Raw genomic sequence first — 144,179 nt, 5'->3', positions numbered from 1 at the left:
TATGGATGAAGGCTGATTCAACGGGATGGATCACTGATGGGAGAAGATAAAAAATGGGTGAGTTGGCAAGTAAGTTGCAGCACAATATACTGTAGATATTTAGATTTATAGATAATAGTAGTAAAAAAATATTTAAAATAGATTAATATATATTATTAACACCACATACATTATTGAAATTTTCAGAGAAACATCCTAAGTTGAAAATGTTAAATGTTAAAATAAAAATAAAAAATAAAGCTTTTATAGGTAATGGCAGTTTTTCTGTTATGGACTTAACAATTCCACTCAAGGACAAGTTGACAGTGATGCGCAGGTCAATGTATTAATAACCCGCACCCGACCGTCGTTTTCAACTAAGCCGCCCGCAACTAGGACCGCAAAAAAATAAAAATAAAATATTGTACCCGACCCGCTTCCTGACCTGCATTTTTAAAAAGCAGTAAATGCTCATCGTAGCGTCATTGGGCCATAGGAACGTAGACAAAACTAACTAGGTCAAAAAAAAGTCTGTCTAGTCTAGTCTGGCTATGTCTATTTGTATGTTTCTGCAAGGTCAGCAGACATTGAGGCTCGGGTTTGTTCCGATCAGAGCTCGTGAGCGGAGAGCGCATTTCTGAATATCCCGATCCGCTCGCTCATTCCGTGGGGTCTCGCTCAACCCAGAATGGCCTGCTGGTTCGAAAATATGCAAGGAGTCATTTTATTGTTTAGTAATAAACTGGTGTTTTCTGTGTTGCTGCAAAGATGAAGTTGACAATGCAGACTCACCATGAACACCCAGACCGTTCTCATCCCAAGGCGTCATGTACTGACCCTTTTGACATTTCATCAACATCCTACGCACATGGCACCCTCTAGCGTCAATATTAGAAGCAGATAAAAATGGGCCATAAGGCGCCTCCTAGCGGTCTAACCCTAACCCTAACCCTAGCCTTAACCCATAATCTGTGTCTCATATTGACGCTAGAGGGTGCCATATGCGTAGGATGTTGACGAAATGTCAAGAGGGTCAGTATATGACGCCTTGGGATGAGAATGCGTTAGAACACCAGAGAGAAATGCACATTTCATATGGATTACATAATCAGAGAGTAGCCCATTTATTTTGGTTTGATTATTTTCGTTTAAAAGAAGACATTTCAAGCTTTCTGTAATATATAGCCTATATTTCTCAAATCTGTGAGGCACACGCTGAGTTTAGTTCACATGCAATGCAAGTGATCGTGCCGGAACCTTACATTGTAGGCTATATATTTGCTTCTTATTTATTAAATACGGGCAACTGATTGATAAAACATTGATCAAAATTAAGATACAATTTCTACAAAACGAAAATCTTTTAAAAAGAGTTTTCTATAAAACAAAACTTAATGAAGTCGTCAAAATCATGTTTTACCAAAAACAGCGACTTTGCTTCCCATGCAGTCTTCTTTGCCGCCTCCATCTCTACCTGCAGACTGAGCTTGTGCGTCATCTTCGCGCCAGTTATTCAGCCAATAAGGTGTAGGCCTATGCATTTCAAAAATGTGTCTAGTACTATATAATTTACAAAGGCTATATTGGCATTTTTATTTCAAAGGACCCGACCGACCGCGACCCGAATATCATTAAAAATATTTTTGGATGACTCGTAACCGTGGGCAACCATGGGCGACCGCAGACACCTGCTCATTTTGGATCAACCCGCGCATCACTGCAAGTTGATCCATGATGCTCCTCGAGGGTCATTCAGTGAATTTATGGACTATATGTTGTTGTTGTTAAGCAGGTCCCCTTTTAACATGGGAGTGGCAGACGAGGAGGATGCTACCCCTAAACATTTTTTAGGAGGGTGCAGTAGGCAGCAAACTCCAGTTGCCAAGGAACTGGATAGACTAAAGATTCCAGCATGACCTACAGTGAGGACTGCGAGCCCAGTGTTTGTAGGTTTGTAGGTTGCCACCACTCCAGAGTCTCGTCATGACTTGACCACCACTTCAGAGCCTTGTCCCATCATGGCTGCCAATCCAGAATTTTGTCCTGTCATGGCTGTCAGCCAGCAGCCTCTCCCTACAAGATGGCCAACAGTCCAGAACCTCTCCACAAGATGGCTGCCACTCAAGATTCTCCACCCATTATGGCCACCATACCAGAGCTTCCAGCCATCATGGATGTCACACCACAGTCTTCAGCCATCACAGATGCCACTCCAGTGTTCCCGGTCTTCAACAATGTTGCATCTGAAGACACCCAGCTTGTCCAAATGTATTTGAGGCTGGCTTCCAGTTTGGCAGACCAACCACTAATGTCGCTACAGGTGGCCGCCGTCCCCAGCTCTGTGGCCTCTGAGCTTTAAAACCCAGTGGCCTTTGTGTTTCCAAACCTGGTGATCTCACAGTTTCTTCCACCTTCCACTGCCCTTCCAGTAATGGCAGTTGCCATTTAGTGTATCTGAGCCATACACACTTCTTACATAGCGGCGCCTGCTCCAGAGCCAGCTCCAGTCATTGAGTCTGCTCAAGAACCTATTCCAGTCCATGAGTCCACACTAGAGCCCTCTCCAACCCATGAGTCCACTCCAAAAGCTATTCCAGTCCACGAGTCCACTCCAGAGCTCAGTCCTGTGTTGGTGCCTGTAAGTTCCCTGTGACAGTTCAAGAAGGGAACCTCAGCCAATGAGGGCAGATGGGCAGTGGCTCTAGCCAAAGGACCACTCCCTTGTGCATGGCCCTGGTCCCCTGCACCATCATCTCTGCAATAGTTGTCCTTATCTCCATCAGCTCCACCTTGGTGGACATCTGCTCCACCGTGTGTATTTTCAGTCCTGTTTGATCTGCTGTGGTGGTCTTCAGCTCTGCCTACTCCACCCTGGTGATCTACAGCTCAGTTTGCTCCGTCCTGGTGGTCTTCATCTCTGTCTACTCCACCCTGGTGGTGTTTTGCTCTGCCAGCTCTGTCCTGGTTTCCTGCTCTGCCCTCATCTCAATTTCTACTACCTTTCCATTTCCATGTTTTACTAAAATAAAAAGGTTTTAAAGAAAGATAGTATTTTTTTGTACTTGGGTTAATGCCAATTGAAATAAAAAAAAATTGGGGGGGGGGGGGGTTATGGGGGCTTTGCTATGGACACAGCAGCCACAATAGCACTGTACAACTGATATAGGCTTATGTTTTATTTTATACACAACCTGCACTCTAAAAATTAAAAAACATGTTAACTAGGCTATATCATGAAATCTGGATTCACAATCATGTGTTAGTAAATGCGTTTTCCACCAAATTGTTATTTGATCTATAATGGGTGATGGACAAAGTAGAGTAGTAGTGTAATCTATTAACTACACATAAAACCCAACTTTTTATTTAAGTAGGCTACCAGATATGGGTGTCATGCCGTAAAATATGTGAATGTGAAATGTGAATTTAATGACAATAGGCTACTGTAAGTTACTAACATTTTCACTTTACGGAGAGCAAATAACATTTACATTATCAAAGAACATTTTCGCTTCAGTCAAGCCAGAGTTCAAGCTCTCTCAAAAACTCCTGTTTAAATCACTGAAGCTGTTTACACTGTGAAATTAATATCTTACATTAGTACGCACATCCGCACTTTGTTTATAATTCACTCAGCGAGCAAGTGAACAAAACAACTTGTTTCAGCGATGACTCATCTGAACGTCTGTGATTGGCCATTGCATTCATATGCTCAACAGAATCGTGTGTGATTGGTTATAATGCATCGCTGTACAAACACATCTGTCTGGTTCAGTGCCAGTTAAAGCACGAACGCAGAGAATTTAGCAGCTGATGCTGTGCCGCACTGAACGATCTAATCACACCGGTGTGATTAGATCAAATATAAAAAATATTTTTATTTTGTCTTTTGGAAGCTGCATTGACTCAGAAATCTGAATCGTCTCACTTTAAATGGGCTTGACGCCATATACAAAAAAGAAAAAACAATTACAGAAATTTAATTTAAAAAAAAAAGTATTTTCTTTAAGCAAAATTGCATTTCTTTTTTTACCTTTTAAGTAAAATCTGTGCGTCATCCCTGTTGAAAAGACTAGCTTAGACAAGAAATGAATTTCCCTTCTGGTCTAGACTGGTTTATATAGTTTATGGTCTATATCACATCTAACCAGCTGATCAACTAACATGACCAAGGAAGTCTCGTTGCTTAAGCAAGTTAAGAAGCCTGGTTGAGACAGCAGCACACGAGCATCTAAGACTCAGCATATGCTGGTTTGAGCAGGTATAGTATTACCAGAGGCTGCAAACGAGAGAATGATCTGACAGTGAGCCAGATCTCCACCATCCCTTTACACCAAATCACCCTCATTCCCTTTTAATGTCCTTGTCACCAGAGACAGTCCAGAGTGCCGTTACTCACAGACACTTGAGCGAGACGCCCCTGCTGGAGACTCTAATTAAAGCTAACCTCCTCAAAGAGATATGACTGGTAACCCAAGGCTGAAATATGTATCAAAAGCATATTTAATAAATTATGCATCTCTTATTTACTAATGGGCTATCGACTACTGGGGTCTGAGCCTGATAGGATGTCAGCAAGCTGAGAGAAGGATGAAGGGCTGGAAGACAGGAGGAAGAGAAAGACAGCACTTAAAAGGGTCTCACTTCTCCCCCGGGGACGAGTGAAGACAGACATTGTTTCACTCCATTTCGCTCTCAGTTGATCTTTTGGTTTCAATTTGTTTGAAATGGTAAATGAGATTTTGTTTAAAATCAGATCATTTTCATTCTGATCTAAACATCTTTTCAAATGTTACATCAGGTTTTTAAATTGTCAGCTTCTGTTCAGCCATCATGGCTACAACATTTGTTTTGTTGCTACAACACTGTATTGTTGTTAAATCTGAGCACAGTTTGAGAAATTAAATTTGAAGGTAACTGCTCCCTAGGAGAGACAAGTGTGATATAGAAGGCATCTGATTTGTGGTTTTCTTTGCTATTGTTTGCCACAAATGAGTTGCAATTACTAAAACTGATTATTTGCAAAAAACCAAAACAAAGAAAAAACATGTGCTGTTCTGCAATAACTTTGGTGTCTCTTTTGCTCACAAAGGATCCATTTATTTAACTGTTTTTTCATGAATGTTGCAAAGCTTAATTTTTTTGCATCATTACTCCAGTCTACAGTGACCTTTCAGAAATAATTCTAATATGCTGATTTGCTGCTCAGTAAATATTTATGATTGATATCAATGCTGAAAATGTTTTCAGGGATCTTTGATGAATGGAAAGTTCAAAATAACATTTATTTGAAATAGAACGTTTCTGTAATATTAGAAATGTATGTACTGTCTCTTTTGATCAATTTCATGCACCCTTTCTTAAAATAAAAAAAATAAAAAATCATCATACTGACCTCAAACTCATATTTGAGTAAAAACCAGTACAATGCTTCTTACTGGGAGCTAAAGTAGATATACTGTAGCTGAAGGTTGAGGTAATCTTTGATGCTAAAACAATGACGATTCCCATCTGGGATTGCTTTTTAGCTGATCCAGGAACAGTGGATAGACTAATAAGAAACTGATGCCGGTGTGTCAGCACTGTGTATCGTGTGACTCAGCAACACCCTCTGCAGGTGCTTATGGGTAACTTCATACGGCTGAAAATACACTGAAAGATAAACCTGCTTGTGTTTCCAAAAGATATCATGCTATATCATATTATAATGGATATGAGGACTGAAACTTGGAAAAGGCATCAACACTAGATCTTTACAGTAGATGCAAATAAAGAAAAAAATAGCAAATAGCACAAGTAAATTTGGACTGACGTACAGCGGCTGTCAGAGTGGTACAGACTATGGGCCGACAGAGAGACTGCGTTTCTATCTTGTTTCTTCTTATCTGTTGTGGGCCGTCCGGCCTGTGCTGGGAAATCAATGGTACCCTGAGCCAGATCCTGGACCGGATCGGCACCAAGGACCCACAGGAAAGGCATAGCATTACACCCATGAACTCTTGCAACGGGACAGTGGCTCTCTGAGGCCATTCATATGTATGAAAGAAAAATTAGTGCTTTGACCTATAGTGTACTGTGCATACACATCTTAAACAATTATACAGACTGGAACATTCAACATCAACAAGAACTAACAAGAACATCCTGTTCCAGAAGACAAAATCCTAATGTCATCTATAAAATTGATACATTTATTTTTAGACTGATTCTTTTGGTAAATGACAAATTCAATCACAAGAGGATAAATCATAACTTTTTTTGCATTCACTGAACACAAAATACTCTACAGACAATTAAATAAACATTAAATACAATTTAATGTAAACCAAAATTTACAATGTAAAGAAAGAAAATAAAAGTGAACCTCTCTGCCATAATACCAGGTTGCTCAGAAGTCACTTTGAAAGGTTTTTAGAACGTTGCTATGCAGTTGCTAGGTCAATGTTTAGCTCAGTGGCCCTAAGTCAAAACAGCACACTTAAATGGACAGTTATCCTTTACTCATTTTGATCTAAAACTTGACTTTCTTTTTTTTGTGGAACATGGACAAATATATTTAGAGGAATGACAAAATTGGACCCCATTGAATTTCATTTTTCAAAATATCTTAGAAATGTTGACAAAGCTTATTTTTGGGTGAACAATACCTTTCTGGGTAGATTCTTTTGACTTGGGCCAGAAAGCAACCGCAGAGCAAGGTAAATGCCATCCAAATTTATATAGAACTTTATAAAAAAATAAAAAATAGAAATGTTTCAAAGCAGCATCACTAATATTAATGTTGTAAAATGTATCATTTATGAAACATAAATTATTAAATTTCAGCTGTAAAACCTCTCTACAGAAGGCAATATTGTCATTATTCAGCTCAATTTAATTCACTATTGTTTTAAATTCAGGTCAATAACTGTCAATGCTGCAAAGTGAATCAATTATAAAACAAGTTCAATTCAGCTATAAGCAGCCCTAGAGAAAACATATAGTCTCATTATTTTGGTTTCAAGGTGTGACTGCAAGCTCATTACTTGAAAATAAGTAGTCTAGTCGCTTATTTTTATTCTAACTGTGTAATTTGTTGAGCAGTAACAGCATAAATCTAATCACTATCCACTTATTACAGTTCCATCAGTACTGCATTTTTCGACAATAATATCTGTGAGCTAGAAGAGCATTGAAAATGGTGAAGCACATTTCTAGGAGAAGCTTGTTGACGGAGACTAAATGTACAGTTTGATGTCTGCAAGATGCCGCAATCTAATCCAGTGTCTTCAAAAATGTTCTTCTCACTCGGTGCGTGAGATTTTAATAATATGTAATGACACCCTAGAAAAATCAATCTGCAATCTGCCATTTGCGCTGGAACGCTTGCATATTCACTTCAGCTGACATCATTAAAAAGCCATCCATCCACATCAGATGCACCAACTTTGTTTAATTAGTTTCTACAAAGATATCGAGCAAACCTCTGACCAGAATAATGCTGATTCTGTGCAATTATCGTAAAAATCTGTGAACTATGTAGAAAAGTTTTTCCCCGCATAGACTGAAGACTCCTGGGAAAGAGGAAAGGTTATTGAGAGAGATTGTGTGTGCTATAATCTTTTGGAAAAATGGCACAAAAACGTTACTCTAATGGTTCCATCACCTGTGATTCCAACTTCCTAATGCTGTTAGTGGATAATGCACGAATTGGAAAGGTGTTTACTGATGTGTACATTCTCTGCAATGGCTGAGGATATGAATTGTGGAAGATGTCAATGATGGCCATATCCTTTGCTGGACTGCATCTCATGTGTCTCATTGAGCCCCCCCTGCCACAGCCACAATGCATCCTGGGAACCATTAAGGAAACCCGAGAACACCGCAAGAACACAAGAAGCACACAAACACAATCAAGAGGAGAGGACGGCTGACCAACACCCACGGGCGAAGCTCTAAAGAGGCAATGGCGCAGATTTATCGACCACTTAAATTTCAGACAAAAAGCATCACTTTAAGTCCATACAGTTGTCAAGAGCTGGGAAACTTTCAAATTCTGGCATCAATTCAAGTATGAACAAGGGAACCAAGAGCATTGATTTTAAGATATACCAATGACCTTGCCATAACTATGAGTAGTTGAGCTACAGGAACATGCTTAACATTTTATAAAGTGGACCAAATTAGTGGTCAGGCACTGCAATAAATACAGTTAAAGAAATAGCTAATGTAAAGTGAGTGTTTTTCAATATATTGTACATAAAGTGATTGTTAACAGTAAGTAGTTATTTAGGAGATGCTTTTATTCAAATGCATTTACAATGCAAACTCTGAAGAGGCAATGGTGCAGATTTATCAAACCACTTTTGGTCCATTAGTTTCTCAAGAGCTGGGAAACTTTCAAGTATAAATTCTGCCATCAATTTCTGCATAAACAGGGGACCAAGATCATTAATTTTAAGGTAAACCAATGACCTTGCCATTATACAAGAACCAGTTGAGCTGCAGTAACGTGTCCAACCGGGACAAAGTGAGTGTTTTTCAACATATTGTACATACAGTGATGATTTACAGTAAGTAGTTATTTACGTACTTTAATTTGAATTAACTTACAATAAAAACTCTTAAAGGGTTAGTTCACCCACATAGCAAATTTATGTAATTAATAACTTACCCTGAGGTTGTTTCAAACCCGTAAAACCTCTGTTTATCTTTGGAACACAGTTTAAGATATTTTAGATTTAGTCCGAGAGCTCTCAGTCCCTCTATTGAAGCTGTGTGTACGGTACACTTTCCATGTCCAGAAAGGTAAGAAAAACATCATCAAAGTAGTCCATGTGACATCAGAGGGTCGGTTAGAATTTTTTGAAGCATCGAAAATACATTTTGGTCCAAAAATAGCAAAAACGACGACTTTATTCAGCATTGTCTTCTCTTCCGTGTCTGTTGTGAGAGAGAGTTCAAAACAAAGCAGCTGGATATCCGGTTCGCGAACTAATCATTCAGTTCACCAAATCGAACTGAATCGTTTTAAACGGTTCGCATCTCTAATACGCATTAATCCACAAATGACTTAAGTTGTTAACTTTTTTTTAATGTGGCTAACACTCCCTCTGAGTTCAAACAAACCATCCCGGAGTAATGCATGCACTCAAACAGTACACTGACTGAACTGCTGTGAAGAGAGAACTGAAGATGAACACCGAGCCGAGCCAGATAGCGAACAATAGACTGACTTGTTTATGAGTGAAGAACCGGTTACATCGGTTTTCTGATCACCAGTAGTTCTTTCGGACAGTTCGATTCAATAAACCGGTTGAAGAAAACGGTTCACCAGTTCTTTTGCGCTCGACGTATAATGGCGTCATTTGCGATGATTGCCCTTGATTCAAGCTTTCGGTTTACCTGCGCTCATAACACTAGCACAGAATCAGTTCAGAATCAATCACCAAAAGAATCAGTTCAGTTCAGACGCCCTGTGTGTCGGTCTGCTTGACGCTGAATCACACATGCGCAGTATCATCAGCTCCTCAGTTCACGAATTGGACGCGTCTGACAGAAACTGTTCTTGACTCGTGAATGAGTCATTGTTTTGTTCGTTATCTGGCTCGGCTCAGGTGTTCATCTTCAATTCTCTCTTCACAGCAGTTCAGTCAGTGTACTGTTTGAGTGCAAGAATTACTCCGGGATATTGGTTTGTTTGAACTCAGAGGAAGTGTCAGCCACATTAAACAAGTTAACAGCTTAAGTCATTTGTGGATTAATGCGTATTAGAGATGCGAACCGTTTAAAACGATTCAGTTCGATTTGGTGAACTGAATGATTCGTTCGCGAACCGGATATCCAGCTGCTTTGTTTTGAACTCTCTCTCACAACAGACACGGAAGAGAAGACAATGCTGAATAAAGTCGTAGTTTTTACTATTTTTGGACCAAAATGTATTTTCGATGCTTCAAAAAATTCTAACTGACCCTCTGATGTCACATGGACTACTTTGATGATGTTTTTCTTACCTTTCTGGACATGGACAGTATACCGTACACACAGCTTCAATGGAGGGACTGAGAGCTCTCGGACTAAATCTAAAATATCTTAAACTGTGTTCCAAAGATAAACGGAGGTCTTACGGGTTTGAAACAACATGAGGGTAAGTTATTAATTACATAAATTTGCTATCTGGGTGAACTAACCCTTTAAGAGGCAATGGTGCAGACTTCTTGACCACTCAAATTTCAGACAAAAAGCATAACTTTTGGTCCATAAAGTTTACAAAAGTTGGGAAACTTTTAAATATAAAATCTGGCATCAATTCATATGTAATGGGACCAAGATAATTAATTATAAATTAATAAATGTTAAGGTAAACTCATGCTATTACTAGAACCAGTAACAGAAAAGTGTCCAACCTTAAACATTTGGAATCATAATTGCAGTTTATTTTAGACTTTTCTCATGCCAGTTTCACTTGCCTGCCTTGGCTGGAAGCCTTGGCATAGTGGACCAAATTAGTGGTCAGGCCATGCCGGTTGGGCGGTCAGCGGTTTGGGGATCCTGTGGTCAGCGAGCAATGGGAGCCGGAGCGACTACAGATCGCTGACCACAGCTTGTCATTGATACCACACTCAATCGGATTATTGTGGCCCCAAAACAGCCGCGCCTGCAGAATCTGCCGGGCATGCCAGAGAAAGGAGGGGTGGTGTCAGTCTCCGACGGATGGAGGGAAGAGGGGTGGAGATGGATGTGAAAATGAGCGAGCGGAGTGACAGCCCAGGGACCAATTGATCTTCACATCATTTCCCATCCCTCTCTCCTCCTCTCCAGTCTCCTCTCGCTCCCTCCACCCAATCTCACTTGTAGACCCATAGAAGATAAATTCTGTTGAGCTCCACTGTATTGGATTTATGAGTTAATGGATATGTCAAGACAAAACAGATTGGGAAATAAGGAAGAGAACAGGAGGTGGTGGAGACTTCTGTTTGCACCCCCTCTTTCTTTAATGCAACCGGAGTTTAAGTCGGTCTAAATTAAAAACATTAGCATGTTAGAAATAGAAATGACCATGTACAGTACATGCTCCTTTACAAAGGCTTTGGCCTTCACAGCAGAAGCTTTGAAGCTTCTACAGGGTGTAGGCATTATACCAGTTAACAGTCCTTTTCATGCCAAACAAGCCACTGTTACCCTTACATTTAAAGGCAATTTTACAGCGCAAAGAATCTTGGAAACTTGGGTACTTCAGTGTCAACTTTCCATGATATCATTAAACAATAACATGATGTTCAAAGGCTATTACAACATAAAGGATCTTAGAAGGAAAGTTTTGGACTCTACAAAATCTTTTGTCCAGTGTATAGATAGTTTGCACTCTTTTACTTAGTGATGCACTGATTTTTGGCAGCCAAAAATATTCGGTCGAAACCATTAGTTATTTACACAACATGGATATGTGACAAGCAAACTCACTTCACCATTATAAAAAATTAAGCTAAAGTATATATACATCACATTTGGTCAGCTAAAATATAGAAAGGTGACTCATTGCTGTTCTATGTTCTTTTTTGGTTTAGTTTTCTCTGTTCCCGTTTACCTGCCTGAGTTCCTAATTAGTCTCCTGGGTTATTCATCAGTTAAATATTTTGTTCAGGTGTTACTGTTTAGCTCCCTCAGTTAGTCTGTGTATATACTACCTATTTTGTTCTGCTTTTTGTCTGGGGGTATATCAGAAAGCAAGGTTAACTTACTGTCACATATACCCTGAAGTCTTAGTTGATTAACCCATACCTTGCTTATATGAGGAGTGCTGGTTCCAAAAACGTGTCTGGGAGTAAGTTCAGTCAACTCAGAGTGTGTTCATGGTTAACACACAAGACATCCTCAAAAGAGTGATGAACCGATGAGTCACCAGTGAAACAGAGGCTAAGAAAAAGTGTGCCTTACTAAGTAATGTACTACTTATTTCTTCTTCTTTTATTCGATGGCCATTTACTGTACATACATAGTGCATATCGCCACCTAATTGGTGGTTTTGTAATTTTTTTCAATCATTTTGTTAAATCTTTAATCTTAAATCACTGAGAATAAGATTTATATTGTTTGTATCATATATATATTTTTATTATAAAATATTAGTTATTAGTGCACTAACAAGGAGGCTAAAGACCGCAGCCTCTAGCATCTGTTGCTAGTGCACCTCTTGAGATCAGAGACTGATATACAACTTGATCAGGCAAGATGTAGTGGGTTGTGTGGGTGATCTCAGGTACATGAGTTCAGATCTGGCTTGCATGAACTTGTTTTTCCACCACTTTTCAGTGTCTTACCAACCTATTGTGAAATCAATGGCAGAAGGCCATAAATATCAAGCAATAAGCCTTTATCAATGATACACTCTGATTGTGATCAAGACTAAGGCTGAATTCAAGATAAGCAACAATGAAAAGGTTTTATCTTTTTAAACAAAGGGTTAAATGTTCCCTACTATAGCCAGTTGTATGTCTTATAGTGTAATGATTAGGGTTACTCTTAGTTCGTGGCCAGTCTCACTCAACCATCTATTTGGTTATAGAGTCTCATTCATATAAATCCAACATAATGTTGGACAGACTCTTGAAAGCTCAAAGTGGCCTGCAAAAAAAAAAAAAACCAGATAGTTCACCCAGTAGTGTAGTTCCAAACCTGAATGCATTTATTCTGCAAAAAAACAAACAAACAAAAAACACACACACACACACACACGCAAATTAAATAATATTAATTATTATTATTCTATTGAACTTTCTGTCCATCAAAGAATCCTGAAAAATAAAATGTAATACAGTTTCGCCGCAAATATGAAGCATCACAACATTTTCAACATTAATAATAATCAGAAATGTTTCTTGATCAGCAAATCAGCATATTAGAATGATTTCTGAAGGATCATGTGACACTGAAGATAAGGGAGTAGTGATGCTGAAAGTACACTACCTGGTCTCATGGTATAAACTTACCTACAGTAGGTGCATATTTTAGCGAGACGCGAAATACATAACAATAAGTACGCATCAATGCAGTTTCCAAAAGAAATGTACACTAGAGGCAGTAAAACTGTGCCACCTTTTATTCCTTTTCACACAAATTTACAGAGTTTCAATTAATAAAGAGTAATTTTTCCAGAATTACTTGAAGAATATCATGTTGTGACTTCAAAACAATATTAATATGCGGGGGCATTTGTTAACACTATCAGGTAGGTTTAGGGTTGGGTTTGGTGTAGGGTATAAATTTTAGCGATGGTCCCCGGATATTTGAATTCAGAACCGCCGCAATACATACCAGAAGCAACATAATAAAAACACCGCAATACGTAACTAGATTAACGTAATAAAAAAGTGCCAGGGTTCAAGTATTAAACCTGTGTTTTAGCGCCACTCAGTGGACATTTCCCTTTGAAACTGTTGCGAAACGTGCAGTGAGGTATGTAAAAACGGTCTTGCAGAAATGTACCCAGAGGTACGTATTTTTATGAGACTGGGTTGAAAATACAGCATTGCATCAAATGAATAAATCACATTTTACAACATACTCTTTGGTATGTCAATAACAAATGTTTAAAATTCAAATAATATTTCCCAGTTGTACTGTTTTTACTGTATTTTTGGTCAAATAAATGCAGCCTTGGCAAGCATAAGACACTTCTTTTAAAAACATTAAAAAAAAAAAAACTCTTACTGACCACAAAAATTTTAATTGTAGTGTACATGTGTGTCACTTTTGCAAAAAAAAGCAAAAGGTATGCCTCATGACTTGTAAATATTTATCGAATTTTCAACATATCCTGAACATTTCACTGCTGTCCATTAGTTCAGTTAAAGGTGATTCAATGTGCAATACATGTCAAGTGTGCCTGTATTTGATAAAAAAATAAAATGAAATAAAATAAAAAACCTTTTTGACACTTTCATGATGAGGAAACAAGATTGGTGATGGGATTTTGTACTTTTTAATCCATAAGGGCTAATTTCGGATAAGATTAAGGACTGTCTTCGTGATATTATGGCTTTGTAAACATGATCATGATCTTGAGCACCAGTCTCACCTTGAATCTGTGCTTGAGGTTTACGGTCTCTTAATGCACATCACTTAAATTCACCATTGACCTCTACGGCCTCTGTCCAACATTTATGCATCTCAAAAATTCCCCTCTCATCTCCCGGTCAATGGAGTTTTTTAGGAAGGAAGATTAAAAATGCAAATCTAATCTGGTCGGTTTGTAATGTGATCAGTATGACGGCCGATCAATGCATACCGTCATGCAAACAGGAGTCAGTGATGTATGTGATAGAGGAGGGGTGAGGGGGGCTGACCGCTCTCACTTTATCACTACACTCTGTGTGTGTATGTGTGTGTGTGTGTGTGTTTTCACAGGCACGTCGACCAAAGATAATTTCCTCTATGCCATTTTATCTAACACACTAAAATATATTTCTCATAATTGAGGATAAACATGCAAACCAGAAAAGATTTTATTTATTTATTTGATAGCAATTTAATGACTTCATTAATTACTTTTTTAAAGAGGGTAATGACAATATGTAGACTTTGTTCAAAAGTTTGGGTTTTTAACATTTAAATGTTTTTGAAGTGCCTTCTGCTCACCAAGACTGCATTTATTTGAAAAAAAAAAAAAATACAGTAAAATCAGTAATATTGTGAAATATTAATACAATTAAATTTAAAATGAGTTTTTCTTCATTGTCATATGATCCTTCAGAAATAATTCTAAGATGCTGATTTGCTGCTCAAGAATCATTCATATGTTGAAAACAATGTAAGAACCACTTCATATTGTTGTAGAAACCATTATTCATTTATTTTTTTCAGGATTCTTTGATGTACTGTATTTAAAGTTCAAAAGAACAGCATTTATTTGAAATAGACATCTTTTGTATAATAAATGTCTTTACTGATAATAGTGATCAATTTATTGCTTCCTTGATGAATAAAATTAATACTTTCTTAAAAAAATATATAAAACTAACAAAATAAATAAATAAATAATAAACTCACTATCCTCGTTCACTAAGTATTTATCTTATATAACTTATAAATCTATTAAACTAAAAGTTTAAAAGTGATTTTACCAAACCTGACAACCTGATAAAATCACTGTAAAGCAAAGCAGAAATAGAAACAGAAAATAAAAAAGGTCAACATATAAACAATCAAGGGGTGATAATATGGGATTTGGCACATTAATATAAAATTAACAGTTGTTTGTGTTTATCAGCTTTTGTAAAACGTCTCATCCAATTCTATCTGTGTTAGAATTAAAATGTTACTTTCGTATTTCATAGAAAATTTGGTAATACTTTAGAATAGCTAACACCTATTAGTTGTTTATTAGCATGCATATTACTAGATTATTAGCCATGTATAAGTGCTTATTAAGAGCATATTAATGCCTTATTCTACTTGACCTTATTCTTCATCCCTAATCTTACCCAATACCTAAACCTAACAACTACCTTATTAACTATTAATAAGCAGCAAATAAAGAATTTATTGAGAGAAATGTCGTAGTGAATAGTTAACAAGTGTTACCTATTCTAAAGTGTTACCGAAAATTTCATAGAAAATGTAGGGATTAACGCTGTGCTAATGTACATTTCACATAACTCTAAACTAGTCACCTGTTTAATATTAGACCGTCAGCAGTTTTCAGCGCTGTTGGCATCTGCTAAAGATCATAAATGTGATTTAGTTCTAGTTTAACAGCCTGGATTTGTGTACTCACATGCCCTGTCGCACAGACATTTAAACACAAACCAACGCCTAAAGGGGGGAGGATATAGGGGTCTGTGATGACCGCCCATTTGACCGCAGTGGTGGGTGGGAGATTTATTTAAGATCAAACAGCGAGCTCTGAAAGCCACACAGGCCACAAAAACGGCAGCCCGGTACATCTTCATTAACAAGAAACATTTCTATCGATTTCATTTTTTCCAGCGTTTCAAGTTACACATAAGAAATATGTATGGTGGGGTTAAATGAGTTATCCTGACCAGATTTGTATCGAGCACACTCTGTATGATATTATCTATGAGATCGGTTAGTCAGTGGGTGTCAAAACTATTTGGCTGTAATGGGATAATGCACAGCTGCAGTCCTGATGGGCCACACAAGCAGGAGAGACGGCAATTCAATTGTATCCTGAGACAATGGGCCAACTGAAAGGAGGTGTAGGAATAAAAGGCAAGCGTCTGATAAAACGCAATAGAAAAATCAAAAATAAGGAAAAATTATTATATTTTTACGTTTTTGGTATTCTGAGATTTTATTTTTTTCGTTCACACTTTATTTTGGGGACCAATTCTTGCTATTAACGATATTAACTACGATTTTTGCCTTGAATAACTCCTAATTTGCTGCTTATTAGTACAACCCGAATTCCGGAAAAGTTGGGACGTTTTTTAAATTTTAATAAAATGAAAACTAAAAGACTTTCAAATCACATGAGCCAATATTTTATTCACAATAGAACATAGATAACATAGCAAATGTTTAAACTGAGAAAGTTTACAATTTTATGCACAAAATGAGCTCATTTCAATTTTGATTTCTGCTACAGGTCTCAAAATAGTTGGGACGGGGCATGTTTACAATGGGGTAGCATCTCCTTTTCTTTTCAAAACAGTTTGAAGACGTCTGGGCATTGAGGCTATGAGTTGCTGGAGTTTTGCTGTTGGAATTTGGTCCCATTCTTGCCTTATATAGATTTCCAGCTGCTGAAGAGTTCGTGGTCGTCTTTAACCTATTTTTCGTTTAATGATGCGCCAAATGTTCTCTATAGGTGAAAGATCTGGACTGCAGGCAGGCCAGGTTAGCACCCGGACTCTTCTACGACGAAGCCATGCTGTTGTTATAGCTGCAGTATGTGGTTTTGCATTGTCCTGCTGAAATAAACAAGGCCTTCCCTGAAATAGACGTTGTTTGGAGGGAAGCATATGTTGCTCTAAAACCTTTATATACCTTTCAGCATTCACAGAGCCTTCCAAAACATGCAAGCTGCCCATACCGTATGCACTTATGCACCCCCATACCATCAGAGATGCTGGCTTTTGAACTGAACACTGATAACATGCTGGAAGGTCTCCCTCCTCTTTAGCCCGGAGGACACGGCGTCCGTGATTTCCAACAAGAATGTCAAATTTGGAATCGTCTGACCATAAAACACTATTCCACTTTGAAATAGTCCATTTTAAATGAGCCTTGGCCCACAGGACACGACGGCGCTTCTGGACCATGTTCACATATGGCTTCCTTTTTGCATGATAGAGCTTTAGTTGGCATCTGCTGATGGCACGGCGGATTGTGTTTACCGACAGTGGTTTCTGAAAGTATTCCTGGGCCCATTTAGTAATGTCATTGACACAATCATGCCGATGAGTGATGCAGTGTCGTCTGAGAGCCCGAAGACCACAGGCATCCAATAAAGGTCTCCGGCCTTGTCCCTTACGCACAGAGATTTCTCCAGTTTCTCTGAATCTTTTGATGATGTTATGCACTGTAGATGGTGAGATTTGCAAAGCCTTTGCAATTTGACGTTGAGGAACATTGTTTTTAAAGTTTTCCACAATTTTTTTACGCAGTCTTTCACAGATTGGAGAGCCTCTGCCCATCTTTACTTCTGAGAGACTCTGCTTTTCTAAGACAAAGCTTTTATAGCTAATCATGTTACAGACCTAATATCAATTAACTTAATTAATCACTAGATGTTCTCCCAGCTGAATCTTTTCAAAACTGCTTGCTTTTTTAGCCATTTGTTGCCCCCGTGCCAACTTTTTTGAGACCTGTAGCAGGCATTAAATTTTAAATGAGCTAATTAAGTGGATAAAAGTGTAAAATTTCTCAGTTTAAACATTTGCTACGTTATCTATGTTCTATTGTGAATAAAATATTGGCTCATGTGATTTGAAATTCCTTTAGTTTTCATTTTATTAAAATTTAAAAAACGTCCCAACTTTTCCGGAATTCGGGTTGTAGTTAGTAAGGTAGTTGTTAAGTTTGGGTATGGGGTAGGTTTAAGGGATTTGAAATTTGGTCATTCAGATTAAGACATTAATATGTGCTTTACAGGTACTAATAAACAGACAATATGATAGTAATATGGATGTTATAAGCTAGTTAATAGTGAAAACTGGTCCCTAAACTAAAGGTTTACCCTTTTTTCTTTTGATTTTAGAGTGAAATATAACAGAAATATTGCATAATCTCATGTTGCTTTCATAGGTCTGAATCATAGCCTGACAAAAATCCCATTAATAAAACATATTTCCAGCTAGCAAATAGTAAAGGTAATTCATGTACAAATGCATCAAATAAATATGGTGTGGCACTGAAAAGAAGAGAACAAAACACGTGGTTAGTGATCCATTAAATTAGAGTCATAAGCATGTCAGCAACGACAAAGAGAACCCAAACTGAGCCAATACACTAGACAATGACTGATTTTTAACTAATCAAGCAATCAGAGTTAAACTCTTCTGAGAACAGGTCGTTGTTAAGCAGATGTTTTTGTTTATCTGAAGTGACTTACAGTACACTAATTACAGGCATGGCACTCCTGGAGCGACGTGGTGTTTGGTGTTTTCCTCATGGGTTCAGTATTTTTGTTCACGGCTCATTCGAACTAGCAACCTTCCACTTAAGGACCATGAGTTTTAGCCATGATGCAGACTTCAGATGTTGTAATATCAAAAAGCACAACAAAAATACAATCCTTACCTTGTCACTCTACTAGATTCAGGTTTCGTCCTTGGTCGCCTGACTGGCTTTCCTCACTCGTCCTTCTGCAGGCCTTCAGAGGACATATTGATCAGCCCTTATATCCAATAGCTACGCTGCGATTACTGCAGTACAGAGTGTGCCGTAATTCATGTCATTATTTCTAGAGTGCCGCTGCTTTTCATTTATCAGCGGAATGTTTTTGGGAAGATGTTGCCATCTTTCAGAGTTCCGCAAATGGAAAATTAATCTGGCTCTTGTAATTTAAACGACAGGGACAGACGCTGAAGGTCTCTTTGAATTACCATAGCTCTTCTTCTCCGTTGGTCTCCTCATCTAGGTCATGCTACACCACCTGAAACTAAAAACAACACAAGACTCTTTTACCGGACCAGGTCTGTCGCCATACATGACATTAATTTTTACAAAGTTTAAGAGAAAGATACTCTAAAACCTCTGCAAAAGCTTGGAGCATTTTTTTTTGCTTTCCTCAAGCAAATTAGTCCTTGAACGATTTATGATTTTTTATATATTTCATGCCACATGAATGATGATATATATATTCACTAAAAATATACACTACTTTTTCAAGCTACAAAGTATGGAGTATGGAAAAGTTTTTAAAAGGTTTTTTTTTTTATTTATGTTTTAATGAAGTCTCTTCTGCTCACCAAGGCTACATTTATGAAAAAAAATATATATTAATTTATTTTTAACTCCTGTACAGAATTAATTTTGTGTAATTTGTTCAGCTCTATTATAGCTTGTACAAAGGAGCATTTAAACCTAATTCGATTATATCTATGGATCTTATACCACCGGTTGGATGGCAATACAACACATGATTTGGTTAAGAGACAATATTACTGTCCAACCTTACAAGATTTTTATGATAGTATAATTCATAGACTTTTTGAAGTAGCTGACCCATTATTTTGGAACACATTTTTAGTAAGTTCATCAGCTATGTTTTTAAACTGACAGATAGCCTCATATACCATACAGAATTACAGTACTGCAAAACACTCATAATTACAGACTGGAAAAATAATAAAACAATCTGCTTTCTTGCTCCAAAAGACCTCAATCGGTAGATTTTTTTTTTTACTCCTAATATGCTTCTAGCCGTCTGACGTTCTCGACGTGAATAACAACAGGTGTTGCATGAAGGTCAGGGACAGGCCTGAGTACAATCTCCTCTGTTTTTTATGTTAACACTGAGGGCATTATAATCATACCACTCAACTAATATTTACCCCCTATTGATGCTGCTCCGTACACTCTGAGTTATTTAATAATGATATTAACACGGTGTCATCAGACTACTTTAGAATACATTGGTTAGGCCTATACGAACGACAGTCATCTGTTTACAGAGTAAATAGCATAGAAGAACTTACACAACCCTGAGGTACACCAACATTAGTTTTTACTTCTGTTGACAAAACGTTGTTCACTTTAACTCTTTGAGTTCTGTTAGTAAGAAAATACAGGTGCATCTCAATAAATAAGTAATAAATAAGGAAAAGTTCACTCGTTTATTAAATAAATTCAATACACACAAACTGAAGTAGTTTAAGTATTTGGTTCTTTTAATTGTGATGATTTGGGCTCACATTTAACAAAAACCCACCAATTCACATTTCATCTCAACAAATTAGAATACTGTCACCGGGTGACTATTCTGAGCTGAACTTTTATTTTTTTTCGGGCGGAACTGGAGTGTGGGAAATATTTCCGCCCGGACTAATTTAAGTGAAACACGAGTTCTGTTCCGTTTGGCCAAGGCGGGGAAATTATCCCAGATACACGGCAGGTGTGGGAAGAGGACGTGTCGGATACTGATTGGAGGATCGGGAAGGAAGCAGAGATATAAAAGGGGCTGGTTTATGAACAGGAAGAGAAGTTTTTTTTTTAGTTCTGCTGTTGTTCCACACGATACGGAAGTGGCTGGTGTGGCGTGGATGTTGTGATTTACGGGCTGCAACGGAGAATCCAAGGAAAGTGGATATTGGAAGTGCGGAGGAAGATAAGTGCCCAATCTTTTTGTATGTTGTGTTTACATCTTATTGTGGATTGGGTTGAAGGAGCAATCCTATGTTTGGAAGGCCCCTGGGTGAAGGAGATCATTGAATTCGTATTGGGAGAGGACAACACTGTGTACTGGCGGGTGAAAACTTTATGAACATTCCTTGTATATTGTGGAGAGTGGATGACGGATGAGGGAGACTAACTGCCTTTGAGAAAGAGTTCCGACTGCATATTTCCCCGTAGCAGTGGGTAACCCCCCCCTTCTCTTGTGTTGATCTAATAATCCTCAGTGCTCGTGTGTTTACTCAGGGTTGATAGTAGTGCCTTGTGTTGGAGATCGCTGGGAAAGACGGAGAGACTCCGGTGTACGATATATACGCCTGCCGTGGTCTGCCCCCTGCCTTCGTCCATCTGACACGCCCCGCCAGGACTCTGAGCTCGAAACGGGAATACACCACGGATCTTCTTTCACTGAGTGTGTGGAGTGTGGTGAGTGCTGCTATATTGAAGTGTACACACGAGAAGAATTGTATTGCCTTTGTGGTGTGTGGTGTTTGTCCGTGGCTGTGTCCCCGGTCGTAGGAGGAGATCTGACGGAGAGGAGCAGTGTATTGGTGGCGACCACAGTCTTTACCTTAAGTAAGCTGGAGCTTGGACGTGTTGGAGGCACCTCTGGAGGAGGTTGGATGATGTCGCCCATGTAGCGATCTCTGTAAGCTTTTAAATCAAAGCCCTACCCTTGCATCCACGTGACGTTGTGTCATTTGCCTTGTCAGCAACCACCGGCCTTGTGCGTGTCGTCTGTGCTGTCTCTTCGACGAGGGAAGTGAAGGACAACAGCCGATCCTCCCCCGTGTGCCCTCCTGCCAAGCTGGGCGTGAAGCCCAGTATTGTTTGCAGTCTCACCTGTAAGGCCCACCAGCCGCCAGTCATCGACCAAACCCGTATCTGCTTGGAATACCGACCTCTGAATATCTTCAGTGGTGAGTAGCTAGTTAACAGCCCAGCCCTGTGAATACTTACCTGTGTATGGAACTCTGTACTTACCTGAGAGTTAGAAACCCCTGTATGCTAACAGCCCAGCCCTGTGAATACTTACCTGTGTATTGAACTCTGTACTTACCTGAGAGCTAGAAACCCCTGTATGCTAACAGCTCAGCCCTGTGAATACCCACTTGTATTGAACTCTGTACTTACCTGAGAGCTAGAAACCCCTGTATGCTAACAGCTCAGCCCTGTGAATACCCCCTTGTATTGAACTTTGTACTTACCTGGGAGCTAGGACCCCTGCACGCTAATCGCCCAGCCCTGTGAATACTCACCTGTGTATGGAACTTTGTACTTACCTGAGAGCTAAAACCCCTGCACGCCAACAGCTCAGCCCTGTGAATACTTACCTGTGTATTGAACTCTGTACTTACCTGAGAGTTAGAAACCCCTGTATGCTAACAGCCCAGCCCTGTGAATACTCACCTGTGTATTGAACTCTGTACTTACCTGAGAGCTAGAAACCCCTGTATGCTAACAGCTCAGCCCTGTAAATACCCACCTGTATTGAACTTCGCACTTACCTGAGAGCTAGAACCCTTGCACGCCAACAGCTCAGCCCTGTGAATACCCACCTGTATTGAACTCTGTACTTACCTGAGAGCTAGAAACCCCTGCATGCTAACAGCCCAGCCCTGTGAATACTCACCTGTGTATTGAACTCTGTACTTACCTGAGAGCTAGAAACCCCTGTATGCTAACAGCCCAGCCCTGTGAAAACTCACCTGTGTATTGAACTCTGTACTTACCTGAGAGCTAGAACCCCTGTACGCTAACAGCCCAGCCCTGTGAATACTCACCTGTGTATTGAACTTTGTACTTACCTGGGAGCTAGAACCCCTGCACGCCAACAGCTCAGACCTGTGAATACCCACTTGTATTGAACTCTGTACTTACCTGGGAGCTAGAACCCCTGCACGCTAACAGCCCAGCCCTGTGAATACTCACCTGTGTATTGAACTTTGTACTTACCTGAGAGCTAGAACCCCTGCACGCCAACAGCTCAGCCCTGTGAATACCCACCTGTATTGAACACTGTACTTACCTGAGAGCTAGAACTCCTGCATGCTAACAGCCCAGCCCTGTGAATACTCACCTGTGTATTGAACTTTAAACTTACCTGGAGTGGAGTCGGCTGGAAATGAAGGGCTGAAGTGGAGTGTTGTCGAGGAAGGGCTGAAGAGTAGTGTTATCGAGGACTGGAATCCGTATCAGTGGACAAAAATAGTTCGAGTCATCAGTAGTTTTAAAGTTTCCCCTCCTCTTTTCCCCAAACTTTTAAATAAATAAAATTGTTAAATTTTAATCTTTGTTGTCTGTCCGTTCATTGGGGTGTTGTGGGACCTCCTCGAGGTGGAAGTTAGAGGGAGGAGCGAGACCCGTTAAATTGGTGGTCCGCTCTGACCTGCGACAGATTTTGGCGTAGTCGGCAGGGTTCCACTTCGAGTTGAGCGACCGCGGAAAGCCCAGGTCGAATATCTGGCTGGGATTCAAGGATTGAGCGCCCCCCAGAAACTGCAGTTTGTGATAAATTCCCTAGAGGGGGAGGCCTGACGGGAGGTTCAGGCTGCCCCAGAGGAGGTTCGAGCTACTGCACAAGCTGTATTGGACTTCCTCACAGGACAATATGGGGATGCGACCCTAGTAGCGGTCCTTCGGGCCCAGTTTTTCAATTGCAAACAAGGGCAGCAACAATCCTTAAGGGCCTTCGCACAAAGGATGCGGGAGCAGTTCATCGGGTTGCGAGAGAAGCGGGACCATGGCCTGGGAGAGGGAGAGACTCTCTTACGAGATCAGTTCCTGTTGGGGCTGCGAGAGGGCCCAGTCCGTCAGAGTCTACGCGTCCAATTTCGCAGAGACCCAGCTATGACGTTTGAAGACCTGAGAGCAGAGGCTCTGGCCCTAGAAGCGGATCAGGCGGGAGTTGTAGATTCCCCAGTGTGTGCGGCAGTGAGTGGAGAAGCGGCAGCCGCCTCTGGATCAGGGGATTGGAAACAGGCCTTACGTTCTGAGCTCTTGAAGGATGTCCGAGAGCAGATGGCAGAGTTATCTAAAACCCTCCTAGAAGAGGTGCGACGAGGCCCCCAACGCTTACCACCAATGTCACGGGAGCGGTCGCAGTCCGAGGGAGGACGAGGTCTGGAGAGACGTCCAGTACGGGAGGCCCGAGCCCGTTTTCAGTGGGACGAACAGGGACGCCCCATTTGTAACCGGTGTAGTGAGCCAGGGCAATATAGTCGCCAATGCGGCTCTCGACGGGGTTCCGAAGGGGATTTTTAGGTCGGCCGGCCACTGTGGGTCAAGTGGCTGGGACCTTTGTGAGTGACCCAAATTGGATGAGCGCCCCCAGGAATCAGCTGATCGGCAATAGCCCAGTGGTAGAGGTACGGATTGGATAGAGGCCGATTGTCGTCGGGTACACATGGCCAAGGCACAGAGGAGTCAAGAAGGTATCGGGCGGGTTGCCTGCCGATACGCTGTTTCTATACCAGCAAGGAGTGAGGCTATTGTCTGGGCAAGAGTACCATCGCACGAGTGCGGGTCGTCAGGCTGGGTGCTGGTTGGACCCCATATGGACTGCCAGAGTGTAGCAGTGGCCCATGGATTGGCAGTGGTTCGCCGAGGCCGAGTCCCGGTGAAGATACGGAACGAGAACCCTTACCCCGTCAATTTACATCGTCACCAGCGGTTGGTCCTGGTGACCATGGTGGATGCCCATCAGGTGCGAGAGGGCCGGGAAGTCAGCTTCCGGCCGGTGTGCCCTACGGTCGTAGAAGTGACCTTGGCCCAGACAGACTCATCCCTGGAACAGATCGGAAATGAGGTGCCTGCTCACCTGGCTAGAGAGTCCCTACAGGGAGAAGGGCTAGATGAAAGCCAGAGTAAACAATTGCCAGATCTCCTTACCAAGTGGCAACATGTGTTCTCCAGACATGATGAGGACTATGGCTGTACCGGCGTAGTGAAACATCAGATCCCCACTGGCGACGCCCCGCCTAGTCGTGAGAGATACCGTCCAGTACCACCCACTCTGTATTCGGAGGTTCGTACTCTGCTGCAGGGAATGCTGGACATGGGGATTGTCCGGGAGAGCAGTAGTCCATGGGCGGCCCCGATTGTCCTCGTCCAGAAGAAGACGGGAGCTTGGAGATTTTGTGTAGACTATCGGAAATTAAATCAAGTCACAAAGAAAGATGCTTTTCCTCTGCCGCGGATCGAGGACTCTCTTGCCAGCCTGACACGGTCTGTATGGTACTCCACTTTGGATCTTGCGAGTGGGTATTGGCAAGTCCAGGTCGAAGGGGTCGACTGAGAGAAGACTGCTTTCACCACTCCCTTTGGGCTTTTCGAGTGGGACCGTATGCCCTTTGGCCTATGCAATGCAATGGCCACGTTCCAACGGCTGATGCAGCGGTGTCTGGGTGGCCAGTTGGTGGACTCTACGCTGGTATATCTAGATGATGTCATTGTCTATTCCCCAGATTTTGATTCCCATCTGCGACACCTGGAGGATGTGTTCCGGGCCATGGAGCAGTATGGGTTGAAGCTGCAGCCAGAGAAGTGCCACCTGTTGAGGAAGGAGGTGAAGTTTCTGGGCCACTGTGTGAGTGCCTCGGGGGTCTCGGTGGATCCCGAGAAGGTGGCGGCTGTGCAGGGCTGGGAGGCGCCGAAAACCGTGAGGCAAGTTCGGTCCTTTTTGGGTTTCGTCGGATATTATCGGCGATTCATCAAGGATTTTTCAAAAATTGCCAAACCCTTAAATCAGCTGTTGGCAGGGACTGGGCGCCCTCGCGGCCGTGGGTCTCCCTCCATTGCTTGGAGCCCGGTGTGTGAATCGGCATTTCAAAAGCTGAAGCAAGAGCCTCTCCAGGCTCCGATCTTGGGCTATGCGGATTATTCACAACCTTTCACCTTGTACACAGACGCCAGCAACCTCGGGCTTGGGGCAGTGTTAGCTCCGCAGCAGCAAGGGGTAGAGCGAGTGATCGCCTATGCTAGCCGAAGCCTTCACCCGGCAGAAAGGAACGATTCGAATTACAGTTCATTTAAGCTGGAGTTGCTGGCTTTGAAGTGGGCCCTGAGTGAAAAATTCAAAGACTACTTGTGGGGTGTTAAAGTACAGGTGGTAACAGACAACAACCCCCTGGTCCACTTACAGACGGCAAAGCTGGGGGCAGTGGAGCAAAGATGGGTGGCCCAGCTGGCAAACTTTGACTACCAGATCCATTATCGGCCAGGCCGGGAGCATACGAATGCCGACGTCTTGTCCAGACTCCCTGAGGCACAGCAGACGGTGGGTGAACAAGAGTTACCGATAGGCCAGGAGGAAGGGCTGGCAGTGGGGGTTGTGGAGGTATCGGGGGCTCCGCAGGAGGCTGTGCCAGTGAGCTGGGGCTGGGACCCGCAAAGATGGAGGGAGCGTCAGGAGGAGGACCAGGATTTGAGGACGCTAGGTCATTGGTTAAGACGGAGGAGGGGGCCAATGAAGGTGGAACGGCTTGAGGGATGGGGTGATGTGCAGGACGATTAAAGACCCGAAGTCGGGAGAACAGGTCTGCCAGGTGGTGGTGCCAGGAGGCCAGGTTCAGGCTTTGTTAGAGGCCTACCATACACAATTGGGGCATCAGGGGAATGAGAGGACGTTGTCGCTCTTGCGGCGACATTTCTACTGGCCCGGGATGGAGGCCGCTGTGAGTTTGTTCATTCAAGCATGCCCTCGATGTACCCTGTTTAAGGCTCGGAAGGAGGCGAAAGCCCTGATGGTTCCGATACAGGCCAGGGCCCCATTGCATATCCTGGCCATGGATTATCTGACCCTGGGCAGGCCAATGGACCACTACCAAAACATCTTGGTGGTCACTGACCTGTTTACCAAGTATGCTTGGGCCATCCCGACTTTGGATCAGACAGCCCACGTGACCGCCACCGCTTTATGGAGGGCAGTGATTCAGCCTTTCGGATGCCCAGAATTCTTGCACAGCGACCAGGGGCCGAACTTTGAGTCCAGAGTGATCAGGGAGTTGTGTCGGGTGTATGGATGTACTAAGACCCATACTACCCCCTACCATCCCCAAGGGAATGGGTGCTGCGAACGCTTCAACCAGACTCTGTTGAGTCTACTGGGTACGCTGGACCAGGAACGTCAGAACGATTGGGTGAATAACCTTCCTGCACTGGTCCAGGCCTATAACAACAGCGTCCATAGCACTACGGGGTATGCCCCGACCTACCTGATGTTCGGGAGACACATGCGGTTGCCGACGGACTTGGTATTGGGGGTGGCCACGTTGGAGGAGACCTCGAGTTTAACCGAGTGGGTAGGACGCCACTACCAGCGCCTTCACTCCGCCTATGAGCAAGTTTCGGGGAGGATAAATGCTGCCGCAATTAAGAACAAGCAGATGTATGATCGAACGGCCCGAGAAGCCCCGTTGTTACCAGGAGAGAGAGTGCTGGTACGGGACAACCGGCGACAGGGGAAAGGGAAGTTGAGTGACCGTTGGGAGCCACCAGCCGCCAGTCATCGACCAAACCCGTATCTGCTTGGAATACCGACCTCTGAATATCTTCAGTGGTGAGTAGCCAGTTAACAGCCCAGCCCTCTGAATACTTACCTGTGTATAGAACTCTGTACTTACCTGAGAGTTAGAAACCCCTGTATGCTAACAGCCCAGCCCTGTGAATACTTACCTGTGTATTGAACTCTGTACTTACCTGAGAGCTAGAAACCCCTGTATGCTAACAGCTCAGCCCTGTGAATACCCACTTGTATTGAACTCTGTACTTACCTGAGAGCTAGAAACCCCTGTATGCTAACAGCTCAGCCCTGTGAATACCCACTTGTATTGAACTTTGTACTTACCTGGGAGCTAGGACCCCTGCACGCTAATAGCCCAGCCCTGTGAATACTCACCTGTGTATGGAACTTTGTACTTACCTGAGAGCTAGAACCCCTGCACGCCAACAGCTCAGCCCTGTGAATACTTACCTGTGTATTGAACTCTGTACTTACCTGAGAGTTAGAAACCCCTGTATGCTAACAGCCCAGCCCTGTGAATACTCACCTGTGTATTGAACTCTGTACTTACCTGAGAGCTAGAAACCCCTGTATGCTAACAGCTCAGCCCTGTAAATACCCACCTGTATTGAACTTTGCACTTACCTGAGAGCTAGAACCCCTGCACGCCAACAGCTCAGCCCTGTGAATACCCACCTGTATTGAACTCTGTACTTACCTGAGAGCTAGAACCCCTGCATGCTAACAGCCCAGCCCTGTGAATACTCACCTGTGTATTTAACTCTGTACTTACCTGGGAGCTAGGACCCCTGCACGCTAATAGCCCAGCCCTGTGAATACTCACCTGTGTATGGAACTTTGTACTTACCTGAGAGCTAGAACCCCTGCACGCCAACAGCTCAGCCCTGTGAATACTTACCTGTGTATTGAACTCTGTACTTACCTGAGAGTTAGAAACCCCTGCACGCTAATAGCCCAGCCCTGTGAATACTCACCTGTGTATGGAACTTTGTACTTACCTGAGAGCTAGAACCCCTGCACGCCAACAGCTCAGCCCTGTGAATACTTACCTGTGTATTGAACTCTGTACTTACCTGAGAGTTAGAAACCCCTGTATGCTAACAACCCAGCCCTGTGAATACTCACCTGTGTATTGAACTCTGTACTTACCTGAGAGCTAGAAACCCCTGTATGCTAACAGCTCAGCCCTGTAAATACCCACCTGTATTGAACTTTGCACTTACCTGAGAGCTAGAACCCCTGCACGCCAAGAGCTCAGCCCTGTGAATACCCACCTGTATGGAACTCTGTACTTACCTGAGAGCTAGAACCCCTGTACGCTAACAGCCCAGCCCTGTGAATACTCACCTGTTTATTGAACTTTGTACTTACCTGGGAGCTAGAACCCCTGCACGCCAACAGCTCAGCCCTGTGAATACCCACTTGTATTGAACTCTGTACTTACCTGGGAGCTAGAACCCCTGCACGCTAACAGCCCAGCCCTGTGAATACTCACCTGTGTATTGAACTTTGTACTTACCTGAGAGCTAGAACCCCTGCACGCCAACAGCTCAGCCCTGTGAATACTTACCTGTGTATTGAACTCTGTACTTACCTGAGAGTTAGAAACCCCTGCACGCTAATAGCCCAGCCCTGTGAATACTCACCTGTGTATGGAACTTTGTACTTACCTGAGAGCTAGAACCCCTGCACGCCAACAGCTCAGCCCTGTGAATACTTACCTGTGTATTGAACTCTGTACTTACCTGAGAGTTAGAAACCCCTGTATGCTAACAACCCAGCCCTGTGAATACTCACCTGTGTATTGAACTCTGTACTTACCTGAGAGCTAGAAACCCCTGTATGCTAACAGCTCAGCCCTGTAAATACCCACCTGTATTGAACTTTGCACTTACCTGAGAGCTAGAACCCCTGCACGCCAAGAGCTCAGCCCTGTGAATACCCACCTGTATGGAACTCTGTACTTACCTGAGAGCTAGGACCCCTGCATGCTAACAGCCCAGCCCTGTGAATACTCACCTGTGTATTTAACTCTGTACTTACCTGGGAGCTAGGACCCCTGCACGCTAATAGCCCAGCCCTGTGAATACTCACCTGTGTATGGAACTTTGTACTTACCTGAGAGCTAGAACCCCTGCACGCCAACAGCTCAGCCCTGTGAATACTTACCTGTATATTGAACTCTGTACTTACCTGAGAGTTAGAAACCCCTGTATGCTAACAGCCCAGCCCTGTGAATACTCACCTTTGTATTGAACTCTGTACTTACCTGAGAGCTAGAAACCCCTGCATGCTAACAGCCCAGCCCTGTGAATACTCACCTGTGTATTTAACTCTGTACTTACCTGAGAGCTAGAAACCCCTGTATGCTAACAGCCCAGCCCTGTGAAAACTCACCTGTGTATTGAACTTTGTACTTAACTGAGAGCTAGAACCCCTGTACGCTAACAGCCCAGCCCTGTGAATACTCACCTGTGTATTGAACTTTGTACTTACCTGGGAGCTAGAACCCCTGCACGCCAACAGCTCAGCCCTGTGAATACCCACTTGTATTGAACTCTGTACTTACCTGGGAGCTAGAACCCCTGCACGCTAACAGCCCAGCCCTGTGAATACTCACCTGTGTATTGAACTTTGTACTTACCTGAGAGCTAGAACCCCTGCACGCCAACAGCTCAGCCCTGTGAATACCCACCTGTATTGAACTCTGTACTTACCTGGGAGCTAGAACCCCTGCAAGCTAACAGCCCAGCCCCTTGAATATCCACCTGTGTATTGAACACTGTACTTACCTGAGAGCTAGAACTCCTGCACGCTAACAGCCCAGCCCTGTGAATACTCACCTGTGTATTGAACTCTGTACTTACCTGAGAGCTAGAAACCCCTGTATGCTAACAGCTCAGCCCTGTGAAAACTCACCTGTGTATTGAACTTTGTACTTGCCTGAGAGCTAGAACCCCTGTACGCTAACAGCCCAGCCCTGTGAATACTCACCTGTGTATTGAACTTTGTACTTACCTGGGAGCTAGAACCCCTGCATGCCAACAGCTCAGCCCTGTGAATACCCACTTGTATTGAACTCTGTACTTACCTGAGAGCTAGAACCCCTGCATGCCAACAGCCCAGCCCTGTGAATAGCCACCTGTATTGAACTCTGTACTTACCTGAGAGTTAGAAACCCCTGTATGCTAACAGCCCAGCCCTTTGAATACTTACCTGTGTATTGAACTCTGTACTTACCTGAGAGCTAGAAACCCCTGTATGCTAACAGCTCAGCCCTGTGAATACCCACTTGTATTGAACTCTGTACTTACCTGAGAGCTAGAAACCCATGTATGCTAACAGCTCAGCCCTGTGAATACCCACTTGTATTGAACTTTGTACTTACCTGGGAGCTAGGACCCCTGCACGCTAATAGCCCAGCCCTGTGAATACTCACCTGTGTATGGAACTTTGTACTTACCTGAGAGCTAGAACCCCTGCACGCCAACAGCTCAGCCCTGTGAATACTTACCTGTGTATTGAACTCTGTACTTACCTGAGAGTTAGAAACCCCTGTATGCTAACAGCCCAGCCCTGTGAATACTCACCTGTGTATTGAACTCTGTACTCACCTGAGAGCTAGAAACCCCTGTATGCTAACAGCTCAGCCCTGTAAATACCCACCTGTATTGAACTTTGCACTTACCTGAGAGCTAGAACCCCTGCACGCTAACAGCTCAGCCCTGTGAATACCCACCTGTATTGAACTCTGTACTTACCTGGGAGCTAGAACCCCTGCACGCTAACAGCCCAGCCCTGTGAATACTCACCTGTGTATTGAACTTTGTACTTACCTGAGAGCTAGAACCCCTGCACGCCAACAGCTCAGCCCTGTGAATACCCACCTGTATTGAACTCTGTACTTACCTGAGAGCTAGAACCCCTGCACGCCAACAGCTCAGCCCTGTGAATACTTACCTGTGTATTGAACTCTGTACTTACCTGAGAGCTAGAAACCCCTGTATGCTAACAGCCCAGCCCTGTGAAAACTCACCTGTGTATTGAACTTTGTACTTAACTGAGAGCTAGAACCCCTGTACGCTAACAGCCCAGCCCTGTGAATACTCACCTGTTTATTGAACTTTGTACTTACCTGGGAGCTAGAACCCCTGCACGCCAACAGCTCAGCCCTGTGAATACCCACTTGTTTTGAACTCTGTACTTACCTGGGAGCTAGAACCCCTGCACGCTAACAGCCCAGCCCTGTGAATACTCACCTGTGTATTGAACTTTGTACTTACCTGAGAGCTAGAACCCCTGCACGCCAACAGCTCAGCCCTGTGAATACCCACCTGTATTGAACTCTGTACTTACCTGAGAGCTAGAACCCCTGCACGCCAACAGCTCAGCCCTGTGAATACTTACCTGTGTATTGAACTCTGGACTTACCTGAGAGTTAGAAACCCCTGTATGCTAACAGCCCAGCCCTGTGAATACTCACCTGTGTATTGAACTCTGTACTTACCTGAGAGCTAGAAACCCCTGTATGCTAACAGCTCAGCCCTGTGAATACCCACTTGTATTAAACTTTGTACTTACCTGGGAGCTAGGACCCCTGCACGCTAATAGCCCAGCCCTGTGAATACTCACCTGTGTATGGAACTTTGTACTTACCTGAGAGCTAGAACCCCTGCACGCAAACAGCTCAGCCCTGTGAATACTTACCTGTGTATTGAACTTTGTACTTACCTGGGAGCTAGAACCCCTGCACGCCAACAGCTCAGCCCTGTGAATATCCACTTGTATTGAACTCTGTACTTACCTGAGAGCTAGAACCCCTGCATGCCAACAGCCCAGCCCTGTGAATACTTACCTGTGTATTGAACTCTGTACTTACCTGAGAGTTAGAAACCCCTGTATGCTAACAGCCCAGCCCTGTGAATACTCACCTGTGTATTGAACTCTGTACTTACCTGAGAGTTAGAAACCCCTGTATGCTAACAGCCCAGCCCTGTGAATACTCACCTGTGTATTGAACTCTGTACTTACCTGAGAGCTAGGAACCCCTGTATGCTAGCAGCTCAGCCCTGTGAATACCCACTTGTATTAAACTTTGTACTTACCTGGGAGCTAGGACCCCTGCACGCTAATAGCCCAGCCCTGTGAATACTCACCTGTGTATGGCACTTTGAACTCACCTGTGTATTGAACTCTGTACTTACCTGAGAGCTAGGAACCCCTGTATGCTAACAGCTCAGCCCTGTGAATACCCACTTGTATTAAACTTTGTACTTACCTGGGAGCTAGGACCCCTGCACGCTAATAGCCCAGCCCTGTGAATACTCACCTGTGTATGGCACTTTGAACTTACCTGAGAGCTTGAACCCCTGCACGCCAACAGCTCAGCCCTGTGAATACTTACCTGTGTATTGAACTCTGTACTTACCTGAGAGTTAGAAACCCCTGTATGCTAACGGCCCAGCCCTGTGAATACTCACCTGTGTATTGAACTCTGTACTTACCTGAGAGCTAGAACCACTGCACGCCAACAGCTCAGCCCTGTGAATACTTACCTGTGTATTGAACTCTGTACTTACCTGAGAGTTAGAAACCCCTGTATGCTAACAGCCCAGCCCTGTGAATACTCACCTGTGTATTGAACTCTGTACTTACCTGAGAGCTAGGAACCCCTGTATGCTAACAGCTCAGCCCTGTGAATACCCACTTGTATTAAACTTTGTACTTACCTGGGAGCTAGGACCCCTGCACGCTAATAGCCCAGCCCTGTGAATACTCACCTGTGTATGGCACTTTGAACTTACCTGAGAGCTTGAACCCCTGCACGCCAACAGCTCAGCCCTGTGAATACTTACCTGTGTATTGAACTCTGTACTTACCTGAGAGTTAGAAACCCCTGTATGCTAACGGCCCAGCCCTGTGAATACTCACCTGTGTATTGAACTCTGTACTTACCTGAGAGCTAGAAACCCCTGTATGCTAACAGCTCAGCCCTGTAAATAGCCACCTGTATTGAACTTTGCACTTACCTGAGAGCTAGAACCCCTGCACGCCAACAGCTCAGCCCTGTGAATACCCACCTGTATTGAACTCTGTACTTACCTGAGAGCTAGAAACCCCTGTATGCTAACAGCTCAGCCCTGTGAATACCCACTTGTATTAAACTTTGTACTTACCTGGGAGCTAGGACCCCTGCACGCTAATAGCCCAGCCCTGTGAAAACTCACCTGTGTATGGAACTTTGTACTTACCTGAGAGCTAGAACCCCTGCACGCCAACAGCTCAGCCCTGTGAATTCTTACCTGTGTATTGAACTCTGTACTTACCTGAGAGTTAGAAACCCCTGTATGCTAACAGCCCAGCCCTGTGAATACTCACTTGTGTATTGAACTCTGTACTTACCTGAGAGCTAGAAACCCCTGCACGCTAACAGCCCAGCCCTGTGAAAACTCACCTGTGTATTGAACTTTGTACTTACCTGGGAGCTAGAACCCCTGCACGCCAACAGCTCAGCCCTGTGAATACCCACTTGTATTGAACTCTGTACTTACCTGGGAGCTAGAACCCCTGCACGCTAACAGCCCAGCCCTGTGAATACTCACCTGTGTATTGAACTTTGTGCTTACCTGAGAGCTAGAACCCCTGCACGCCAACAGCTCAGCCCTGTGAATACCCACCTGTATTGAACTCTGTACTTACCTGAGAGCTAGAAACCCCTGTATGCTAACAGCTCAGCCCTGTGAATACCCACTTGTATTAAACTTTGTACTTACCTGGGAGCTAGGACCCCTGCACGCTAATAGCCCAGCCCCGTGAATATCCACCTGTGTATTGAACACTGTACTTACCTGAGAGCTAGAACTCCTGCACGCTAACAGCCCAGCCCTGTGAAAACTCACCTGTGTATTGAACTTTAAATTTACCTGGAGTGAAGTCGGCTGGAAATGAAGGGCTGAAGTGGAGTGTTGTCGAGGAAGGGCTGAAGAGTAGTGTTATCGAGGACTGGAATCCGTATCAGTGGACAAAAATAGTTTGAGTCATCAGTAGTTTTAAAGTTTCCCCTCCTCTTTTCCCCAAACTTTTAAATAAATAAAATTGTTAAATTTTAATCTTGGTTGTCTGTCCGTTCATTGGGGTGTTGTGGGACCTCCTCGTGGTGGAAGTTAGAGGGAGGAGCGAGACCCGTTAAATTGGTGGTCCGCTCTGACCTGCGACAATACTTCATAAGACCAATAAAAAAAAAATTATTGAATTTTTGGCCTTCTGTAAAGTATGTTCATTTACTGTACATGTACTCAATACTTGGTAGGGGCTCCTTTTGCTTTAATTACTGCCTCAATTCGGTGTGGCATGGAGGTGATCAGTATGTGGCACTGCTGAGTTGGTATGGAAGCCCAGGTTTCTTTGACAGTGGGCTTCAGCTCATCTGCATTGTTTGATTTCTTGTTTCTCATTTTCCTCTCGATAATACCTCATAGATTCTTTATGAGGTTCAGGTCTGGTGAGTTTGCTGGCCAGTCAAGCACACCAACACCAGGGTCATTTAACCAACTTTTGGTGCTTTTGCCAGTGTGGGCAGGTGTCAAATCCTGCTGGAAAATCAAATCAGCATCTTCAAAAAGCTGGTCAGCAGAAGGAAGCATGAAACTTGGTAAATGGGTGCAGTGACTTTGGTTTTAAAAAAACACAATGGACAAACGCCAGCAGATGACATTGCACCCCAAATCATCACAGACTGTGGAAACTTAACAATGGACTTCAAGCAACTTGGGCTATGAGCTTCTCCAGCCTTCCTCTAGACTCTAGGACCTTGGTTTCCTAATGAATTACAAAACTTGCTCTCATCTGAAAAGAGGACTTTGGACCACTAGGCAACAGTCCAGTTCTTCTTCTCCTTAGCCCAGGTAAGACGCCTCTGACGTTGTCTGTGGTTCAGCAAATTCCTTGACATGTCTGTGTGTGGTGGCTCTTGATGCCTTGACCCCAGCCTCAGTCCATTCCTTGTGAAGTTCACTCAAATTCTTGAACCAGTTTCGCTTGACAATCCTCATAAGGCTGCGGTTCTCTCGGTTGGCTGTGCATCTTTTTCTTCCACACTTTTTCCTTCCACTCAACTGTCTGTTAACATGCTTGGATACAGCACTCAGAGATCAGCCAGCTTCTTTGGCAATGAATGTTTGTGGCTTACCCTCCTTGTGAAGGGTCTCTGTCTTCTGGACAACTGTCAGATCAACAGTCTTCCCCATGATTGTGTAGCCTAGTGAACTAAACTGAGAGACCATTTTGAAAGCTCAGGAAACTTTTGCAGGTGTTTTGAGTTGATTAGCTGATTGACATGTCATCATATTTTAATTTGTTGAGAATTGGTGAATTGGTAGGTTTTTGTTAAATGTGAGCCAAAATCATTACAATTAAAAGAACCAAAGACTTAAACTACTTCAGTCTGTGTGCATTGAATTAATTTAATACACGAGTTTCACAGTTTGATTTGAATTACTGAAATAAAGGAACTTTTCCACAACATTCTAATTTATTGAGATGTACCTGTAAATGTAAAATTTAATTAAATATGCATTCATGTCTAACTGCATTCATTTAGACACAAGAGTATTAACTTCGATTGTGTCAAACACAGATGAAAAGTAAAAAAAAATAAAGCTCTAAGGTGTTACTTTTTTTCTAGATGATGGGCACTAAAGAAGCCACTGAGTCTTCAGTACTGCAGCCTTGTTTATATGCAAACTGTCACTAATCAATTTTCCTTTAACTTTATAAACCAGGTGTTTAAGTAATATTCTTTCTAAACATTACTGAGGTGAGAGCTATATGTCTATAATCTTTGCATTCCTTTGGAAAATATATTTTTGGTATTGGTTTTATGATCAAGGTTTTCCATAACAGGAACAATATGTGAATCAATAGAAGCCTGAAAGATTGGTTGCCACACAGGAGCTAGTTCATAAGTGAAGTTCTTTATAAGGCCTGGAGCACACCTACCAGGACCTGCAGCTTTTCTGATATTAGTAGACTGAAATGCTCTCCTAACATCTTCAACATCAATAACTATCTTTTGAGAAGAAGATGGTACTATATTAACTAGTACATTGTTGCTTGTGGATTCAAATTTACTGTAGTAAAAAAAAAAAAAAAGGTTTAGTTCATTGGCAAAGCCAACTTCATTATCTGTCAGAATAGCTTTTTTATATGATGATAAACCTGTACTGTAAGTAAATACTTTTCATACTATCCCAGACTTTCTTGTTGTCTTTAGTCCTAAAGGCTTCTTCTAGACTAGACGAATTTGAATATAAATTAAGAGTTAATTCCTGTGATTTTCAACACCATTACTCCAGACTTTATTGTCACATGATCCTTCAGAAATCATTCTAATATGCAGATTTTTCCCGTTTGATCGATTTAATTCAACCTATGCTGAATAAAAGTATTACACTAAAATACTAAAACACTAAAATAGATACTTTTACACTTACTTAGAAATGTACTTTTTCAACTACATTGTAAAGCCGGACATACGCTGTATAACTTTTTTCTCTGACCTTTATGATTGTTGCTTATCAGACAGGTTGAGTCAGGTGAGATCTTGCTAAAAGCTCAGGCAGATTGTGCAACATCATCAGTGCTTTATGTCAGATTGCAATTAATATTTATTTATTTCAAATAACGAAATTTTTTTATGTTTTTTTTATTATTTAACAATAATAACCCTGGTACAGCATAGACAAGTAGAGTAAATGAACATTTCCTATTCACACATAAATAGACAAATACTGTCCTCCTATTGGTTGTTTATTATCCACACAATGCAGTCACACTTACAAGCATTTAACCAGTTTTCTATGAACATGTCCACTAAGCATCTTTTATTGTTTACCAAAATTTCACTGAAATAGCAAAATCATCCACCAAGCTAGAAACAATACAAAACTGCTTCAGAAATGTTGAGATTTTTGAGAAACTTCACAAACAAGTGCAGACCCCAAAAGCAGCGGATGATGTTTTATGCCAATCCTGTGAAAGATGAGATGATTGATTCTAACTCTGATGGATGGATACAGCAGTCATTATATGCATCCATCTCTTCTGGCAGCGTGTCAAAGCCCACACAACGCTCTTGGTCCGTCCGAAACAATAAACCTTCACATCCAGCTTCATTGGGCCCGAGCTAAAATCAAAGCGGCCCTGACATGTCTTCTAAATCCAATCATAGGTCAATAGCTGGAATGATTGATTGGCTTCAAATCCAATTGCATCTTCCCTGGCCTGCGCTTTGGGTCCTATTAGAGATTGGCATTGGCAGGGCCCGTCTTGGGAGTCCCGGCATCGTGGGAAGTCTCTGTCTGCCAGCTCTCTTTAATTGCCTTATTATAGCAGCCAAGACTTCTGGATTGGCCATTGCTTATTAGCCTGATTGAAGTTGGTTACGGAGTGAGATCGAGCTACATGAAGTTGAGGGAAATTATGCTGCTGTGCAATATAAAGCACTGCAGAAACAACAAAATACTAATAGAATAAATGGTATGGTCTTTGTTTAATTATAGGAAACTGTCATGGTTGTGAGGTTTTAAATGATCCTGTTTGTTGTGTCACTTTGCTGAGGACAGTTTGTTCTGGTCCATTTTTATCTTTATAAATATAACTGATTATCAATCTGACTTTTGAACTTTTCCCAGATTACAGAGAAATCCAAGGCAGAGGTTGTGCACGAACGTTTGGTTTAATAACATCGTGGCATTTGAATCTGATGAACACGTCTGCTGATAATTGCCAGTGCTTGATGGATGTTGTAAAGTTTCGGCATGCAAATTGATAAGACGTGCATTTCACATCATAAACTTGCAGAATTGCCTTTCCATGTAGGCCACGTTGTAGACTGTGAGACTTTTGATGCATGGCAAAATGTGAAACTGCTGCTTTGTTCACATTGCAGGGGAATATGGCTGATATAATTACATTTTCTTCATAACAATGTGTGCCAAATAAGACATGATAAATCCACGATAAAACAATACATTAAGAATTCACCGGGATAAAAAAAATGGGTGTGAGTTGGGGTGTTAAAGGTTAACACGGGCTGGTCCCATCACTGGGTTCGTATTAGCGGCTGTAAAGATAAGCAGTGTTCAGAGTTTGGAGTCCAGAGCCCCTGACTGCCACTGAAGAGGAGGATGATATCAGCAGGTGCTCAGTTCCTTAAGTCATATCTCCAAAGAAGAGCAGAAGTTAAGAAAGGTCTCTGCTGTACATCTGACGGTAAGAATGGGCCTCAAATGAAATTTTACTTTGGGTAATTCATAAGGTAGTCTAAGAAAATTACTTTGTATATATAATTATTAAAGTATAACAATGCATTTGAAATCATTTCAGTCACACGGTAAGTCTTCTGCAATAAGGGTAAAATAAGCTTCTTTTTTTTCTTTTTTTTTAATAAGTGCATATGTGCAAGTGTTTAACATTTTAAAACAGGTTTTATAGTTAATTAATTAAAACCATAAAAAACATTTTAATTACTTGAAATAATATATATATACACACATAAAAAAAACTTGATATACTAAAATAGCTTCAGTTGAAATGCAAAAATAGTAAACTAAAAACAAATAAGAACAAAAAAAAACTTATGAAAAATATAAAAAATAAGTAAATACTTAAAAAGCAAATTAAAAAAGTAAAAGAGTGAAATTTGATTGAAATCGAAAAATTAAATGGCAACTTATAATTTGGCAATCTAAATAACATGTTTAAGCTGATGTACTAAAATATAAGGCATCATTTCAAATTTTTTTATGTTTATAATAGTTTAATTTTGATGTACTTTAAATAACTACAAATGAAATAAAATTGGTAAACTATATATATATATATATATATATATATATATATATATATATACACACACACACACACACACACACACACACACACACACACACACACACACACACACACACACACACATATATATATATACATTAAAAGTGAATGTTAGGCTGAAGTACTAAAATAACTTGAGCTTAATAATAATAATAATAATAATTAACTATAGAGACATTAAAAAACTTTATCCAAAATTAAATAAAAACTGAAAATAAGAATAAAAAATAAAAAAGTAAATATTTAAAAAAAAAACTACAGTGGTATCTCTGTGATACTAAAATAATGCGTGTTTTCAGTGTAATCTTAGCACTTTACTACGTCAGAAAATGCTGTGAATCTGTTGATATCAATGGAATGTGTTTAGCAATACATCAAAGAAAACACAATCTGTTACCGTCGACACTTTGAGCATATGTGATGTTAGATCAGATCAGTTTGTCTGGGTGCTTTTCAAATTAGGCAGACTCAACAGTTGTCCAGACAGGCGAGCACATCATGACGGAGGAAGTGCATGTGGAGCGGCTGACAGCACATTAGAGCAGCTCTCAAAGCGTTAGACAGGCACATGAGCCAAATCCAATAGAGTCTGCGCTCCAGCAGACAGCCTAAAAGCTTTGTAGCAGTGCTGTGAAATGAACAGATCAACAGAAGCACTGTAATTACCCAGCAATTAACGAGCCAGATCTCAGCAACATGATACAGATGCTCTAAATACACAAACAGTGAGAGAGGGATCAGAGTAGATAAAGATGTAAAGACAGGATTACAGACAAGAGGACAAGGACAGAGAAAGAGTGTGTGTCAGTTTAGAAGGCTAATGAAAGAAAATGTAAAGGAAAACGTGTTTAAAAACCCAATTATAACATGAGAACACTTTAAGATCTCAGTCATCTGAAAAACTAAAACTTAAACTAAAATTTAAATCAAAAATTATAATATACAAATAAAAATAAAAAATCAGTCAAAATACTACTATAATAGAATATTAATAATACTAATACCACATTGGACAAACAATTAAGAAAAATACAGAAAAAAAGTAATGGAGTTCTCAAACTAAAAGGTGAAAGTAAGCAAAAGTCATGGGCTTCTCTCGGCTCTAGAGGTGCTATCTCGGTCTCAAGCGGGAGCAATCACTCCTCCGACACATTAATAATTAATCCCAGGGAGTAGTTAATTATTTATGTTAATTGCTGATTTAAGTTTCCTTCCCCAAACACACAAACGCAGGAGGATGGGAGAACAACAGGAGTTAAGGTCAAACAATCTGACACTCAATCTGTTTAACCCTGCTTTGTTAGCTGCCATCGACTGTGTCACAAGGGACGCTCGACGACCACCACATGCCGACACAGAGGCTTTAATCATGCACTTTGTGCTTTATCTTATTCATAATTAGTGTATTTTACTGAAGGATTTAGTCAAATCTGTATTTCTTATGTTATTTGCAGAATGGTGGCGAACTCTACTCTTCAGAGTTCCAGGGGAAAATCTGACCTCTCGCTCTCAGTAACAAGGATTCATCCTGTTGTGGAACACAAATCCAACAGGGAATCTCTGTCACTGGGGTCAAGGTTCAGCATTTCACTTCGTGGAGGTCAGAAGACGCCGGAGATACCTTGAAATGAAGGCTAATGACATTAAAAACAAAGGCTAAATAAACAGTGTTAACCTTTGCCTTGATTGCGTTGAAGCACTGATTTCCAATGAGAGTCCAAAGCTCAAATTAGTCTTGACTTGCTGAAGAAAAATGGGCCCCAAGTTAATGATGTTTTGATAAACTTTTGTTATTACCCTCTGTTAATGCATACTATATGCTTTATCAGGTATTTAAAACCATAAATTATATATTTATTCATTCATTTATCCAAATGTATGGACACTATTTCATTATTATTATTATTATTTAAATTTTTATGTGTAATGGAAACTAGTTTCTGGGGGGATGACCTAAACTATAATAAAACCATAAAAAAAGACTTTGATCAAAATATTATACATATTGTTTAAGAGAAAAACAGTTTATGTGGTTTAAAAAGAGGAAAACATTGGGAATATGGATTTGGAAAATGTTCAAACACATTATATTTTTCATTATCATTCATTATTATTATAAAATATTTATCATACATCATTATTAGTAGTAGTATTTCATTTATATATGTATTTAAATAATTTTATATTTATTTTATAGCCAAATGTATACAATGGACACTATCTTATATATACATATATATATATATATATATATATATATATATATTTATTTATTTATTTATTTATTTATTTATTTATTTATTTTTATGTGCAATAAACTTTTGGAATTCTTTGTAGGTATTACCAAAATTAGAATAAAAAGACTTTTATCAAATTATTAGACATTATTTAAGAGAAAAAAAAACAGTCTGTTTACCAGGTTCAACTACATTTGCATTCAACCTCACATTTAAAACATCTCATTTGCCCCTTTCTTAGTTTCAGCCCACTAGTTCCTAGACAGGATTGGCCCGAGAGAGGCAGAGAGAGGAGGGACCTTAGTTGTTTAGCTGTCATGGGCTGCCTGGCCTCCGCTCTTCAGTGCTTCTCCCCTGGGCTCTTCCAATCTCCTCTGGTGTTCCCGAGAGAACAATCCCATTTCGCTTGGATCTTCTCAAACTAGCAGGGGTCTCCGGGGGCTCTCATGTAACTAGCTAGTCAGTGCTCCATGTGAGATGCCAGAGCAATGCCGCGGAAACAAACAAAAGTACAGTATCAAACAGACTGCAAAACAGAACCCTAAGGATGAAAGTGGAAAATAAATATACACAGTTTCGGTTTAAGAAGCTTCTAATGCCAATGTTTTCTTGTTTTCTTTTTAAAGCTGCAGTGTTATACTTTTTTTTTAAGCACCATTAATGGAACTTCAATGACTCTTTCCAAACAGGTTTCCCAAACATTCACCCTTCCGCTAACTGGTCAGACAAACAGGTAGCCCCACCCCCAACACAAATGGGTTAATGTTTGACTAGTTAACATGAGCCAGTTGTTATTTCTATACCAGTAAGAGCAGCCATTCAAAAGCAGTCATGCATTCTGACAACATTTTTAAAGCAACATAAAAACCTATATTTATTTATCCCATTTTTGTGCTTTGTATTTTAGCATATTAGTGCACAAACAGTTAAATAAGCAAATTCCATGATGCTGTCATGAAACTGTATATAAAAGAAATTTTAGCATTTTAGCATCATAATGCTTAATAAAACAAACGTTTTCCTTTTTTATGGTGGGGAAAAAAGGGAAAAATCTGTTTTGTCAGAAGAATGAAATTGCTGGAAAAAAAAAAGTTTTTTTTTTAAATAACCTAAATATTAAATTAATTGTTGATATATTAATGATCTGCTAATGCAATAAGAGTGAGAATTTATGATCTAATAATGCATAATGACACACACACACACACATACACACACACACACACACACACACACACATATTTATTATTTATTTCTATTTATTTATTATTGCATTTTTATTTTATTTATCTTTTTATTTTTTATTTTTTTTTGTGACATCTCCATCAGATTCTATAATGAATAGGGTTTCTGGAAATGGACTTATGGGTACTACCCCAACCCCCCCCCCCCCCCAAGCCCCCCCCCCCTTCAGATAAAGTCATAAATCACAGTGGCTACATTGTCGTCTTTAAACAGATTTCAAAGTGCATTCTTGTAAGAAAATAAAAGCATGACTTAGAAGCAAACAGTCTGATTGTAAGAGAGAATGATTGAGTGATACTCTACAAGTAAAACATTTTTCTGCTGCACGAAACAATCTTTGAAGAATGCAGTGTGCATTTCATTTGCTCATTGGAAAGGATTTAAATGGCATAACTGACCAGTTAATTGACTCCAAAAACATCAATAGCTCTTCAAAGCCTTTGAAATGATTATGCATTTTTAAAGTAATTAAGTCTTGTAACAATACAAAAGTCTATAAATTTATTTCAGCACATTTCACAGTAAAAATATCTGAAAGTAAGATAATATGCTCTGGCTATTTTTATTACAGCTGTATTGTTGTGGCCATAAGTATTAATATCTAACTCTTACAGCAAAATGATCAGACCCATAGTGTCATTTTACTTCTGTGAAGTAACTAAATATTTTTGCTGATTTCGACATAGTCTACAATATTTCAGCCACATTGCTGTCATTATATATTACAGCTACAATTATTTCAGTCTTTACTAATTTTGAGTGTTATGTTTTAAGATATATATGATGGTAACATAAAAATATCAAAAATAATATGACTACATTCTTTCAGACACTTGTGCAGCAATGCTTTTGCCGTCCTTTCACCCTCTCCTCACCCAGAATATCCACTTCAGAATCTGTCTTCATCTACATCACTTCTGTCCCAGTCGCCCCATCTGTCAAAACTGGATCTCATCCTCTGTGCCAACCCAGAGAAATGGAGGAGGAGCCAAAGAACGAGCTGAAAGACAGAGAGAAAGTAAAAAAGAGATGGCAGTAATTTCATTCCGCATCTTTGCTTCTCCATGTTGACTTTTATTAGAGGATCAATACTGTGGAAGTTGCAGGCAGATCCATGAGATGGAAAAGTCCTGTAATCACAGATGAAGTGTATCGGCTGTCACTGTCAAAACCCAGCCCGGAGTTTGACTCACGCTGCCTGACTGACCAACCCACTGACCCCTGGACCTGAAGGCATCACAGATGAGATCTCTTTAATATCTCCGTTTCTTCTCTTACATAGAAAAGATACTCAACTCTGAACTCCAGCCATGCTTTGGAAATCATCCATAAAACGTTGTGGGAACATATTGAAATCTAAAAAAAAAACCTGTCCAGATTTATTGTCATGATTATAATGTTTTTTTTTTAAGTTACAAATAGATTTCTTACAAAATTCGACTTTATTTTTGTCCAAATTATAACTTATTTGAATGTTTAAGATTCTAAGAACATTAAAATGTCCAGTATTCTTACTGTGATTAGAACATGTTCTATACGAACTTTAATTACACCCAAAATGTTACATTATTTGTATGATTATTTTTAATATTCTAAAAATGCTGAAATGTCAAATTTTCTTGCTGTTATTAGAAAACTATTTAAAAGTTCCTAAAACATTACTTACATTCTACTAACTTTTTTTTCACACAAAATGTTATTTGAATGTTTATTTTTCTAAGATTCTAAGAATGTTCAAATGTCTTTTCTTGTTAAAAAAAATGGCTTCCAGAGCTGTACCGGATGTAACTGAGCTGGCTGAGGCAAAACGTGGAAGTGATTGTGCAATTAGAGTATTATACTGTAACTATTGGAGAGTCATCTTTTTAAAGAGCATTTCTGTTTCTGAGACACAGTCAGCTGAGGTTGGTCTTGTGCAGCCAAAAAGCTATCTAGCATTATCGAAGTAACCTGAGTCTCTCAAGCTACTTTAAAGGACATAACTGTGATTTCTTGAATAGCATGATAAATGATAACAATGTTTTGTCAGGTTTTGTTGAATGTCAGTCGTCGCATGAAAACGACGCCCATCGACTGTTGGCTGAATGTCTGATGCTGTGGTGCTCAAAAATAGAAAACACTTCAGGAGTTTCAAAGTTGTCATTGGATTGGTAAAAAATATACAGGATTTCCGGAAGACGTGTGTGCTGCATTCTTTAACATTCCGCCTAAACACAAAGATGCTGTGACGCCAAAGCCCCTCATGTTAGCCATCATATGTTTACAACCATGACAATGAGCACTTATCAGGGTCAACTAAATGCTGGGTTTTTTAAAGTAGTGAGTGAGTGACATGATATACAGCGAAGTATGGTGACCCATACTCAGAATTCATGCTCTGCATTTAGCCCATCCAAAGTGCACACACACAAAGCAGTGAACACACACCGTGAACACTCACCCGGAGCAGTGGGCAGCCATTTATGGTGCGGCGCCCGGGAGCAGTTGGGGGTTCGATGCCTTGCTCAAGGGCATCTAAGTCGTGCTATTGCCGGCCCGAGATTCAAACCCACAACCCTAGGGTTAGGAGTCAAACTCTCTAACCACTAGGCCACAATTTCCCTCAGCTATAATGTGAAATATTTAAAGTCTACTGACTCTAGAAGTAATAGCTTATGATATGCGAGGGAATCCCTAATGTGGATGAAGGCATCCAGCTATCGCAGCCACAGCAATCTCAGTTAAGCTGAATAAAAAGAAACGTTTCGACTGATGAAACATAAAGACAACAAAACAAAATATGGTTTATGTCTGTTTTCGAGTCATCTCCAGGTAATAAAAAGCATCTATAAAGCACCACTACACCACTGCGAATAACTGAATTCTACACAGAAAGGAAATAAAACATCATTATGACATTATTTACATTAAGTCAAAGTTAAAGTCTTTCTTTCTGACAGCCTTCCTCATTCAATGCCCACCTGTCCCTCACTGATCATTCACTCTCTTTTGTCACTTGTTTTCTCTTTTGTCGTCCTTCTTGCTTTCTCTGTGCTATAAGTACGATAGTACTGGATGTATAATTTATACCTGCTAATGGGGGCCTGGAGCTGTAGAATCAGAGCCTCAAGTATCGGATCTCTGCTCTGGTCACCAGACACCATGCTGTATGCAGTAATGTATACTTTAATTATGGCTCTGATGGAAGCAGCACGGGCTCAGGTGTCCGGTGACTTTGGGAATGAGTCAATGAGAATGTTTTCTGTCCAGTGTTTTAAATGTTTAAAAAAAAAGAAAAAATTGTATGTGAATGTTAAGGGAACGTTATGAGAATGTTCCTTTTTTAATGTTGTGAAGCAAGCAGTAAAATTCTAAAAATGTTATATGAATGGCCAAATAAAATGTTTCAGAAATAAAAAGTTCTATAGCTATGTATAAATTATGTTTTTTGGCTAATGTTTTGAGAAAAAAAAAAAAGTTAACTTTTGAACAAATGCTCTGTTAACATCACTGGAATAATAATTAAAAAAAAATTCATAACTGTGAGATAATCTTGCCAAAACATAAGTCAAAGTTCTGAGTCATTTCCTTCTTAGACGGGTACTAATAACTAAATCTATACGAAACTTTTGTAACTGAAATAAAATAAAATACATTAAAATATATATTTTAAACTAGTTTTCCAAGGCAACATTTCTCATTTTAATTTAGTTTAAATTACGGTACTGAAACAAAAATATATTTCTTTTTTAAATAAAATGTAAATAAATAAATATAGAAAAGATGACAAAAATACATAATAAAATTACTAAAACTTTAACTAAAGTTAAAATGAAAACAGAAGGGGGAAAAAAAACATTAAAAAAATTATAATAATATTTTTATAATACGAAAATAGCCCCCGTTACAAGATGTTAAAGATAGCATATTTGCACTTTTTTTTTCTGACAGTGTATTTTTTATGTTCAAACACAATATGAAAACAGAAAAAGACCTAGAGAGAGAAAAGGGAAAGAACATGATGATTTTCTCTCCTTTTGGGCCTGTAATCTTTTTTAAAGCTGATTAAATATTTAGAGAGCCGAGGGAGTTCGCCTGGGGTGCAAGAATGATTGATGGCTGGACAGGAGTGCAGAAGTTAGCACTAAAAAACATGCGATCAGGTTACGGTCCTTATCAATGTCACACCCATTAGTGTCTCCTAATAGTAACCAGTCACTTGCAGCGTCGTCCTCAATTTCCTTCAGGATGCTTGGAAATGCTCCTAACTGTTACTCATCCTGTTCTTTCCTTTCATTTATTTTCTGATATGTTAGCATTCCTCAGAACTGTCAAGCTTCAATCTCGTGTCTGAAACATTGTGATATTATACAGTGCTGTTACTGGCTGTAATATTGTAGATCAAAATGTCATTCTGAGTTATATAAAGTAGCATATTAGAATGACTTAAAGGATCATGTGACACTGAAGACTGGAATAATGATGCTGAAAATTCAGCTTTGCATCACAGCAATAAATTACATTATATTCGTATAGAGAGAAAATAAGTATTTTAAATTGTAATATTTCACAATATTATTGTTTTAACTGTATTTTATCAAATAATTATAGTCTTGGCGAACAAAAGAGACCTAATTGTGAGTAATATTATCTTTAACAGACAGGATATTTTATGTATTTTAAGATATGGTGTATATTTACTTAAAAATAAAATACAAATAAAAAAATATAAAACAAAATAAGAAAATGTGTGTGTGTGTGTGTGTGTGTGTGTGTGTGTGTGTGTGTGTGTGTGTGTGTGTGTGTGTGTGTGTGTTGTTGTACACATGATAATGGCATAGCATCCGTTTAGAATATACACCCTAACGATACGCAGAACGGTGATATTTTTCGGTCTGTCTGTTGTAACACAATGATGTTTGTGGTGAGTGTCTTTGGTCTGTGGCACAGCGGCGGGTGGCACCGGTGCAGCACATATTGGCTCTCGCCCACAGACTGTCGGCTTGGGTGGCCTGCCTGCTCCTGTGGTTAGAGGTTTCAGACGTTTCCAAACCTTCCCTGAACCACACTGGCCTCTGGTGAGCCACAGCGTCCGTGAGGTGTAGAGTGACAGCAGACGGGCATGCAACACACACACACTCATTCACACACTCACACATTCACACATTACACTTCATTCAGCATCATTCAACACACTTGTATTTATTTTTCTTTTAAATAAAACAAATAGGCCAGTAAAAAAGTAAGTAGATTAAGTAAATTTCTAGTAAAAGTAAAATGAAGTAGATAATAGCCATAGAGCAAAAAAAAAATATATATATATATATATATATACGGTATATATATATATATATATATATATATATATATATACTGTATACACAAAAGTTATTTTATACCAACATATCTTTTTGCCATTTTTACAGATTGTTTTAATGTAATTTCTAAATATATTTTGCCCTTAAAACATATGGCATGTTTTTTCTAAAAATAAATAATGAATAAAGTTTAAATATGGCCACTGTAAGATTGGAAATGTATTTTCTTGCCCCATAAATACACTTTGGTCTATAAAGGCTGAAACTTTAAATATATATATTTCCGAAATATACAGAAAGTTCTAGTAAATTCAACAACTAATTATAAGTAAACAGCACGTAGTAGCGCATTGATTTTTTAACGTGTGTGATTTTTACAGTGTATGATAATGATGCATGTCGCAAAATATATGTATATATATTTTTTTTATGTGCTAAAATAATTATAACCAAAGACTATAGAATACCCTTAGTCTTGGTCTTAAAGAGACTTTGCTTTAACCAACCTATAGAGTGACTTGTACTTATAAAACAGTGGCAAACAGCTATAAGATAAAATACACATATCATTAATAAATAAGATTATTTATGAATGATGCTTATGACCAATAAACAATTCTTTCGCTGAATCAAATGGTTAATTAGTTGGCTGTTTGCAGTTGCAAATATAGGCTGTATTAAGTATGCTGTATAATAGGCTATATGCCCGAAAACCTTACTGTACTTAGGCCTATGTACAACAAGTTCCTAAAACTAGAAAAAAGCCAAAGTAGCCAAAGTAGCCAAAGTATTTTTTTTTTTTTAAGAAAATAAATGTATACTGTTATTTGAGCCAGGGCCTTGCTCTGTACCTGCAAACAAACAAACAAATAAAAGATAAATATAATCACAATCACACACGGTCGCTCACACAAGAGTCTTAGGTCGTGCCCTTACTGTGTTGCATGGCTTTGGTTTCATCCTGACAAGTGGTAATTGATTCGGCTGTAGGTTTTGCCGGCGGTAAGTGGGGGAGGATCTCCAGTTTCACTGAAAACAAATCGCTCTTTTCTGTGGCCTGACCTTCCCTTCCAGACCTCACTCTCATCCTCAGCATCACCTGTTACTGGAGGGTTTTATTGGAAATATTTTAGTTGTCCTGTTCAGATGTTGTAATATTGTCTAATTTTATTTTTCATAAATAAATAATTCAAGAACTATTGCACTAATGTTTCTGAAAGAGATCTCTTTTGTTCACCGAGGCTGCATTTATTTGATTATTATTTGATTATTATTTTTAATACAGTAAAATCAGTAATATTGTGAAATATTACACTTTGAAATAGGTTTTTCTATTTGTACATATTGTAGCCTAACATGTAATTTATTGCTTTGATTGAAGCCGAATTTTCAGCATCATTACTCCAGTCTTCAGTATCACACGATCCTTCAGAAATCATTGCAATAATATGCTGATTTGCTGCTCAAGAAACATTTCTGTTTATTATCAATGTTGGAAACGGTTGCGCTGCTTCGTTTTCTTGTTGAAATCGTGATACAAATTAATGACATAGACTTAATGCAGTGCAATGCAGCACAGTATGAATACGCCAGTAAACAGGTGTGTTTTCAGTAGTCTAATAGGCTATGTTTAGTCTAAAATACTGCAGGAAAAACATCAAATTAAGATTAAACAGCTGATGGTTTTTCAGCTCTCACAATGGCATCATACGCAAGACAACACTGACCTCTAGTGAAGGATTTCACCAAAAAAAAGATAAGAATTTGTTTCTATATACTGTATATAAACAAAAGGGATGACATATATGAAATATTATACGATATGTGTGATACATGTTGCAAAAGAATGCTTTGATCTCTGTAACATGATTGATGCAAAAAGTTCATTAAACTGGGCAGTTTGTGTCTTTGGTTTTGTTCTGAATCTGGTTCTGACTCTGACACTGATATACAAACAAACAAGCAAGAAAAGGTTACAGCAGGAGAAAACAATGTACTTTCGAGAGACAGAGTGAGAGATGGTGGGTGTTTATTGGCTGAAGTGTGACTGTATTCTGTCTGAAAGGGTAATGATTTGCTGGATGCTCTCAGTTTAACTTGTCCCTTCCCAGCAACCTCCACTGAGACCCGTGCACTCCGTCCCTCTGTCCCTCTGTCCTGACATCACTGTCAGAGCAAACACAAACTGACACTTCCTGTGTCATGAACTTCCATCAGGAACACATCCAGACTTTTCAGAGTTTCGGGAGAGAGGGAAAGTTACAGTTTTAATTACTTGTACTTTATTACTTATCTTTAAATCATTTACTTTAATTAGAGATGCTTGCTGAAGCACTTTAGCTCATATTTAGGTTTCTACACATTAATGATTCCTCAAATCGTTAGACTATAAAATGGGCCAAAATGCTATAGAATAAAAAATAAATTTATTAAAACTTTAGAACTTAAATTGTATTTAGAAACGTAAATAATAGTAGAGGGAGGGGGATATTTGATTAAAATTTTTAAAAACTCAAAATAATTAGTAATAATATATAAATAATACAAAAATAGCAATGAGGCACTGTAAAAAAAAATTAATAGCTAAATTATTTATCAATACATTTCAGTATTTTGTTTACAAAATGTTAAATATTTTAAATTGTAAAATAAACTTTTTTTCCCTTAGTGTATTTTTTTTTCAATTAGTTAAAATTAAAATTGTATACATTTTATTAAACTAATCGAAGTTGAAGCACTAAAATAACAAAAAATAAAATAAAAAATAAATTTAAAATCTTAATTAATTAAAGCTCTATATTAATATTATTAATATATAGTATTCATAAAAAAATTGTATAAACAAAATTATGTTAATTTTAAATATAAATAAATATCAATAATTATCAAAAAAACTGGCATACTGTACTTTTTTTAAGTGGTGTGATGAGATCAAAATTCAAGGGCAACGGTAATTAAAAAAAAGTTTCATACAAATGACATTGATCTAGCGTCATTAGAGAAAACTAATACATATTTTATCATTGCAAAGTTTATAAATATTATAAATATAAGTTCATGACTGTATATATCTCAAAATGTATTTATATTCACACAAAAAATATATATATTTTTTATATGTTTATAATTTGTTCATTTATTTGCTCAAAGTAGTCTCTTTTTTATCAGCAATATGTCAGATCATGCTAATTTTTTCTCATATGTATAAAGTAAAAACTTATTATAAATGTTGTTTGGCACCTAACTGAAATAAAATTCCAAAAACTTCAAATGAAATAAAATAATATAAAATATATACATAAAATAATTAAGCTCTATTGACTCATTAATTCTAAAATAGCAATGAACATTTATGGTATCAATGCATATTTTTTGTTCCTGTAAATAAACATTTTAATGTTTTTACATGTTTATTATTTTTCAGTTTTGAGTTAGTTGTATTAAATGTACTAATTACAGTATTAATATAAAAAAAAACTATAGATAAATGTTCATTCAAAATATTTATTCTACATTATAAATACTATAATGTAGAAATAATACTAAAATAACTCTGAGATAATGTAAAAAATGTGTGATAACATCAAATCTCATGGATGATTATGTTTTTATTTTTTCATATAAATGTCTGTTGATCTGTTGATCTGTCATTAGAGAAAACTCATACAGATTTAGTACAGAATACTTATATATATTTTTAAATAGAACTTCATGACTGGCCATATAGACCTCAAAATGCATTCACACAAAATAAATAAATAAATAACACTAATATTGAAATAGCTGCAATACGATAAGTTTATAATTTGTTTATAGCTTGTTGCTATATATAATTTTAAGTTAAAGCACTAAAATTATAAAAAGTAAAACTGAAATATAAATTAATTATGTCATTAAATTAATTAATTCTCTATATAAATATAAAATATATATATAAATAAAACGTCATTTAATATATAAATAAATGCTATAATATTACTAAAATAACACTGAGATACTGTAAATAAGTGGTGTGATGACATGAAAGCATAGACATGGACACAGGTAAATTTCCATTTAATTTAAGTTTGAAGCGCATTTAATTTCTTTATTTTTTTATTGTCAAATGCATCTTGCACTTCAAGTCATGCTAATTTCTTCTCATGTGCATGAAGGCTATTTGCATTGGTGCACACATCAAACTCAAATCAAATTCAAAGTCATCGGGTGCGCTGCTGTGCAAGCAGTGATAAGGCACTTCTTAATGTGTTTGCACAGGGGCCGGCGTAAAAAGGGCCTCTGACGCAGAAGGGCCCACAGCCTGCTGCCGCCTTGACAATGAAGACCCCGACACCAAACACAGCCCCAAATGTCACAAAACACCTGGACGTGGCAGGGAGGGATGAGCGGCCTGATTGGACAGTGTCGGTGTGGGTGTCCGTTTTAAAAGGGCTGGTGGATGTGGCGTGACGGTAGAAGCAGCGCGGTGTAATATACTGTTAGGTAAAACACACTTGACAAGCCTTCTCATCTTAGAGGCGCATCAGTGTAAAAGAGTGTGGCAGGTGTACAAAAGATTGATCTAAAAGTCTCTAAAACGTTCATTTAGCTCGAGAGTCTCACTTTCAGGTCACTGAGATATGTTGAAACTACTGACCACCGTTGCTCTGCTGACTGTCACTTCAGTGTTGGACGCTGCTCCGTTAATGCCTGGACAACCAGATGCCTTTGAAGAACCTGCTGATGGAGGTGAGACAGGTAAAAACCCAAACCAGCTCACGGCTTACATTCATGCATTTAGCGGATGCTTTTATCAAGAGACTTACATTGCATTCAATGTACATTTAATTAGTTCATGCACTTCCTGGGAAATGAACACATGACCTTGGCATTACCCTGCAAAAAAAAAAAAAAAAAGATTTTCTAACAAAGTATTATTCCAGTTTTCCAGTACAAATGTCTAAACATTTTAAAATCAAGATACATTTACTTAATGACTCTTAATGACTATGAGGTCTGATAGATAGCCTATTAAGTATTGTTTTGTTGTTGTTGTTGTTTGTTTGTTTGGTTGTTGTTTTTTTCTGAAAAATTGACCCAAATGATTTATTTATTCTTAAATAAAGAAAAAAAATATCTGTCAGTGTGGTTCGATTCAAAAGACAAACGAGATTAATTTTCTTGCCCCACGGACATATTTTTTCTTTTTTATAAGCATAAATTCACTTAATTTTGATACATTCCTAACATAAGTAATTTTCCCTCTCAAATAAAATAGTATTTGTATTAATAAATTAATAAAATTGTATAAATAAATTAATTTGCAGTTTGGGCCATACTCTATATTTGACTCGAGTCACATTCATTTATATACTGCTTTGTCTAATACCGATTTACATTAATAAACAAGAAAATAGCAGTGTTAATGTTGTAAAATTAATCAATTATGAAACAAATGCAATTTCAGCTATAAAGGAACACTGATTTCTAACCATATGGTCCTAACCTTCAAACAAACAGAAAAGATTTAATGGATTATACATGTTTCAAGAATAAACAGATTTTTCTCCTAAAATTCCTTCAGAGAAATAAAAACAGTGATTAAACAGTTGTCATATTTAAGAGCTGCAAAAATATGGATAGCAGCTAAGAAAATGCTTGAGTTCGTATTGAGATCTTTGCCTTTTGATTGCACACACATGAGCTCAGTTTGTGACATTGTTGAGATCTATTCTGAAACTCACACGTGAGACTGCTGGGGTATTTTCTCATAAGAATCTTCTGAGAGGCGAGAGGTTGCTGATAGTGTGGTTTTCACAGAGACAGAAGAACCATTTTTTGGTTCCCTGAAGACCGTTTTGGTGAACAGTTCTTAAAATAACCTCTTTTTTTTCCTAGTCTGAAGAACGTTTGAATAATCTGTAAACCCTTATTTCACTAACAAAACAACCTTTTGTGCAATGAAAAGTTTCCATGATGTTAAATGTTCTTCACAGAAGCATAGATGCCACTAAAAAACCTTTATTTGTTAAGAGTGTAGAAGAGACATTTGCGATATTGCGATGTCTCTCTCCTGTGAGATGTTATTTCACTGTTGTCAAGCCTACAGACTCAGAGATGGCGCTGAACCAAAGTAATTAGTCCAGTGGCGCCGGCTCTTGTGGTCTTCTATTGGTCTTGTGCTGTCCACACTTCAAGTGAGTGCAAACCCTAAATCTCTCATTTCGCGTTTAGCTTTCCTGCTAAAATTGGCACAGGGGTTTCATGTAGGTTAATTCTGATTCATTTCTTTACCTGGATGTTTACTGTGTATAGTGTCTACAGCGTACAACAATAACCCAGCTAACACTGAATGTTCTCAGAACGTTCTGACAAGATTATGAACAAAACGTTCTTCCAGCATCATTAATAAAATGCTCATTTGAAGTTATCGGTTCTGAAACTGATAAAATAATTACTACAATTCACGTCATGCCAATTTAGTACCATACATTGAATCTAGAGTTGTAGTGCACTTTTTCATTCCAACAAAGGTCATGATTGCCTTTGGTAACGATGATAATACCACTATTATCTTATCAAGAGACCCTTCAAAAGGTTTTTAATGGAGTGACGGCAAGTTCAGTGTTTGCAAACGTCTTTTTTTGTATTTCTATGAGACCAAAAACCCCGCTTATGACATCACTGAGATGCACTGTGGTCGTCCTAACAACTCCTTGACTTCCTCAAGACTTCTGTCAACATGCCTGCAGGCCGTGAGCCGCTCCACATGTGTTTGTACATGATGTGAACAAGCCATTTGTCAGCATCCACCTCTAAGATCAGAATGATGATGAGGAAAGTTCCTCAGACAAAAGGCATTTATCATCTGTTATGTTGTGTCTGTTTGTCCAAGCCGAGAATAGGCCTTTTAAGGGATGTTTGAAGTTTGGGATGTCTCTCTATTCAAGGTTCTCAGGATGTTTCATTGCATTGCCATTCCCAATGACTTGTTTCTATGGGTATGGGAACAATTCCCTGTCAATGGTACACTACTAAATGAAACAAACCCTTTCACAGAACAGAGGGGATGCATCACTCCATAAACTGCAATTTTAGAGACATGCAAACACTTTTCTGTAGCTGAAACTAATTAAATTGCATTCCAGTGAGCAGTAAAAGAACACAAAAGAAGACATTTTGAAGAAAGTTGGTCAGTTCTCAGTGACTTCCATTTTAATTTTTGTCTATTTAATGGAAACCAAAACAATTGCTTTAACATATTTGAAATGTCCCCTAAAATGCATGTTTTTCCCGCCAGGTACACAGAGAATTGTCGCGGATATTCAGGAAAACGCAGCACGAGCAACGAGGATTTTTGAGAAACTACTGAAGACCAGACAAATGACGATATTTCCCGACGGAGATGGAAAGACCGTAGTGATGAGAGCTTTAGACGAAATAATTACAGCTACAAGTAACCCAGATATCAGAGACAGAACCTCAGGAACTGGTGTCAATAATCTATTAAAGACACTAACACTGCTTTCTGATGGTCACGAGATTCTGCCAGCACCCGGCGGCCGTGATAGATCTCTGAGGATTGACCACACAACCAGTTCACCCGATTCCCAGCGGCAAACGGAGAAGAGCAGACGGTTCAGACTGTCAAAGGTGAAGGATTCAAACGAGTACAACGAGCCTGCATCAGCAGCTCAACAATCTGATCCCATCACGGGGGAACCGGGCGCTCGAGAGGAGCTGGTGAAGATGCTGAGTGCACTCGAAGAGCTTCACAAGTTAATGAACAGCACACTGAGCCATCGGATCACCATCATGACCAGAGGTCAGCCAAAACCTCTAATACTTTGATAGATTATAGTCTGTATAGTCTGTATAGACTGTTTTGTTTTTGTTTTTTAGATTAAAACTTAAATTGATTCAAAGTCATAGTACATTTAAAATATTCCAAAAGTTGTTGAACTTTCTATTCTTCAAAGACTGGTTTCTGAAGGATCCTGTGACACTGAAGACTGGAGTAATATTGCTGGAAATTCAGATTAGCATCACAGGAATAAATTACATTTGAAAATATATTCACATAGAAAACAGTTATTTGAAGTTGTAATAATATTTGACATTTGCAATATTTTTTTTCTTATTGTTTGGTATAAAATCAGTGTAATTGTAAACAAAACTAAAACTAATAATACTATTTTTTTGCTATTTGAAATAAAGTTAGAGAATGATAGAGAAGAAATAATAGATTAAAAAAATTAACGAAAAATAAAATTGTGGTCTTTGCAGCTAACTGAAATAAAGCTGAAGATGATAAAGATGACAAATAAAGCTAAATAAAAATGATAAAATAACACTAATATTTTTGATCAGACAAATGCAGCCTTGGTGAGCAGAAGAGATTATTTAAAAAAAAAAAAAAAAGAAGATTTATTTTTTAACAAATCGTATCAACCCCAAACTTTTGAAAAATATCAAATGTAATTTAATTTATTTGAATTAAATCTTGCCTCTTGTTGTGTTGTTTCTTTCTTTAAAGGAAATGGCAACGGACGAAGTACCGGGAAGAAGAACAAAATGGTATGTTCAGATTATAAGTCAATAGATATAAATAAATATATATATATATATATAAAGTTCAGTTTGTGCTTTAAATCATGTTTCATAACCTTCAGGTAGTGACAGATGGAAGCCTGAGATCCACCACAGCGACCACTATAGACAGCGGTGGGATTTCACCGATGGCCAGCACTGACCAAATGGATCCCAAACTCAACGGAAAAGCCTTTAAAAAGTCTCCTCCATCAGCTAAGAGAACCAACAAGAGAGGTATGATGCAAACCAATTGTTCTGGATAACAAACAATGCCGAGTGCATGATAAAATAAACTGTTTAACCTTTCTCCAAAAACAGTGTGCTTCTGGAAGTACTGCTCTCAGAACTGAGTTGAGCAACGTATTTCTCCATCATTTGACTCAGCAACAAATCCTGTTCTCAAACATCGATGCGGACCATCAATAACACCACTGACCCCTCTGACCTCTGTGACGTGTGTACCTTTGACTTTGTGCACGAAATGCTCTTGATTTTCGATCCACAACATCTTTGTTGTTGCAAGCACCAATAAAAATGACAAAGCATTCAAAAGATTCAGTGATAATAAAGAGAACTTTTATTTTTCTACAGATATCTCTCCCGGTGATCATTGCAAAATAAGAAAGTATTTAAAGAGTGACGTGCTTTACTGTGATTGGCCTCACTGTACTAGTGCTTGTTCTCAAGTTCTCAAAAGCTCAAAGTTAGAGGTCACTATGAGGATGATGATGTACCTCACGAGTCGACTAGAAAGACAAGCTGTTGCTACTATGCCTTCTAAATTGATCTGATTGCCCAAAGAGCTGCTGTTGCTTGGGGGACGTTTAATGAGACCCTAAAAAATACAAGAGAACAAGTCGAACCATCATCACTGACTTGCATATCAAAATCCCATTCTTTACACAACCCTTGGTCATGATTGGAATAGGAAATTAAAAAACCATAAAGACTTAATGATGAAATCTGATTAGTTTAATTAAAGTCTCGTCAGGGCTTCATAAGGCATTCATGCAAGGTTACATAGTTGCATAAATAGCGCATTTTAATAAGTTATGTGCATAGATAAAATAAAAACAAAAACAAAAAAAAACTATCAAATATAAATGAAGAACCACAAAAGATAAAAACAATGACCAAGAAAATATAATTATAAACGTGTGGAAAATAGCCTCATGTGATGATACAAAAGGATGGTTTCATTAAACATACTGTAAAATAAACTTGAGTTATATATATTGTAAATAGGAAAATGTAAATATACTGACCTGACCGGAAGAAGAAATTAGAAAATGCCAAAAATAGAAAGAAAAATAGAGATCAATAGATTAAAAGTGATTATGAGATTTGTTCAAGGCCTTGGTGAACATCTTGACTATACAATATCTAGTCTATTTATATCATTCATGAAGACAGATAGATAGATACTTACAAAAAGCTGTTAATAGTAACATAATAGTAACTGATTTTTTCTGGTCCTGCCATTGATTGAAAGAAAATGGGTGCCAATCTACTGCACAGTATTAATGCATCTCCACCAGTGAGCGCACACACATACACACATATATACGACACACACACAAGCATGTAATGGAGCTATAGCAGAGCTTGTCTCGTCATCCTGAACTATTTGATCTTTTTGGCGACGTCCAGGTAAGCAAACTCGATCTCGCGCTCAGCAGGACAGGTGTTCATGAACTCCTCTCTCTGGTAGGCGTTATTCAAATACCTCCAAATCCCAGTCATATCAGCAGGAATCTCAAAACATCTGTACTTCCTGGCAACAATCTACAACACAGAGTATTGAGCTGGTAAAACTGGTCCTATATATATATATATAGTTTGTATGTTTTATATATATATATATATATATATATATATATATATACACACACACACACACACACACACACACACACACATTTGTGTGTGTGAAAATTTAAAAATTAATATTCATTATTAAAAAAAAATTATATAAAAATATTACTTAATTATTTATATTACATACATTTTAAATATATTATTTATAAAAACAGAGAGAGAGTCTGAGTGTTATTTTAGTATCATTGAGATTACATTGTTGTTGTTTTTATTATCAATAAACACTTATTAATCCATAGCCTTTTGCAACAATTACATATATAAATTGTCAAAACTATTATGACATTACATATTTACATTGTCATGTAACAACCAGTATCTGTATTTGTGTCTTTAACAATCACAAAAATTTTCGTATCTGCATTCGGATACAACGTCGTACAGTACTTGATAAGCCCGTTATGGCTATCTTTTTTTTTCATAGTTATCACTGAACAAGTATGCCGTGTTAAACTAAAATAATTATTAATTTCTAAAATAACATTTATCATGCAAGCAGAGAGATGTCATGACAAACGTTTAGTGATCATTTGAACACAACTGAATCAATTTAATGCGCACGTTTTCATTACGCAGAACACTTAAGCGAGTCTTAATGTTCGGTGAACTTCACTAAACAAATCTGCGTGTGCCGCGCAAACCAGCAAAAGATAAAGATGCAAACAAGTAGGACGAGTAGAAAATGTATCCGTATCGAAGCTGATTATTAGCCTTATCACAAGAGAGAACTGGTTTGGTTTTTGAGAGACTGAGACGCGCAGCGCAGCTGCTTGATTGGTGAGCGCGCTGTGCTTATTCCATTCATTCATATCATATCGTAGCCTAAGGTTTAAATCATTGCCTTTTAAACATATACAATAAAAAGTATATGATGTATTATTATAGGTGATATTATTCTTGCCAAGCTCTGATTTCTGAGAGATGCACGGAGAGACAACAGCAATGCTGTGGTTGATTTGCGCTCTTTTTATTCATAAAGTTTACATTCATTCACTTCACACTCGTGATTTTAGAGGTCTGTTGTATAATATTGCGGCTGATCCCCTGACTCAACTGTTATCTAGCAAACTCTGGACTGTGCCAGCTTCAGCCGAGTATTCAGGCAGAATTATTCCCTGTCTGTTATTAATTTTTTAAGTCATTATCCGTGCCATTCCGAATAAGGTATTTGGCTTCAGGCACACCCCTATTTACATATTTTAATTTTACATGCAACATAGATAAGGTCATAGAAAGTAACAGCTACATGCAATATTGTAATCCTAAAATTCACATCGTACTTGAAACTCTTTGTACGCATTATGGTTAATGCATGCTCGACTAGTCGATTGTTTCCGACAGCGCTGACTAGTGGTTGAAGTAGTCAATATCTCGACTAGGCTACTCGACTACAGTCTATGCATTTTTATATTTTTGATTTTAGCTAAAGATAGCTAGTAATTTTGCTGTGTTTTTGTCGTTTTAGTTAGCTAGTAATTTTGTTGTTTGAGTTATTTTATGTTATATTAAAATAAAATAATAAATGTTGTATTGGAATCTAGCTGAAATAAAAATTCTTATATTGTATTTTATTTCAGTTAACATTTATTTCATTTAATGTATTTCAGATGGTATTTTTTAATGGTATTAATTTTTGTTTCAGTTTAGTTTTAGTTCATTATAACAGCTTGAGACCACATAAAGTATTGTATATATAATATTTTAAACATTCAAACTGTGAAAAATCAAAATGCATAAAAAGTACAACAATTTTATTATGTAAAATCAGTATAATGAATAAAATATTTTAGATTCTGCACTATTAGTGATGCAATATAATATGACCATCCATCATATTTTGTTCTGTCAGTAATACAGCAAAAGGGTTACACTCCAAATAAAAAGTCACCTTTATTTATAAAAAGGCATTATGTACATAAATGTATGTATTAATGCACATTTTTTAATTAAACTTTTCATTGAGATTAAAATCTAAATTTTATTAATTAGATTAGATTAAATGACATTTATGAATCTTTTAAAAGGTCTTGGGCTTTCATGAATGGGAGGATTTATAGACAAAAAGCAACAAAAAGACAAAGAATGTGAGATGGAAAGTGAAGGAAAGGAAAGACACACCTTTATGATGTGCAACTTGGGCAGCAGATTGCAGTCAGCCAGCGTGAGATCTGGTCCATCCAAAAAACTGCGTGTAGATGCACCAGGATCTTCTGCGCTGTCTGCATCTATTTCCTCGGGCAGCGGCGTCTGCAAATACTCATCCAACCTCTTTAGAGACTTCAGAAGAGCCTTCTCCAGACCTACAGGTCAAAGCTCAAAGTTAGAGGTAACTGTGATGAGGTCAACTATTTGCAGATCAATATGCAAGACCAAATCAAAACAGAATTACAGAAGACAACCAGCAGGGTCTATCTTTAATAAAAACCAATTAAACTCACCCTCATTAGTTTCTTTACGAGGGTTCTTGATGTAGGCAGAAAACTTGGCAAACACATCTATTCCTGCTGTGTTGGATTCTGGATGCTTTGCAGCCAACTTTGGGTATCTTTAAAAATGTCACAATGTTAAATACAAAGTGTAAATAAAGTTAATTTAGGAAATGTAACAAGTATCTGAAGCAATGACAAATGAAGCGAAAGTACCGTGGTGGGACCAGTCGTTCCTCAAGAAACTCCTCAATCTTGTTGACGTCCACCAGCACCTCTCCGTTGAAGGTCATGAATGGCGGATTGGTTCCTGGAGCAAGATCCTGCAAATCCGCCGGTTTCCTGTGGAGCACAGATCAACAAACCTGCCATCATCAATGGTGTTAGTGTTAACTAAAGCACAGATGCTCAAACCATCAAAGTTGGCTCATAATGACATTTGATTTAGCCTGCTATGCCATATCACAAGAAGAGGGAAAAAACAAGTCATTTTTTAATCATTGTTGTATTTTTTACATTTAATAATATTAGTATAATATACCTTAAATAAAATCCTGATATACATCATTCATCCATTATCCATCAATTCCTACATGATTTACTGTAGTTCATCAGAATAATGTCTGATGAAAAATATAACTTCAGAATAACATCTGCAGGGTTTTTTTTTAATTATTAGGAATCATAATTGTACTACATTTATATTTATGAATTTGGCAGATGCTTTTATCCAACGCATCCACATTCAAGGTATACATATAGTTTATACAGTAAGTGGGAATTGAACCAACAGCCTTGTCACTGCTTGCATCATGCTCTACAGTTTAAGCTATAGAAACATTTGAATGGAAATATGTGTTCTCCGAGATCTTGTTTGTGTCTGTGAATATGGTGCTTTACCTCTTGAGGTCCACAGTGGTGACATTGAAGATGACTCCTTTCAGCCAGAGGATCATGAAGAGTCTCTGCGAGAACGGACAGTTCCCGATACTCTCTCCATCACTGCCGGCCTGGGAGACACACAGATCATTCCTTTCATTCCTTATTATTCCTTTCAGTACAAACATGAGTGCCCTTCAGTACTATAGAGTACAATGGGTTTGAATGCGCTTTTGATTTTATTTTTCTCGGTTCACTGCAATAATGTCCTGATGCATGAAGACATTGTATGGCAAAATGATGATTTTGCAGATTTATTTAAATTACTAAAATGACCATTAAATGACAAAAATCTTTTTTACTAGTTTTTTAATTAGCTAAGGGATGATCACAATATCCAGAATAATAACTCAGAGGTCATTACAAGGACCTGACATATGGAATATATTTAATGATACATACATTTGAAGTATTTTAAGATATTTAAATAAGCAAATGTACATACAAAAACAAAAGTACATTTTTGACTAAAGGAGTTATTCTTAAGTGGCTATTTACAAATAAATCATATTTAGATGACTTTCAAATCCAGGCAAGCTTCTTTTATCACCTTGTCTAACAGAATAAGAAAAACAAAGTAAATAGGCACATTTAGGAATTTACCTTTAAGGAATAGTTTACCCAAAAATGAAAATTCAGTCATCATTTACTCAGCATCTAGTTTTTCACAATTTCTTTCTTCATCTACTGAATACAAAAGATATTTTTTCAAAAGTAAGTAACCAAAGAGTTGACGGTAGCCATTGACTTACATAGTATTTTTTTAATCCTATTGAAGTCAATGGCTCGTCAACTTTTTGGTTACCTGCATTCTTCAAAATATATTTTTTTGTGTTCAACAGAAATTCAAAAACTTGAGGGTGAGTAAATTGTGGCAGAATCTTCATTTTTGGGTGAACTATCCCTTTAAGTGAGCCCTCAGCCTCATCGAATCCCACAATACATTACAAAAACCCATTAAAAAGCAAAATAAGCTAAAACTGTTCAGCTACAGAACAAACAACATCCCAAGATGTTTATTCAGAGCACTGTACCAGGAATTCTGTCCATAATGTTTGAGACTTTGAGTCAATATTCAACCCAACATAGGCGTTGATATTGCAGTTCCCTATACATGTGCTCAAAATATGAAAAACAAGGCCATTTAATTTGCTTGTCAGCAGGCAGTTTGTTTAGAGAAATGGGTTTTATTGAACAGCCATTATTAATATTTTCCAATAATTTTCCTGTTTAATTTTGTCTGGGAAAATGCTTTTAAATAAGAAAAGTATTTGATTGCATATTGTTTTAATCTTAAACAATGAGACTACAGTCGAATAAAGCATTATCATAAGAAAGTGAATCATCAAGAGTCTCTTCGTGACATCTAATATATAATGAAACTAAATAAAAGCTGACTTTTTTAATCTAATAGGAATAAATGTTTTATTTATTCAAAGGTTTAATGTGAGAACGTCTTACCTTCACAAACAGCTCAATACTAGGAAATCCCAATTTTTTAGCTGCTACATCGAACCAAGCCATCGTGGAATAATACTGCTATGCTGCTTTTACATGACTCACAAATCAAATCAACTTCTCAGATAACACTGAATGTTTTTTTTCTGAAAACTCATGTACTTTGTGCAGCCAGAATGACTGATTTAATTTGGTAAGAGTCTGTCTTCGTGCTCTGTGGGTGTTTGGGGCCGGTGGAAAAAACGGTCAAACATGCAGGACGAGACACTGAAACGTTTGTTCATTGTTAAAAGCAATAGAGACGCCGTTCATGAGATTGTGTTATGAAACTGTTTTATAGAACATCATTGTAAAACATGTACTTGATGATGATGGGAATCTCTGTTATGATTTCCAGCACAATAATCTAGAAATAAACAATATACATTTCTATCTAACTGTGTGAGTGTGAAAAACAATATAAAGAGTAATTACAAAACAAATGATTTTTTCAGTAGTGTACATATGTGTCTGCTGCTTTACTGGTAAAGGCCTCGGTTTTAGGATTGAGTGGATTTACTACTGTATTACTGTATTCATGAGTCTGGAGGGTGTGGAATGATTATGTGAGGTCTGGTCACCTGAAGATAAGCTGCCTATATTAAAAGGCTAAAAGTGGCTTCCGTGTGCTGATGGAAAAACAGACCAACAGAACGCAAGTAGAGGGCAGAGCATCATATTTGTAATGAGTACTGCAATCGTCAATTTAGATTCTAAAACCTGATTTAATAAACCACATTTGAATATGAGCATGCCTGTAACTGCATTAGAATTAGACCTACATAATTAAACTGCATTATGCGTCACATTTTATGTCAAATTTACTCTGGAGCAATAAACAACTGCACAGCAGCCATCCAGAATAGCAAAGGAAATGCATAGCTAAGCACTATTCCTAAAATCCTAGCAACATGCTAAAACCACTCAGAGAACCCTAGCAATCATCTAGAACACCCTACCAACAATCCAGAACACCCTAGAAACCACACAACTACAGTACATGCTAATCACCACTCAGAACAATTCGCTTCAACCTTTTCAAACTTTATGAATGATTACTTTAGCTTCAAGTGTGTGTAAGGATTCAGAAACGAGCAGAGTAAAGCGGTTTCTAAAGCATGCAGTGCCATCTGCTGTTCAAAACTAAGCTCGGGATAGACTCAGAATCCTGATGCATTCGGAAAATCGCAGAATCGATGCTGTATAATTTCTCGATTAAGTTGAGTTTTGCACACGAGTTTTGCTGGACAGGATCAGTCTACTTCACTGCCTAAACATTCAAAAACTCAGGCCAACAAACATGCTTGGAGACGATTAACCCAGTCCACTATCAGGACAGAGACATGGAGGTGACAGCTCAAACTCATTACTCACTCAGAAATACAAGAATAGAGGCACACACTCAAGAATCTGCTGTTTAACACTGAATAACAGGCACATGTGCGTCTTTAATGAGATAACTGTGTGCAAATGCCATCACTCAGATCCTGCTGACTAAAGCAAAACTACAACATCAACAGAAACCTGTGACCAGACACTAAATGAGGTTTGTTTCTATTTGTTTGCGATCTGAAATGTACAGAGAAAGTGTGGAAGTTGCACTTTTCACTTTGCTCTACTGAAACATGCACAAAGGCAGTCTTTGTTACGGGAGTGGATTTAAGGGCATTTTTACCAGGCTTAAAGTCCCGCTGCTCAGCCTCCATCATAGAACAAGAATTTGCTGTGTGCACTTTGTTCCAAAAGTTTTTTTTTTTTATATAATTAAAAACTACTATTGCTTTTGTGTTGCTTTGTTAAGAACAACAATGCTTAAAATACAAATAAAACAAACCTACTATTGCACTCGCTGTTAAATGACAGACAGACAAATAGATAAATGAATAAACAAATAAATGTTCTTTTAAAACACCTGAATGTGCATAATAAAAAGATGCAATGCACATCTATGTTTCAGTTAAAACAACGTCTGAACAAGTTAACTGCAAAGGTCATACCTACAGCCAGATCTTTCCTAATATTGGTTGAAAAGAATACCTTCTATGGCACTTTCTACTGGAACGTTCTAGAATCAAGAAAGAAACACTGCAGGTTGTGTCAGATTCATTTTTAGCTCACAGATAAATCCATCAGCTCAACACCCTGCTGACAATAATCTCAATTAACTAAGTGCATTATATCACATGCAACAACCATTTATGAAGTACATCACAAACAAGGTGGTAATTAATGATTTGAACCTTAATTCTTGAAACTTTTGTCTTGAACCTTAAGCCTTAATATATTACTTCATATATAGTGTTTATTTTGTTTGTGACTTAAGCTTTTTAAGTTTTTCGTCAGGTCAGTGGCTGCTGAATAATAAAAGTCTAGACCTAAGCTGGTTCAGCTAATGGTTAGCTTAAAAGAGCAGTTCAAATGTATTAGTTACCAGTATAAGATATGTTTTTGGCACTTTCATGCTAATTTTGGCAGGTCGCCCAGCAATAATACAGAGCTGGTGCTCCTGCACAACAACCAGCTTAACCAACTTGTTCCAGTAACATTGCCGTGGACTGGGAATTACAGTTTGGTTTTCTAGAAGCAAGATAACAGATGACCAACTGACCAGTAGAGCAAAGACACTTATGCAATAAGTTTTGATTATAATAACACCATCTGCTGAGCAGGACATGCTGCCATTGTAAGAAACTATATGCTAATATGGCTAGCAGTGCTAACAACAGCCTTATCACTGTCACTCCTTAAACTAATACTTTACAATGCTCACATCATTATTTATGTCAGTGTGGTTATTTATTTATTTATTTGCCTTTTGATTATATGTAACATCCAGCCTCCATGATAATCATAGTTCCCACAAAAAAAAAAAAATGATAAAAATAAAATAATAATAATATATTATATATTATTTTATATTTGATATATATATATATATATTTGACAAGTGTTATTTTTGCTATTATTTATATATTGTTAAAGAATTTATATTTTGAATTCAAAATTCTTTGCAAAAACCGTTATTAATAATTTTAACTTTAGCTAACAAAAACAACACTGATTATTACTAAAGTAAACCTGTGGTAGCTTATTTAAGAAAACGGTATACATTTTTAAAAATTATGTACAATTTAAAATAACTGCTTTAAATCTGAATATATTTGGAAGTGTAATTTATTTCTGTGATGTAAAGCTGAATTTTCAGTAGCCACTGCTCCAGTCTTTAGTGTCACATTCACAATTATATTATATTCTAATATAATTATGCTGATTTGCTACTGAAGAAATACTTAATTTAAATGTATTGCAATAACTAGGTATTAGCCATCACTAAAATTTACGTTTCCAGGTTGCATAATGACTATGTAGGCCTACAGTATTAAAGCAGAACCTGAAGTCACAATAAAAAAAAAAAATAACATTACACTTTTGTGACACTCACTGCCTTCTAATTGTCCATTATCTACAGATAAATCTTGATCACCACCATATGCCTAGAAGTGACATTAAATTTACCTTCACATAAAGGGAGATCTGCTGGCCATGAGGATTGCCCTTCTGTTGAGCTGGAGTTGCCATCCTTGTCTCCTTCACCAGGGTTTTTTCCTCTTCCTGTTGAACTACAGCAGCTGGTAGCCCAGGGAATCCATTGGCCATCGTGACATCTTGAACTTTGGCCTTGAGATTCACTTCCTTTTCACTGTCCCCACTTACAGTTCTGATCTGACAGCCAAGGGGCTTCGGAGGCTCTTGGAAATGGTCATCCGAACTCTTACTGGCCTTTGACCAGTCCGGTATGGTCACTTTACATCCCCCCTGGGGGATCATCTTCAATGACAGCCTTGAGCTCTTCTAGCCAGTTCCCTGCCCCCTCCTCTGTAGGTGTTGCCACTTCTTGGTTGACTTGTTTTGGATGTTCCTTTACATCATCATCTCCCACCGAAACCTCCCGCTTGTCTTTGCCGAGTTGTTTTTGCTTCTTGCACACCCCCTCTTCTACAACCTCAGGTTTATCAAGTGGCTGTTCTATCTCTGTACAGCTTCCCTCCTCTGCAGGAAGCTCCTCCTTCTTGACCTGCTTTGGCTTCTCAGAAATCACTACAACTATTTGTGACTCATTTTGAATCCTTTCAATTCCCTTTTTATGAGCTCCTCTTGTCTCTTTGGGTCCATTGAAAATGGCTGATTGGATACCTGCTACTATTCTCTCAAGGTTTTCCAGATCTGTGTCCCACACCACCTGCTGCAGTCGCTCTAGTGTTTCACATTTTTGCACAATGCTTTCCACTAATTGATCTTAATTCTGGACCATATCCTCTATGGTTTCACCAATCATATAATTTGACGGTTGCTCTGGTGACCCTTTCTTCTGCTGCACTGTAAGTGGTGGACGTCTCCTCATCATTATTTGTCGCTAAGGCATCTTTGTGCATTGGCTCTCCAACTTCTTTGCAGTCCTCGAGACATCTTGGTTGTAGACTGTTTTTCGCCAACATTATAAAATGTAGCTGGTTCTTCCTCTTCACAAAGACTCTAAAAGTCTTTAACTGATTCTGCTTCACTTGTGAAAACTGTCCTTGGCTTTTCATGTACATCGTTTTTTACACCCTCATCTTCCCAACTCTCCACCTGCACCTCCACCTCTTCATGCTCCTCTTCTTGCAACAGTATGTTACTTTTTACCTGCTGAAATTTGATCCTCTCTGGACGTTTTTATTTTCTCAAAGAGGCCACAGGCAAACTCTCTTACCTCAGAGTGCAGCTCCTGGCATTCCTGTATTTCTGTCTTCCTTTCACTCAAGGTCTGCACTTGTGATTCATTAATTTCCTTTTCATCTTCGTACAGCTTTTCCAGCTTGTGGTCTGCTCGATCCTTGTCCACTTCTCTGAACGCTCCTGTAAACTCTTCAGCTTGAGCTTCAGCGTCATTTTGAAGTTCTGAAACTTGTGTTTGCGTTGTTGTCGCCAGTTCAACCATTACCTGCAGCTCAGGCATTGTTAAATTGGCACTTATGGCCACTTCTTCCTCCATCTATGCAGCATTTGCCTCTTTTGTAGTTTTGCTTTGAAGAACTGCTCTATCCACATCTTCTACAATATCCCCCTCTTCTAGGTTGAATACGTCTGTTGAGACATTGCATTGCCTTCTCCATCATCATCATCATCATCATCATCATCATCATCTTCATCATCATCATCATCTCCAATGTGGATATCTTCATCCACCTCTTCGGACAGTTCAACCTCATCTTCCTCTTCCTCCCCAATCCGCCGATCTATCATTTCCATGCATGACCCTGCTGGACAGTGGATAAAAGCTTCGTTAGAAATCTCCATGTTGATTGTCATATCACTTTTGGGCTGGGCCATAATTAAAAATCTAGAAAACTGTTTCGATTTTGCTATAACTCTGTTTGTTGTATAACTAGCACACTAAAGCTGTTCTGTCTACCTCTGCAGTGTATGTTGTGTAGAGGTATCTAAGACTTATTCTCCCCCCCCCACCCCTGATCCCCTCATGACTTGCCTGCCCTCTCAAATCCGCTCCTTGGGAGCCTGGTCAGCTCAAGATGATCGGTTTAAGGCAGGGGTGTCAAACATACGGCCAACGGGCCAAACACGGCCCACAGAGGTGTCCAATCCGGCCCGCAGGAGGATTTAAACAATAATATAAAATAATAAATTAAACATCAGTTTGAAAATTAATAAAGGGTCTTCACTAAAACGTTTTATTTTTAATTTAAAGAGGAACAAATTATTAATTTATTTACGTTGATATTACGCCTCGGGAGTCTGGACACTTAACATGCGCCTTTTAAGCGGTGCCAGAATCTCGAGCAGCATGAGGATATGATGATAGCTGCGTTGTAACTGATGCTTGTGTGGCAATTTTCTTGTGATTTTAAACATGTCCAAAAGAAGACATTTGGCCTGGAACCATGGACAGGCTATTTAAGGAGAAATGGAAAATCTCAACGGAAACGTGTACGTTTAATCACAATTCGTGGCTAATATTAAATTACACTGTGATGCACTGGACAGTTTCGTATGGAGACAGTAAATGAGCAAGGAGTGTGCAATATTTATCGTGTACTAATATCCTAACTGTTTTTTTAATGATGTGCGAACTGACATTTTGTAACTTTGCCAAAAAAAAAGATTTAATAAAAATAAACACATTGTGAGAGTTTTTCAGTGTCGGATGAAGGCTATCAGGTTACAATATAATTCAAATTATGAGGCAAAAATGCCCTGGATTTTTAATATTTATATCATGATCGTTAAGAAATGTCTAACAAGCGTGTTGTTTTCTTGAATGTCAGTGCGATTGCTTTTATATAATAGCTCAACTAAAAAGATGCTATTATTAAGTGTGTTATATTAGTCACAATGCTGTCTATCTCTGTTTCGCCAAGGAAAAGTTTTTAACATGGCCAAAGTAAGACAAATTGTGTGTCTCCGTGCAGCACTGAGTATTTTGTTATTGAATTAATCTTTGTTTTTGATCAAAGCATTTGAATCTATGATTCACTGGCCTATTCATAAAGACAATCTCTAACTTCATTTCTAAATGAATCAGCCGTTTTGAATGAGTAAGTTTATCACTCATAAAGACAGATATTTGTTGCCACCTACTGGAGGCTTTAGTGTCATTTATTTATCCATGTCAGGCTGAAACCATCTCAAAAACACACTCTGCAAAATATTGTAATATATATATATATAGAAGTCATTTTGTGTCAATATTAAACACCCCTAAAATAACCTAGCATCATCTTGAAAAAAGTTTTCCTATTTGTGTGTGTGTATATATATATATATATATATATATATATACACACACACACACACACATATTTTTTAGTTTGTATGGTTAATATTCATGTAATTGTAAGCAAACTAGAGTTTAACAAAAAGGTAATTCGGCCCGCACAAGGGGACATTTTCTGCAATCCGGCCCTCAACCTTAAATGAGTTTGACACCCCTGGTTTAAGGGAAGAGCATTTATTTAAAGTGATTAGGAATTCTCTATCCTGTGTGCTACCTCAAATGAACTGAAATATTTATACAAAACGACAGACAGACAGACAGACAGACAGACAGACAGATAGATAGATAGATAGATAGATAGATAGAAGTTCAGAATACTTTTTGCATTGCAACAAATCTGACCAAAAGAGGGCGCTCATTGACCACTTAACAGTGATCATCTCTGTCATAATCACATTTAAAAAGCATGCACTGCACACTTTACACAAACCTAAACGTGTCCTCAGTGACTTCCACGCTTCTTGTTACATTTTTTTTTTATTATTTTTTACATTTTCACAACGGCTACTTACATCAGCCAATGCTTCATGCACATCGCTCGTGCGTACGCGGAAATCATGACGTCATCTCAGCTGTTTTGGCCTCCAGTGCAGTCTGTCGCAAGTGTAGACGTAATTTTCGTTTCAGGAATACATCACGGGTTTACTAGTAGTATTATGCAGCTCATTTCATGTGCAGTAGCATTGCATGAACAGTGGCGTGTGTCAATGTAAGGGTTCGCGCTGCTTTGTGTGGAAACGCTGCTTTTGCAGAAAGTAGAAAGCATGACGTCATGAGCTGAGCTCTGAAACGTTTGAGATCAAAGGCACCGCGGTTAAGTTCTCAGGCACCGAACGCCGCGGTAACATCTGTTGCCATGCAGCAGTCAGAGAGCGGCGGAGGGGCGGCGACTGCTGAAGTCCAGCTCAACGACCAGCCCAACGCGCTCATCGCGTGTAAAGTGCCCGAAGAGGTTTTTAATGAGCAGCAGTTAAAGGTAGGCGTGCTCTCACACTGCTTTACCCCGATTATTACTCACAGCAGTGAGACCTGACCTCGCGGAAGGAAGAGTGTTTTAGAAGAAGAATCAGAATGAGCTTTATTGCCAGGTATGTTTACACATACGAGGAATTTGTTTTCGTGACAGAAGCTCCGCAGTACAACAGAATGACAGCGACAGAACATAAAACACATAATAAAAGAATATAAAAATACAAAAAATACAAATAAGTAGATAAGAAATGACAATATACAAATTGACAATTGTAGGCAGGTATTCCAAAAATGCAGTTATTATGTACATGTATATTATGTGCAAAATTTAAGTGTATACTAAGTATGTGTGTTAGATAAATTAAGTGTATGTGTATATAAATATAAAGTTTAGTGTGTTCAGTGTGTATCAGCTGTTCATAAGATGGATTGCCTGAGGGAAGAAACTGTTCCTGTGTCTGGTCGTTCTGGTGCTCAGTGCTCTGTAGCGTCGACCAGATGGCAACAGTTCAAATAGGGAGTGTGCTGGATGTGAGGGGTCCAGAGTGATTTTAACAGCCCTTTTGCTCACTCTGGATAAGTACAGTTCTTGAATAGATGGGAGAGTTGAACCGATGATTCGCTCAGCAGTCCGGACTACCCTCTGTTGTCTTCTGAGGTCAGATTTAGAAGCTGAGCTGAACCAGACAGTTACTGAAGTGCAGAGGATGGATTCGATGATGGTGGAGTAGAACTGTTTCAGCAGATCCTGTGGCAGGTTAATCTTCCTCAGCTGGCGAAGGAAGTACAACCTCTGCTGGGCCTTTTTCACAATGGAGTCAATGTGAATGTCCCACTTCAGGTCCTGAGAGATAGTGGTGCCCAGGAACCTGAATGACTCCACTGCAGTCACAGTGCTGTTCATGATGGTGAGTGGGGGGAGTGCAGTGGGGTTTCTCCTGAAGTCCACGATCATCTCCACTGTTTTGAGCGTGTTAAGCTCCAGGTTGTTGAGAGTGCACCAGACAGCCAGCTCTTTAACCTCCTGCCTGTAAGCAGACTCGTCACTGTCCTGAATGAGGCCGATGAGTGTGGTGTCGTCTGCAAACTTCAGGAGCTTGACAGAGGGGTCCTTAGATGTGCAGTCATTAGTGTACAGGGAGAAAAGCAGTGGGGAGAGAACGCAGCCCTGGGGAGCTCCGGTGCTGATTGTACGGGTGCTGGATGTGTATTTTCCCAGCCTCACTAGCTGCTGCCTGTCTGTCAGGAAGCTGTTGATCCACTGACAGACGGAGGTGGGCACGGAGAGCTGAGTTAGTTTGGGCAAGAGGAGGTTTGGCATGATCGTGTTAAAAGCCGAGCTGAAGTCCCCAAACAGGATCCTCACATAGGTTCCCGGTCTGTCTAGGTGTTGCAGAACATAATGCAGTCCAATGTTTACTACATCGTCCACAGACCTGTTTGCTCTGTAGGCAAACTGAAGAGGATCCAGCAAGGGTCCAGTGATGTCCTTCAGGTGAGCCAGCACCAGTTTTTCAAATGACTTCATGACTACGGATGTTAAAGCCACAGGCCTGTAGTCATTTAGTCCTGTAATTTTGGGTTTCTTTGGGATGGGGATGATGGTGGAGCGTTTGAAGCATGAAGGGACTTCGCACAGCTCCAGCGATCTGTTGAAGATCTTTGTGAAGATGGGGGCCAGCTGGTCAGCACAGGATTTCAGACAGGCTGGTGTAACACAGTCTTGGCCTGGTTCTTTTTTCCTTTTCTGCTTCCGGAAGACCCGGCGCACCGCATCCTCGCTGATCTGTATTGCAGGTGTGGGGGAGAGGGGGGATGCAGGAGGTGTGAATGGTGAGAGTGCTTGATTGGAGAGGTGTTCAGGATGGGTTGCAGGAGCTGTTAATGGTGTGAATGGTTGTGTGGAGAGGTGTTCAGGGCAGGTGATGGGTGTTCTTTCAAACCTGCAATAAAACTCGTTCAGATCGTCTGCCAGTCGTTGATTCTCCACAGTGCTGGGGGGTGGTGTCTTGTAATTGGTGATCTTCTTTAGACTTTTCCACACTGATGCTGAGTCGTTCGAAGTGAACTGAGTCCTTATTTTTTTTCAGAATAATTCCTCTTTGCCACTCTGATCTCCTTTTCCAGTGTGTATTTAGCCTGTTTATACAAGACATTGTCCCCCTTCCTGTAAGCATCTTCTTTGGCCTGACGGAGCTGTCTGAGTTTTGCAGTGAACCACAGTGTGTGTGTGTGTGTGTGTGTGTGTGTGTGTGTGTGTGTGTGTGTGTGTGTGTGTGTGAGAGTGTGTGAAATGAGTCATGTTTTATTTTCTGGACCAAGACTAGGACATGAGCACTGCACAAATAAAAATGACTTTTTTTTATGTATCACGGTAATACTGTATTTTTAGTCATGTTTTAACATGTACTTTGGTAAAGCCGTCAGAAGGATATTCCGAACAGTCGATAATAACATCCACACGATTACAGTCAATCAGTTACATTGTAAAGCCAAAAGTTGTATATTTGCAAGAAACAAATCCATCAAGACGTTTTTTTTTAATCATAAAACTACTGTTTTCAACTATATAATACTTCCTCCAATGAAAGTCCATCGCCTGTCGTCTTATCACATCAAAACCTACCCAAATATTTGTGTAGAACTGTTTTGGCATGTAAATGATGCTTGATCTCTGCATATTTCTCTCCTGATTCAGACCATTGACTTTTTCACTGGAGAAAGTGTTATTCAAAGCAACATTTTCAAAGTTAAAAATGTAAAGATGGATTTGTCTCTTTCAAACACGCAGCTTTTTACTTCACAAGATTTTCCCTCATGAACTTGTGATGTTTTTATCAGCTGTTTGGACTCATTCTGACTGCACCAATTTACTGAATTAATGTTAAATGTTAGATGTTAGATTGTAATGTTAGATAAATGTTAAATTTCTGCAATTCTGTTTTGATTAAGAAACTCATCTACATTTTTGATGGCCTGAGTGTGAAGACATTTTCACCAAATGTTTGTTTTGGGGTGAACCATTCCAAGTAATTTCTTGTAAACCTTATTGTAAATATGACACATACAGTGTATAATGTTTTTGGTGTGGCTTATACCATGGCACAGGAGACTGGCTCAATTGATTTGTTTGGCATATGTAGCAGAGATGTATTGTGATGGAGTACGACTTGCAAAGATGACCAAGACAAGTGACAACTAGCAAGCGTTTAAAGGGTCACTCCACCCATTTGCATTAAGAGGTCCATTGTTAGAAAACCAGTCATACTATCGAATGGTTGTGCAACATTCTCTCATTTTCCCCTGAGACGAGAGAAATCCACTATTTACCTTTTTCACTTCCTCCTACAATGACGCAAAAATCGTCATTTGACGTCATTGTAGGAGGAAGTGTAAAAAGGGTGGATTTCTGTAAAGACTACAAGCACAAGTAGTCTGCCCATAGGGGGTTGTACCTAATGCGCTAACAGACCTATCACACATCAGTGCCTGTACGTTTGATTTCACCGGGAGAAACTTGGAGGAAAATACTGATTTTTCAGACGGATGCATTGGGGAGGATTTTGATTTAGACGAAGTTATGTTAGAAACGGATGTTCGTGGCTACCTTTATGAGCCACAGTACAGCGACGAGCAGCTAAAAAAACATGAAAAGCGTCAAACTAACACAGTAAAACATGGTTGATTTACATCGATAATAGCAAACTTATATATAACATTTAGCTAAGTGTCTAACGTTACATTATTACGTTACATACTAACTTTACTTACTCATTTCTTGACAAGTGTAACGTTAGTTACTGAGGCAGACACATTAAAACAACAAGCGAGCAAAACATACAAGATATTTAGTTCGTAAACAGAAAAATCATAGATGTGTTTCTTTACAGCAGACGACTATGTCAGTGTGTGTTCTCAGTAGCCACTAGCTGCTAATAGAGTCTAGTCAGAAATAACATTACCTCCAGGCAAATGCATTTAGTGCTGCTAGAGCTGGTGGTTCCCGACGTTCCTGGCTTTTCGTTGTCGTCGTCTGGCAAGGAAAATACTGAAGGAATTGCGTTTTTCAAAAGCGCGGGTCTCTTCAATCCTAGGGGGTTAGGCGCATAATCTTCGGGCTTGAAATGTAAACTGCACACCGTCTGATTTTTTAGTGCTTCAAGTGTTGTGTCCTCACCGAACTTAGGGTTATTGATAACGTTAGCCCGTAGCCACTTTTTGCACAAGTCCGTATCTTTCGGGAATCTGTGAATACTTTTCCTTGTTCTTGAACAACATCCCGGTACTATGCAAGTGCACACCATTTTGTCACAAAAACATTAATTGGGTCGCAAAATAACTCTTCACAACAAATTGTGCCAAATAATTTACAATCGGTAGCGTAGAGGAGAGCTCAACTAATCCACATTGATGGGCGGAGTAGTGGGAGTGGCCTGCGGAGCTGAGTATTGCAATGCACTATGGGGATTGTTGTCTACAGTCCACAAGCTCTAAAAAGTTATTTTCTGCCTTTTATAGGCCCAGAAGGACCAAAATAAAAAAAAATGATACTATTCTACTATATATACGACCCACTTTCAATACACATTCATGTCTCCACGGGTGGAATGACCCTTTAAACGATGTGTGCATCTGTGTCGGGGTTATTTGACACCCGATGACACACGCGATCTTTGCGTCATTTGTTTGGGTGAAGAGCACGCATGCAATGTCTTTTAGGAGGCAATCTGCGTGCATTGTTAGCGTTTTTTCAATGGAAAAAGCTCCGCTCTCATTCGTCTCTCTTCTGAAAGAAAAAGGGAAAAAAAAGGCAGCCATCTGCTTCCCGCGGTTCAGGACCTGTCCGCGCGTGGAAGAGAATGAGCTCGTGAGAATACAGGTGGATCTGTCTGAATGGTTTAAAGAGGGACTTTCCCTTTTGCGCTCGAAAAAAAAAAAAAAAGTGCGGCGGACGAGAGAGAGCCTCGGGAGGAGGATGTTATATCTTTAACACTTTCTGATACTGAGGTTAGTGCTCTGCGGTGTTTTTACCCAGGAAAAGCAGGAGATATTTGAGGATGGTGAAGAAGCTGAGGCTGAGCCTTCTCAATTCTCCTGCCCTGTGTATGTAGAGCTGTTGGAGGTTATTGAGCGAAAATTATCTTTTGACAATAACCCTCCATCTCAGGTGAGCCTTTTATTTCTGCATGATCTCCATACAGAGATTAAAAATAAATGAAAGATGCCATTTTCTTCTCGCATCCATCGGTTTCGGCATGAAAGTAATCTGCCGACATCGAGGTGATGTGCGAAAGCGGCTATGAGGGAATGCCCCCTGCAGAAAGAGCAGAACTTTTTATAAATAATTTATACATTTTCATCTTTGGAAAGTTTTTCTTTCTGCAGGGGAAACATCCTCTCTTAATCTCCCTCCTTGCCATTTAAGCCCCTTCAGAAAATCATCTCGCTTAAATAGCAAGGCATACGCAGTAGCAGGTCAGGCTGTGGCTTTATTACAGCACAATGCTGGTGCTTCAAGCATATCAGACTGATCTGCTAAGAGACCTGGATAGAGGCAGGGGCCTTTTTCTGATCAGGTAGCTGAGCTGCGCCGCATCATGGATCTCTCACCGTGCTACAAATCAGGCTGCCTCCGCTATGGGCAGGACTATGGCGGCCATGGTGGAAGCGGAGAGACATCTGTTGATGAACCTGGCAGACATCGGGAGGAAAGAAAATGCTTTCTTTTCGATGCTAAGGTTTTGCCTTCTGAACTTTTCGGTTTTTCCGTTGAGACGGCGATTTGAGAAGTTCAGGGAGACAAAGGCGCACTCTGCTGCTTTCAGATCCTTCGTTCCACGAAGGTCCAGGTCTGAGCCCAAACAACATAGGGGTCCTGGTCTGTCTCGATCTGAGGATCAAAGACGGGCACAGAAGGCTAGTGTCGCAACTCACGCTCCTCCCCCACCTGTGGGCAGGGGTTAGAGGAATCGTGGGTCACGAGGAGGTAAGCAGAACCTAAGGGGTATGATCTAGACAAGGCAGCGTTCTCGTCCGAGTGATACCAATATTTTTCAGCAACATTTATTGTTTCCGTCATTTTGAACAAGCTTACACACAATAAGCTTGAACCTTACACATCGTGTTTTGTAGCTGAAAACATTTAACAATGCGTGCAAACAAACAAAATTACAGATTAAAAGCTTAAAAGCAAAAAAAAAAAGTGAAGAAAAAACGTAAAGCAGCCTGCAGCAATTAGGCTATTGTAGAACGTAGCCTACACTTAACATTGAAACTTTTAAACTGTCAGCAAATCTTTTTTGTTTTTTTTTTCTATTGTTTTACATGTTCTTGTTAAGAAACACGGGCATGTAAACATGATCGGGGTAAAGTCGGCTCCTTAGTCTGTTAACAATAAGGCCGGCCGCAGAGAAAACGTCCTCTGACGACACAGACGTTGACGGGACTCACAAATAACGGTGTGCTAAGCGAACAAGTTTTGTGCACAAGTTCCAGGCGCGTCCACACCGCATCGAGTTAAAAACATCTCAACTTTTCAGAGAGCCGCAAATGCACCGCAGGTCATGTGACAAGAACTAAACATTCAGCTTCATCCTTTCCATAACAACGTTGAAAGCTCAGCCAAGATGAAGGAACAGCTGATTAAAGCTGTATATGGATTGCCATTTTGAAATAAATTTAGTAGCAGAGCTACTGAAAGCGATTTTTTTTGTGCTGCAAATCCATTTATCCTTTGCTGAAATTTCCATGTCTTCATGGAGAGAGCGCATCATTGTTGCTTAGCAACGGCAGACGCCTCAGGAGCGCTTCTGCCCGAGCGCTTTGGAAAGAAAGAGAAAGCTGTGCGCCTAGCGTTTTCAACGCGTTTTTAGGCGCGATATGTGAACGGCCCCTTATTCATTCATTAATTAATTTTAGCTTGCATACATCTTCAAATATGCTGTGGAGAATCACAGAAAGTGACCATATTAGGTTTTATTGTGAACTTTTTTTTTAACATTTTTATTTATCGAATAATTAGAGCAGAACGAATATTCAAATGTTCGACTATCCGTGCACACCCCTAGTTGGTAAAAGCCCCGTTCATCTTGGGCGCCACTCCACCTATGTATCCTCGGATACCTATCTAAACAGGGTGTTGCTACTGTCGAGACAGCTCTTTCAGCAAGCTTATGCGTAAGCTAGCGGTAGCCCCTGTGTGACAGGCAAGACTTAGTATAAATGCTAGGTTCTCAGCCGTATCCCTTTAAAGGAATCTTTCCTGATTCCAAGCCTTCAGCTCTACCCTGGGCCGAGGCCCTAACAATTAAGTTGGGTATGTAGCTTAGGCCTTTTGGCCGTAAGGGGTTCTGGGGCAACTCCCATGGAAATGGTAGAGTTGGTACTTAGTGCTTGCCATGATTCTGGCCTGCACTCCCCTCAGCATGGCGGCGTGGGTATACTGTTCCCCAAAGCGACCCCTAGAGAACGCAGTTCGATGTTCCCTCGAAAGGGAACTGTCTCAAGTTACGTATGTAACCATAGTTCCCGGAGTAGGGAAAGGAGACACTGCGTCCTCTAGCTCCCTGCCATGCTTCGGACGCAAGCTTCAGACGAAGAAGATTATGACGTACTCTCCCGGTGCTTATTTATAGCCGAGCCGGTAGTGACGTCGGAGGCTGTCGCCGGCAAACAAGTTGGTGTTTTTTCAATGTATGCTTCAGACATTTATTTTTCATTTATTTATTTATTTATTTATTAACTTAATGGAATCTAAATTAGCAATTTGACAATAATTGGAATCATAAAAAAGAATCGAATGCATTTATCTAAAAAAATTCTTAATTTGCTGCTTATTAATAGTTAGTAAGGTAGTTGTTAGGTTTAGGTATTGGGTAAGATTAGGGATGTAGAATAAGGTCAAGTAGAATAAGGCATTAATATGTTTTTAATTAGCACTAATACATGGCTAATATTCTAGTAATATTCATACTTATAAGCAACTAATAGGTGTTACCTATTCTAAAGTGTTACTATATATATATATATATATATATATATATATATATATATATATATATATATATATATATATATATATATATATATATATATATATAATATATATACCCATGTGACACTCAAGAAAACACACACACACACACACACACACACACACAAAACATTGATTCACTAGCTTTTCTTAATGGTATTACAGTAGTAGAATATAGCCTAAGGTGGATATATAGCGTTTTGCAAAAAAAAAAAATGTTGTTGTGTATGTTCTGGCCAAAACTAACTCAGAATCTTATTATTATTAATCAATCTTTGTATATACTATTCCATATATTTATGATGTATTGTTTTTTAACCATTTTAAGATGTTTGACAATGTTAAGGTAAATATGTTGCATTTTGGCATGGTTTTTGACTTATTTATGAACTATTTATGGACATAAAATTAAATAAAAAACATCCTGGATTTGAAGAATATTGTGTCCCTGGCCTTCACTGAGCTCAAGTAATAGTTTAATGTACAAAAAATTGTGAATGAACTTGACTGTTGATGTCATAAATAATAATGTCAAATAACCAACATTTCTCAAAATGGATATATCTCGTTTGCAAATAAATGCAGGCTTGATGAGCAGAAGAAACTTTTTTTAAAAACATTAAAAATAGTAATGTTTCCAAACTTTTGGTCTGTACTATATATATATATATATATATATATGTTTGTATATGTATATATAATAAATAAAATAATATAATATGAACACTCACTGGCCACTTTATTAGGTACTCCTTGCTAGTACCATGTTTGACCCCCTTTTGCCTTCAGAACTGTCTTAATTCTTCGTGGCATAGATTCAACAAGGTGTTTGAAACATTCTTCAGAGATGTTGGTCCATATTAACATGATAGTATCACACAGTTTCTGCAGATTTGTCGCCTGCACCTCCATGATGTGAATCTCCCATTCCACCACATCCCAAAGATACTCTTTTGGATTGAGATCTGGTGACTGTGGAGGCTATTTGAGTAAAGAGAACTCATTATCATGTTCAAGAAACCAGTCTGAGATGATTTGAGCATTGTGACATGGTGCATTATCCTGCTTGAAGTAGCCATCAGAGGATGGGTACACTGTACTCATAAAGGGACGGACATGGTCAGCAACTAGGCTGTGGTGTTTAAACGATGCTCAATTGGTACTAAAGGGCCCGAAGTGTGCCAAGAAAATACTCCCCACACCATTACACCACCACCAGCCTGAACCGTTGAGACAAGGCAGGATGGATCGTCAGGTCAGGGTTCGACGTCTTGTGCATTCAGAGATGGTATTCTGCATACCTTGGCTGTAAGTGTGGTTATTTGAGTTACTGTTGACTTTCTATTATCTCTAACCAGTCTGCCCATTTTCCTCTGACATCAACAAGGCATTATCCACACAACTGCTGCTCACTGGATATTTTCTCTTTTTTGGACCATTCTCTGTAAACCCTAGAGATGGTTGTGCATGAAAATCACAGTAGATCAGCAGTTTTTGAAATACTCAGACCAGCCCGTCTGGCACCAACAACAATTTCACGTTCAAAGTCATTTAAATCCCCTTTCTTACCCATTCTGATGCTCGGTTTGGACTTCAGCAAGTTGTCTTCACATCTAGATGCCTAAATGCACTGAGTTGCTGCCATGTGATTGGCTGATCAGCAATTTGTGTTACCAAGCAATTGAACAGGTGTACCTAATAAAGTGTCTGGTGAGTGTGTATATATATTCCTAAACCCTGGGTTACTGTTATTATTTGCATATTTGTAGTGAAAAGTTTCCAAAATCTAAAAGGGCATTAAGATATCTTTAATATTTTCAAACTTTGGAGGAAAAAAAAATGAAAAGTGCTTTCCCCATTTTTGAACGTTTACATTAGCATATAATGCAACAAAGATCGGAGACGACATATTTTGCTAACAGACCTACCAATATCCGTGTGAAAATAACTTAATAATCCTGCCTTTTTAAGGTCATTGTTAACTCTGTGTAATTTGACTGAATCTCAGGTGAAAATTGTGGATTACTCAGTAAATACGCATCTACAACATTTCATATTGTGTCTTTCATTGCTGTACATGTTTGTCTTTCTTAAAAAAAAAAATATATATATATATATATATATATTGACAAAAGCTAACATCACACTTTTCCTCACCTTGAGGATTCAAGCCCATAGCACAAATGATTATGCATTGAAGTATAATACTTAGATTGAGCAGTAGTAATCCTGATGCTTGACTCAGACTCTCAGTTAGTGCTTCCCATTGGGCCTTTTTACACCTGTTCTCTTCATGCATTTTCTCTGATTGTGAAAAGACCAGGGGCCTCATTTTTTACCTGCTGCGTATGCACAAAACGTGCCCTGAAAGAGGCATATGCCACTTCTTATGCAAAAGGTGGGATTCATAAAAAATAAACTTGACAGGAAAAATTTGTGCACCTGCATGCAAACTCTGATCCATGCGTATGGAAAAAGAAAAGTAATGCTGTAAACAATGATTTGAAACTGTCTTCATGTCGAAATACACATTTATATTAAATATTACACTCTCATTAATGTAGATAAGCACTGAAATTACATAGTCATAATGCAGAAGTTAAACCGAAATGATATGAATTTAGACATAGCCTATTTGAAGAGGATGCGCTTGATCACTTTTTTCTTGTGGCATGATATGTTTTAATGACAGAGAGGAGTGCTATGTGCACAATAATTCATCTTCAAATTAAATTGAGAAAATATCTTTATCGAGAACAATGATCAGTGAGCACTTACTTCAATATTATGGCAGACACTGCTTGATTCGGTGGTTGAATGGTCCATTGTGCGGTTTGAATAAGTCCAGTGATAGCTTACTGTACAACCGCAGCTGCATGGAGCTGTTGATGTCATGTGAAGGTATCGCCACAACATTATGAAAAATATCATTGTATTTGAAGGATACAACTTGAAGAAAACTGTAAGCTTTGCACATTTCCTTTTTAAAATACTTTCAAAGTCAAAGTCTGCTTTATTGTCAGTTCTTCCACATGTTCAGCACATAAATACAGAGAATTGAAATTGCATTACTCTCAGACCCTTGGTGCATACAGATAACACTAACATTAACAGTAGAACGTAAAAATACAGATTAAATATATATAAAATACAACTATACAAATATATCAATAAGTACTAATAGGACTAAATAAGGAATAATGGAAACAAGATAATAAAGTAGCACAAGGCACATGGCAGATAGAGTGCAAACCACTGAAATAAACAATCAGTGCAGATATAATGATTGTAGTGCAAGAGAGCTTATTCAGTCTGATTAAAGTGACAAAAAGCTCAGAGAGCAGTTCTTTGTTTAAAGAGTCCGGGAGGGAGTGTAGCTTCATGACTGCCTGATGGATGAAGCTATCCTTCAGTCTGCTGGTCCTGGCCTCCCTGATGGAAACAGACTGAAGAAGCTGTGTGTCAAGTGGGTGGGATCACCTACAATGCAGAGGGCTTTACGGGTGAGACGGGTTCCATGAATGTCCTGGAGGGAGGGGAAAGAGACACCAGCGATCTTCCCAGCTACTCTCACTATGTGTTAATGTGACTTGTGGCTGGACGCGTTGCAGGTGCCATAGCACACAGTGATGCAGCTTGTCAGGATGCTCTTGATGGTGCCTCTGTATAAGGTGCATATGTTGGTGGCTGGGGCTCTGGCTCTTCTCAGTTTGCAGGGGAAGTAGAGATGCTGCTGTGCTTTCTTTGCCAGTGCTGTGGTGTTGTCAGCACAGGAGAGGTCCTCTGTGATGTGCACACCCAGGAACTTGGTACTGCTCACTCCACAGTCGCACCATTGATGGTCAGAGGAGCATGCTGAGTGTGCTCTCTCCTGAAGTCAACAACTGTCTCCTTTGTCATTGATGAGACAATTGTATTTACAATGCAATAAATATAGGCTAAAAAAGCTAATAGATGTTCACCTTGTCAGCAAAACTCCATAAATTCAATTTGATTTAAATTGTTTAAAAAAATTGATATACTATTTGACCAGTGGAAATGAATGAGATCAACTCAAACTCATACTAAAATATTTATCTGAGAACTATTTTAAACAGTTTCTTATGGATATTTTGATATATTTATAATAAAACATAAAAATGATACATGATGACTTTTAGCAAAACAAATGAATATGTAATAAATGGCATATTATAATCACCTTAATGTGTTGTACCTTTGACGGTGTTAACCATGGTATCACGTGGATGGAATGTGCATATGCAGATGAGGTTATGCATAATAAAACTTGGCATTGTAAGCTCCATATATGGTGTTTTCGGGGAGGAAACGGGGTGGAGATGCACGACGCACTGACTGGGATTTATAAAGGGATTTTTGTGCAGGTTTTATAAATCTGAAAACTTTGGTCCGTTCGCAAAATCTAGCGTTTATGCTTGCAAACACTTTTAGGATGAAATATACAAAGAGTTTTATAAAAGTATAATTAATCAAATTTAATATAACCCCTGGTGTAAATGCCCTCCAAAATGCTTTTATGACAGATTTAAAGGGGTCATATAATGCCCATTTTCCACAAGTTGATATGATTCTTTAGGGTTTTAATGAAAAGTCTGTAACATAGTTTGTTTCAAATTTCTCAATGGTAGTGTAAAAAACAAATTTTTTACCCTGTAAAAAACAGCTCTTTTCAAAACGCGCTCGTTTGTGGAATTCTCCTTTAATGCTAATGAGCTCTGCTGACCCCACCCCTCTCTTACATCTGCTTTCTGAGAGACTGTTTATTTTAGCCACATTCATAGTGAAACTTGCTAATTAGCACATTGTTAGGAAAGGCAATTTGCAATGATTCATATAAATACATTATACTCACTGCTGGAGGCTGGATCATGAATGATTTGCGCGAACATAAAGGCATTTAAGTAGATCAAGGGCGCATTCCTTTCAGATCCAAACGTAAGTTAATCCTCTGCGATTTCAGTCGCTCAGATGTTGGGAGCACATGACTACTGATACGTCCATTATTACATCCAACAAAACACCTCAATCACTTAGGAGTATGCATCTCGGACTGATGATGGCTCACTCAGGGCGGGTCTGAGGTAAGACACAAGTCCAGTCTGTGCTGAAATGCTGCTGTCAATCAAACAATCGTGGGAGGGGCCTCCGACCGTGTGACGTCACACGGTCAGATGGCTCGATTTGAGAAAGGGGAAAACATTTAATGAGATTACAAAAAAAAACACTTGGTGGATTTTTATCACTATAGGTTGGTTTTGTACACACACTGCCAACACACATTTCAGTTTAAACAACTTGTAAAAGTGCTTGTAGCATTATATGACCCCTTTAAATTTGATCACTCAAACCACTTCAGGAGGTGGTATGGGATGCATTTCAGATGAAACTGGACAACTGTAAATGCATCTGGTTGTTAAAACCACATATGTAAATTTTACTCCTTGCAAAATGTTAAAATAATAAACATGAAAGCATTTTATAGGCTATATGACATGTCATAGCCCATGCATATAGTGCAGGAATGGAAGTTTGGATTTATTTCCATTTTGCAGAGACACATTTATGTGGCCAAGTGAAAATGGAATGTTTTAACAAATCAGATGAAACCACATGAAGTAACCAGGTGTAAACAGGCCATCATTGCTGTGATTTGATAACCAACACGGTCCATTTTCCAACTTCTCCCACATTTTCCATTCTAATAATATGTCTATCACCCATTTGAGTCTTTATTTGGTGAGCGTGTTTGAAGCTTCCACAAAGCCGTGGCTTATTTTAGCTCCACACCTGCTTTACTGATACAAAGGGACATTCAGTGAGGAACCAAACTCCTAGAAATATTTTTGACCTCAGCTGCTTACATGGAAAATAATAGCATTTGTTGCTTTGCATGTTTCCACTGACACTGAGGTCAAAGGTTGATCGCTGTCCTATATAGCTCACATGTATCTCTTGAAGCCAATTATGAAACATTTGTTTTTTTCTGTTATGCATGACTTTCATCCCACTGTTGTTTAAAATCAGGCTTATTATGTAATATCGCCATTTCCAAATAGGGTTATTTATAGCAGGAACTTTGAATAAATGTGGAATTTAAAACTATCCCATAAAAACTATGGAAAATGTGTTAGCCAAGAAGGCCAGGTGTCTGTCAGGCTTACTAAATTATAAATAAACAAGCTGCACCTTTTCATAAGACAAAGCACTGACCAAATCTGATGTAAAGGTGAAGTCTGGCGTTTTTTCTTCTTATCTCAGTTTTATATGCAGAGATGATTGTAAGATATTTTTGTGTTACCTTTTAATTTGGGCATAATTAAATATCTCTGATACTGTTGAGTGACGTAATTGGGACTCATTTAAATGTCATGAATTTGGTGTTTGATGATTCAACATAGGCACATTTCAGGATGTATTTGGTTAGTTAAAGCAATGCTTTGACCTATGATGTAGCCTACTAGTTTTCATTAAAAACACCACACAGATTTGTTAGCACTTTCTTTACTTTTATATCTTCAGATAAAAGGGTTTTCTTTCTTATTGAAGACTTTGAAAACACAAATTAGGCTACACGATCCTCAGTAGGCTAGCAGTTTTACATTTGAGAGCGAGCTGCTCATTTAATAAAAACTGATTTTACAAGCTTATTATGTAGTTTCATAACAAGGTTCGGGAGGAGCACGTCAGATACTTAGCCTAATAAGCACAGGTGGAGCCACTTAAGATAATCAACCTTAGGACATAAATACAGCTGACTTAGCCTACCTGTCTCCATTGACGGTTTATCAGCATCCCCCCTCCACCCCATCTCCTCCACTAGAGTTCATTTTACACTCTTATACGGAGGGTGGGGGGGGATGGTACTCTAGGTTCGGGCCATTCCCGAGCTCGGAGCCCTTCCTCGGACAGCACGCCAAATATGCATTATAATACTTCAGCTAATTATATGTAAGTGTGAACTAGTGAAACAGCTGTTTCAACAGTAAATGAAGAGTTTTCAATATATTTTTCATTTTTTACCGTGTTTGGCTCCTTAAATCTTATTCTACAAGTGAAAGAATCCATGTGATCAATCTTATGTGTAACATGAGGTTCTGAGTTCAATCAGAAATGAAAATTGACTTTTGACGTTCTTTATTCAACAGAGCTCAAAAGGACATAAAGATAGCATGTAACTTAGGCATGCTGATTTTGGTTAATTTTCCTGCCCGACAACCATTGCTTGTTGTCCAAACATTAAGTGTTAACTGTAATAAATTAGTATTTAATAAATAATACAATGGACTGTGTCTGTGACCCATTACAAATAGCCTACAATTTTGTTTTGTTGTTTTCCCACGGATTTATTTTAACGTGCAAATAGCAGCAGGATACAGATCAACAGAGAAACAACAGAACCTGAATTTACCCATAGTCAAATTGTAATGCACCTACCAATTAAGTCTTCTGAAGTGATGAGCACTTTGTACATTGAACAGAATACAATTTAAATCTTTATTCTAGAGCTTGACAGATTTATTGTTTTGCCGATATTAGCGGCTGATATGAGCCTATCACCAAATTAATGGAACATTTATAAAAATGAAAATTAGTTTTACAGAACATATAATGCAGATAAAAATTTTTAAATGGTGTAATTACTTAGTCCAGCGTGCTCATCAGTGTGACACTAGTCAACACTTTCACTTCAGTAAGGAGGTCTCTTGTTCAGGCAGCAGCATTCAAGCGCATTCAAGCGTCTAATTTGACCGTAAGTGCCCTGCGTTGTGGATTTTACATGGAATTCCACCATGATTCCAGTTCAAAGAGAATGTACATGTTACATTCAAAAGACATTAAAGTACATGAGATATTAATTTATATTGTATTTATTTACAAAGTTATGTTATGTCACACTTCTCCAGTAGCCTAAGTTTCATCTGTGTGAAGACAGTAGTGCAAATCCGTGAATGAATGTTCTGAAATGAAATAAACTTCAATGGAATGAAAGTTGAATGGAATTGAATATAATTAAAGTTGAATAAACTTTAATTTTACCGTTCAGTGCACTGATGTCAGACTCATTTTGGATAATGAAGTTTATTGTTAAATTGTTAAATGCCCTGCCTCCATTATATATCTCTGTCACGTCATTATAAGTGTTTGATTGCCACATTTGTGTGATCATTGCAAAAAATGTGTTTATGTATATATATTCTGTTTATGTATATTCTGTATTCTATAAATGTTTGGACATTCAAAATGGGAAAGTCTCCAAACGGATACTGTACTATAATATGCACAAAGAATATCGGCCGATATATCAATATACTGTATGCCTTTTTTGACTCCCTAATATCGGTATCGGCCCCAAAAAAAACCCTTATCAGTCAGGTTCTACTTTATTTACACTCAAATAAAAAATTTTGAAGATTGTATTGGTATATTTGATGCACAATACTACAGTTGTTTTTCATTATATAGATAAAAACTATAGAGTTTGGAACTACATTAATACATATGTATTAATAATAATGATGATAGCCAGAAATGAACCCTTGAGACAGGTGGCTGAAATTGAGTTATTTAATTTTATTTAAAGTTTTTGAATAATAAAAAAAGAAAGAATGACAAAAAAAATTCCTTGCTGGACTTGCTGGAAAAATAATAATTAGAGTCTTACTGACCTCAAACTTTTGACCTGCAGTTTATGTGTTAAAGTGAAGTGACATTCAGCCAAGTATGGTGAGAATTTGTCATACTCAGAATTTGTGCTCTGCATTTAACCCATCCGAAATGCACACACACAGAGCAGTGAACACACACACACACACACACACTGTGAGCACACACCCGGAGCAGTGGGCAGCCATTTATGCTGCAGCGCCCGGGGAGCAGTTGGGGGTTCGATGCCTTGCTCAAGGGCACCTAAGTCGTGGTATTGAGGACTTATGGTTAAGTATTAAACATTGCAGGTCACTTTTTTCCACCAGCTTGTTTTGAAAGGTGAAGCTTCGCCTGTTTCTGTGTCTTTAGTGGAAATGTCTGGCTGATATTTGACCACTAGCACTGAACTCTGCCTCAGTCAGTGCTGAAACTTAAACCTCTTGGTTCTGCATTTTTTCTATTGCTATTCATATCAGGTGAATACATGTTTGATGTGAGCTTTGAAGTTAATGCACAGATAGTGTTTCACCCTATGGCCACATGTACCACAGGGCAGATAACATGAAATACTTCTTAAGTTGATGCATTAGAAGCCAGACAATATGTGCCTACAATACACAGAATACATTTACTAATTTAGTACAATAAATACAGGATAATACATTTTAAATGAGTTGCATATTTTATACAAAATGTTAGGCATCCTTAGGCCATGTTAGGCCATGTGCCTGCTCGGAATTCAGTGTATAAACGCAAAGCCAGACTAAATTATGCATGCTCTGACCCACCTCAACCCCTATATCAAAGTATAGCTATGTGTAAATGCATTTATACCACCTATAAGCAGTAATAAACAGTCTGTGTAAAGGTGCCTGAACATCACTCCAGAATCACTTCTGTGTGTGACCTTTACAGTGTAAATTAAGGATTAGACAAAGAGTCTCAAGAGAGATAGGCTTGTCTTATAAAACTGCATTTTCTTTTGGTGCAAACTGTAATAATAGTTAAATCCAAAAGTATAGTTTAGTTTAAAACCTGTTGAAGATTAGCCGATAGGCTATCAATTCATTAAATGAAAAGCTGTTTCCTCTAAAACGCTGTTTATTGAGCTGTTTATCCTACTAGGGTCCTGCTATGCATTTGTTAAGGTATTCTGCGTAGTTTCTAGGTTGTTGCTATGTGATGGCAAAGGTGTTCTTGGTGGTTGCTAGGTTATTACTAGGATTTTGCTGTGTGGTTGCTACAGTGTTCTGGGTGGTTTGCTATGGTGTGCTATGCAGGGCATCTGAGTGGTTGCTAGCATGTTGCTTTGTGCTTGCTTGCTAGGGTGTTTTGGGTGGTTACTAAGCGGTTGCTAGATTGATCTTGGTAGTGGTTATGCTTTTGCAAAGTTGTTCCAAAAGGTTTCTAAGAGGTTGCTATAGGCGTAACAGGATTTCTCACCTGCTCCTCCAGAGGTCTGTGCATGCTACTGGTCACTGGGGTGTTTTGGGTGTTTGCTAGTTGGTTGACAGTGTGTTGCTAGGGTGAGTATTGGAAATTTGGAAGTTGACTAAATAGTTGTCAAAATTTTGTCATTTTAATCTTTTGTTGTAAAATGAATACATTATTTTGAAAAGTGGATATCAGGAGTGGAAAACAAAATAATTTCACCTCATACATTGCATGCAAGCATTTTTTTTTTATCTCAAATGCTACAGGCACAGAAATGTCCGCTAGGCAAGGCAGGTTTATTTATATAGCACATTTCATACACAATGATAAGTCAGAGTGCTTTACATAAAAGAGAAGAAGAAGAAAAATCACAACAGAGTCAGCGTCCCTGACATGTAAAGGTAAGCTATTCCAGAGTCTTGGCTCTACTGCTGCAAATGCACAATGGCCTTTCTGACTGAACTTAGTCTATTTTGAGTTATTGATCTTAATGTTCTTCCACTCTGATATTCAATTAGCAGCTCTAGTAGATAAGCAGGCCATGTAAAGACTTGTACATTAGTAAAAGAAGCTTAAAATCAATCCTATACTGTACCGGAAGCCAGTGTGGAGAAATCAAAGACGGAGTAATGTTTTCACATTTTTAATAAATATTAACAGTCATAGATAGTTGACTAATACATGTATAACAAATTACAGTAATCAAGTCTTGATGATATGAGAGCATGAATGGCAATTTCAAGACTCTTGAATGTCAGATATGATTTAATCTTGGCCAGATTTCTCAAATGAAAAAAAAAAAAAACACATGATTGATCTGAGTGTTCAACTTCAGAGAGTTATCAATACAAACACCCAAGTTTCGAGTGTGTTCTTTGACAAAGACAATGAGCCAAAATTAAACTTTACTTCATCCCTGGGGCCGAACACCACAACCTAGGGGTGGGCAATATGACCAAAATCTTGTCATCTCAATAACAATATATATCTTGATATAATATAATAATATAAATGCAATTTTTTTTATGATATTAAGATTTGATACCATAGAATATTCATAATCCTTGTCACCAATGTCAATATCAAACTAATAAAAGAAAACAATAATAAAATAAAAATAAAAACTCAAGCTCACTGGACATACATAAACAGTCAGTGATAAAATAAGAACAAGAAATTAATTACAAGCAATAGGACAAAAACTACAATAAATAAGAAATACACTGTGTAAATGAATTAGTCTTCACTGTGTAAGTTATGTTCATATATATATATACATACACGCATAATCATAAACAGTAATAATCAATAAACAGTGAGAGAATTTCATGAATGGCAGACAGGACGAATAATGGACCGCTTCCCCTTTTAAGACCGAAGTCCAGATCCAATATACTGTTACATACGCGCTTTCTCTCTGAACTGTTTACATTCCCTTAAGACCTAAATGGCTGAGTGTATGAGGATACTTGCATTTGGATGCATATAAGTGTTTATGCAATCGTTCAAAGCGGCAAAAATGCTCACGAGCTCTATTAGCAGCTGATGCATGGCTTACGCACTCCTCTCACACAGAAACACAGACATCACGTGCATATAGCTCTGTTGTTTGTGTTTCAACGGCCTAAAATCAGTTGTTTTAAACTGCAGTGCTTAAAAATGCATGCAAACATTGTTTTCTTTACCACGTATGCTAATATTCACTCGTCTGCCTGCATCCCCGTGTACTGCATATAGACTGCCATCATTCAAATAGTGAAAACGTATTGCTGTAAGCAATGTATTTTGCGGCACCACGAAATAAATGATAGAGCACAATATGAATCGATAGACTTTTAATTTCGTCCATACGATTTATATCTTCATATCGACCAGCCCTAATCTTTCTTTTTCTCATTGAGATATTGTTTTGTTATGAGTAAGAAAACTTAAATAAGCATTAAGTTTAAAGTTACATTAACATGCTTCACTTTTAGTCAGCATTTCAGAGTTCTAATGTGTTCCAGGAATATGCATTTCATATGTGTTTGTATTTAGGTCATGGTCACTTTAAGATCGCGCTGTGCTAAATGTCCTATTACGCGATCCGTAGTTGGGAAGAAAATACTCACGCACTTCATGCGCTTTTCAGCGGTTAGCTCGAGTTTATTTTCATGGTGCTTCAATCACATCTGTCTACTTCTCATGTCTGATGTAGCATCGTCGGTATGTATACTTTGTTTTGTGAGATTATTCTGGAAGTATTATTCGTTATTTTTGACAATAATTTTAAGTTTGTAGAGTGTAATCTGCCGATGGTTTGAACTCACGTCGGCTATGCATATGCTAGCTCTCACGTGTTCATTTGTTACAAGCTGCACGGTAAAGGTGCTATAATGACCAGAATGTAGTTCACATGTATTTCTTTATTAGTGTTAAAATGAGTACAAACAAAAATGCAACTGTAATTGTGCAAATTAGCCTTTATTCATGTGTTATTTGTCATTGCTCTTTTGTGTGTTGCAGTTTCACTATTTTCCTTAACTCCAATAAACCTGTGGAACTAAGAATTAATCTTCAGAGTCTTGGTGTGGGGAAAAAGTTTAGCTGGCCGTCAGGATATTAAGTTAACATATCGAGGACGGCACAGTGAAACGACGGCTATCAAGCAAGCGAGATAAAGCAGAGCAGGTTGGAATCTAGTCGACATGTCGTCATCACACGCATCCAGTGGACGATCAACGGACCATACTCTACAGCCAAGTGCTACTGCAGCAGCGAGAGCCACCGAGCTACAGGCTAGAGAGGAGAGTTTGCATGAAAATACAGCAACACAGGATAACCCATATAGTGCATCGTTAAGAACACGCTCGCAAGTATGTTGTTCAGTGAGATCCAGTTCATCGTCAGCGGGGTCTGCATCAGTCAGAGCAAGAGCGAGAGCCGAAGCAGCAAAGGCACGCCTATGCTATGCTGAACAGGAAGCTAATCTGAGGCTACAACAAGCTAAGTTGGAAGTGTCTATAGAAATGCTAAAACATAAAAAAGAGGCTGCAGCAGCCATTGCAGAAGCAGAGGCACTTGAAGCTGCTGCTGATGTAAAGAGCGAGAAACATAGTTGTGACCTGAACAAAGACTCTGTTCCTTTAGAAGCCTCACAACGCACAAGGCAGTATGTGCTTGATCAACTAAAAGAAAGGGATTCAGAATTTAAGTCATGTGATAACGGTGACACACAAGCAAAGACCGCGCCGGTCCTTAACCACAACGTGTCACCTCCTCCACTAAAGCCTGAAGCCTGTCCCTTCTATCCACATCAGAAAAACACTGCTACACGTAGTCTCATCTCACAGCAGCCTTACATCAGCATGTACGAGGACAGCCACAAGCCATTCAACAGGATGCCTGGAGACGTAAGTCTACCTCACATCAAGTCCAGCGGTGAGCATGCTTCTCTAGTACACCACTTCGGAACACAAAATCACCACACCCAGCCTCCTCCCGTACACCATGCCATACCGCCAGACTACAACGATGGCAGCTCACACATAAATGAGGGCGGCTCACACATAAACGACTTTGTCAGGTATCTAGCCCGCCGTGAGCTTGTAGCTACATGCTTGCTTCAATTCAATGACAAACCCCAAAACTACAGAGCATGGAAGCGTTCCTTTTTGACTGCCATCAGAGGAACCCTGGAACCGAGTGAGGAGATGGATCTTCTGCTAAGTGGCTCGGGAAGGAGTCAGCAGAGCATATTGAGCAGATAAGAGCTATACACATCAATAGGCCAGAAGCAGGACTGGCCATGGCTTGGGAAAGGCTCGAGCAAACATATGGCTCAGCTGAAGCAATAGAAAATGCTCTGTTCAAACGCATTGACAGCTTTCCGAAAATAGTAAACCGAGATGGATCTAACCTGACAAAGCTGAGTGATCTTCTAATGGAACTGCAGGCCGCTAAGGCTGAAGGAGACTTACCAGGCCTGGCTTTCCTGGACACGTCGAGAGGCGTCAACCCAATTGTACAGAAACTCCCGCCTCGTCTCCAGGACAAGTGGGTGATAGCTGGTGCAGCCTACAAGCGTCAAAACCATGTGAGCTATCCTCCCTTTGGCTTCTTTGTTGATTTTGTCAGCGAGCAGGCTCGCATCGCAAATGACCCGAGCTTCAGCCTCATCGGCAACACAGACATGGACCCCAGGACAGAGAAGACAGCGTGGAAGCCCAACAGACAGCGGGAAGTCTCCGTCCACAAGACAGAGGTGTCACCCAGAGCCACATCTGACATGGGTGAGCCTCCGACAAAATCCGACGAAGGCGACAAACTGTGTCTGTTGCATAAAAAGCCACACCCTCTCCGTAAGTGCCGGGCGTTCAGAGAGAAGCCCATTGACGAGCGCAAAACACTCCTCAAAGAAAACAATGTGTGCTTTAAATGTCTTTCTTCCTCGTCTCACATAGCAAAGAACTGCAAAGTCAATGTTCAGTGTTTTGAATGTAAGAGCGACAGGCACAACACAGCGCTTCACCCTGGAGCTGCACCCTGGCAGCAGAGGGCTGGTCCTACTGCTGAGCACGGCGGGGAGGAGGATGAAGCCTCACCGCAGTCTCAGGTCACCAACAAATGCACGAAAGTCTGCGGAGGGGAACTCACAGACCGCTCCTGCTCGAAAATATGCCTCGTCAAAGTGTTCCCAGCTGGTCACAGAGAAAAAGCTGTGAAACTGTATGCGATCATGGACGAGCAGAGCAACACAGTTCTTCGATGTGTTCAACGACCAAAGTCCAAGCGCTCCTTACACACTGAGAACATGTGCCGGAGTGAAATCATCAGCAGGCAGAAGGGCCAGTGGCTATGAAGTGGAGTCTTTGGATGGAACTGTTCTCATCTCGTTGCCAAGCCTCATTGAATGTAAAGATATACCGAACAACAGAGAGGAGATTCCAACCCCCGAAGTAGCTCTTCATCATGCTCATCTAAGCTCAGTGGCACACTTCATCCCAGACATTGACCCACAAGCCCCCATTATGCTTCTCTTAGAACGAGACATTATCAGAGTGCATAAAGTCCGCAAACAGGTGAATGGCCCTCACAACCTGCCTTACGCTCAGAAGTTAGACCTGGGGTGGGTCATTGTTGGAAATGTGTGCCTAGGTAATGTTCACAGGCCACTGACAATTAGCACGTTCCATACGAACACCACAGAGCTGCAACGGCCCACTCTCTTTGATGCGTGCCCCAACGTGTTCCATGTGAAGGAGAGGTTCAGCAACACCCAGGCCACCAGTGAGCCTCCAGCGTATCCTGAGGACAAGCCTATCTGTGAAACAGACCACCTTGGATGCACAGTGTTCAGGCGGACCAGGGATGACAACCAGGTGGCTCCCTCCATTGTTCATGGAGATAATGGATGGAGGACTACAAAAGGACCCAAACAACAGTTGGGTGGCGCCATTACCATTCAAGAGCCCACGCCCACGGCTCCCAGACAACAGGCCACAGGCGCTGAGGCGTCTCATGTCTCTCAAGCGTAACTTTGAGAAAAAGCCTGAGATGAGAGACCACTTTTTCGCCTTCATGGGCAACATGTTTCAGAACGGTCATGCAGAGTTAGCCCCCCCTCTCAGTTCAGATGAAGAAAGGTGGTACTTGCCAACGTTCGGGGTGTATCATCCGAAAAAACCTAAGAAAATCCGTGTGGTATTCGATTCCAGTGCCCAATACAACGGCGTATCACTCAACAACGTGCTGTTAACGGGTCCTGACCTGAATAACCCACTACTGGGAGTGCTGATTCGGTTCAGAAGAGAGGCCATCGCCGTCACAGCCGACATAGAACAGATGTTCTATTGCTTCCGGGTAAGAGAGAAAGACCGTGACTTTTTACACTTTCTCTGGTTCCAGGACAATGACCTCTCCAAAGCCATCGTGGATTACCGGATGAACGTCCACGTCTTCGGCAATAGCCCTTCACCTGCAGTGGCTATTCACGGTCTACACAAGTCTGTTCAAGGCAACGAGTTCCACGTCGACCCAGATGTGAAGCACTTCGTGTTGCATGACTTCTATGTTGATGATGGGTTGAAGTCCCTGCCCACAGTTCAAGCTGCTATCAGCCTGTTAAAAAGGACACAGGATGTGCTCTCCAAGTCGAATCTGAGACTTCACAAGATTGCAGCGAACAACAAAGAGGTCATGGACGCCTTCCCATCCAGTGACCATGCGAGTGACCTCAAAGACCTTGACCTTGACACAGACGCGCTGCTGTTGCAGCGCAGCCTCGGGCTTGACTGGAATCTCAAGACAGACTGTTTCCTTTTTAATGTCTCCAGTGAGACCAAGCCCTACACCCGGCGGGGTGTCTTATCCACGATCAATAGCCTCTACGACCCACTTGGATTCGTTGCGCCGGTCACAATCCAAGGCAAGGCTATCCTGCGAGAGCTCACAGTGGAGAACGGTGACTGGGATGCGCCCTTACCTCCAGCCATGGAAGATGCCTGGACGTCATGGAGAGCCTCTCTGTCTGAGCTCGCTGAGCTTTCCATCCCAAGGCGATACACGGAAACCTCACCGTCAGCAGCGGTAAGAAGAGAACTGTGTGTGTTCTGTGATGCATCAGTCAAAGCTATCGGTGCTGTGTGCTACCTGAAAGTGACAGACAGTAATGGCAACAACCAGATTGGATTTGTAATGGGCAAAGCCAAGCTGGCCCCCTGCCCTGAACACACAGTGCCAAGACTTGAACTCTGCGCAGCAGTGCTTGCTGTTGAGTTAGCAGATCTGGTCTCAGCAGAACTAGACCTAAAGCTTGATGCCGTAACCTACTACTCAGACATTAAAGTAGTCTTGGGCTATATTTGCAATGAGACCAGGCGCTTTTATGTCTATGTCAGCAACCGGGTGTTACGCATCCGAAGATCCTGCCGACCAGACCAGTGGCACTACGTGCCAACAGACCTGAACCCTGCAGATCACGCAACGCTTTCCGTCCCTGCTGGCCAACTGAAACACACCAACTGGCTGAGTGGGCCCAAATTTCTCTCTAAGCCGGAGCCCAGCATTTCTGCATGCACTTATGACCTTGTTGACCCAAGCACAGACCCAGACATCCGCCCTCTGGCGTCCGTCTTAAGCACTACAGCCTCAAACAAGCAACTGGATTCACAACGCTTTGCTAAGTTCTCTACCTGGAAGTCATTAACTCGTGCAGTCACTCGCCTCGTTCACATAGCCTGTCATTTCAAGACAGCTCACAGAGAGAACAGAGCATGCAAGGGCTGGCATTACTGCAAAGCTGAATTCACAGTTGAGGAATCAGAGAAAGCGCCAACTGTAATCATCCAAGCAGTTCAACAGGAAGTCTACAGCCAAGAGATAAAGTGCATTCTAAAACAGGAAAGGATGCCAAAAACAAGCCCTCTCAGAAATCTGGACTCGTTCATTGACGCACACGGTCTTCTCAGAGTTGGAGGCCGTCTTCATCATTCAAGTCTCAATCAGAGTGAAAAGACTCCCCTGATTATTCCTGGCCAGCATCACATCGCCACTTTGCTCATCAGACACCACCACGAGCAAATTCATCATCAAGGCCGTCACTTTACTGAGGGGGCGGTCCGTTCAGCTGGCTTTTGGATAGTCGGCGGGAAGAAAAGAGTAAGCAGCATCATCCACCAATGCACAACATGCAGGAGGCTCAGCGCTCCACTCAGCATCCAGAAAATGGCTAACCTGCCAGCTGATCGTCTCTCAACAGATCCTCCTTTCTCCAGCATGGGTCTTGATGTGTTTGGCCCATGGAACGTCTCCTCACGCAAGACCAGAGGCGGCTTCGCTCAAAGTAAAAGGTGGGCAGTGATCTTTATGTGCATGAGCATACGAGCTGTGCACATTAAAGTCATAGAATCCCTTGACACTTCTAGCTTCATCAATGCGCTACGGCGCTTCCTTTCAATATACGTGGGCCAGTCAAATACATTCGTTCCGACCGTGGCACAAACTTCATTGGTGCCTGTAAGGAACTGAAGATAGCCTCAAACATTGACAGCACTGCTGTAAAGACTTACCTCTCAGACAAGGGTTGCATATGGTCCTTTAATCCCCCACATGCATCCCATTGGGGTGGATAATGGGATAGAATGATAGGGCTGGCTAGGAGGATTCTGGACGCAATGTTCCTCCAGCTGAAAGACAAGCTCACCCACGAAGTGCTGGTGACTTTCATGGCAGAAGCTGCAGCGATCATCAACGCCAGACCACTTGTTCCAGTGACTATGGACCCTGATGACTTGTTCATACTTACACCAGCTGCTCTTCTCACACAAAAGACGAACATTGTGCCTGCTCCTGCTGGTGAGTTTGGAGTTGCAGACCTCTACAAGTCCCAGTGGCGGCAGGTTCAGCACCTGTCCAACACCTTCTGGGACCGCTGGAGGAAACAATTCCTCCCAACACTGCAGGCCCGCAAAAAATGGCAGTCCACTCAGCCAAACATTCAGTCTGGAAGCGTTGTTCTCCTTAAGAACAGTCAAGCACCTAGGAATGAATGGCCTCTTGGACTGATTACACAGGCCTTCCCTAGTAAAGATGGGAAAGTGCGCCAGGTTGAGGTGAAGATCATCAAACCAGGCGGGACTAGCCTCTTTCTCAGGCCAGTCAATGAAATAGTTCTCCTTCTACCTCCAGAGGCACAGTAAATGGACTGTGCATGGACTGTGGGGTGACGTGTGTCCACGTCAGGCGGGGAGTGTTTTTCATGGTGCTTCAATCGCATCTGTCTACTTCTCATGTCTGATGTAGCATCGTCGGTATGTATACTTTGTTTTGTGAGATTATTCTGGAAGTATTATTCGTTATTTTTGACAATAATTTTAAGTTTGTAGAGTGTAATCTGCCGATGGTTTGAACTCACGTCGGCTATGCATATGCTAGCTTTCACGTGTTCATTTGTTACAAGCTGCACGGTAAAGGTGCTATAATGACCAGAATGTAGTTCACATGTATTTCTTTATTAGTGTTAAAATGAGTACAAACAAAAATGCAACTGTAATTGTGCAAATTAGCCTTTATTCATGTGTTATTTGTCATTGCTCTTTTGTGTGTTGCAGTTTCACTATTTTCCTTAACTCCAATAAACCTGTGGAACTAAGAATTAATCTTCAGAGTCTTGGTGTGGGGAAAAAGTTTAGCTGGCCGTCAGGATATTAAGTTAACATATCGAGGACGGCACAGATATAAAATATTATAGTCCAGCCATGTTTTTAGATCAGAGATGCATGACATAAGGTCTTCTGATTTATTACCATTTGTTAATGGTAAGTATAGCTGCAAGTCATCCCCATTGCAGTGAAATGCTATGTTGTATTTCTTAAAGATGTCTCCTAAAGGAAGCATATACAGTGAAAAAACTGAGGGGCCAGAATAGAGCCTTGAGGCACACCAAATATAAGTGATGTCAAGTTTGATGTAGCCTATATGCACCAAATCATACTGCCATGCTTCTAGCAGTCAAATATAAGTTAAACCAATTTAAAGCTTTCCCCTATATTCCCACATACTCTTCTAGCCATGAAAGCATCATGTGTGATCTATTGTATCAAAGGCTGCAGTTAGATCTAATAAAACACAGCTTAATCACCAGCATCCACAGTCATCAGTAAATCATTAAAGACTTTTACAAGGGTTGTCTCCATAGAATGATGCTTCCTGAAACCAGACTGGTAAACTTCCAATCTTATTTCTTTCTAAAAATCATGTAGTTGACTAAATAATTATTTTTCTAAACTTTTCTATAAAAAATTAAGATGTGAAACTGGTCTATTGGGTCAAAAGGTAATTGACTTTCTTCAGAAAGGGTTCATTAAGATTTTTTTCATGTCACCTCTGTATAAAAACACAAAGTTCTCTGCTTTGTTTACAGGGGGTAACCATGGCAACTGCTGTATTTCTGCTTGGCCACAAGTGCCACCTATTATCAGATAGTGAAATTCCATTTTTCATTCAGCCCGTCTCCCATTTTTATTGCTGTCAGTGTTGTAAACTTTAACCGTTTTATGGAAAATAAGAACAATTCGTAAAATAAGTTATCTATAATTATTTGGTTATTTGATTCATAAATTAAGTATTTCACATGAATTGCATATGCACACAGGGTTTTTTTGGCCTGTTTTCTGAGGGTTTATTAATTTTTGAATTGGTGTAGCACACATCCGTAGTTTAAAGAAAATATCATTATCATAAAAAAAATTTAAAGACAAGCATGTATGGGAATAAGTATCGTACATGAATTATAACCAAAATCAGAATATGCTGTAATCTAATTGCACAAACATAAAAAATACAAATATTTAAAGCATTGTCATTTGAAGAAGCTTAAGTGTTTGTATACTTTCATGTAGCTACTGTAGGTAAATACATAATGTGTTGCTCGTTTGTGTAGTAGCTGGATATAAATATCATCTGGGGGCTTATGTGTACCACTGGTCACATATCAGCACAACTATCCACTGTCTCACCTCCACTTGTCTTTGCAAGTAACACCCATCTACTGTCTCCTTCCCTTTGCATTTTTTCCATCAACATTTCGGTTTCATATTTCCATTTTTCCATTGAGTCAGAGATACACCATCCTTCCACAGTGAACACACAGAGCATGTACTCAGACCGCTGATCAGGGTAATCTTTAAACGAGATTTGTCTAACCATGCAGTCATTACCATCAACACATTTAGGTACACAAACAAGAATGAGTTCGCAACAGTCAGCTTGTTTTTTTGTGGCTGTTTGGTGTAAATAATTCCCACGGTCTTTAAAAACAGAGAAATGGCAGGGATTATATATATATATATGATGCCATATATTATATATATGAATGTCCTTTTACTACTTTTCACTTTAAATGATATAGTGATTCACTTGTTAAAAAAACAACCTTCCATTTGACAGTATTTTACATATATTAACAAACTACATATAGTGTCATGTTAAACAGTTTACTGATTTTAAATATCTATGAGAAGCTTACTTATGATTAACCAATTAACCGGTTTTTAACAAGTTTTTACTATTTTCTCTGCTAATGCCTTCATACTGTTTTTACTGTAAATTACATGGTACTGTAATTCACTTGGAAAAAAACATAAATTTATTAGACAGTATTTAAAAACTAAAATGACATATAATGTTATGTTAAACATTTACAATTATTGGTAAGGTTACAACTATTTTTACATTTTGGGAACTATGAACTGCTGTAGTAAGGTTATTGTGAAATAGTTTTGGTGTCAAGTGAAACAGGTGAGAGTTTGTGCAGTAGGAATGTCACATTGTCAGATAATGGTAATGAATGATTTAAAAAAAAATGTTAAATGGCATATGGAAAAGCGAGAGATAATAGGATTGCCCAGGCCTTGTGGAAACATGCTGAAGGGAGAGATGATGATGATGTCATGAGTTTCCAGTTCCTCATTAGGATTAGTCAGCAATGAAGAGTGAGAGACAGAGAGAAAGAGAGGAATGAAGGGAGGAGCTGAAGGTAAAGAGAGAGAGAGAGAGGCGGTGCTCAACACTATCTGCTTTGCTATAAGCAGCAGCAGATAAATCTGCGACTAAAGCAGTGACCTCACAGCACTGCTGATTGCAAGCTCGAAACTTCTGCTAGCACATGAGGTGGAGTAATCGCTTGTAATTTCCACAGGCTTCATTACAGAGTTTTTCGTTCTACTGAAACTGAATTATGCATCTTAAGACTACAAAGTGCAACAGCTACTGCCTGGTGGCCACACCGGTGGACCATGAGATATTCTGTCGGCCACAGATTCGGGTAAGACTGTTAATTAATGAAGTGGTCAAGTCAAGGTTAATTGTCATTCAGATGAATTTCTCTTTCAAGTTCTGGTGCTAATTTACATTAAACTAAGCTTTTTTTTTTAGATGTCGCCTGGGTTAGATGTCGCCTTCCACAACTTACAAATTTAGGACTCTAATGCCTAAACTATAATCTGGCCATGTTGGTCTGTTGATCTGCAGTTCTTTCTTTTCCAGCACTCCTGTTACTCTCACTACCTGCAACAAAAGGATTAGATGCCTGAAGCTTGAAACAGAATGCCTACATGTTTTAATGAGTTGATTTTGTGGTATTGAGTTTGGAGTTAGTAAATATATATATTTTAAAATTATTATTAAAAATGATTTCTGAATAATCATGTGACTCAGAAGAATGGAGTAATGATGTATGTTTTTTTCAAAAACATCACAAATCTTACTGACCCCTACATTTTGAACAGTATTGTATGTTGGACCTCATTCATGAAATTCAAGCCTCACATTAAAAAAACGTCCCACATACTGTGCCGTAGCTAGCAAGAAATCCAATATTTGGTGAGATGTTGCTGTCTTAATAAATTTAGAATTTCTTGCTTGCTACAGCAGTGCCCTGTTAATACTGAATTTAAACCAGCCAATAGGATTCTTTTCTTTGTTTGTTCATAAAATCATTGTTGTGTAAATGAACATGTTCAGTTTAATCTACACAAGTTTTTCATGATTGAGGCCTGTAGTTTGGTTTTCTTTCATACATATGATGTTCACAGCCCTCTTGTAAAATGATTTCATGGAGGAAATTACGTCGTTTTTTGTATTTCTCCATCAAATGCAAGTGTGATTGTCTAGTTATTTAACGTTTTTCCTCTTTTTGTATTATCAGGAGCAGTTTGAGGCTTTGTTCCGTGAGTTTGATCCAAGTACGTCCTTCCAGTTCTTTAAAAGCTTCAGACGGGTTCGGATCAACTTCACCAATGCACTGGCAGCAGCCGAGGCCAGAGTCAAACTCCATAAGAGCGACTTCAATGGAAAGGAGATGCGTCTGTATTTTGCTCAGGTAAATAACCATAACAAACAAGTATTACATCGTTCTCCAAGTTGCTCTAAAAGCTAGCATGATACTTTTTGTTTAGTAATGAAAACAGTTTATTAATTATTTAGTCTTACGAACTAAGATTCATGGTCTTGCATCTTAGAGGACTAGTTGAAAAATCAGTTGAAAATGTATTCACATTCAGGGCGTTCGAGATTTAGATGAGTTTGTTTCTTCATCAGATTTGAAGAAATGTAGCATTACATAATTTGCTCATCAATGGATCATGTGCAGTGAATGGGTGCCATTAGAATGAAAGATTTATTTTAAATTTTTTTACAGCTGATAAAAATATCACAATAATCCACACGACTCCAGTCCATCAATTAAGATCTTGTGAGGCCAAAAAAGCTGCATGTTTGTAAGAAACAAATCCATATTTATGATGTTTTAACTAAGTCCATAAACCGTAATAACGCTTCCTCCAGTGAGAAAGTTGTCACATCTGAATCAGGAGAGAAATATGCACTGATCAAGCACCATTTACAAGTCAAAATAGTCCAGAAAAGCTCTAAACAAATGGATTTTGATGTGAGAGGACAACAGGGTTGGACTTTTTCTTTAGAGGAATTGTTATTATAGATTATGAAGTCATATTTTAGCCGTAAATCATGGATAATGATGGATTTGTTTCCTATAAACATGCAGCTTTTCACTTCACAAGACATAAATTGATTCACTGGAGTTGTGTGGATTATTGTGATGATGTTATCAGTTGATTGGACTCTCATTCTGATGGCACCCATTCACTACAGAGGATCCATTGGTGAGCAAGTCATGCAATGGTACATTTCACCAAATCTGTTCAGATGAAGAAACAAACTGATTTACATCTTGGATGATCTTGGAAGTACATTTAAAAAAAAAATAGTTTGATTCTCATGAATGCATGATCTATTAACATTTATACAACAGTTCTTTCTAGTTCTCGAATCTGATTGTATTTCTCACAGCAAGTGTCATGGAGGATGCCCAAATCCACTCTAATATTATTATAATAAATGATACTGTTTTGTCACAGAATGTAGTTTTAAGAGTTTTTACATGAGAATGTACATGTTTAGATTTTAAATATGCAGTTTGTTTATTAAAAAAAAGATGAAAATTGTTTTCGGAGATGTGAGTTTCAGGCCATCAGCAGTCATTCAACACTTATAAACTCGCAGAGTCTCACCTTGGCCAGTTCTTCTAGAATTTGATGTCTCTGATGTCTCTGTAGTGGTTAAACATGAGATATATTTATTCATTCATTTATTTTTGGCTAATCTAAAGGGCAATCTTTGGTCTCAATCTATTATTTGTTCCAGAGCAAATAGTTTTGGCTAGGGTGCCTGGGGGGTGGGTGGGTGGGGTTTTAAGGGCATGCTGTCACATTGTGTGGCGTAAATAATAGTGTTCTTAACCTTGCAACTATGTTATTGAACTTTAATACATAAAGTTTGCAAAAACGCACACAATAAATGTTGACAATGGAAAGCAAAAGGCGAATCCCAGACATTTTTGGCGATTGGTCACCCTAAATTTTGACTGAGGGCAAAATCTCATCACGTTATTTGTTATGTAATTTTAAAGGGATAGTTCACCCAAAAATGAAAATGACCCAATGATTTACTCGCCCTCAAGGCATCATACGTGTACAGGTGCTGGTCATATAATTAGAATCTCATCAAAAAGTTGATTTATTTCAATAATTCCATTCAAAAAGTGAAACTTGTATATTATATTCATTAATTACACACAGACTGATATATTTAAAGTGTTTTTTTATTTTAATTTAGATGATTATAACTGAAAACTAAGGAAAATCCCAAATTCAGTATCTCAGAAAATTTGAATATAACTTAAGACCAATACAAAGAAAGGATTTTTAGAAATCTTGGCCAACTGAAAAGTATGAACATAAAAAGTATGAGCATGTACAGCACTCGATACTTAGTTGGGGCTCCTTTTGCCTGAATTACTGCAGCAATGTGGCATGGCATGGAGTCGATCAGTCTGTGGCACTGCTCAGGTGTTATGAGAGCCCAGGTTGCTCTGATAGTGGCCTTCAGCTCTTCGCATTGTTGGTTCTGACATATCGCATCTTCCTCTTGACAATACCCCATATATTTTCTATTGGGTTATGGTCAGGCGAGTTTGCTGGCCAATTAAGAACAGGGATACCATGGTCCTTAAACCAGGTACTGGTAGCTTTGGCACTGTGTGCAGGTGTCAAGTACTGTTGGAAAATGAAATCTGCATCTCCATAAAGATGGTCAGCAGCAGGAAGCTTGAAGTGCTCTAAAACTTCTTGGTATACGGCTGCGTTGACCTTGAACCTCAGAAAACACAGTGGTGGCAACACCAGCAGGTGGCATGGCACCTCAAACCATCACCGACTGTGAAAACTTTACACTAGACCTCAAGCAACGTGGATTGTGAGCCTCTCCTCTCTTCCTCCAGACTCTGGGTCCCTGATTTCCAAAGGAAATGCAAAATTTACTGTCATCAGAGAACATAACTTTGGACCACTCAGCAGCAGTCCAGTCCTTTTTAAAGCGAGACGCTTCTGACGCTGTCTGTTGTTCAAGAGTGGCTTGACACAAGGAATGTGACAGCTGAAACCCATGTCTTGCATACGCATACGTAGTGGTTCTTGAAGCACTGACTCCAGCTGCAGTCCACTCTTTGTGGATCTTTGTTTCACAATCCTCTCCAGGGTGCGGTCATCCATAGTGCTTGTATACATTTTTCTACCACATATTTTCCTTCCCTTCACCTCTCTATTAATGTGATTGGACACAGAGCTCTGTCAACAGCCAGCCTCTTTTGCAATTACCTTTTGTGTCTTGCCGTCTTTGTGCAAGGTGTCAATGGTCGTGTTTTGGACAACTGTCAAGTCAACAGTCTTCCCCATGATTGTGTAGCCTACAGAACTAGACTGAGAGACCATTTAAAGGCCTTGCAGGTGTTCTGAGTAGGGATGTTGCGGTGACAGATTTTTTCCACCGGTTAATCGTCGTGTAAAAAAAACAGTAATCCCGGTGTCACCGGGGTTGCGTGTCGGGGATTTCGGGAGGCCGAAAATGCGGTCGTGCAGACGTGCACACGTCTCAATTTACTTTCACTTTAATTAGCGGCAATTCAGTAGCATTTGTTTGAATTAATCATGGGTTAATTTATTTTATTCTTAATAAAAATACACAAAACAATAAGACACTCGCTTGTATTACACACATCTTTATTGCAAAATGAATAATAACTTAAAGCCTATCTTTCAAGTTGAAGATCCCTGTGAATGAACGTGTAGATAAATAGTGTAGGAATTCGACTTGCGTGAAGAAATTAATCATAAATGTGCATTAAAACAGTTTTTTAAAAGAAATTGTGAGTAAAATTACTTCCGTTGTGAAAACGCTCTGATCGGAAGTGACGCAACGGCCGGTAAACATCGTCTCTTCGTAATGGAGTCAGACAGTGAAGAGGTTGCAGTAGGGATAAATGTCAACTCTTACGATGGGCCATTGCCGTATAATTACGAGCCGCCTAGGCGAGAGAGGGGTCAGGCAGAGTTAAGGGGAAGGGTAAATGGACAGAGGAGAGAGATAGAGTTGTGGTGTGAGGAGAATCGGTTGAGAATTGGGCAGGTGTCTTGGTGAGTGACCACAGGCTAAAGCCAATTGTGGCTAACGTCTCCATGTTTAACACATTGCAGTATTTTTAATAAATCATATTTAGCAATATTGCTGTCGACTTTGTTGTTTTTCAAGCATCCATGTAGATTGTCACCATTTATGCCAGCAACATGTGTCTTAAAATAATTAATTTAGATCCCAGATTTTAAATGAATGTTGTAGGATGTAGGCTATAGCTTACATATGTGACGGTCAGCTAGTCTGGATAGGGATAGAAATTCTGTGCATTTCTATTCAACAGTTTAATGTGAAATTTTGTAGAAATTGCTAACTGATTTTTAATCAGTAACTGCTTTTAGACCTTGGTGTCCGCATGTTCTGCTTCTGCAGATGTCAAGCGTTTGGGCCGTATATCTAAACAACATAACCGGACAGCTGGAATTCCGAACTTAGTCGGCTGTTATACTACTCACCTTAGTATTTCCGACGGACATAATGTAAATGAGCTCACATGTACTGTGGAGTACGTGTATGAAAGCGGTTAGTCTTCCGGCTAGGACGGGAATATGCTGTTCATGTAAATACAGTCATTGTAACAAGGATCTTTTATTGTCATGTGAAGGGATACTGGTTGTAAGGCATGCAGATAAATGCATCTAATTGACAGCCTATACTGTACAGGGGGTGTGTCTTTTTACAGTGCATATTTACCCAAGTTTTAGGAAGTAAGTAGTCTACATGTCGTTTCTTACAAGGTCTTACACCAACCATTAGAGCTACAAGGAGGGAAGGAGAGTGAGTTTATCTTAGCACATTTGTTTAACAGGTGCTTGTGTGGTAGATGTGAGGCTATGCCATCAGCAGTGGAGAGTGTGTGCTGTAGGGAGGTCGACGCCTATTGGTCCCTTGTCCAAAACCTAGATCCCCCAGAAGACATTACCTGCCTCACACTCCATCCAGGGTTTGAAGCATCCTGTCTGAATCCTTTTGTGCTGCAGATAGCATACATGAACTTTAGACAGGAGCATGGCCCTCTTCAAGCCAGCAGACCAGAGTAGGTTTTGAGCAAAAATTATTTCACACTGCAATTCAAAGAAACAGCTTTTCTACACCAAAATAGTAAATCCTGTTAAGCAGGTTTTTAAACTCAGTGGTTTCCATATACTTCCTATAAAAACAACTTTGGTGTTGTGTAGTACAGTAGAATATCAGCCAACAGGACATGCAATATTTACCATTGGAATTGTTTACTATGAAAACATGGTATGATCAAAATGTAATTATGTCCCAATCTACACCACAGGCAGTTCCGATACACAGCATACAGGCAGGTTGTCCGCTGGGCGTACGGAATAATAGGCAGGAACATTAGGAAAGCCATACCTTCATGTGTTGTGTCAGCAATAAGGAGGCAGTTTGCAGAGGAGGGACAAACATACAAAGGTTTCCAGTGGCCCCGCTTGGAAGACGATTAATAAATACAAAGTGAAACAAACTGTACTGGTACAATTGATCTTTTATTACATGTTAAAACGTGAGTGTCGTGCGAGATGGAGGCTGACTGCCTCATCCTTGGCAACCTTCTGGACGGAAGAGGTGAGGGGGGGCGGTGCAGCAGAGGACAAGACGGCACTGCTTTCTTGTAGGGCCTGTGGTGACTTGCAGTATTCCTCTACCAGAGAGACCATAAGATTTGTTGCGTATCCTTGAGGAGAGAAATGTTTAGAAAACATTTAGTAACATGGATGACTCGCATAAAGATAGATTCACACAAAAAAGATATTGAAAAACTAAGTGAAACTACTAACCGTAAGATGGTTTCTCCTTGATGGGGTGGACTACCCAGCCACCTTTCCGAAACCGTGGGTAGCGAACAGCGTAGCGTACCTCACCCTCACTAGTACGCGCTACATCTCTGTTGCCATTACTATTGAAATGTAGGGCTGCCAAGAGAAGTCTGTACGAGATAAGTAGATAAAACATTAGGTCTCCAAAGCTAACCCAATGCAGTGAAATGCAACAGAAATATGACATTAATGTTTTCAGTTCAAATGGGTATAAGACAATGACTCATCTTTGCAATTATTTTTTTGCAAACAATATGTAATGCTGTTATCAATCTATAACATTTTTGTCTGCTATACAAGACTGCATTAGTTTTTAGCCATATTCATTCTGTCATAATTTCCTGAAATTGAAAAAAAAAAAAAAAACTAATTTTATTAGTATCGATACTTTTAAGTGATAACACTACCTGCTGTACATCCCAAGAAAAGAAAAGCCAGTGTGTTTGGGAGCAAAGTGCAGAATAAGGGAATGGTAGGCCTCCAGGGAGAATGTCTGATGCTGAGGTGACAATTGTCGAATATCCTTTACCAGTGCTTTCCTGGCAGCTACACTCTCCAGTTTAGTGGCTGCTGGTGATCCTGAATAAAACGTATTCTGTCATATAATCTCTCGCATTTCATAACACAAGTAATTATTAGTACACATGGGGTTACGTATTGATAAAACCAAACTAAAATTTACAAGCACTGAAAAAAGTTTAGCCTCAAAACATTTGACATCTTTTAACATAGGCTATTATGTTGTACCTGGTTCCAGCCACTCCTTGTTTCTTGCCTCTCCTTCCAACGGTGGATGTGCGCAGCTGGTAAATGCTGGAGAGCTGTGTTCATGTATGTCCTGTACATGATTTATCATACTCTGCCATTTTGCCTGCATCTCATCTGGATCTCCTGTAGGGGTGGAAGCTGCGGTCCAATAGAGATGGTTGATAATGGCAGGCCTCCACAGCTTCAGATCCTCACAGTCCCTCTCTTTTGCAGCAGCATCCAGTGCTTTCTGTACACCTGTTCCAGAGCAGACAAACAGAGCAGAGCAAATTAATTATTAGGAAAGTGAATTTAACTACAAAAACAAGTCTGTTATATAGAACTACCAGCATCACAATACATACTTTTCCCAATATGCCAGACGTCAAAGAAATGCTTTGTTCCTTCTGAACACATTTTCTCACGTACCCACTTGGCCACCTAAAACACAAATTGATTTTATAGAATTGATTTTGAGTGATACTGTGCCTGTCAATGCTGTTCAGCTTTAGATCTCTCCTAGCATCATTACCTGCCGATTTCTGTCTGTTATCAGAGCAGACACTTGCATGTCTTGGTCCATCAGGAACTGCATACTCTGCTTTAGACCCTCTAGCTCACACCAAGAGCTGCTTGGGACTTCTGAGCTCTGTAAAACCAACTGATTATTACTGAACAGTAACTGTAATATCAGTAACTAAATCAGACACAAGATTTCTGTGTGACATCAACTTACTTGGACAAGCTGAACATCCAAAACTTTGTTAATTCGATCCTCAATCAAGGAGTAGCTACCATACTTGGCACAGTGTCCAGGAGAATCTGATCTAAGAACGTCAAAAACAGTTACATTTATAGGTTAATGCAAAAACACATTGACCTGTTCTACATCAGTGACGTGAGCTGGACCATTCTACCTGCAGTCACCAGACAGGATCAATCCACCCCCAGTCTCCTTCAACTCCCTGATGATCCCACTCTGCTCATTCCTCCAGGCCTGCACGATGGTAGGGATAGTGTAATAGCGCTGATGGCAGAAAAAAGTGCCGGGACTTATGCACTGCAGTCCAAACAGCTTCAGCATCCTGATTGTCTGAGTAGCCATGCAACCTGAGAAGTGAATGGCACCGCTGAGTAAAAGGTTGCAGGCAGGCATGTTTCGATGCACCTTCTCTTGGTTTTGCCAGTAACGCTCATAGCCACAAGTTCCGCAGGCCTGAAAGATGATAGAAGATTCAATACTCAAGCAGCTTTAAGATGAGCCAGTAAAAAACCTGTATAGTTAAGACACAAATAATGAATATACATACTGTACATTCACAGACTATAATTCAGCTCCTCATAGACAGTTGACAATTAAGACATTACCTGCTTGACTTTTATGAAAGTTCCTTCCGGGTGCATTATGCGTCCCTGGGTTTCCCCACAGCATGCAGGGCAAACTGTGAACAAGGACAGCAACTGCCTCTGGCAAACAATGAACTTGTCAACAGCACTGAAAACAAGAAAAGGAAAACACTCATTAATTCTGACTATGACATCAGAAACAGTTTCCATTAATAAAAAGGTTTTTACTTTGGGTCACTGAGAGATTCCAGCTCTTCTGGTTCCTCCTCAGAGGACTCTCTCAACATCTCCTCCCCTGGACTCCATGACATATCACCAGAATGGTTGACAATATCAGAAAATGACCATTCATCATCACTTTGTTCAGGACTGGCCAGTGGAGTTGATCTGCGATGCTCAAACCTTTCGGTTTGAGTCCCCACATCCACCATCTGAGGCTTTACCTGAACACCTTAGATGAAAGAGATTCATCTTAATAATTGTTCACCAATTGTACATTCATTGGTAACAACACATGCACTATCTAATGCAACCCAGTAAAAATGTATTTTTCTAACATTATGAAGTTCTTAATTTTTAATGTTTACTGTCTGAAAAGTGGAAATGACAAAATAGTAACCATGGAGATCATGAAATTTTTTGACGTAATCCTTATTTGTGATTGTTTATGGCATGTATGTTGAATGCTAGATATATAAGCTAACTACCTAATAAACGATGTAAACATCTTATGTTGCACTGTGATCCACGATGGACCAGTTCTGGCTCAGGGTCCATTGTAGAGATGTCTCCATCTCCATCAGGATCTGAAGTGGCAGTTGCACCCGCCCCGTCTTTGCTGGCAGCACTCTCTCCCATAATCTGAAAACAGACCGAGATCACAACTTTGAACTCTAAAAAATGTAGTCCTTTCATGAAAATCCCCCATTCATGCATTATTTAAAAGACTGTTAATCTTTTCAAAATCTTTTTAAAGTGCGTTAGTCCCGAGCTGCATTCCCTTGCATGTGCCTTGTTGATACCAGCTTCGATTAGTCAAAGAAAACCAAGGCAAATCCGATTTAACTAAGAAAACTAATATTGTAAAGAATTACTTGGATGCGTTTTGGAGACGGTGAAAAGTGCGCGCTCTTTCTTTCAGTCAAACATGCGCCCTGTCACAAGGGCAGCGTTTCATCTACATTACTCACCGATCAAATAAGACTTTGGCGGGACAAAAAAATCTATTTGGCGGGCGCTAAAACAAGTTAAATGCAGGAAAATTCATGCGTGAATTTAACTGAGTAGTAATATGCGAATGCGACCACATAAAATTGTAATTAAAAAAAATTAAATTTTCTGGAACCCTGTCTTAATAGCTCAATAAAATAAGTGGCAGGAGGCTCATGTGCAGCCTCACAGGGTGTAACAAGAGTAAGCTGACGGCAGCTAGGCGGGCTTTCGTGCCATGCCAAGACTAATCCATTATAACGTCAAGAAAAATACATTTGCAGAGATTACATGCAGAGCTACATTTCGATGCAACAATTTGTATATGGTATTATAAGACTTACTGTGCAAAGCTCCCGTTTTCGACGCGCAGATTCTCTGCTAGTGCTAACATTAACGTTAGACTCTTCACTCCCGCCAGATTTTGCAGGTGGACTTGCATGCACCGATGGCACAGCTCCATTTGCCAGCCTAACCCACTCTTTTCGTCGAAATCCCATGCGAAATTCCATAAGATCTCCTTGGTTGTAGCTGTCCGGTGTGAAGTGTTTTTCACATACCACCGTGTGTCTAGTCAACGAGGAGGCAGCGAAATTGCTTCTCTTTGCCTGGACGAAACGTATCCAAGCACGGAAATCTTTGTGTTTCTTGTTTGGAAATCGGTGGACCCGATGGCCAGACAAGTTGGAGTTGTTGCATCCAAAACAAACACAAGAATTCACCATTGTGACAACTCAAACCTACTATAACTATAATAACGATAACGACAATCTCTATTTTCTGTTTCCACCTCTCAGACTACGTAAACCCACACTGAGAACCAGGGCTGCAGCGCCTATGTTTGCCTGTCGTTACGTCATATGACGCGTTCTCTGGGAAAAGGCGGTTTTTTGGCGCGTAGCTTAGAATAGGCACTTTTTTTCCTTAATTTCTGCCTGTGGGTGTTGTAAAACATATGTATTCTTATGTACGTCTTTTTAAATTTACATTTTCATACAATATTCTGTATAAATTAAGTTATAAAATTATATTGAAAGATGGCCTTTAACACACCATGCAAAAACTAAACGAAAGCACTTATGAAACACCTTTAAAGTGCATTTATTAACAAAACGAACCACTGCACACATCGTGCAAGTATCAAACAAGACTCGTTAAATAATTATAAATATTCGTTAAATAAAGTGCCTGCCTTTTTCAGCAAAATAAAAAAATAAAAAAATAAAAACACCGCACAACCATCGAATATGAAATGAACGAACATCAAAAACTTCGTTAAATAAGGTAGCCTACCCGAATAATCACTGGACACTTAAGTGCAAAAAAAAAACTAATATAAAAATTAAACTCACGTTAAGCTGTTAAAAAAAAGAGGTAGGCCTATTAACTGCATACACCCTACAAAAAAAAATATAAATAGGCTAAATGAGAGACAATAAACGAAAAACCTTCATTTTAAATTGCAACAGTTCGCTTTGAAACCAGATCTTCTGCCATCCTTTGCCAGTTAGCTCGCCTCACTCTCCTCAAATGATAAATGAAATCGGACACCTGCTGCTTTACTGCGGCGCTCGTTCCGCTTACGCTAAATTACGAAGGCACGTAGTCACTAACTGAATTAAGTGCTTTATCGCTATAGGCTAAAACTTCAACACGATGGGGACGGTGCCGGTGGTCAAGTGCTATGACCGGTAGGTGGGTTAAACACCGTGTATCACCGGTAACACCGACTATCGCAACAAGCCTAGTTCTGAGTTAATAAGCTGATTAGAGTGTGACACCAGGCGTCTTCAATATTGAACCTTTTCACAATATTCTAATTTTCTGAGATACTGAATTTGGGATTTTCCTTAATTGTCAGTTATAATCATCAAAATTAAAAGAAATAAACATTTGAAATATATCAGTATATGTGTAATGAATGAATACAATATACAAGTTACACTTTTGGAATGGAATTAGTGAAATAAATCAACTTTTTGAAGATAAACTAATTATATGAACAGCACCTGTATATGACTCTCTTCTTTCAGAAAAATCCAATTTCCTGGCTCTTCCAAGTGTAAAATGGTAGTGAATGGGTGCGGTTTATAGTTTTAAATATGGATATTTGTCTTACAAAAACACATTTATTCACTTCAAGAGGCCTTTATTCATCCCATTCACCCCTGTGAGATCATGTGGGATGCTTTTATGATGAATAGATGCACTTTATTGGGTTTCTTTTGGACTTGAAATGTAAAACCCATTCACTGCCATAATTAAGCTTAGAAGAGCCAGAGCATTTAAAACAACTCTAATTGGATTCGTCTGAAAGAAGAAAGTCATATACACCTAGGATCCCTTGAGAGTGAGTAAATCATGGGGTAATTTACATTTTTGGGTGAACTATCCCTTTAATGCTGTATATCAAGAGTGCTGACTTTGTACATTTGACTGAATTGCCTAGCAACTTTTATGAAGGCTGTTGTTGTTTATTAAATATTATTCAGTTACATAATTCCGCTATTAGATGGTGACAATGAGGTTTTAATGAGGGAGTCAACAGTGAATAATTTTATATTGAAAGAGACTGAAACATTTGTAAACAAGGAAGTTATTTTTACTTTCTACAACCCGAATTCCGGAAAAGTTGGGACGTTTTTTAAATTTGAATAAAATGAAAACTAAAAGACTTTCAAATCACATGAGCCAATATTTTATTCACAATAGAACATAGATAACATAGCAAATGTTTAAACTGAGAAAGTTTACAATTTTATGCACAAACTGAGCTCATTTCAATTTTGATTTCTGCTACAGGTCTCAAAATAGTTGGGACGGGGCATGTTTACCATGGTGTAGCATCTCCTTTTCTTTTCAAAACAGTTTGAAGACGTCTGGGCATTGAGGCTATGAGTTGCTGGAGTTTTGCTGTTGGAATTTGGTCCCATTCTTGCCTTATACAGATTTCCAGCTGCTGAAGAGTTCGTGGTCGTCTTTGACGTATTTTTCGTTTAATGATGCGCCAAATGTTCTCTATAGGTGAAAGATCTGGACTGCAGGCAGGCCAGGTTAGCACCCGGACTCTTCTACGACGAAGCCATGCTGTTGTTATAGCTGCAGTATGTGGTTTTGCATTGTCCTGCTGCAATAAACAAGGCCTTCCCTGAAATAGACGTTGTTTGGAGGGAAGCATATGTTGCTCTAAAACCTTTATATACCTTTCAGCATTCACAGAGCCTTCCAAAACATGCAAGCTGCCCATACCGTATGCACTTATGCACCCCCATACCATCAGAGATGCTGGCTTTTGAACTGAACGCTGATAACATGCTGGAAGGTCTCCCTCCTCTTTAGCCCGGAGGACACGGCGTCCGTGATTTCCAACAAGAATGTCAAATTTGGACTCGTCTGACCATAAAACACTATTCCACTTTGAAATAGTCCATTTTAAATGAGCCTTGGCCCACAGGACAGGACGGCGCTTCTGGACCATGTTCACATATGGCTTCCTTTTTGCATGATAGAGCTTTAGTTGGCATCTGCTGATGGCACGGCGGATTGTGTTTACCGATAGTGGTTTCTGAAAGTATTCCTAGGCCCATTTAGTAATGTCATTGACACAATCATGCCGATGAGTGATGCAGTGTCGTCTGAGAGCCCGAAGACCACGGGCATCCAATAAAGGTCTCCGGCCTTGTCCCTTACGCACAGAGATTTCTCCAGTTTCTCTGAATCTTTTGATGATGTTATGCACTGTAGATGATGAGATTTGCAAAGCCTTTGCAATTTGACGTTGAGGAACATTGTTTTTAAAGTTTTCCACAATTTTTTTACGCAGTCTTTCACAGATTGGAGAGCCTCTGCCCATCTTTACTTCTGAGAGACTCTGCTTTTCTAAGACAAAGCTTTTATAGCTAATCATGTTACAGACCTGATATCAATTAACTTAATTAATCACTAGATGTTCTCCCAGCTGAATCTTTTCAAAACTGCTTGCTTTTTTAGCCATTTGTTGCCCCCGTGCCAACTTTTTTGAGACCTGTAGCAGGCATTCAATTTTAAATGAGCTAATTAAGTGGATAAAAGTGTAAAATTTCTCAGTTTAAACATTTGCTACGTTATCTATGTTCTATTGTGAATAAAATATTGGCTCATGTGATTTGAAATTCCTTTAGTTTTCATTTTATTAAAATTTAAAAAACGTCCCTACTTTTCCGGAATTCGGGTTGTACAACAGCTTGTAAGACGCAGCAAACAAATGCAGTGAGCAGCGCTGTCATCGGAAATCAACCTTAACAGATGAAAGGATAGTACGACAAAGATATCACTTTCCTCAGCTGACATTCAAAGTAATGTTTAATGCTGAATATGAGATTGAGCTGAAGAATGAATGCTGTATCAGTTGCAGGTAATCACACTCGCTCAGTCCATCTCTCTCTCATAATACTCGACTCCACATAATACACTGCATTTAATACTTTAATATAAGCTTTCAATGAAGCAACTCGATCTTCCTGCGTTACTAGTTCTAAAGTGACGTTTTCGATTTAGTAACGAATCTTGAACTGTTAAACTGTCAAACTGAGATTTGTATCTGTGGCGGAATTAGATCTGCACAAAAAAGAGGGGTTAAAGACATTCCCTTGTTGTTTTTTATGTATTAACATTCTCGTGCTGTCGAACTGTTGTATAAATGCCATATCGCACAACTACTTGTGGGATATTGCTCATGTATATCTTGAGTGCAGTGTGAGTCACATTGGATAGAAATGTCTGAAATATAAATGCAAATGTTTTGTCTCTTTCTGATTTGTTTTTGTTTTTGTTTTTTTGTTTTTTTTCATTTATTTCTCTACTACCATACAGGTGGTACATATTGGCAGTCCTCACCTTGAGCCTCCTAAACCAGAGAAGCAGTTCCTCATCTCTCCTCCGGCATCACCACCTGTTGGCTGGGCGCAGTTGCAGGATGCTATGCAAGTCGTCAATTATGACCTACTGTGTGCCGTGACTAAACTAGGGCCAGGTATAACCTATTTACCTCAAAAATATTTATTTGATCAAAAATATGGCAAAAAAAAAAATTTTACATTTAAATACCTGTTTTCTCTGTGAATATATTGTAAAATGTCAGCATTGTCATCATCATTGCTCCAGTCTTCTGAGTCACATGATCCTTCAGAAATCTAATATGCTGATTTGCTGCTCAAGAAACATTTCTGATTATTATCAATGTTGAAAACAGATGTGCTGCTTTGTATTTTTGTGGAAAGCATTTTATTTTTCAGGATTGGTTGATGAATAGAAAGTTCAAAAGAGCATTTATTTGAAAAAAGAAATCATTTGTCACATTACAAATGTTTTTAGTTTCAGTTTAAACAATTTAATGTGTCCTTTGTATCACAGAAATAAATTACCAGAGGTGGAAAGAGTACAAAAATATTCTACTCAAGTAAAAGTACCATTACATTAATTAAATTTTACTTAAGTACAAGTAAAAGTACCAGTCTAAAAATCAACTCAAGTAAAAGTAAAAAGTAGCTCATTTAAAATTTACTCAGAGTAAAAATTACTTAGTTACATTTTAACAGGGAGTCAAAAGTGGAGTGGGAGGGAGTCAAAAATGGGACAGGCCAAGGGTGTCAAACTCAGTTCCTGGAGGGCCACAGTCCTGCACAGTTTAGATATAACCCTAATTAAACACACCTGATCCAGCTAATCTAATCATTTAGGTTTATTTGAAAACTACATGATATGTGTGCTGGAGCAGGGTTAGAACTAAACTCTGCAGGGCTACGGCCCTCCAGGAATGAGTTTGACACCCCTGGTATAGGTCTATTAATCTCAAACTAGTTGTTTTTAATTAAAGGAATCAGTTATTTAGAATAATAAAACATTTGGGCTGTTACCAGGCAAATCAGTATCAACAAACTCATCTTTTAATGCAGAGGAAATGCAGAAGATTCATTGGAAGTGGCATTTAGATGTATTACACTAGTGCAGGACAAGAATGCATTTAACCTGCAGTTACAAATGCATGAATAATGTTTTGATATACAAAACATAAAATGTTGAATACTCATTTGAAATTATAAGAAATTAATTATTTAAAAAAATCAAAAGATACTTTAAATGTGAAATTAAAATGGCCAGTATGTGTCAGCAAGTCACTGTTAATAAGTGAGTCATTGCGATTGAACCGAATCATTTAAACGGTTGATTCATTCAGGAACGAAACACTGTCTCGTTGCTCAGAGACGCAAAACTGTGCTTTGGTGGCTGTGTTTGGAATTATTTTCTGTTTTAGAAATAGAGCTAAAAAAGGCAATATGGTGTCTAAAACGCAAGTCTCTTAATTAACTTGTTTACTGAACTGTTATATATATATGTATGTATGTATGTATTCATGATGATTTTTGGAGGAAAAGACGGCATTCTTTGTGTGATTTTGATTTAATGTATGAAATTATATAAATATGTGAATTTTCTGCCCCTATATCTTCAATTTTGTGATCATTCTAAACATAGGCGCCGATTTATCTTTCTCTCCGTGGGTGCTCAAGGGCGCAAGCCATTTAAAAAATTAAAAAATAGACTAGGCTATTAAAAAAATATTGCATTTCAGAACCTTAGGCTAATGGACAGCGGCCGATACAAACACACACAACAGCGTCACTTCTCAAAAATACAAACAGGATTGGAGATGAAAAGTTTAACTGACACGTAACCGCTAATGCGTTCAGCTTCTTGGGAAATTAATGTTTTGTAAATATTGATTAAAAGACTATTGCGAAAGGACAGCGTTTCCATTAACCGATTGTTGCGACTAAAATAATGAGTTTCTGGGAATGTCTACCTCATTTATGTTTCGAGGTTTATTTTGATAGTGGCATGGCTTTTCTTTGAGGTTTCGAATCCATTATTCATATAGGCTAAAAAAATATTTTTTTATTTTATGTATTTAACAAAGAACTTGTATTCTGTCCAAAAGTAGGCTACTTTTGTGTCCATTAGTTTTTTCCTCTTTTAAACCGTATATAGGCCTATACTTGAGCAGAAAAATGTTCCCATTTAAACCCTGTTACGAACTTTAAGGAGTCTAGGGAATGTACCGTAACATTTACATATTAACGTACTGCTGGGTATGAAATGAGGTGGAAGAACATGACAGACAAAACTTTGAAAGAGAAAAAATACTGGACGTTTATTCACAAAAAGCCAAAGCCACTAGATCCAGTAAAATAATGTCGATATATCAATATTAATAGGTTTGGCTTTTTTTTATAACAAATCTGTCCATTTTAGTCTGATTAATGATTAGTGATTACGGAAAGCATTAAATGATTACATACTCGCACGGCACTGTATAGTGGGGGATGGGACGTTTTCAGAAACGCTGTGATTGGTGGATAGGATATGGAACATGCATGCGACTGGTTATGTCACTGTCACTGACAACAACATAACCAATCACAGTGTGGCAGACGCTTCATAGCGCCAACTGCAATGTTTAATTTTAAATAAATGTAGCCTACTGGCAGTCTGGCACTGGCACACGTGGGTGCTCATTTTCCGTGGGTGCTCGGTATTTTCCGTGGGTGCTCCACGGTATCGGCGCCTATGATTCTAAATGCATTTTAGGAGACTGAATCACACAGTGAAAGAACGCACTATAAGCGCGCACATCATTAAAACAAAAAATATGATATTATCGCAGATGATATATATAGCACACTCCTCACCACTGTCTTTTTGGCTAATTTGTGCAAAACCTCTTGCTAAAATGTCAAAGCTTCATTTTAACCACCAATGCAACGATGCAATTATTTAGCTTACCTCTACATTCTTGCGAAGGGTTGATGTCTTGTCGAGATTTTATAAGCTGCTAGTTTGGTCTTCCTAAGCAAGTACAGTTTACACTGCATAATAGAGCATACATATGGCCAGGGGTTCACTTCATTTCCTTCGAGTTCAACTTCAGAATATGACGGGGTTTCGTTTTCAGCGGTGTCTGCACCACTAACGCCTGTTTTGACCGTCTGCATCTTTCTTGTGATTTTAGCGCCAGTTTGCCCTCCTGCCCATTATTTACTGACGTAGTTTCCAGGGAGCGATTTTTTTTGTTTGTTTTTTTTTTTTACTCAGTAATTAATGTGTTTTAAAATGTAGCGAAGTACAATACTTTAAACAAAATATACTTAAGTAAAAGTAAAATTACAGATTTAAAAAAATACTTTAAAAAGTATTAGTACACAAAAAAGCTACTCAATTACAGTAACGCGAGTAAATGTAATTCGTTACTTTCCACCTCTGTAAATTACATTTTACAATATATTGAATTAGAAAGCTATATTATAGTATTACATTTTTACTGTATTTTTTATCAAATTAATGCATCTTTTGTAAGAAATCTGTATCTGTACAATATTACTTGGTAGAACTTGCTGTGGATTTGTAACATGACGCTTGCATGCATTTTTAGGAGAGCAGTATGAGCTCCACACTGGAACCACCAACACACCCAGTGTGATCGTACACGTGTGTGAGGACGACAGCTCAGACGGCGAAGATGAAACTGCTGAGTGCAGCAAACGCATGCGTCCCAAGATCATCCATACCCGTCGCCCAGACTATGTCCCATCCGTGAACCAGTGAGCGGATAATTCTGGGCTGTTTATTCTTTGCGACCAACACTGGAATTACTAGGACACATGCAGGCATGCAGTTCGTCATCCTCACCACCGGGGAGATCGGCGAGCATCAAATCCTCTTCCTAGTTAGTGAGGGAGTCGACCATCCTCGGAATCTCATGTTGTACTTCTTAACATCCATCTCTGATGGAGTCAGAGACATTGAGGTCTTGGGAGAGTTTTTCTCAAATTACGAATGTCATTATTTGCTTGACGTCACAACTGTGTATTTTAATAATCCGAGAGAAAAGCAACAGAAAAATCAGTTTTACAGAAGGAGTTTTTGTCTGAAGTTTGTATCGTTTGGGGCCACTAACATGTACTCATCGTCATTATCATGTAACGCCTCTACGTTTAGTCAGGTTAAGCACTCATACAGTCTTTGAAAAGTCATTATTATTGTTGCTGAAGTTCTTTACGAGCTCCTCCAAGTAATGTGCACTTTAAAAATAGAGCCTTATAATGTAGTAAAAACTGACAACAACATGAAGAACTTGTCTTTGTATATAGAGCGCAACTGTGACTGATGATTTTTTCCATCTTGATAACACAAGTATTTTTCCCATTCATTTTCTCTATCATTCACAACGTTTGATTGATGCAAAAAAGTATTTAAAAATTGGTTCAAAAGACACTTGTACTAAAATATGTACTTAAAATTCTGTTAAACTAATCAATTTATGAATCTTTGTGAATGACATAAATATGTTAAATGTTAAAATGACAGTCAATATTAATAAAACAATATTGACTATATATCATTGGCTTTTATGTATGAATAAAGTTAAAAAAATTGAATATACATTGAAAAAACATTTCACTCATAAATTCCTAGTAAAGCTCAATTAAAAATAAACTTTATATAATTAATTAAACGTGGCATTCTGAAGTAAAAATGTTCTTTAATGAAATAAAATTATTTTCTTATCAAACTAGCTCCAAAAAGCTTTGTTTTATTTACAACATGGAGAAAAAGATTTTTGCAGGGATAAATCATTGGCAGTATGTATAAATGAAATAGAATTAAATAAAACAAAAATATTGACTATACGTTGAACAAATTTGGTGTAGAAACAATTTTCACCCAGAAATTGCTAATATATTTAGTAAACATTTACAATGAAACCGCAATTAACACATTCAATTAAACGTGAACTTTTGACCTAGAAAAACGTTTTTACAGTGAAATAAATTATTGGCTCTATGTATAAATAAAATACAAATATTTGCTATACATGGGAAAAACATGCACTCAGAAATTGCTAAATCACAAATTACAAACAGATGCAAAAAAAAAACTATAATAATAATTAACGTGAGATTTTATAGTAGAAAAATAAAACAGATTTCAGAAGTCACCTGCAGTGCATCATGGGAATGAGTGGTCACTTTTAATCCGTTTCATTGTGATTCTCCATTTCTTTTCAGCGACTTTAAGTGAATTTTTGTTCATCTGGTGTAGGATTTAGCAATTAAACAATGATTTTCACAGAAAGCACACATGATCACTTAACAACCTTCCTTGAAGAAAATGAATGGGATTTCTCTGGTAGAGGTCTACTGTTGCACTCTTTGGCTTGTTAAATGAACCAGCCTGTTGTGTTCTACTGTCTCTGGAGATGCTGTCCTCTTTTTCATTACTGTAGGAGACCTTCTACTGTCAACCAGTGATTTTAAGCAACTATATCATAATGTGTATATTTTATGTATTTGAATGTAGGCAATCTCTTGAAAAACCTTGAGGATTTCTATCAACAACAACAACACGTCTTATTCATTAAGTAACATAAATAGTGAAAGAGGAAGCATTAACCTACCTTTAATAAAACTATCTTGACAAAAGAACTGGATCTAGCATTTATTTGTGCTACGAACCAATCTTTGACAGACAGATGATGGGTTTGTGTTGTATAAACTCTTACAGAAGCTGATAGATACACATCATTTACTTAGATCTGTGTAAAGCAGATTAGCAGACTCATTTCTTTAAGCATAATGCTGATACGAACCAAATGTCATCAGATTCAGAGTCACTCTGTCGGTCACTGTTGCTTATTTTCTGCAAGATAATTCAGGATCAGCAGCTTAAGAAAAGTCTGATTTATAATTGAAATTGCTATTGAATGACATAAGGATGGACAGCAATGATGCTTTAAACATTCTAGAGCTTCTTCTAAATGTGAATGTTCACTCAAAATGTTTTTTTCACCCAAATTTAAAGAAAGACGCATTATAAATAAATATTACATTTCAAGATTTGTGACATTTTTATGACGTAGTAGAACAAATATAATCATTATTATTATCATTTGTTGTTAATTAAAATACTGTATAACATAATATATACAGTAATTTCATTTAACAATGGTTAAGAATTATTATTATTTATTATTTTTATTTTTTTTCATATATAATGTTCCAGCAGGTTTGCTTGATAAATTACCAAAGCAGCAGGAGCAAGAGAGTAATTTCTTGACAATTAAAACTGTTACATAGCCCACCCAATCATTCTCAGACTTAATGCTGACAACAATGGAACCAAATGAAAGAGAGCCGTCAGGAGACTTATTTCATTGCACAAAAGAAGACAGTGGTACAAGAGGAATACCAAACCATAGTTTTAAGTGTGAACATATAGCAAAAGTAACAGAAATTCAAAAACAATAGACTTGTGACAAGGCCGCGATCAGATGTGACATGCATGGTTGTTGTCCACACTGGAACTACCTACTGTAGCCAAAGCACAGTAAACTCGTTTAGCCTTTTCCAAGGCCCATATTTACACAATATGGATTTCTGGGTATCCATACTCAGTCAATCATCTCAGATCTAAAATCATTCAAAATGTTTCGGTGTTGCAAGTGACGCAGTACAGTGAGAAGTGCCTGGTTCCTACATTGAAGGTCAGTGGTAGTAAGGATGTGTAGTGCTGAAGGTGTGAGGGATTTGTGGTTTATCAGTGCTGTCATGAATTCACACACCACTGTGTGATTTAATACAAAAACCTTGAAACAGAGTATACACTCTCCTCATTCCCTGCATTGCTGGGCATTTCGTTCAACATAATAATGACTATATACATGAAAATCCTTCAGTGGACGTATTTCAGCCAATCTTAACACTCTTGGCACCAGCGGGGGACTCTGTAGAGACGAGTTGAGCAGTACTCTCCATCATCTAGGAGTGAAACAGGACAGCTGTGACAATTTGTTCACTCAGTGCCAAGAAGTGTCAGAGCATACTGAAGATTATGGAGGACATATACTAAGTACTAGAATATTATACATTTATTGAATTGAATCTAGGGTGTTACGTTTTGAGATGTGCTGTGTATATGTCTTGCTTTGCTGGTCTTTTCTTGCTCGGTCTCTTTTGTCACACCGTTTCTTTCACAGGATTTGATCCTAGTACTAAAGTGATCTCCAGATCTGATTGGTGCTGATGGGACGTAGAGCAGCAATAACAGAATCTGCAGGGAGCTCTGCTCAACCTGTGGTTTCCTGTTGTTCTGTTGCACACGTGCTGATCTGCCTGTTGTGTGCAGCGTGAATTTTGCTTTTGAGTTGACAAGTTGTTGTCAGTCTCATTTCTTTTTTGTCAGGTGTTGTAAATACATGTTCCACACTTTTTTTGGGGGGGAATTTAGTTTTTCCTGTCAGGAGTTTATTTGTTGTTTTTGCCTCTGCTCACCTCTGAATTTTTGCTTTCACTTGTGATTTTTATTAAATGAATGTATAAAGGATCTTTCATTGCCAATTCCAGTTTATGTTGCGGCCTCACCCTAGACGGGGTCATAACAGAACTCATATCTGACTGCAATTTAAAACAATTTTAAACAAACATAGCTAATTTACTTATTTTACAGATATTAAAGACATAAATTTATTCAGAGGGGTGTACTCATTTATGATGTGCATTATGCTGTGTTTGTGTGTAATATATGCTCTTCACTTATCCAGTTTTGTACAATATCGCTGCTATGTTTTGAATATACAGATATATTCCATAATGTACATTCCATTCCATCATATACAGTTTCAGACCTCAAGCATGTTTAACACAGTTTTATCTATATTAAGGTGCTCTAGAAAGCAATGAGGTGTTGGTTGACAGGTCTCTGTAACCTTGTCCTGCTCATATTTCAGTTATGCAGCGCACAATCAATTCATTTAACAAGAGGATCTTAACAGCGACACCTGCTGGCGGTGAATTCAAGTACACACAGAAATTATATTTTTTTTTGTCCGTTTTTTTTTTTACCCCGTTTATTATACACTGTTTAGTTTTGGTCTGATTCATAAATACTATAAACCTGAACGATTTGAATTATGAACAATCAGCAAGGATGGACATTGATATAATTTTTTTTTATATTATTTATTTACAAACATCAGAGATAATAAATAAAAAACTTTATAAAAAACGAGACTTGAGCAGCAGTTGTTGTTGTTGAGTTAAACAGCAGACAGAGAGGTATACGGTTCAACAGCTGAATCATGCTGAGAGCACTCCTGCAATACAAACACACCAGTAAACATTTACTGCCATTTCCTCTGCTCACGCGTGTCTTCATGTGTCAATCACTCATTTATTCACCTGCTTTCCCACACGTCACTCGTCCTTCTTGTTATCAATGAGCTCCTGCGTTTGCTGTGCGAGTTTCCTCTTCATCTCCATCTGCTGTTTCAAAGCTGCTTCAGCTTTCTTACTCTGATAGATTTTTACTCCGGCAAACGCCAAACACAACACAAGCGTCTTCAGTGCCAGGATGTACAGCAGCACCGGCACATTATCCAGAGCCTGAGCACAAAAGATTATGACAATAAGAATAACAAGCAACCCCTTATAATTTAACATACAATCAAAATGATTAGAACTGAATATGCAAATCACAAAGATTTTAAGAAGTTACGTGGTTTTATTTCTCTGTTTGACGCTGTATTGTTAACTAAAAGTAAAAGTATTAAAAATAATTTGTGTTCATTTAAATGAATAAATAAGAGACAAAAAACTGAAACCTAAATGAAAAGTAGAATTGCTAAAAACGAATACTGAAAAATTAGTAGCTAATGATTAAAAATAAGATCTAATTAGAATTACAAAAAGCACATAAAATTACTAAAATTTAAATAACAAATAATTCATAAGTACTATAATAGTATATAAACAATACTAAAATAACACTGGTTTGATGTCCGTGATACCGGATACTGAAAATATCGTTGGGATTACTGTTTGATATTTCAATTATTATTAAACCCGCATTTCATTATCGCAATTTGAAAAAAAAAAAAAAATACTTGTGGTGAATTCTGCTGAGCATTAAGCAAAGTTATTATTCTATCAATATGTAAGGGAGAACCAACTGTCTTCAGAAAAGTTTCCAAGGCATTTGCTTTTCTTCCCACTGTCTTATGTCTAATGAAGTTATGTTTATGAGCCAAAGACTTAAAGGGACTTTATTATAAACACAGCACTGCTTTGTTTCCAAAGGTTACTGGGAAACCACTCTATTTCAGCTGACCTGCTGTCAGTGGATTTACATTTTCATTCAGTCTGACTGCCTTCTCTGTTCAGAACAGTGTCAAAATGTGACCACATTTTAGTTGTACTCCTTAACCAGTGGATGGAAACAAGCTAATGTACATTCTAAAAACTTTGGATAATAAGGTAACCTATGAAGAAATGTTTATGGAGCAAATAAAATGCCTATAATTTATCATTTTGATTCATCCTTTTCTTAAAAATGATATAAAGAATGGAATATGAGGTTTATCATTCAATAAAATGTTATTTGAATATGTAGTGTATGTTAGCAGATAACGTGATAAACTAACAAATCACAATCAAAATAAAGAAATATGAAACACCTTCCTTAACTTCACCCTGCAGGAAGTGACATCATTCAGTGGAGGAAAATGAATAGCTGCACTACAATCAGTGAGTATCAACGGATTTTACTATGTTCATGTACTGTAAGACATAGGCCTATATGTGATAAACTCAGCTGTTTATTAACATTTGGTTAGTTAGAATTTGATTATTTAGACAAACTTTAAATATTTGAGTTGTTTGACCAGGTCATATTTCAGAAAATCAGCCATATAATTTCGGGCAACACAAAGATGATTATTTTCTTTAAAATTTCAAGGTTCTGCATAACAGGAACCAAATATGATCACCGTGGTAAATGTTTGTAAGGCACAGTAATGCAATAACTTGTCAGGACTATAGAAAGAATTACGGTCACTTCGCTGACGGGACTGGCCTGCAAGACCTTCCTCCCCCCACATCCAGCCCAGATTCTGGATTTATGACAGGAGCAGCTGCTCACACACACACACACACACAATCACTGCAGGCTTATTCATTGGCCGCCACAGATTATAATACTTCGGTTTTTAACAAATTTGTTTTTTTTATAATGTAATATCAATATGTTTACAAATATATTTTTTTAACAATATCACGTTTTTGAATATCTACTGTGACAATAACATGTTTTTAGGCATGGACCATAGAGCTACCATGGTACTCTTGTAAGTGGTCCATCATATTTATGTTTAAGTGTGTAATTACATGCATACATATATAATACACACACACACAGGCTTCATAATATAGGTGTGTATGTATTGGGACTCCAGAGTATAATACCATTGTAGTATCATGGCATTGCCATAGTGAAAGCCCCAAAACATAGTATTAATGTAGTAGTGACTGTATCACTAACCATAATTATCAAATATATCGTAATGTTTCATGCGTCTTACCCGCCAGTTGACCATGATGTTGATTTATTTTGTAGAATGAAGGTAAATCTTCTCCGACACTAAACTGAACTCGGGCTTCTAGTAATTCGCCACATGGGTCAGTAAAATGACCTCTGGAGGCGTGTCGAGAACACACAAATCGAATTAACGTGTAGAACGGACATTCTAAAAACAAATCTGAATTCTGAAGTAGGCGGAGTTTATCATTCGATGGCAACGTGTCACTTGGTACATATTACTTTTCTCAGCGCTGTGAAAATGGATCTAACCGTGATCATACAGTCTATAGTCGTGATAAAAGAGATAAATATGTGTATATGTTTATCACGACTAGATAGTAATTTAAATTGAGACAATAGCTGGAATCAAGTGATACTGTTCCTTCTGGGCGCCATTAAAAATGCATAAGATTTGAATTCGGCTTAGTGGGGGGATTTCTTTTATTGTCTATGGGGATTTCGCTTTCTGTGCCATAAAGCGCCCCCTAACAGAACCAACTTTCATACGAAATAACGATTAGCCGAAAAATGCCTCCCAATGGTCGCAGTTCTCCAGATGACCAATCCCGCAACACGCCCAGGTCATGTACAGCCCTCCTTTAAAGGGACAGGCCAGTTCTAGAAAGCATATGAACATTACGGAAGGATTTCTGTTTTAGAATAGGAATACATTTTTAATTAAATTTAGAATAAATGTTTAATTGAACTGATTTTAGAAATCTGTCCTTGAGCGTTATGTGGAATAACTCTAAACTAAAATAAAAATTGAGAAATTATATGTATATTATATCGTTTTATTATATTACATTAAATTATATTATATTACAATAGGCTATAGAATAACAGTGAATATGAATATAAGAAATACATAATGCAATGTATTATATTATATTATATTATATTATATTATATTATATTATATTATATTATATTATATTATATTATATAGTGTAATGGATTATGCACAATGTCCGTTTTAATGTTTTTATTTTTATTATTTATTTATTTGTTTATTTTTGCAGAGCACCCTTTGAGGGTGTAACAAGATTACAATTGGCTGTGAGAGTTCGTGTGTGTGTGTTTATATGTATTTTTATGTAAATATATGGAAAATAGCTGTGGTGAGAGTTTGCATCTCTCTCTCTCTTCCTAACATGTTTTCGCTCATACACAGAAACATGGGTAGCTTTAGATGGTTCGCAATGACCTTTCTTGTTAAATAGTTTTCATGATGTCTGCACTGCACTGCAAGATTTTGAACATGCAAATATTACATTGGGTTTCATGCTGCTGCTGGAGCTCTTACTTTGCCAACACTGTCTCTTCTCTGAACCAGTCATTAAAAATTAATTACTGCAGTGGTTTGTGGGCTTCGGTTTGTGCTCATATGAATGATCATCTTCAGAGTGTTTTGTCTGCAATTTAAGCAGAAAAACTACTGTCAGTTTTATTAGTTTGGAATTTAAGCATGAGCAAAATGAAAACCTGAAGGTGGCGCTAGAGCATAATACATAGTTGTGAACGGTTTAAAGACTTGAGGTTGTAAATATATCCATGCTTGCACACAGTGAAATATTATGTTATATATTGTTATTTACATGTTAATGTGACGTCAAGGATTTAGATGACGAATGCAACTGCACATGTGCACACTCAGCTGGAAACACTGGTCACTTCAGCCCTGAACTCTTTGACCTCTGTGACAGACCCAGAGGACTCTAATGTTTTCACTAGTATGCTTCAAAATGTGAATTTGTTTTACCCAAAGGATGAGGTACTACTCTGCAGCTCTCGTCTGGTTGCCCACTGAAGCTAAGCAGGGTTGAGCCTGTCCGTACCTGGATAGGAGACCTCCTGAGAAAACTAGGTTGCTGCTGGTGGAAGAGGTGTTAGTGAGGCCAGCAGGGGGTGCTCACCCTCTGGTCTGTGTGGGTCCTAGCACCCCAGTGTAGTGATGGGGACACTATACTGTCAAAAAGCCCCATCCTTCGAAAGAGACATTAAACCGTGGTCCTCACTCAAATTTGTCCATTGCCTTCTGATCATCATGGCCTAATCATCCCCATATAATGATTTGCTTAATCACTCTGTCTCTTCTCCACCAGTAAGCTGGTGTGTGGTGGGCGTTCTGGCTGCTGGTGGTGGTGGATGAGGAGATCCCCCTCACAATGTAAAGTGCTTTGAGTGCTTAGAAAGCAAGCGCTAGCCTATATAAATGTAAATGTAATGAGCTGCTGAAAAGCATTGAATTGAAAGTACTGGAGTTACTGAAAGACAAACATTTCTTATTCTGTTGAATAAGACATTATTCAACATATGACATTTTGAAAATTGAAATTGAGGTTTGTTGGGGTGTCTTTTAAATATCTTAAAGGGGAGGTCTAATTTCATGCATTCTTACTTATTCACACTTTTAAAGAGTTGGATTTTTATGCTAAACATGGCCAAAGTTTTTAAAAATGAGTTGGACATATGAAGGAGTATTTCTGTGACAAATATACTCCCTCAGGGTTCGTATACGTTTCTGTAAGTGTTTTTTTTTTTTTTGACATCATAAAAGGTGGAATTCCTTGTATGAGCACTTCTCTCTGAAGAGACTCCATGGTCGCCAAACTATGTTTTCTCACGAAAAACACACAAGAAGTTGAACGGGAAAGACGCGAAAACAGGAGTTGTTTATTTGAAAATAGACATCGGGAAGAAATTAGCGCTGCTGCTGCTGCTGTTTTTCTTCCACTGACTTCAACCAGAGACACTTTATAAGAGACATGCCACTTCCTCAATCCTCAATACAACTATATAAGGAAAACCCGTAATGGCAAAGATGGCGGTTGTGTGCACATGTCCCGCCACTCCCGCTGGAAAGCCAATCATCTGCTTTTAACAGTCAAGCCGGGAAACATTTAAGCCTATCGTCTGGTTCCACTGATGTATGCGCACAGTTGAGGAACCCTTGCGCATGCGTAGTAAAGGTATAACCTGTGGGAAAAGGCGTTTTAAACCTTATTTTGGGGCAAAGTCATCAAAATTTTTCAGCGATTTTTATCATATTTCACTGCTGTTTCTAGACATGCTGTTTTTATGTCCCGGTGACCAGTGAAACTGCAGTTCTGACTCTCTGCCAATTCATTTAGATAGGAGCTGGTCTTGTTATTCTGAAATAGCTGCCCGGAGGCGTTGCCAAGATGGCGGCCGAGTGGCACGACTTGCCTGAAAGGACTTTGCTTCAACTCATGCCTTTGCTATATCATTGGCTGTAGCTCGTCACGACCCCTGACTCCATGTGATGTCGAGTTGGGCAACAGGTCCAGATAGCATTCTAGGTATTTGTTTAGCATCAGTGAGGTGTCATCGATTCGTTGAGTAGATCACATATAAAGATTGCTGAGCACTGATCACGCATTGACCCCCCGCTCACAGCCCGACCAGTCGGTGAGCTCGTTGACTTGCAAATCAGGCTTAAATTCCGGTAGTGTGAACTTGGCTTCATGGAAGTTGCAGGAAGTGCTGCACAGGACTTGCTCGAGGAAGGATTTGTCATTTTGTTTTCAGACCACAAAATCAACAATATCACCAACAAAGTGTGTTTTTGCTTGTGAGGGAAGATAATCTTGTTCAACTTCCCAAAGGACCCAGCGTTAAGGGAACAGTGGATGCAGTTTGTTTTTCCAGGGGGAGTAACAGTGTTGTGCAAGTTTGTTTCGTTTTGTTCGTGCATAACGAATTTGTTATGAACAAATTAAATAAAATTTAGGTCAATAAAGTTTTATTAAAGTCGATGTCACAGCTTGTGTACAGTATATTTTGGGCTTAAAACTGCAGATCAGTCCTGCTATCATGATGATGAGTGGACATAACCTTTGAAATAAGGTTATAAAAAGATTAGAGAAGATTCCAAGGTGCATCAAGTTGTCTATTGTAAAAACTGACATATTCTTCATTGTCTTTTTTTTTTCATTTATTTATTTTTGCTTGCAGAAGCAAAAATGACCTATACTCTTCAAAACAGATTGGATGTGTAAGAGGATGAAATGTCTGAAACTGTCCAGACATAAACAGTGTCTTCGACACTTTACATATTCTTCTAGTGGCTAGAAGGACATCACTTCTGAGAAAAGCCAAAATGAAGTAACGCCAAGAGTTTTCTGAAAGCCATGTGACAAACCCTCAAGCCATTGGGAGAAAATGAGACTAAAGTGGCATAAAAGCAAAACGCTGTCATGCAACCTAATAACCAGGTACAAAATCAGGTATGTTGCATGAACGATGTATAAATAATGTTTATATGCTACCGTTTTTTTAGAACATTATTCAAGACTAGAGAACATTTGATACTATTTATGTTACTTGGATCATTTGTCCAGAAACCTCTGAAAACAATGCCTGTTCATTTGGATGATGTTCAGAGCTTTCTGATGCCTGAATGTTGAACTTAATTAATGAGAAGAATGGGTTTCAGTCAGCCAGTGATCTGCATGTAGAGCAACATTTTTTTTTTTTAAGCAGCATGATGACACAAAGACAACATTTGTGGTATGACCTGAAAATTAAAGCACGTTTGCTGTGCAAAACTTACAAACAGCACACAAAGCACCATTCAAAAACCCAATTTATAAATATTAATTTCAGGTTAAAGATGGATTGATACCAGCCCATGTGAAGATCGATCGAATCTGCATTTTGTATCTTTATAGTAGAGGGAATCAATGCACTCAGATTATCATCCATGGCCTCAAGCGTTCAGCAGCAGGAGTCATGAAGTGAAACACTAATGAATATCAGTAGGAGTGAATGTGGGAGGAAGAGTTTATCTGTCCATCTGAACAAACACACACAAATTGAAAGAGAGAGATGCATGCTCAGCATGATGGGTAAAACAACACTGGATTTCGGGAAACAGATGCCTTTTTCTTTACAAAACACCATCTGCCAGTTTGTGCAGTGGAGCTGTTTTTGTTGTGTCAGGATGAGCAATGGGAGACTGGAGGCCTTCATTTGGACAGGTTCAAACCCAGTGAACATTGCCAATTGGACATCAACTTTCAAGCTCTCTTCCAGCAGCCTAGACAGCATTTTAAGGTTGTTATAAACATTAGGCAGGAACAATATGCTGTATTTTAATAACCAGAAACCATGTGTATTGGGAAAGGCAGTATCTAAATAAATTAGATTGAACTTAATGCGGAAAAGTCCAGATAAAACAGTTTAATATAAGTAAAAATTAACATTTGTGAATATATGTGCTACACATAACTCAGAATCAACCTGCATCAAGTCTCCCTTGCACATCACTTGAGGTGCGAAGCTTTTTTGTTTTTGCCTATGAAGAAAGCTGCCTTGGAAAATGGGCTGTATTTGCAGCTCACTAGCTTTTAGAGCTACAGAATTTGATGGACCATAATGTTTTTTCCCCATGGGATGTATTTTTCTCTGCTGTACTGGTGCAAAAAAAAAAAAAAAACACACAAAAAAAAGCCTCTTCTATGTGTGGAAAATGGAAATGATGGAAATGTTTCTGAAATGATTGATCAATAATTACTTCTAAAACTTGAATGTTCAATTTCAAATAAGTTAAAACTGAAATAAAAATGTAATGAAATGAAATTAATCTCATAATGAATACAATCATGAACAATGAACATTCAAATGTAATGTGAATTGCAAACGTTAGTTGATGTTATTAGACCAATTATGACTGTGATGAGAGATGTTTAAGTTCATACTGAGATCTGAGATTTGAATGCAGAACTTAAAATTTCATACCCAATGTGAGCAGTTTCTGAGAAGTGTTTCTTTTCTGCAGGAATGCTCTGATTAATAGAAAATCTGTTGTTTTCCATTTGTGTTGAGTTTTCATAATGACTGATTTCACACGTGTGGCATTAACCATGAAGGGCCCGGAGGGGCAGCGGTCCCCTGTGATGATCCGTGTTTGTGGAGCATGCTCCCATCTGCACCTGGGCTCTCTTGGGAAGGGTGATTTGAGTCTCAGAATTCCACTGAACCAAAATGGGTTATAATGCCCTGAACATGAACCAATCCAACACTGGAGATGCTGACGTTATCTTGTGTACATGCGTACCACAAACCACTCTTACTGCTCAACTGAACAAAACATAAAATCAGTGCTTTTATAAACAGGGCGTATTCAGTATTGTAAACGCAACAACAACAAAAAGAAAGATTGCATTAGAATGTTTTTTTTTTTTTCTGGCCTACTTCACACCTCTTCAGTTTACCCAGAAACTATGAAATTATTACATTTTCAGATCTTAATTAAAAAAAAATTATATATAAAATTGTTTAAATAAAAAATGTCAATATATTCAATTTAATTAAAAAAAATGTTGAATTGCCATTTTAAGTTTTAATTTTAATAAATATTTTAAATTTGAATATTAACATGAATTAATGCTTTAGATACTGGGAACTAAAAATGAACAGCTAAATGAATTTGACTAAATGTATTAATTAGTGGTGGGCATAGATTAATTTTTTTAATATAGATTAATCTCACTGTGATCTTGAAATTAATCTAGATTAAAATGGCTCATTCGAATTCTGCTGAAGGCATTCAGAATATGTGTGTTACTCAAATACAATTGACAAACAGTAAGTCTTTGAGAAAGGGGTTTATCAAGCTAGGTGGTGCATTAGAAAAGGGGCTCATCTCCTGTTTCCAAAATGCATCACAAAGTGCTTGACACATTGAAATTCCACATTGCACAAGGTGCAAACAACCTTACGCCTGTTTCACACATACTCCGTCTGCAGTGCGTATGCGTTGCATATTTTTTACGCACCCATGTTAACGGATTCCAGTTGCGTTCCAGGATCGTTGCGTCTGCAGAAGTGCAGCGATCGTTTATGTACCAAGTAGCGAACTGTAAACGCGTCCTGTGTGAAAGCACATTGAGTCCGTGCTGCACCACATACATAACGCACACTGACTGCATACGCACTGAAGACGGAGTTTGTGTGAAACAGGCATGAGCAGGGCCGTAGCTGGGGTCAGCGGGGCCCCCGTGAAGCTTGTACCAGTGGGCCCTGTTTGAAATTGTTTAATTTTTATGTTCGTTTATTTTTATTTATTTGTGCTATTTACACAATGTTTAAGTTTTTTTCAAGTTTGTAGGTGTCAAGGTACAGAAACCAAATAATTAAATGTAAAATAGCACTGGATAGTCTTCAATGTAAAAATGAAATATACAATCAAACCTACATTTATTCAGACACCTTCAACATTGCTCACATTTTTACAGTTTTGCTATATACTGTATATCAAAAAATATATCTGGTGTTTGATATATTTTTGGTTTGACTGTTAAAACTACAAAGTAATTCAGTCAAGAGCAGTGAGTGATTTTCATTTTCATTTTCTTGGATTAACATTACAGAAGCCCGTTAACACGTTAACACGTTGTTATTCTCCTCATTATTTACCTATGGCGGCTAATGAACCGGAAGTCTCTCCCATAGGCTTACTTCCGCACTGAAGAAAAAGGTAGATATGTTATGAATTAAAGTCCTGACGTACGTTTTTTTTTTTTCTTGTTGAATATCCGGTTGCATTCAGAAATACATCATGTTACATTAGTAAATTAGGTTGTGAATGATTTTTTCTTATCTTTACTGAAACGATCCTGCTGTGTTCAGCTTACAGCAGCTACTTCAGCGGAGCAACATCTGCTGCAGACAACTGAGACTGATCCTGCAGTCAGTCAATATCCTTCCACTCCAGACAGCTCTAGACTGAAGTGCAGCGCGTTTGCTTTGGTTTAATGATCACCCTTGAGCTCTCAGACACATCCAGCACCAATCTATAGCCTCATTCAGAGGCTGTGAAAGAGGAGGACGAGTTCTGAAGAGATAAGTGAAAGAGAGAGAGACGCAAACACAAATACGGCGGATATATTACAGCTGTGTTCAACTATCAGGTCGCAAGCCTGAAAATGGGTCACAAGTCTGTTGTGATAAAGCTACAGTGATGCTGTTTTGTGATAGTTGTCAGGTGTGCAGTGGAAAATGATCAGAGCGTTCTATTATATTCCATTATTATTATTATTATAGCAATGCTAGTCATCGTTATGACTTTTTGTGGGTTTTACAAATATTTAACCAATGAACAGCATTCAAAAGATTTTGCCGTCTAGATGTAGTTCATATACTGTTTTATACATCCAGTGCATAGTGCTTCCTCTTTTATACCATGAGATTTTGGCCCAATGTATTCAACAACAAAAAAAACTTCATAACCTGTAAGTTGATGAAAATGTAATGCGATGCACTCAGCCTCAGAAGCAGCCGTTTTAATGATGGACAAAACATAAACCTCCGTCATTCAATGGTAAAAAACTTGTAGCTCCATCTGAGCATGATTTTCATAAAATGTTAATGTTATAATGGCACATGCAAGTCTCTGAGCATACAGTATCTTTGTTTTTACATTTCATGAAAGTGGTTTTGGACATACAAGGTTTCCGCCCAATAGCGACATTATGTAAATTAGTTGTTTTATCATCTCCAACAACATAAAGCTACTTATGGCCATGTTTTCTTATCTGGCTTAAGCTCAAGTTTCACATCAAATATGAGTACTACTTTTAGTATGATATCCAGTTTTAAAATGCTATTAAATGCTCAAAACAATGAGTGTTTACATGCATATGAGTATATTTACATATTTCGCCCAAACACATGCTAATATAAAACTGTAACACATACTGCATGTCAGCAGTAAGAATATCATACTGTTCCATTCTTGTGTAAAAGCTGAATTGCATTGCAATATGTAAATTTGTTGTTATTGCATACAGTTTTGCATACTAAGTTTAGAAAGTAGTAAGCAGTATACAATAGTGTGCATATAGGACTTTAGAATTCCATTCTGAACATTAGCAGACTTATACTGTCTCTCTTTAGCATGCAGAGATGCATCTGGTGATGTGAGTCACCATCACTCCTCCTCCTCCTCCTGCTGCTGATGATGATTTTTAAAGGAGTAGTTCATCAAAAATGGAGAATTTGCTGACAATTTCCTCCCCCTCATGTCACGGTGTAGAGGTTGTTTCTTCATCAGATTTGGAGAAATGTAGCATTACATCACTTGCTCACCAATGGTTCCTTTACATCGAATGGGTGCCGTCAGAATGAGAGTCCAAACAGCTGATAAAAACATCACAAGAAAACCAGATTATTCCAATCCATCCATCTTGTGAAGCCAAAATCTGCATGTCTGTAAGAAACATGTGCATCATTAAGATATTTCTGACTTCAAACCGTCACTTCCATCTAAAATGTTAGTCATCTATTGATAATATTGCTTTCCCATGAAGAAACAAACTCATCTAAATTTTCAATGGCTTGAGGCTGAGGACATTTTAGCATTTTGGGTGAACTTTTCCTTTGAACAAGAGCGATGATTTAAAGGAATTGGGAGCCACTAGATGCTGCTCCATCTATGAGGAAGTGTCTTTCCATTACTCATTCTAACAGGTCACGGTTTTCCACTGCAGGAGACTCTCTCGCTCTCTAGGCAGTGTCTTTAAATCATCTTGACCCCATTTTGGGCAACATTAATGACTGTCGTCATATATTTTGAGAAATACATGCTTGCTTCTATATGAAACAGATTATGATGCTGACAGGGGATTTGAAACCAGCTTTGCAGATTACTTTAGAATGGTAAAGGTTGGGATTTGAATACTTTATTCTATAAAAAGCCTTTTAAAATGGCCTGAGATGTGCAATTATTATCCTGACACGGGTTTTGAAGCTACTTTGGTTTGAGATGATGGTGATATGCAGCTGAATATTGCACACTGCAAAACAATACATTTTTTTTTCAATTCCCAAAAGGATGAGCTGATAGAGGGGTCTCTGCGTGATTAAGGTACCACAGATGGGAAACGACTTGAGTCCCTGGAGAGCAACATTAAGCCATAATTACAAAGAGCTCATGTGTGAGAACATTTATGAGAACGAATCAGAGAAAGATAAAGGGCCCTATTTTAACGATCTAAACGCAAAGTGTAAAGCAGACGGCGCAGGTGCACTCAGGGTGTGTCCAAATCCACTTGTGCTATTTAAACGATGGAAAAACGGTCCGTGTGCCGGGGCGCATATTTGGAATGGGTTGTCCCTATTCTCTTAATAAGTAATGGGCGTAACGTTCAATAAACCAACCAGAGTGTCATCTCCCATTCCCTTTAAAGGGATAGTTCACCCAAAAAGGAAAATTATGTCATTAATAACTCACCCTCATGTCGTTCCAAACCCGTAAGACCTCCCTTTATCTTCGGAACACTGTTTAAGATATTTTAGATTTAGTCCGAGAGCTCTCAGTCCCTCCATTGAAACTGTGTGCACAGTATACTGCTTATGTCCAGAAAGGTAATGAAAACATCTTCAAAGTAGTCCATGTGACATAGGGTCAGTTAGAATATTTTGAAACATCGAAAATACATTTTGGTCCAAAAATAACAAAAACTACGACGTTATTCAGCATTGTCTTCTCTTCCATGTCTGTTGTGAGAGAGTTCAAAACAAAGCAGTTTAGTGATATCCGATTCGAGAATGAATCATACGATGTAACCGGATCTTCTTGAACCAGTTCACCAAATCGAACTGAATCGTTTTAAACGGTTCGCGTCTCCAATACGCATTAATCCACAAATAACCTAACCTGTTAACTTTTTTAATGTGCCCCCCCCCCCCCCTTTTTTAAAGCATAAATTTAAGTTATAGCATTTTGTATAAAAACCTTTACCTTTTTATACCTGGAAAATTATTAACATCTTATTTTAAATTTAGGTAAAGTTTGAGCATTTCTGTTCTATGCCATTGTCATTTTTATTATTTTATATTTTATATTATTTCTAAATAACTTTATTTATATTTCAGTTAGTTAACAAGATAATATTCAAATTTTAACTGAAATAAAGTTAATATTTTATTTTATTTCAGTTTTATTTCAATTAATGACAACTATTTTTAATTGATTTAGTTTTAGTTTACAATAACAACATTAATTTGTAACTGTTAAAATTACATTTACAATTAAGATATACACTCACCTAAAGGATTATTAGGAACACCATACTAATATTGTGTTTGACCCCCTTTCGCCTTCAGAATTGCCTTAATTCTACGTGGCATTGATTCAACAAGGCGCTGAAATCATTCTTTAGAAATGTTGGCCCATATTGATAGGATAGCATCTTGCAGTTGATGGTGATTTGTGGGATGCACATCCAGGGCACGAAACTCCCGTTCCACCACATCCCAAAGATGCTCTACTGGGTTGAGATCTGGTGACTGTGGGGGCCATTTTAGTACAGTGAACTCATTGTCATGTTCAAGAAACCAATTTGAAATGATTCGAGCTTTGTGACATGGTGCATTATTCTGCTGGAAGCAGCCATCAGAGGATGGGTACATGGTGGTCATAAAGGGATGGACATGGTCAGAAACAATGCTCAGGTAGGCCGGGGCATTTAAACGATGCCCAATTGGCACTAAGGGGCCTAAAGTGTGCCAAGAAAACATCCCCCACACCATTACACCACCACCACACGCCTGCACAGTGGTAACAAGGCATGATGGATCCATGTTCTCATTCTGTTTACGTCAAATTCTGACTCTACCATCTGAATGTTTCAACAGAAATCATCAGAGACTCATCAGACCAGGCAACATTTTTCCAGTCTTCAATTGTCCAACTTTGGTGAGCTCATGCAAATTGTAGCCTCTTTTTCCTATTTGTAATGGAGATGAGTGGTACCCGGTTGGGTCTTCTGCTGTTGTAGCCCATCCGCCTCAAGGTTTTGCGTGTTGTGGCTTCACAAATGCTTATCTGCATACCTCGGTTGTAACGAGTGGTTATTTCAGTCAAAGTTGCTCTTCTATCAGCTTGAATCAGTCTGCCCATTCTCCTCTGACCTCTAGCATCAACAATGTATTTTCGCCCACAGGACTGCCACATACTGGATGTTTTTCACTTTTCACACCATTCTTTGTAAACCCTAGAAATGGTTGTGCGTGAAAATCCCAGTAACTGAGCAGATTGTGAAATACTCAGACCGGCCCGTCTGACACCAACAACCATGCCATTCTCAAAATTGCTTAAATCACCTTTCTTTCCCATTGTGACATTCAGTGAGTTCAGCAGATTGTCTTGACCAGGACCACACCCCTAAATGCATTGAAGCAACTGCCATGAATAGATAATTGCATTAATGAAAAAATTGAACAGGTGTTCCTAATAATCCTTTAGGTGAGTGTAATATAATGTATACAGTTAGGATATATAAGTCACAATTACTTTTTTAACGATGAGCTGGAATCAGGCTTCTTGTGTATTTTCAGGTAAATGGTGTGTAATGTTTTGTCCCCATTATTTCAATCCACTACATTTTTAAAGCATCTTTCCAGACCAAGACATTTTGCTCATCTTACGCTCTCTTTTAGGTCAAGATCTTCAGATGGAGATATTTTTAGGTCACAGAGAGATATGCGTCTCAATAAACACATTAACCATGCATGATAATGAAACTTTCATGTATGTTTCATAAAAGTGTTTGTTACTTCCAGGTGAATAACACAGCAGCACAGTGGGCATGTTGTAAGAATTTCAGCCGTGTTCTAGCATCTGTGTTGAAATTAAACATGTTTGTGTTATGTAATCCCTTGGAGAACAATCCAGTAAAACACAATGATTATTGCTACGTAGTTCGACTGCAGTTTAACTGTGTGAATCTTCATGTAAGGGAATCTGAAGGAAAATGGTGCTTACTTTTAAGACCATCAGACATTAAAGCACATTTTCCAACCAAATAAAGTTAAAAAGAAAACAGTTTTTATGTTGCAATTATTTGTCGTCTTAATTTTTAGCTTAATTTCAAAATATAATATTGTCTTTTTGTCTTTTGCCATTTTTTATTTCTCAAATTTATTAGAAATAAATTAGCAAGTGTTGTTTTAGTATTATTTATGTACTATTATAGTATTTATTAATATTTTGAATTAGCTTCCATTTTGTCCGTTTTAATTTTTTATTTAATTTTAGTTAAGATATAGTCATCTTGTTATGTGCTTATGTCTTATTTTGTAGTTTTTTTTTTCATCTAGCTTGATTCATTTTTATTTTCAGGTATAGTTATTTTAGTACTACAAATTATTTTATTTCATTTAGTTGTGAAGGCAATATTTCACATTTTCATTTGTATTAATGCAAAAAAGTAGTAAATTATTATGTTTAAAATATTATGTCTGATATAATGTCTAAGATTTTAGATATCAAAGTACCTTTATTATATAAATTAATATAAATTAATCTCTATAGTTTTTATTTTCATTTGGTTTCATCTTTACTTTAATTAAATAAAATATAATACTTTGTTTTTGTGTTTTGATTTTGAGGTGAATTATATTGGAGACATGAAGTCCCCCAACTAAATGATACAGGTGCCACAACCATAAGGACAGGCTTGCAAATTAAGAAAGAGCAGCCATAACTGTAAATAATTAAATATATAAAATCAGTAATGACAGTTTTTTTCTTCCTTGACACAGGTACAGTAACATGCAGAATACTTGAGTTTGCATGGAGGAGAGAAACTGCACTGCTGGGAAATTTATCTCCTTTTTTAAGAGCATAAGATCCGTCTTTTTCAGTTAGAATAGTTTGTTTTTAAGATCTTAAAACCATCCAAAATATCCAGCACAGTTTTTCATAGATGTGAGATATTGTTCAGCTAGCTAGTCGTTATTAAATACTGATTTGAGAGTTAATAATCATTGGGTTTCTTTCTTTTGTTGAACTCCATAGAAGACATTTTGAAGAATGTCGTTAAGAATGTTGTTAACCAAAAAAAAAAAAAAAACCGGTAAATAAAACTTTGGATGTCATTGGCTATACCGACAACTAGGGCCTGGCAAAAAAATTATAATAATAATAATAATTTTGACATTATGCATAGAGCGCTATATGATTTCTGCAATGAATGAATGACGCAGACACATGGTTTTGTTTACACACATACTGAAGCGCACGTGACACTCACTGGTGTTTTCAGCCTCTGCCATCTCAACGACGAAATTAAAACACAAGCTTCAACTCCAGAGCTGCTCTGAGAGTCACTTCATTAGCATTTTACCATTTAATTTGAGAAAAACTACCATCATATCATACACAGATGCTGAAAGTTCCTCATGGCTACCCGTCAAAAGGAAATTCCCTTTTAACTTGAAGAAACTGTGACAGTATTACTTATTGTAAAGTAGGATGTAAAACTCAATGTAATAATAATAATAATGATAATGATACATTTTATTACACCTTTATTTTTAAATAAATAATCACACATTTTGTTCTTCCATGTTTTAATTTTAACAGTAAACTTGTTGTGCAGCACCATTTTTGCCCAAAAACAAAACAAAAAAAAAATTGGTGAAAAAGAGAAGAAAGGAGTTTCATTTGAGATGCATCGTCTGACCAGACATAAATCAGAACCGGACGTATTTATTTTGGCTGATCTCTATTATGGAACTGCACACCAACTGTATTGCAAAATTGCATTTGTGTGGAAATATTCCTATGTCTGTAAACGGCCTTTATCAGAGGAAAAATGGTGCGTTCATGCCAGATGTGAATTAAGGGTTTGGGGCGAGTGATTTACATGTCAAAGGGATAGTTCACCCAAAAATGAAAATTAGATGTTTAATTACTCCCAGGGCATCCAAGATGTAGGTAACTTTGTTTCTTCAGTATGATTTTTTAGCTTCTGTCGTTGCAGTCTCTCAGTCGTACAATGCATGGCAAATGGTAACAGAATCTATGAGAGTAAAAAAATACATGCACAAACAAATACATATTAAACCCTGTGGCTCTTGACAATACATTGATGTGTAAAGACATAAAACAATCAGTCTGTGCAAGAAACTGAACAGTATTTATATAGTTTATTTTTTATATAGATTCACGCAATGTCCGAACTGTTAGAACTCCTGTAAATGCGCTTCACAGCAGCAAGCACGTGAGGCATTCTTCTTCTTTTTCTACTTTATGGCAGATCACAGACTTATCAATGCATTACTGCTACTTATCTTTCAAGTGGACCATTCACATTCTATCTACAATCTCAATTAGGAGTGAATTTCACGCGTGAATGAAGTGAATTTCATGCGCCAAAAGTGAGTAAACTTAAAATGTTCAGTCGTGTCTGGTGTGAATGCCCCATTAGACGCTGAAGATAGACGCAAAGAGGAGAAAATACTATAGCAGGCAGAGCAGCTCACTGTTCACTATGCTCGAAAAATAGGAAGAAAAGTATAAATATTGAACTGGGGTCGAGGGTTGTATGAATGTATGTCTGAAGGGAACTGACTTAGTCTTTAGAAAAGTTTAGATGCCATTTTCTTTTTCTCTTACCTCCTTGTTGATATGTGCATCACAGCGCAGCTTTGTTTACAGCGGTAACCACGGAAATGCTATATACTTGCTGTTTCATAGACGCCACCTGCTGTCAGAGAGTGAACTTTTCATTTTCTTATTGATTTGCGCAGGTGTCTTATGTAGTATAATTTCACACATCTAAAGTTAGACCATTCTGGTCTTGCCTTAAATCTTGAAATAATACAATCTAATTAATATTAAACTGCTCGTCCTATGTGAGTGTAGCATCTTTATTTGGATCATGATTATAATGCAGTGGTTGCCTATAATTTCAAACGGCTACAGATTTGTATTTATTTATTTATTTTTAAGTCTGCCTGTTATAAAGCAAATAAACAACAAGTCTATTCTGTGCATGTTATGTTTGTGTGAATAAATAAATCTCAAACAAGTCTATTCTGTGCATGTTATGTTTGTGTGAATTAATAAATCAATCCATTAAAAATATACATGCACACATACATATCTAAATGGACTGTTTAGCCAGTATGCCTCATCTTTGTGTGGTTTCATCTGAGAAGTGTCAGGGTCTGGCTTAAAACAAGGGAAGAAATTCTGAAGAATGTTTGCAACAAAACAGCTTTGGTATTTCGATTACATCCACTTCGATTGCGATAAAAAACGCGAATGTTCGCATGTAAATATAAATAAATAAATGGGTAATCTAATTCTTAGAATAAAGAGAAAATGTATCAGTTGACATTCTCAGCCAATGAGAATAAAATAGAAAACGTGTGTTAGCATGGATGATTTACATTACGTGTGTGAAATGCACAATGTGCATTGTATAAGATGGCTTTCAGTTCAATAAAATAACAAAAAAACACTACATTTTAAATTTGTATTTAACTAAAGTGGGCATGCTGTGATCTGTGCTGTATTTTTTCACTGTAACGGACAGATTCCGGCCAAAAAAATACAGTGGGAGTGGGAGAGAACATGAGTCATTCCGGGAAACGGGATGGGATTTCCCCCCAGTTTTTTCGTGGGATTGGGACGGGACGGGTTTTTTTTTTTTTTTGCGGGAATGGGACGGGAGAGATTTGAAAATCCACTCCTGTGTCACCATCACCCTTTACTTCACACACCTGCTACAGCAGCCACGAGTCGCATTGGAGTAACGTCAACTCCCCCTTGGACTGATTGGATAGGGAGCAGCTGTCAATCTAGAACTTATGGACCAATGGTGACGCTGAAGCCTGCCCTGATTTACATGAAACTCTAACTGCTACTGCAAACGCAAGCACAGAACGTGGAAACAAGAGCAAAGGGGAAAAGACCACAAGCACGCAAAAAAATAACATTTGAGCAGGAAACTTGATTTTGTTTGCGATTTGGAAGTTTTTTTATTCATATTTCAGTTTTGTACAATATAATTTTAAATGTGTTTACATTTTTGATATACGCTTATTATTTTTCGACCCATGACTGCGCTGTTTGTTATCGAAAAAAATTGCATTTGTTTTTCGGTGTTGTGCGTTATTATTTTACATGTGTTTTTAAATATTCGATTTTTGCTTATTATTTTTCGATCTGTGTGGCTGCAATACATTTGGCGAGATTCTAATCTCATATACGCCCTCTGAGCCTAGTGCATGTTTTCAAGAAAGGCCCTCCGTGCGTATCTAATCTGTTTAGAAAGGAGCTATGTGATGTGGAAAAGTTCTCATGAATTTGTTTTAGCAGCCTACTGCTAAAACAACGTTTACGTATCCTCCGTGCTTCGTTGTCCTTTAAAGTTTTGAGGAAAACCATGTTCAGATTGCACCCCTAAAATAGATAGATATCGGAGTCTCATGGATTGCTGGCAATAATCTTTAAAGCACGCGCTCTGGCATGCAGACTGTTTGCTTAGCAACAGCAGGTTGTTGGGAGAGTTTGGAGCAAATTGGGGAGTTGCACCTCTCTCTCTCTCTCTCTCTCTCTCTCTCTCCCTCTCTCTCTCTCTCTTGCTGTGTGGGCTGATTTCAGTGGCTCTTCATTCCACATCTTAGATGAAATTTCAAATGCAATATTTCTATTAAGCAAGGATCCATTAAACATTTCAAAATGACAGTAAAGACATTTATAATGGTATAAAATATTTCTATTTCAAATAAATGCTGTTCTTTTGAACATTCATTTTAACACTGATCATTTCTGAAGGATGGTGTGCCAGTGAAGACTGGAGTTATGATTCTTTAAATCCAGCTTTTCATCACATGTTTGGGTGGTTGGGACAGCATCATTTTGGTCGATTGGAACAGTGCTTAAGGTCTTTGCTAATTAAGTAAATGATTTACCTTGTAACAGAAACCACTGTATATGCTCTGTATGCCCTTTTTATTTATGCAAGGAGCTACTAGTGGGTAAAATCAAAT

At 38.7% G+C, this 144,179-nt stretch overlaps 4 protein-coding genes across 7 annotated transcripts; 2 read left to right on the top strand and 2 right to left on the bottom strand.

The window, feature by feature from the left end:
- Positions 1-52,271: 52,271 nt before the first annotated feature.
- urp2 (urotensin II-related peptide) lies at positions 52,272-57,110 on the top strand. Its single transcript, XM_059551541.1, has 6 exons — positions 52,272-52,493; positions 52,620-52,748; positions 55,291-55,815; positions 56,527-56,567; positions 56,663-56,816; positions 56,901-57,110. The coding sequence occupies exons 2-6, from the start codon at positions 52,631-52,633 to the stop codon at positions 56,930-56,932; spliced, it is 870 nt and encodes a 289-aa protein (XP_059407524.1). The 5' UTR covers positions 52,272-52,493; positions 52,620-52,630; the 3' UTR covers positions 56,933-57,110.
- Positions 57,111-57,532: 422 nt separating this feature from the next.
- LOC132141884 (chloride intracellular channel protein 4) lies at positions 57,533-67,036 on the bottom strand. Of its 2 annotated transcripts, none has more exons than XM_059551539.1 (6): positions 66,839-67,036; positions 61,787-61,896; positions 61,103-61,228; positions 60,899-61,005; positions 60,579-60,760; positions 57,533-58,367 (listed from the first exon to the last, which is right to left on the bottom strand). In XM_059551539.1, exons 1-6 carry the CDS (start codon positions 66,977-66,979, stop codon positions 58,206-58,208), a joined length of 828 nt encoding a protein of 275 aa, XP_059407522.1. In that variant the 5' UTR covers positions 66,980-67,036; the 3' UTR covers positions 57,533-58,205. The 2 variants fall into 2 exon arrangements, with proteins under 2 accessions (XP_059407522.1, XP_059407523.1); XM_059551540.1 differs by lacking the exon at positions 66,839-67,036 and adding an exon at positions 63,287-63,481.
- A 3,635-nt stretch (positions 67,037-70,671) lies between these two features.
- Positions 70,672-119,810, top strand: LOC132142415 (calcipressin-1-like). 3 transcript variants are annotated; one of them, XM_059552263.1, is made up of 4 exons: positions 70,672-71,130; positions 101,945-102,118; positions 115,770-115,929; positions 119,386-119,810. In XM_059552263.1, the coding sequence occupies exons 1-4, from the start codon at positions 71,011-71,013 to the stop codon at positions 119,556-119,558; spliced, it is 627 nt and encodes a 208-aa protein (XP_059408246.1). In that variant the 5' UTR covers positions 70,672-71,010; the 3' UTR covers positions 119,559-119,810. The 3 variants fall into 3 exon arrangements, with proteins under 3 accessions (XP_059408246.1, XP_059408247.1, XP_059408248.1); XM_059552264.1 differs by lacking the exon at positions 70,672-71,130 and adding an exon at positions 100,606-101,062; XM_059552265.1 differs by lacking the exon at positions 70,672-71,130 and adding an exon at positions 115,141-115,311 and having other exon boundaries at positions 101,979-102,118.
- On the bottom strand, positions 107,287-108,948 carry LOC132142414 (uncharacterized). Its single transcript, XM_059552262.1, has 6 exons — positions 108,895-108,948; positions 108,728-108,803; positions 108,363-108,620; positions 108,023-108,194; positions 107,577-107,725; positions 107,287-107,473 (listed from the first exon to the last, which is right to left on the bottom strand). The coding sequence occupies exons 1-6, from the start codon at positions 108,943-108,945 to the stop codon at positions 107,289-107,291; spliced, it is 891 nt and encodes a 296-aa protein (XP_059408245.1). The 5' UTR covers positions 108,946-108,948; the 3' UTR covers positions 107,287-107,288.
- Positions 119,811-144,179: the final 24,369 nt, after the last annotated feature.

This window comes from Carassius carassius, chromosome 6, assembly GCF_963082965.1.
Source record: "Carassius carassius chromosome 6, fCarCar2.1, whole genome shotgun sequence".
Classification (NCBI taxonomy): Eukaryota; Metazoa; Chordata; class Actinopteri; order Cypriniformes; family Cyprinidae; genus Carassius; species Carassius carassius.
Note: the sequence above shows the minus strand (reverse complement) of the source record. Positions and strands in the feature narration are given on the sequence as shown.

Bases quoted from the DNA above. Each gene is read 5' to 3' on its own strand.
- urp2 (XM_059551541.1), top strand. From the start codon at position 52,631: ATGTTGAAACTACTGACCACCGTTGCTCTGCTGACTGTCACTTCAGTG. The intron at 56,568-56,662 runs GTATGTTCAGAT...CATAACCTTCAG, and splicing joins CCGGGAAGAAGAACAAAATG to GTAGTGACAGATGGAAGCCT. The intron at 56,817-56,900 runs GTATGATGCAAA...CTCCAAAAACAG, and splicing joins TAAGAGAACCAACAAGAGAG to TGTGCTTCTGGAAGTACTGC.
- LOC132141884 (XM_059551539.1), bottom strand. From the start codon at position 66,979: ATGGCCAATGGATTCCCTGGGCTACCAGCTGCTGTAGTTCAACAGGAA. The intron at 61,229-61,786 runs GTAAAGCACCAT...TGTGCTCCACAG, and splicing joins ACCACTGTGGACCTCAAGAG to GAAACCGGCGGATTTGCAGG. The intron at 61,006-61,102 runs GTACTTTCGCTT...ACATTTTTAAAG, and splicing joins GAACGACTGGTCCCACCACG to ATACCCAAAGTTGGCTGCAA.
- LOC132142415 (XM_059552263.1), top strand. From the start codon at position 71,011: ATGCAGCAGTCAGAGAGCGGCGGAGGGGCGGCGACTGCTGAAGTCCAG. The intron at 102,119-115,769 runs GTAAATAACCAT...ACTACCATACAG, and splicing joins TGCGTCTGTATTTTGCTCAG to GTGGTACATATTGGCAGTCC. The intron at 115,930-119,385 runs GTATAACCTATT...ATGCATTTTTAG, and splicing joins CGTGACTAAACTAGGGCCAG to GAGAGCAGTATGAGCTCCAC.
- LOC132142414 (XM_059552262.1), bottom strand. From the start codon at position 108,945: ATGGACCAAGACATGCAAGTGTCTGCTCTGATAACAGACAGAAATCGG. The intron at 108,804-108,894 runs GTAATGATGCTA...TTTGTGTTTTAG, and splicing joins TAACAGACAGAAATCGGCAG to GTGGCCAAGTGGGTACGTGA. The intron at 107,726-108,022 runs GTAGTGTTATCA...TATCTCGTACAG, and splicing joins TTTCTTGGGATGTACAGCAG to ACTTCTCTTGGCAGCCCTAC.